Source organism: Mytilus californianus, unplaced genomic scaffold (genome assembly GCF_021869535.1).
Source record: "Mytilus californianus isolate M0D057914Y unplaced genomic scaffold, xbMytCali1.0.p SCAF_7, whole genome shotgun sequence".
NCBI lineage: Eukaryota > Metazoa > Mollusca > Bivalvia > Mytilida > Mytilidae > Mytilus > Mytilus californianus.
Genome location: NW_026262723.1, coordinates 96848822 through 96993000, shown reverse-complemented (window position 1 = coordinate 96993000; position 144179 = coordinate 96848822). Strand labels below are relative to the sequence as shown.

Sequence of the window (144179 nt, the reverse complement as noted above, 5' to 3'; positions counted from 1 at the left end):
TTATTTTCGACTTATAAGTTTGAATATCCCTTTGGTATCTTTCGCTTCTCTTTTTTGCTGAATAAAAAAAGAAATATTTTAAAAGAAAATGAATTTCATCCTCAATATCAAACAATTTAATATTTAAAAAAAAAATGCTTCCCTCCCTCAAACGATAATTGGATTTAAATCTTTAAAACGATGATTGATGGAGAAAATTTGGCCCAGAATTTCATTATCTACCTACCTTACTTTCATACCTAAACTTCCAGACGACTCAGGGTAGGAGGTATGCCCTTAAATAATGTTTTTTTTTATTCAAGCGCAACCACGGGAGCGCTTGATGCTAGTTTTGTTTGTTGTAAAGTTGATAATATCCGGTGAAATAGCACTACTAATAATTTCTAATACATATATCATGTTGAAATCTTTACACCTCAATTCATTTCAAATTATAAAGGACTTTTTGCCCATGCATGCATATGAAATAACGAACAAAAAATCATCGTAAAATATTTAGGCTATTCAGAAAAAAAAAGTTATAGCTCTAAAGTGACAGATTTTGATATTTTTTTTTACTTTTTAGTGTTTTGGCTATTATCATTATTATGTTGCTGTTGTCTTACTTTCATCGGTATGAGTGGATTTTCATAACACGCTTATTGTATCCCCCCAACTCGGTCGACGACCTTTTAAAGATAAATAAATAGAAATTGTAAATGATCAGCCATACCAAATTACCATATGACTGACTTCCTACTAGAAGTTATGTTCTCTGATGGCGTTTTTTACCTATTCTAGCGTTTTGCCCATTATCTTGCGGCAAACTATTACAGAAAGACTAAAAACGTAAAAAAGCGAAAATGGTGAGTGTTTTATCTTTTATCTTGAAAATTTTTATTCTGATAAGAATTAAATCCCCGCACTCACAGCAACCAAGCATAAAAAAATGAGCGAGTGCAGAAATTTATTTTTTCATCAGATTGAAAACTTTTATACATATATATGAACAGCAAAGTTGATCATTAATTGAAGCTTTAAAACATAACTGAAAAGGCGCATCAATGATACCATATTGTATTGTATTGTGTTGATACCAGATTTATGATATTTTACGCCAGACGCGCATTTTGTTTACATAAGACTCACCAGTGCGATCGAATAGAAGCATTAGAGGCCAAATCTAATACGAGTGAAGTCACTACTTAGTATTTGACTCTTTATTGGAAGAATTTCCCTTAATCTTCGCATCTGTTACTTCTAGATCAATTTCAACTGAACTTGCCGTACGGTAACCCATAGATGCTAACTTCGACGTCATTTGGTCTCTTGTGGAAAGTTGTCTCATTGACAATCATACCACATCTTCTTATTACCTCCGTCGCAGAATGCAGAAGTAGGTCTAGTAGCCGCTGGACTCCGTCCGTCCGTCAGTCCGAAAGAAAATATTCGTCAAAGTTTACTGGGCTTCTATAAAAGGGAATGATTTAAAATTTTGTCTACAGCTCAATAATGTTGAGTTGTAGCATCTGTCATGTTGCCACTTCCTGTTTGCCGATAGTTTGAAAATTTACCTAGAACACTCATTGCACAAAGACAATTTTCGTCAAAGTTTTCTTTGCCTCTATGAAAGGGAATGATTTAATATTTGGTCTGCAGCTTGATAATGTTGAGTTGAAGCGAGTTAGCAATTTTTACCTCTGCCTGTTTGTCGATAGTATGAAATTTTACAACATTCAGTGTACACGGAAAATTTTTATCAAAGTTTTCTTACCACTGGACGTTAAGCATCCAACAATAAATCAATCAATCAAAGTTTTCTTGGCATCAATGAAAGGGAATGGTCAGTTATGCGCCAGTATACATGTTACCTCAATTAATTGCATGCATCGACGCAGGTCCAGACCCGGTATGGGTCTAGGAACAATTTGCGCCTATCAAATATCTTGTTCACAATGGCTTAACTTATAACTTAGGGGTAAAATGCAATTAATTGTCTGATATCTTGAAAACTGAAATATATTAAACTAAATCATCAGATGATTGAAATTTCTTATTGGAATTGTTGCCCTTTATACATGGTGTTAATGAACTTAAGAGTTGTTCGATATCATCTTTAAAAGAATAAAGAATACAGAAAATATTAAACAGCAAACTTGATAAGCAAACAAATTGAAATCTTTGTCATTGCTTAGGTTATTTTAAAATTAATCAGAATGAAGCTTCGTTCGCCAGCAGAGGTTTGCCTTTAAAGTATCATACACATGGGAAACTGGCACAATAAAAGCGGGTTTAATTCACTACTTCTCAATTTTCGTTTTTTTCATAACTTGATATGCGGTTTCTTTTGTTAGTCATAAGTTTTGAACTGTTGAATTTGGCACTACCTTAAAGTTACATTGAGAAGCCAGTACACAGTGGAAAGTTTGTAGCATGAGTTGCTGATAATAACTTCCTATTATTGTGAAGCAGAATTCACCAAGCGTTGGATTGTTCACCCACTAATAGGGAACGTGAGCTGGGTTTAGACCGCCGTGAGACAGGTTAGTTTTACCCTACTGATGACAAGTCGTTGCAATGGCAATCTTGCTCAGTACGAGAGGAACCGCAGGTTCAGCACGTGGACATATTCATCTATGATCATTCAAGTGATATACTTTATAGTTGTTGACTTATTATTGAATACCTTTGTCGTACAACGACAGCATTGACAAGGATTGTCACTTTTCCTGCCAAAAGTCGATAGTTCTCTCCATCTACTCCGGTTTCCACCGCCAGTAAAAACTGATAGCCTCGATATAACCATGGGTGCTAAAACTGGTAGCCTCGATATAACCATGGGTGCTAAAACTGGTAGCCTCGATATAACCATGGGTGCTTAAAATGGTAGCCTCGATATAACCATGGGTGCTAAAACTGCCGTAAAACACAAACAATTTTATCAATACAAAGGGAGCATGTATATTGGTGCCACTTATAATCAAATAGTTTTTTTCTTTTCCTTGCACATACCAATCTTTCAATGCACACAACTAATAGTGACATATCTAACCCATCGTGTCACGACAAATTGTGACTAAAAACAGATAACTAAGATAGAAATAAGGAGATGTGGTATTATTGCTTATGCGACAAGTATGCACTGAAGTTCAAATGAAGTGGATATAAGCAATTAAAGATAACCGTACGTCCTTCAACAAATATAAAAAGAGAAAGAGAAAAACACATACCGTATAGTCGGCTATAAAAGGCCACGACAAGGTCTGTCATCAAATCAATACCAGCTTCCTTAAATGCACAAAATCATTAAGATATATAAACAAAGACAACCACTGACAAAATTCCTTAGCTAGGACACGCACATATAAAGAATCCATAACATCAACATATTTAACACCAATAAGCGAATTCATGGAAAGATGCGTGAACTATACCTTTGGAAAATTAGAGTATTTGCAAAAAACTATAGGTCATGCTTAGAATGGTAAATATGTTGAATCCAACGACCTGAATCAAACACAAGATATATTATTACTTTTTAGGGCCCAATACATTCTGTTCAAAACTTAGTCATCACAAGATCCAATAGACTAGAGTATACATAGCTGTTAATTTTTTTTAATATGTTCAAAATACGGATTTTTTTTGTCTGCCTTATTAATCAATCAAAACACGTCGATATGTTTTACAGCCAAAAAAAAAAAAGAACCGAAATCTTAATTACCCCGAAAGGAAAAAAAGCCTTATATATCGCCGGGCCTTTTATAGCTTCCTATGCAGTATGGGTGTTGCTCATTGTTGAAGGCGTACGATGACCCATAGTTGTTGGATTTTACATCATTTTGGTCTCTTGTAGAGAGTTGTCTCAGTAGCAATCATACCACATATTCTTATTCTTTCTTGATATTCACAAAAAAATGTAAAATTTTCTTAAATCTATCCACACGGTCTCGATTTTTGTGCTCATTTAATACATTTGATAGAATTATCCATAAAAGTAAATTTATTTTGTTAAAGCAACTGGTATTAAACAAAATCGATTCGCTTTAAGATAATGATGTAATGCTATTGGAATCTCTGATCCTAAACATTTTTTTTTGTTTTGTCTCATGAGGGTTGTAGGTTGTTTTCTGTTTTCAATCAATTTTGTCTTGTATGTGTTTTTTCATCGTCTTTTTGAGTAAGTGAATATAAAAGGACATTTGAAGAATATATGTTTGATGTTGACTCAACCCAACACTACTTAAATCAAATGATCTAGAGGTCAACGTTAAATCTTGTACATTATACAAGTAGTGTTAAATCACCCCGAGAATGTATCAAGTAGGATATAACTTGTGGCGAAGTTGAACTAGTTTTTATACAATATATGCTATAGCCCCACTTTTGTAAGAGGACGATAAACAGCATTCTCCTTCTTTGACAAACTCTGCCCGAGCTAAAACTTTGGTTTCGTTGTGTCTTTTTATCATAATCCTAGAGCGTCAGTGGTGATCGAGTCTTTTGAAAACGAAACACGCGTCTGACGTACAAAATAATAAGCCGATGAGTTTTTTTTATTTATTTTATTATTGGGCTTTCCAGATGATGACGTTGAATCATACGGTCGAGCGATGTTCAGATCTACCAGTGTAGCCACTTCCTGTTTTCGTCAACGGTTATTTAACATGTTTTGAAATAATAAAAAAAAGTTTCACATTGGACAAGGAGCAGGATATAATTGGGCTTAACTGGGAAAGTGATTTTAAAATCTGCAGTGCGGCCATTCTATGTTTGCCTGGTAGTGAAAGGAACTCTTCACATGTCTGTGTAAATGCTATGAAGCCGGAAGGTTTATATCTTGTTTAAAAAGAGTTGTGTATACAGACATACTGATTGGCAACTTGATGAAGTACCCATACAATTTTTAAGGCCCTTGCATCTGGAACAATGAATCGTATTTGGATAACGACTATTTATTCAATCATTTTTGTAGATTCATTCAAATCACATCCAACTTATAATTAATGTTTGTACAGCTTTAAGTGGAGTCTTAATTCCGATGAATGAATAAAGACAACTATCACAATTGTAAGCTTGGTTTCGGTAATGTTTTGAGACGCGTTTAAAGCCAAAAATCTTTAAACGCGTCTCAAAACATATTTTGCATTTGGGCACATTACCATTACATTTACGCGGAATTATCATAACGTTCACGCGCAGCTTTTGATTACATTTTTCGCGCATTTATTTTACAGGTAAACACAGGTAAGTGATACTTATCTATTTATTTACATTGTATTTAAATATTTACACGAACTCCTTCCGTTAGTCTTAGTCCCCTGTTCACCAACGAGGAGGTTGAAGTGGGGTTTCTAGCAGGATTAGTCCGTTTTATTCTGCTCAAGCACTAAGTTTGAAGACTGAAAGTTCTGATTTTACGTGACGGTATGTGCAGAATATTTAGAGCCTTCTGCTTTTAAGAAAATGAATTCTGTCAACCTCTCCATTCTGGTATTTCGGAATTGCTCCATCAAAAACTCTGTTTTCTCTTCCTCACTTCTACTTACAACTGATGGCGCATCACGTCCTTTATGTTTGGAAACTTTTTAATCAATATGAAAAATATATTTTCAGATAATAAATCTGTTCATTATCGACGTATTTTTAGTGAATTATCTTTTGTATTTGCCTGTATTACCTGTAAAATGAATCCGCTCAAATGTAATAAAAAGCTGCGCGCAAACGTAAAAAAAAATAATCCTCAAATGCGCGCAAATGTAATGCGCCCCAATTTGACGCATGTAATGTCAAAAATATGATATGCAATTGATGTGATTAAAACGAAGTGGGAGAATTCGTCAAAAGACAGCAATAGCAAAAAAAAAAAATATGGTATTGTATAAACTAGTATATATAGGTGCCATAAGGAGTATGGGTGACACCTTCTTGACATTGGTCGTACATTTGAAAAGTATACCCACTATATATAATATTTAAGGTTGCCGTCGTATCAATTACATCCCGCATCTCCTTTCATTCATAACACATCTTGGGTTTTTATGGCGTAACCTTAGTTTAATTTACCACCGTTGATTAAAACTTATCTGATGTCTGAAAAAGTATTGAATGTTGGTAGATAGAATAGTTCAATTAATTATCACGTGACCTTGTGTTTGAAGCTTCACACTCAATCTTATTTATATTTGATTATTTTTCTGTGCCGTTCTAACAGAAAAAAAAGAAGAAAATTAACTGAGAAAATGTAGAAAGATTTAGGATGAACGTTTCCAACGAAACAGACGGGAAATATAATCAATACATCATATTTATATTTGATGCCTACCATTCTACTTTCATAATGCAAATGTGAAAGCAACACTATTTTGATAGGAAAAACATTATCTATGATTACTTTTATTTATGACCTCTAGTAGACGTTTTATTGTATAACGTAGTATCTATCTTCCAGCAAGTTAAGATTACATTTCCCGTTTTAGTAATAATATGAAATTTATCATAGGCTATCTGGACATTTAATGTCATAAATACGAAAATTTCATATATATTTCACGTGTGTGAAAGTTTACCCTGGCAGTATTATACCGTAAATAATAAGTTCATTCATCAAGATGACGGATGAAGCACGTGTGTTTGATTGAGAAATTTTTCAAGCAAAATTTGCAATGAAAAACAAATTCGTTTTAGGATTCAATAAAAGTACCAAATAGTATTATACGTCAATAATCATTCATATCTTGGATCAGAAAAACTCGTTCTCAAGACTTTTACACAAAGATTTTTATCATCTTGTAATACATAATTGTCAAGAATCGTCACCAAATTTTGTTCATCCGAACTAGTATATATGATACAAAGCATAAAGACTTGTGTTTGTCGTTTCTCCTTCTTCCATACTGGTTGCCAGTCCTTTTTGTTATGTACATACTAACCAATGTGAATTTGTGAGACTATCTACATTTTTAGGTTTATAATTGCTCAAAAATATCTACATATATAAGTAGAGTTCATATATCATTGAAAAAAAACCAATTGGATACAGTTTCTTTTGTTATAGTTCATTAAACTTTGAAAAACTATCTCGCACGGATCAAGTTATTTCAAGGTACTACCACGGCGTTCTCTGCTAAATAGAGCTACGAATAAGTGTTTTTTTTACCTTAATGTACAGCTACTTCAGACATACAAATAGGAGAAACAATTTGTTAAAAGTAAATGGACATATTAAAACAATCTTACTAGTTAAAATTCAGATCTATCTTAACTCGGATGCTCGTATATACATGTATAAGCTCATACGAGGATAACGAAATCAGAGATCTATATTTTAATAAGATTGCTATCAAATGATTAAAATATTAGAATAGTACATGATTACAGGCAAATTAATAGCTAATCTGTAGAGAAAGTTTTAACCCTCTCGGAAAGAGTTGACTTTCAATTTTAGTTCTATTTTTAATTAGAATGTTTAGAATAAATTTTAGGAGTCAAGAAAAGACACTGTAAAAAGATGTATTTTTGTGATGCCTGGGGTAAAGAAATACGTCTGTCGGTGAAACATTGCTTTAATTAGGGAGAGGGGTTTTTGTTTTTATAAATGGTCAAACTGGAGAAATTATCTCAAATGGATGTTTTGGGAGAATGTTTCTCAAAATAAAACACAAAAAGATACAAACTCCATTCCTTTTACATATCGCAGTAAGTATATGTCCATTCTTCACTTTAATCTTGATCCGATAATGATATACGGACAGACATGCAGTTCGAAATAATTGATTTAAAAGTTTTTATATTCTAAACTAATCTTACTATCTAAATCGATACAGCGTTTGAACTGTAGTTAATTTAAAAGTTTTGTATTTTATTTTCCTGTCAATTGTTTAATAAATTGTAGCAGCAAAAAAAATCAAGCTGACGTATGATATTGAACCGTATTAAAAGTTATTAAATTGTACTAAAGGCCTCGAATTCAACGAGCGCTGATCATGAAAACTAACAAAAATATGTATCAATAGAACCAAACCAAGCTTAGTTAACTTGGAATCAATAATACCACAAAACCTAAGATCTGCCTTTCATATCTAGATATTGCTCTCAAAGGCAATGCAAATGGACAACTCAGATCTAAGACCAATGACAAACGCGATGATTTCTATTCTATATAAAAAAAAAGATATTTCCGTTTTAGGTAGAAACATGCCATCCTGACATTTCGTGGTGACGCTTACGTATGGCAGTTGATACACTATGTTGGAGCACGTTCCTTATTGTTTTGGTTTCACTTAACAGATGTTTGCTAAAGGCCAACTCTCCATCGTCATCTAGGTTTCAATGTCAACATTTCTCAATTTATGAAATTCATCTTAAATCTATTACGGATCTTACATATTCTCTACCATCCATCTGACACAATGACCATATCATTAACCTGGCTTTGACATTTTTTTTAATCGTAATGATCAGTAATGCATGAACAACAGAAGATGCTTACATTGCTTAACTTGTTGATACACATGATTATCACCAGACATGAAGTTCTGATTATCACCAGACATGAAGTTCGCGCTATTTATTGTTTTACCCAATGAAATTCTATACGATATTGGTAAACTGTTTCTCTATATATGACATAAAAAAAGAAGGGGCAAACACATTTGATTGTTATCCTGTTCAGGACGGGATTAACTGCTACACGGTAGGAGTTCGGACATATTTTTTTAGACTGATGCGACCTTGCAATGGAACAAACAGCATACCATGACAAAAAGAGGAGATAAACTTCCACTAACTAAAGTATGTCTGGTCATAGCAGATAAAAAATTTGATTATTATTCTAAATGTGGTGCTGAAAAAAGATCAATTTAGCTTATGAAAAAAAGATTTCAACTAATATCTGTCAAACCGATAAATTTCCTAAAGAATGCCGAGATTAAAACAACGGAAACTAAAACCATTTATAAAACTGAACATTCAATTACACGTTTCTATAAAGACGTGCAAACGGCAAATAATGCAATCGAAAATTGTGTGCACACTAAAATTAGTATGCTGGAAGAACGACAAACATAATAACAGCCGTTAGAAGACAATAACTTGAAAAAAGATAAATGAAAGTAAAACGCTTGACTGAATTTCGGAAGACATTGAACACGTGAAAAAAAACTATGCAAAATAGCTACGTCGAAATAACAATATAATTTTATAAACTTTTTAGGGATTACAAACGTCAATTTCAATACATAAAACATGTAGAATGAGAAAAGGAACTTAACAACACCAAAGACAACCGGTAGGTGTATTTCCAAACTAGCATTTTGAATGACAGAAAAAAAGCAATGGTTAACAAAAACTGGGAAATTCGAAATGAAGAAGATTATGTTCTCAAGTGAGATCAAGGCGAAAAACGGGAATATAATAACATTATTTGATGAAATCCACTCAAATGACAAAGTGAAACGTTTTATTTTCAGATTTATTGTTTGGTACTGAATGACTTGACGGCTGAACAATTCAGTTTTTAAACCTTTTTCCGCTTTCAAAATATTTCGATTCCATATTTTTTTATTTTCCAACTCTCACGGTGATTCGTTGCATTAGTCTGTCTGATTCTCAGCGGAAAAGAAAAGGTTAACATTAAATTTTGATTACCAGAACATGTTATTCTATCGATATTAAGCTAAATCGGTAAACTATAGAAGTTGCGTAGGATACTAGGATTTATATTAACCTCCAATGTGGCGTAACACACATGCATGAAAAGGGCAGCATCTTATATAGCACAAGTCTATATATCACAACGTATTTTCAAGATTGTTCAGACACTGTTTATTGCAGGTGTATCATTTAAAAAAATAAATAAATAGGGTTTTGAGGGCGGAAACGGTTATATAGGTGATGACTGGGTACATTATATAACGATTAAAACTATGTTTTATTACTAAATCTCATAAATATGATGTGTTTTGTCTCGTAAAGCCAATATAAACATGGATAGATGATTTTATATGTCAGTTTTTTATTTACATATTGTCACGTTGACATTTAACAAAATACATTTTACAGTTTGAGACACTCTTTACCTTATCAGGTGCAGATACACCAGAAGGCACCAGTTACACACACAGCTTTTGAAACTATTACTCCCACGGATAGACTGGGAGATTGGCGTATGGTCCCCTTGACTTAAATGTTCATATCAGACAGTAGACCCCTCGAGAAAGAAGGCTGTCCGCTTGGCTATGAGGGATGTAATCCGGTCGGAATTGGGACGTTAAACCCATTGCACAAAAATGCAGAGTGCCATGCTAATTACACGTTAAAGAACCATTGGAACAACTATTTGAGGGGTTCGTAGATGGCCTGCTGCAAGGCAACATTTCTGCCTTTATCCAAATACCCTCAATATTCAGTTGGTAGAAATTCCTGCCTAAAATCTCGTTCGGTCCACTATGCAGAACTTACAAATTGAATTTATTGTTAATTTGTTCTCCTCCTGACTATGTATAAAATGTTAACCCCTGGACGTTCAGCAAACAACAATTAATGTACCAATTTAAAATAATTCTTTTACTTTGAAAGACAAATTTTACCTACCATATCCTTTGGGATTTTCGTGCTTAAATCAATATTCGTATAATGCAATTGATAATTTAATACGCATGTATTAAATGATTTTGACTACATAGACATCAAAATTATTTTATTGAGTGATTTTGTCTGGTCAGATCTTGCGCCATCATATATTCCGTCAGTAATAAAGTGACAATTATCACTGTGGTAAACCATTAGGTTCTTACAGCTGGTCAATCATAATCTTCTTCTCTCCGGCAAATGTACTAAATAAGCAAATTAGCGGAATTGGAATACGGACAAACGTAGGAAAACAACATTTAATCTAATGGAAGATAAACGATCTCACTTATTACCGACTTTACAGTTTGATTATATGTAAAACTTTTAAAAGGCAATATACATTCACAAATAAAATACTGTTACCCAAAGCTTATCAAACAGGTCAATTGGTCAATATCCCAAAAAGCTGTATAATCAGTGGTGATATTTCAGTTCAAATGAAATAAAAAAAAAAATATTCGAAAGACCGATTAGAAAACTTTTACAGGGGTACTATAATTGTAATACCGGCGAAGAAGACAATTAACAAATCAGTGGAGTTAGCTTGTAATTGTGTTTTATTTGACGTATCTGGTGCATTTCCTGGAAATGGATGCATGTTGCAAACGCATATGTAACAAATAAATCAGAAATAAATAAAAGAAGTTGCGGGTAAAAAGTCAAGGAAACAGTTCAGCAAACAGCTCAGGAAACAGCACAGGAAACAGCTCAGGAAACAGCAACCAAACGATACAAAAACCAAAAAGACATTAACAGTGAGGTCAACATACATCAATACAAGCATACTACCATATGCCAAGCGCTAAATCGCTCCAAAACAGACAAGCAGTGAATAAAGAAATAAGAATGATATTAAAGGCCCATATTTAACCAAAATGTGTTGTCAATTTAAAAGTAACCACACATGATCTTAAATCTGCCCTTGCACGACTTGGGTAAAAGGTGTTCAGAAATTTAAAAGCAAATTGCGCATTTGATAAGTTACCATAGCAACAAACCATGACGAAATTAGTATATTTTGTTATATTTTTTTATTTTCATTGATCTGTATTCACTTTTCGGAGTATATTGCGATGGTAAAGGTTGAACTATGTAAGTAGCTAAAGGAAAGCTTCTTTTCATTTTTTGTTGTTATTTGGCTGCGGTTTATGTTTCAAGCAAGGAGATATAGAACACTGCTTAAAATCGTCATATTTTATCATTTCCTTGAAATATGAGCATATTATATGTCGTAATGATGACATCATAACTTTGTTAATCTTGATTTATGCATTTCCTAATATTTTGCAAAATTGAAGAAATTCTAATAGCCTTTATTATTTTCGGCTGGTTTTATTTTATACATATCTTTATTGCAAAATAACACCTATAAGGGCCAAGGAATAACAAACAAAATATATACATGTACAAGAATTCAACAAATTAACATTTTACTTAACAAAAATGTAAGATGGTATTTACTGCTTTACATGATTTCTTGATTGACAACAAATTTGTTACATTTGGGGGACGTGTTTTTCAACAAACAATTGACATTCACATGGGAACCATTTGTGATACTCTTTGCGACTTGTTCCTTTATTCATATGACTTCGTACAGGAGCTTCTCATGAAGAATGAAATGGTGCTAGCATTATCCTTTAACTTCACTTTCCGCTATATTGATAACGTCCTCTAACTATTTAATTAAAAGTAATGTTGAACGCATCTATCCCATCAAATTCGAAATAAAGATACAACAGATACAGTTAAGCAGAGTTAAGTCTTCCTCATATCTCGAGTTACTTTTGTAATAAAGTTTATGAAAATAATGGTATTAATTATTTTTGGAGTGTTAAAAATTCTTTAGAGGTTTTAGATAAAATACGTGCTTTTGATGGTCCCTTTAATTCTGGTGACACTTATGATTTTTCTACTCTCTACACGACACTTCCACACAATCTTATCAAGAAAAAGTTTTCATATCTAATTGAATGGTCTTTTGAAAAATCTCATTGCAAATTTATTTGCTGTAACTCGTTTAAAGCTTTTTTCTGTAACGAAAAAGGAAAGTATGCTAGATACACTACTGGAAATGTGAAGATATGATTGAAGCTTTAAATTTTCTCCTGGACAACATATATGTACGTTTCGGCGATAAAGTGTATCGACAGGTAGTAGGTATTTCTATGGGCACTAGCAATTAGTTTAATAGCAGATTTATTCCTGTATTGCTATGAATCACAGTTTATGACCAAACTCAGTAAAGACACGTCATTGTTACATTTGGTTGACACATTCAACAATACCTACCTTTATCTTGATGATATTTTTTCGTTCAATAATCCAGAGTTCTCTAAATATACTACCGAAATTTCCCCAAGGGAACTTACTTTAAATAAATCTAACATTAACAGATGTAGGTGTTCCTTTCTAGATTTAGACATTTCAATTTCTAAAGGGGAATTCCATGCTAAAATTTACGACAAAAGAGACGATTTTTCATTCCCTATTGTTAATTTTCCTTTTTTAGACGGCGATGTTCCTTCGGCTCCATCATAAGGTGTTTATATATCACAACTCGTTCGTTATGCCCGTGTGTGTTTTGATGTCATATATTTTAACGAACATAATCAATGCATCACTGGTAAATTATTAAAGGGGCACTAGCTACGAGATATATAAAAAATATAAAATACGATTTTTTATATTCAATCATTAATGAAAGTGAAATAGTGAAATAATATATCGCTTTAAGCAGCCAGTATGGTTCAATTTTGTCAAAATAAGCTAAGAAACATTGAAAATGAATTATTCACTTGCAAGTGAATAATTCGACCTTATTGAATCCGTATTCATGTGAACTTCAATTTTACCCCTTGGCTAGAGATGGATACCGCATGCATTGGGCGTGTTCAATTATTTAAAGGAAAAGAATGTCAACATTGAAAGTGAAACAAAGGTAAATAATTTGATTGACTGATTCGATCCACAAAAAATCATTCTTATACAGGTAGAAGCGATGATTAACATATATTTTTAATCTATAATATGAAATTAAACAGACCTAGAAAAATCCAAATGCACGAGTCTGCTATCTATCTATATCTTTATTTAAGTTTATATCGCTTATATGGCAATCGGAGGTCTTCGGGGGTCAACTCGACAGTTAATTAGATGGCGTCTAGACTTAAATATACACGAAACGAAGCTACATATTATCAAGCCCATGCCCGGAATATTGTTTATTTTAGAATTTTTATAATTTGGATAAATGTTTTAACATTGTTATAAATCAAATATGAGAATTTGAGTCAAATCGGTGAACATGAATTGACAGCTAGTGCCCCTTTAAGTCCGGGATTTCGTTACCATAAATTACGTAAAACATTTACTAAATTCTTTCATAGATACAAAGATTTGAATAGTAAATTTGGCTGTACCTGTAGAAAACTGTATTTCTCATCATAAATTTTACGGTAATATTGTACTAAAAGCGCGGAAATCACCGTGTAAACTCATCGAACCCTTAAACAAATTGATTAGTAAAGGTTATCTTATTAATGTTGTAATAAGATCTTTGTATATTGTTAACATTGGCACAAATATCGATTTTGTCATCAACAAATTAAAACATAACTAAATTTGTACTCTTTTTGAATGTTTTTTGGGATGTATAAATACACATCCACGTTTATTTTCTATTTAGAGATTGCTCTATCTATATATAACATGATACATATTTATTATAAGGTTAAATCCTAACTATCCTACTGCCTGTCGATACTTTTATTTTGGCATTGCACAAGTCATGCCTTCTTTGACTGTCCGTGGCGTTAAAACACTAAATCCCTGGTATGTGTTTTAATTGATTTTAGTCTCTGATGCATGATTTTTTATTATTAATTGTTTTTGGCTTTTAACTAGCTTTCAGTAACTGCGAGTACTCTCAAATCGTATTTTCGTGTTAATTTGACCTGTTGACACAATTTGTAATGCATTTTTGTTATTCAATGTTTACTTATTTTGTGTTATATCTCGTCTCACTATTTTTAATATAAACCACCTTTGATAGGTATTTAGTATTACGATAAATTTTCTGTACTGTGAACAACAAATTTATTTAATTTGTAAAATATAAAATATATTTCTGTACTCCAAACAACAAAATTATTATATTTAAATTTTTCTGTGTACGTTATTCATTTAACGCCATTTTGTCCCAGGTTAGATTTGTCTTTTTGACATTGTTTTAAATCTTTTTTTTTATTAACATTGTATTTATATTGTGTCATAGATCAAATTTATTCGTTCAGTGTATGTTTACTTGTTCTTGTCTATATGTCTTTTTGGTCGAGTTAAGCCATTTGAATTGATATTTTATAGTGTGTCTTTTAATGTTGTGATGTTACACTACTGTTTCAGGTTAGCTGTTAAAACTTTAAACCCGCTTCATTTGTAGGCACCTGTTTTAAGGCAGGAGCCTGTTCAGTGGTTGTCGTCTGTTGATGTGGTTCATAAGTGTTTCTCGTTTCTCGTTTTTTTTATATAGATTAGACCGTTGGTTTTCCTATTTGAAATGTTTTACGCTAGTCATATTGACAATGAGGGTCGGTTGAGAACAAAACTTTACGACAAAAGAGATGATTTCAGCTTCCCAACTGGGAACTTTCCATTTCTATATAGCAAAATTTATCAGCGCCTGTATATGGAGTATATATTTTCCTGTAGAAAAAGTTTCATTCCAAAGTTTTGCAGAGGCCATCATGAATTGTTGTTACAGATGACCTTGTATATTTATGAATCACTTCTCGTACGTGATGTTCAGTAGCAGCATTGAGTTCAACCTTTTTTAAAACGTTTTAATCTACGATCTTCTTCTCGATATAGTACTTGCGACAATAAATGACAACATTTTTATTTCTTTGTCTGCTGACAAAAACAAAATACATATTCGGAGAACATTTAATTTGTTTCTGTGGCCGACTTTTACAAAAACGAGATAAGTGAGACGCATACAAATTACTAGAACGCGATTAAAATATTCAGATATTTCCATAAACGATATAACTAAAAAATAATCACTATTTTATCCGTGTCGGTAATGATAAACGAATGCTATGGATTTTAGTACCATTCTATTGAATATTCTAAAAACATATGCAAAAAAAAAAAAAAAAACAAAAACAAAACAAAAACCAAATAGATAAGATATTTTGGACCATCAAAACAAATAAGATCTCAGAACAGAACAGCCAAAATATGCTAGGGTTAATTTTGCCTGAGGGAGCTGCAAAATCACAACATTTACAAGTTGGAAATTTACATTTGAAGTTCAATAACTTACTAATGATATATAGTATCGAATAACTACCTACTTTACGGCTGGCACTAATGGGTTCTTACAGCTCGGTTATGAGCAAAGTGAAAAGTAAGAACCTGATATTCAAATTTTCGATCTCTTCACCAGAGATCACACCATTTTTGTGGGGTTCGTATTGCTCAGTCTTTAGTTTTCTATGTTGTGTTTTGTGTACTGTTGTTTTTCTTTTCGTGGTTCTCCGTTTTTTGCCATGGCGTTGTCAGTTTGTTTTCCACTTATGAGTTTGGATATCCCTTTGGTATTTTTCGCCCTTCTTTTCCAGTCATGTGGAAAATTAGAGGAGCAGGCGAAACTTATAAAAGAGGGACGAAAGATACCAGAGGGACAGTCAAACTCATAGATCGAAAACAAACTGACAACGCCATGGCCAAAACTAAAAAGAAAAACAGAAAAAAAATAGTGCAGATGACACAACATAGAAAACTAAATACTAAGCAACACGAAACTGCTTGCAATATAAGGCTGTGTTGCTAATAACATAGCACATATAATAAAAGAAGCTGCAATATTAAAGAATTTTCTGGAAAATAATTATCTGTAACATAGAAAAAGGAGGTCCATGTTTTAAGCGTCTGTGATATATCTGGACAAAAATTTTGTGAACGAAGCGATGATATCAACCGTTTTTAAACGAAGCAATTTGTTTTTTTCAGAAGGAAACACTTCAAATTAAAGTAGTTTAACAACGAAAGTCTATGGAATTTGTGCGTCAAAAGTCCTTCCTATGATATTTAGAACGTCAAGATACACCGTGCTAGATAATAAGCAACGGCCATTCTTACGAAGGCGTCGGATCGTCATAAAAAATAACAAGCTATCATAGTACACAAAATAAGTAAAATTTACATCTATATAACGTATTACTGGATAAATATATCAAAAAGGTTGTGAGACGCTGTTTTATTATCCATTGGTTTTGCGAGCATGTAGACTGTTACTTTTCTAGGTTGTATACATATGTTACAGGCATTTTCTAAATTTAGGCATTTTGTAAAATGACTGAATTTTTAGGCATTTTCTAAAATGCCTAAAATTGACAGGCGTTTTATAAAATGCCTAAAAATACCTTGTCATTTTCTAAAATGCCTGAAATTTCTTATGAAAATTCAACAAATTGCCTGTTGAGTTTCAGGCAAATTGTATAAATATGAAATACACGAAATAGATGATAAAAATATCTTGTAAAGCAAAGAAATATTGAGTAAAAATAAAGATTATTCTTAAAAAAAAATGTAGCCTGCGGGTAAATTTTGAGGTTTTGATAGTTATAATGTCTTTAACTAGAACTCCGTATGGAAAAACTACTCTGTTTTTCAGAGGGTCATTTAATGACCTTCTCTTTACAATGACAGAAGGGCACATTGTTCTTACAACAGAACAAAGATTTAAAAACCAATTAATTAAAAATGTCGATTCTAATCAGAAATGTGTAATATGGGACAGAGAAAGATATGAAACTATTTTGAACAAAATCAAGATTGGAATAAAAGAACATCCTTTGGATTATTGACATATGCAAAGGTATGTGCATTTATGCTGTCAAGCTATAATGTTGTTTTACAGTTTTCATAACAAACATTAGTAAATAAAAAATTAGAGGCTCCTAGGAGCCTGAATCGCCCACCTGGCAAAATATGCAAAATAAAAATCTGATGCACTCAAGGAATATTTTTAAGAAAAGGTCAAGTCAAATAAGGACAATATCATATATAATGAATTAGTTGACGACTTCTGTAAGATCTTGTACAGCGAATCTCTTATTATTATTATGTTCCCGCAAAAACTGTTCTGAATATGCATGAAATATTTGCCACTGGACGTTTAGCATGCGACAATCGACGATGCATTTGGACTTATTGTTTTTGCTCCGGTTTTTTCTTCTGATTATTATTTTTAAGTCCCCTAATCGGGAAAATACTGGACAATTGTGTAACAGTCGTTGTCATCCAAACATTGCATACAGTAATACATAATTGTCAACTTCAGTACTTGTGTTGACTGTAAATAAACTTTAACTGTTTAACATTGCATGCTATTCAATAATACAATAAACTGGTCTGTTTGATATTTCCAGTCGTTCTATTTTTGTGTACATTTCATTCTGTTTTGTACTTTCAGGCATTTTATAGATTGCCTGAAAAAAATAGTCAATTTATAAAATGTCTAAATCGCACAGGCATTTTAGAAAATGCCTTAAAATTTCAGTCATTTTACAAAATGACAAAATTTAGAAAATGACTGTAATATATACACCAATCAACATTAAGGATAAGGATAGCATACTTTCGGCATTAGAAATGATGACTTGTTACCTTGAAGAAAATTTGTGCTTATCTGCAGAATTTTATGAGAGAATATTTGCTTGCTGATTTGATACAAAAATAGAATCGTTCTTTTAGGGCCCGCTTTTCGAAACAGAAATATTGGGTCGTCATCTTGAAATTTCATTTCCATATTATTTAAAGATCGCCTGTGTAAAAAATAACAATGATGACCCCCATAATTCACTGATCGAGATAAAAACGAGGGAACATTTAGTTATAATAAAAATATTTTTTGCAAGTCTTAATCTTTAAGTGCCTGTTCTAACTCAGGAATCTTGTCAATAATTATCGCTGTCTCTTCAAATTATTTGATTGTGTCTTTTGTTAATTGGCGGTGTCAAAAATTAATACAACTTTATTGAATTTATTTAAAACGTGTCTAGGCTCAGACCATGTTGACCTCTAGTAAATTTTAAAGGTAAAACGATCTTCTCTTTATTAATGATTTATTTGACTTATATTAGTGGGTTGATGTCTTCTAACTTCACCCGTCTTTTCGCTTTACATATCTGTATTCATTCATATACTATTATGACCTAACGGAATACATGATTTGCTCGTAATTTTAAATGTTTACAAGTTAAACCCTTCTAAAAAGGTACGGAGTGCTTCACAGTATCATAAATTAATAACGTCGACATGAAGCCATCTTTGTAGATCTGGTCTCGAATACCCCTGTCTGTAATCTCATTCCTTACCTTTCGTATTTAATATCTTTCTTAATTCTATATCTCATTCTAGCCAATAGAACCTTACTCACTTCATAAAGCAAACAATCAGCCGATATTTGTTAAGTAATAATTTCAAGATTGCGTGAATATCGAATAAAACTAATAGCTTTCACACCGTGGTGAGAAGCAAAATGAGTAGTAATTCGAAAATATCTGCTTTTTAGCATCTCTTCCAGTGTAAACTTGTGCAATTAGCCCTCATTTACTTTGGAACTGTGTATCTTACGTTATTTCTTTATTTCAGATTTTGTGATAAGTTTTTTTGCTTGTTTTTTTAGATAAGCGATGGGTTTTTCGTCATGTTTTGATTTGAGATTATTGCTAGGTTTTCCGTCAGGTTTTGATTTGAGATTAACAATAGGGTTTTTCGACGTGTTTTGATTTGAGATTATTTATAGGGTTTTTCGTCATATTTTGATTTGATATTAACAATAGGGGTTTTCGTCAAGTTTTGATTTGAGATTCGTACGTGGTTATTCGTGATATTTTGATTTGAGATTAGTGATAGATTTTTCGTCATGTTTTGGTTTGAGATTAATGATAGATTTTTCGTCATGTTTTGATTTAAGATTAGTGACAGATTATCAGATTAAAGATGATATAAAAAAAAGTCTGATCTTGGTTGTCTAGTGTAAAAGAAGATCGTATATAATATTATTATCACCGGTCTGCCACCAGGAGTGTATTTTTAAACGTCAATACTAGATGTAATAGCTTTACTTGAAATGACATATGAAATTACATTTTACAAATTATTTTAGGCGTACACGGATATAGAAAATATTAGACGTCAAGAAAAGGTTGTAAGTTGCGTACAAAAGAATACATCAACCTTTCGAACTGTTTCAACCTTTAGATTGAGCAAGGAACATAAAATGTAATTATAAACTAAGAATGCTTTTAAAGCTATTACAAGTGACAACATCTTGAGCAAAGGCGTAAAATGTTTTAGATTTTCATGTTAACTCAAGCAAACATAGACATAATTATAGTATAGTTTTTAGATAGCTTTCAATGTAGCGTTAAAACAGTAATAGTAATGTTCCATTAGTAGTATTGATTTCTCAGTTAAGTAAAACATCTCCAGCAGGGTAACAGTCATCATGATGATTAATTTATACGTAAATTTACAATCAACTGACCAAACATCTCCCAAAATGGAAAATCGAGTGATGACGAGAGAGTTTGATTTAACAATTAAGAAACTCGCATTGAAGAACGGTGTCCTACACATAAAATGTATATATTTAGATACAATTTAAAATGTCTATTTATGGTGAGTTTTAAAAAAAACTTTATTTTGTTCTCCCAAGAGCTAAGTGATGTATTTAGATTATGGTGCCATAAGTGCAAACTACCCCACTAGCAACTATAACAAGAAAAACTCTAGCTAAAAAAACACAGTTTTGTGTAAGTTAGTTCTATATACAATACTAAGTGCTTCACCAGCTTATTTACTATTTTACAATGACAGACAAGGGAATGATATAACAGTTGAAAACAACAAATTTGCATCCTCGACTGAAATTAAATGCATAGCAACACTATTTATAAAGTATCCATCGATTTGTCATTAAGACAAAAAGTCATAAATGACATAAATGGTTTTTTTCAAGGATTGAAACTTGAGTAAAAAATCACATGTTTTTGTTCACATTTTTCCTGATATTATTACATTTCAAATTTATTTCTAGACTTTCAAACAAACAGTTTCGAATTTACAATATAATTGTAGGGTTTGATGTTCCGCCTGGAATTTCATCATCCGGATTTGTAAGAACGCCATCCAATCCTGGAATTATCTTTATCATATCGTCTTTCTTAGAATTTCGTTTCAAAAACAAGGAAATTTGTACCACCGATGACAGCATAGTAAATAAAAACGCTAAACCGGCAAAATAGAACGACCATCCATAACTATACTGGAAAACTAAATCACCGCTTTCATTATACTGTCGATGTCCAACTTCGTCGTTTATAGATGATATGTACAGAATTATTCCTACTGCAAAAGTTAAACCTGGAAAAAAAAAAAACTAGGTTACACATGTAAATGTACAGCAAAGTGAAACATTAAAATTCATTTTCAATTAATATAAAGAAATGTATTCATCAACACCAACGCGAAGACCGCACAAAACTGCGTCCTCTAACGCTCGGTCAAATTATTCATTAAATTACAGAAATTACGAAAAGTATTGGCAATCCAGGTACAAAAGTATAGATAGTACAGGAAAAAACTATCGGTAGTCAAGGTACAAAAGTATCGGTAGTTATAGTACAAAAGTATCGGTAATCCAGGTACAAAAGTATCGGAGGTCTAGGTACAAAAGTATAAAAAGTCCAGGTACAAAAGTATCGGTAGTCCAGGTAAAAAAGTATCGGTAGTCTAAGTACAAAAGTATCGGAAATCCAGGTACAAAAGTATTGGCAGTCTAGGTACAAATGTATCGGTAGTCAAAGTAATAAAGTATCTATAGTCCAAGTACAAAAGTATCGGTAGTCCAGGTGCAAAAGTATCGGTTGGCAAGGTACAAAACTATCGGCAGTCCAGGTATAAAAGTATCGGTAATCCAGGTACAAAAGTATCGGTAGGCAAGGTACAAATATATAGGCAGTCAAGGTACAAAAGTATCGGTAGTCCAGGTACAAAAGTATCGGCAGTCAATTTACAAAAGTATCGGCAGTCCAGGTACAAATGTATAGGTTGTCCAGGTACAAAAGTATCGGCAGTCCAGATACAAAAGTATCGGCAGTCAAGGTGCAAAAGTATCTGTAGTCCAAGTACAAAAGTATCGGTAATCCAGGTACAAAAGTATCGACAGTCTAGGTACAAAAACATAGGTAGTCCAGGTACAAAAGTATCGGCAGTCACGGTACAAAAGTATCGGCAGTCCAGGTACAAAAGTATCGGTAATCCAGGTACAAAAGTATCGGTAGTCCAAGTACAAAAGTATCGGTAGTCCAGGTACAAAAGTATCGGCAGTCTAGGTACAAAAGTATAGGTAGTCCAGGTACAAAAGTACCGGCAGTCCCGGTACAAAAGTATCGGCAGTCCCGGTACAAAAGTATCGGTAATCCAGGTACAAAAGTATCGGTAGTCCAAGTACAAAAGTATCGGTAGTCCAGGTACAAAAGTATCGGCAGTCTAGGTACAAAAGTATAGGTAGACCAGGTACAAAAGTATCGGCAGTCCCGGTACAAAAGTACCGGCAGTCCAGGTACAAAAGTCTCGGTAATCCAGGTACAAAAGTATCGGTAGTCCAAGAACAAAAGTATCGGTAGTCCAGGTACAAAAGTATCGGTAGTCCAAGTACAAAAGTATCGGTAGTCCAAGTACAAAAATATCGATAGTCCAAGTAATACAGTTTTGGTAATCCAGGTACAAAAGTATCTGTAGTCCAAGTATAAAAGTATCGGTAATCCAGGTACAAAAGTATCGGCAGTCCAGGTACAAAAGTAACGGCAGTCCAGGTACAAAGGTATCGGCAGCCAAGGTACAAAAGTATTGACAGTCTAGGTACAAAAGTATAGGTAGTCTAGGTACAAAAGTATCGGTAGTCCAAGTAATAAAGTATCGGAAGTCCAAGTAATAAAGTATCGGCAGTCCAAGTAATAAAGTAACGGCAGTCCAGCTAGGTACAAAGGTATCGGCAGTCCAGGTACAAAAGTATTGACAGTCTAGGTACAAAAGTATAGGTAGTCCAGGTTTAAAAGTATCGGAAGTCCAAGTAATAAAGTATCAGCAGTCCAAGTAATAAAGTATCGGCAGTCCAGGAACAAAAGTATAAGTAGTCCACTCCAGGTACAAACGTATCGGTAGTCGAGGTACACAAGTATCGGTAGTACAGGTAAAAAAGTATCGGTAGTCAACGTGCATACATCAACGTATATATGGGAGTATAGTTTGAAATCTAAACGGTCAAAATAGAAAGATATAAACTTGTTATTATTTCGATAATTAGGGCTTAATGTTTACGTGAAATTATTGTGTGTTTTATGTAGAAACATAATACAGGTCCTGTTTAAAAAATCCCAATACTGGCTTGACTTAAACGACCTTTAGAACGACCGTACATAGTAATAGGACACAGGTAGCTGGATCTCCTATCAGTTCTAACTGTGAGGTCAAAATTATCGTAGTTATTCGAAAGATCAACCAAATAAATAATAAAAACAGACAACCTCTAGCTATATAGACAACATATATCATAGCTTAAAAAGTTTCTAGAATGTTCTATGGTCAATAATAAAGGCTTTACCTCCAGATATATAGACAACAGATCCGATCAAGGTCTTTATGTCTCCTTGAATGTTTCCAATAGCACTCACAGTAAAACCGGTGACAAGTAAAACCAAAGTTATGACAGGAAAAACTGTAGATACTCTGTTGGCTCCTAAAAATATCAACTTTTTATTAATGAAATTGGAAGTAGGAATATTCCATGATTTATATTTAGAATACCCTTTATTATAGTATTATTTCCTGTTATTACAAGCTTGTGTGAATTATCATCGTATAAGTAACACAACGGGTGCCACTAGTGGATCAGGAATACCTTTCTTGAGCACACGAGTGCACCAAGGTTTCTGGTGGGGTTCGTGTTGTTCAATCGTGGTTATGAGCTCTAAATCCTTCAAGGCCCCTAAACTGGGACAGTGATAAAACAGCACAACCTATTTGTTTTATCAAATCTATATTTTTTATCATTCAGGGGTTTGATGACAATTCTTTGATAGTCTCTGCTATTTTTTCTTTACACACTTTTAGATTATGTGCGATTTAAGCATGACATATATTGTATAGACAGAGAAATGTCTGTTGTAGTAGATCACATGTTGAATTTTTATGTTTTTTAGTCATTTGTATTGTAGAGTTTATGTCTCATTGATGTGTACCACCATATCTCATTATATTTAAAACTATCGAAAAACATATGTTGACACATTGTTTCTTGGTACAAATGTTTCGAGATTTCTATGAAATGATACGAGCGTAAAGTCCAGCTATAAGATCGATTTCTATTTAACACAATGATCGAAACCATACTTTTCTAAAAGAAGAATAATGATATACTAAAGATTTGATTGTGTTTTCTTTCAGTAGACGTATTATCCAATAAAGAAAGGCCTGGCTCAAGGGGTTACAGATAAAAGATATCGAAGGTGGAATAGCCATCATCAGTGTCAAAACATATGTATATATATATATATAAACGAATTTGTATTTATAAACGAACAAAAGGTTAAACCTTTTATGAATATAGGAGATACTTTAAAAAACGAAACCTTTTGACAACACGTACTCTCATCAGTGTTAAACCATATATATATATAAACGAACAAAAGGTTAAACCTTAATAAAAGTTTTATGAATATAGGAGATAATTTAAAAAACGAAACCTTTTGACAACACGTACTCTCACCAAACCTTACAATGATATCAGGGATACCAGATATATGGTAAGTATATCCAGGGTCGCACAAAACATCTGTCGTAATGCCAAGTGTTAGATGTAAACAATGGCTCAGATTCAGTTATGGTCAAGATCGGTAAAAATGAACAAGATGCTTTGGAAAAATCATTCTATAATTATTCATGAAATACATGCGTGATAACGATTGCAACAGTAAAACCAATGTAGTTATTATATCACCTCAAATTGAATATAACAGATTCGGCTTCATATATGGCACGGAATGTGTTTCTTTTCTGTTTAATGAAGTCACTATAGTGAACACAAGAAGTCACTGTAATGCACACTTGTTTAAGAGAAATGATTTAAACCGTAATTTGTACACCATACTATATTTTTGATTAAGATATACGACTTTCGGAAGGTAAAATCGTCATGGCCAATAAAAAACATTCTGAAGAATGGAACATACCGTATCGTACGTACGCGAGTTTCTCTTATTCTGTTCATAGTTGTATACTTCTTTTGAATTTCCATAAGAAAAACAATCCTAGGTCAAAACATTGAAGTAATACTTCCATTATCAAAAGAACCCAGCTTCGTTTTTGTAATTTTAAACAAATCTCCGATAAAATCTTTAACGGTAATTCAGGAATGTGATAAGGAGAGTTGGTTTCATACGAAATTGTTATGCGAAAGACGAGCTTGAAGACAAAACAAACAACAGTGTTATAGGTTAAACCTATTAATGATTTGAATCCTAACAACTGTTGTCGTTTTATCAGATTAATGGAGAGTGAGAGTGAGTAAACCATTTTGTATTAACAACTGACAAATTTAAAGATGAATATAGCACTTGTTTGGTAATAGTTTTCATTATGGTATTTTGTATCAAAAATTTGAAAATGATTTGTTCTAATTTTATGTGACCTGCATGGAATATTGTTCTTTATAAAACAGGCTACATGAAACACTTACGCAAGGCAGGCTATTCATCTCTTTTGGTAGCAATAAGTGCTCTGTGACACCAGTATAGATTCATGTCCTCAATAACTTCAGCTTGTCAGATATCGATTCCGTAAGGTGTTTTAATTCAATCAAATAAGACGATTTAAAGTCGTCCAGTTGTATATTCTTGGGGCTTTTTGTACCCCTCGAAGAATTTGTCTTATGCATGAAGTATAAAAATAAGGAGATGCATTATGATTACCAAAGAGCCAACTATCCAGCAAAGATCAGTGAATGAGTATGTACACTTTTAAAAGTCTTAAGTACGGCATTCAATAATGTCATTGAGTAAAACCCATACCGTTAGCTATAAAAGGCATCTACATTTGCGTGAGTACGTCCGTATATCCGTTCATAGATATTTTAGTAACATATTTCTCTAAACAAATGACAGCATTTCAGTTCTATTTCAGCACCTTGTTTTTTTTAAACGAAAGAGGACACTGTCTAATTTTGTTGTTGATTGTTTACAGTCTACTACTACGACACAGTATTGTTTGATATATGATGTACCCATACACAAAATAACACACTTTAAATTTTAGATTACAATGAATGATTGTCTTACTCATTATAGCCATGGACGTTTCTTGGCCTTCCTCTCTTCCTTCATCTGCATTTTCATATCCCACATTAACACAAATGTCTGGGTAATCATATCCTACAAAACATATATAAAAATATAAGGAATATTACAATACCAGAGACCGTTTTAAACATGCCTTAAGAGTATGTGGATGACACAACAGTAAATGCTGTTAATGTAAGTGTTGTTTTTTTTCCATGAATTGTTCATCGAAGGCAGAAAAAATTATATGCATTACTTTAATTGAATTGCTTACGTCACTGATATCTCATACTTAACTTTAATTTGATTGGATTGCTTACGTCACTGCTGTCTTATACTTTCCTTTAATTTGATTGGATTGCTTACGTCACTGATGTCTTACACTTTCCTTAAATTTGATTGAATTGCTTACGTCACTGATATCTCATACTTAACTTGATTTGATTGGATTGCTTACGTCACTGATATCTCATACTTAACTTTAATTTGATTGGATTGCTTACCTCACTGCTATCTTATACTTTCCTTAAATTTGATTGAATTGCTTACGTCACTGATATCTCATACTTAATTTGATTTGATTGGATTGCTTACTTCACTGATATCTTACACTGAACTTAATTTCATTGTATTGCTTATCTCACTGATATCTAATATTTTCCTTTAATTTCATTGGATTGCTCACGTCACTGATGTATTACACTTTCCTTAACTTTCATTGGATTGCTTACCTCATTAGTAACTTATATTGTCCTTTAATTAGTTGAAATTTAAAGATTTTAAATGTCAAAATTTTGACTTTGAAATAAAAGTTCAATGATAACATGACATATCAGTATTAGGTAGCGGATATACAGGGCAATGATAATTTACAACACTCTAAACATATGATTTACTACAACTTCTGGTCAAATCTTTTTAAGATTAATTGTTGCTTGCTTAACGTCACATAGAAAATATTTCATTCATATCCAGGACGACAAATCTTTTCGACGTCACGACGATGGTATTTTTTAGTTACCCGAGAATAAGAATATTGACTTGGCACGAAATCAAACATAAGTATTTGACATTTTATGAAGATTTGCACAGATATATATATATATTAATTTTGACTAGTTGTTACGATTTGAAATAAAACCCATTTTACGAAGAAAACTGACAGCTAGATGGTAAACTTGTTCACAGGAGATGACTATTTAGGATTTGATCTGAAAATTATTTAGTGTTTCCGTGAAAATAAACTGTTTTATAATATTTAGATGTCAATATTCCCATTACGAAAGGTCTATACTAACGGCAAATTGAAGGATACGAAGGTCTGTAGGGAATTCGTTTGACAGTCCAACAGATATATGCTATACGATTTTGAAACATTTTCAAGGGATGCTATCGATTATGTGTTTATATTTTGTTAACTTTGTTAATTGCACATAAAAACCATATAACTATACGAAATGACATTTAGAAGACCAAGGTTATCTCATTATTCTCAATATGGATTTCAACGTTGACCGTATATATGAATCAAATAACTAAAGGAAAAATAAAACGGCTTATTGATGTTCGCTACTGTTTTACAAAATAACAAGCTTTTTAAAAGACTGTTATAAATTGATAGTATATAAATAATGGAATTGAAATATTGCTTATTAAACTATATGCAATAAAATTATGAAAAGAAAATTAGGGGTAAGCGGGCAAAAATTTTATTGGTACTACATGGATAAAACTAGAGGATTCCGAATATCTGACAGAATGTCAAATACATGAGTATCGAACATCTTTAAGTGAACTAATTGACGACATTCAGATTATACACGATTAAGCAAAGTCCCTATTGGGAGCTTTAATATTAGTCAAACAAATTTCTAAAAATTTCTTCATTTTGGTCATATAACAAAAGACAGTCAGTGACGACGTACCTGATTTGAGACGGGCACACAATGTTTGCGGGATAATGATAGTATTCCCTGATACTGGATATCAAACTCCTTTTAATCTCGATCTAACAAAGGGTACGTAACAGAATATACATTTTAAATATAAAAAGGAAAAAAACACTTGTTTCTAAACTGATAAACGTATACAAGATAACAACTTAGTAAAAAAAAAAAACAAGAAAAATATTTTTTTGTATAAAAGAACGCTCGCAATCAATAAAACCAATACTTTCTGATAAAAATTTAGGCATCCTACATTATGATATTGGTTGCTGTACCTATAATAGTATTTCACATGACACAACAACGTCATAAACAGTATAGGACGACAATTTCTTTTATTATACTTCACGTAAAAATGCAATATTTTGATTGGCTTATACGAGGGTGTTAATTTACTCTATTCTATGGTAAATATTCTATTACCTTTCACGGAGACGCTTGATCAAGTGTGCGCTTTATTGAATACGACTCTATCCTATGGCAAATACTCTATTACCCTTCACGGAGACGCTTGATCAAGTGTGCGCTTTATTAAATACGGGATGGTTGTTATGTACAAGACGTCATAGTTTATTACTTTGAATTTGAAATTTAATCGACATTAATAACAGAACATTCATTATAATAAATTAAATAACACATATCTCAGAGGGTGATAGAGCAGATTGTTACCCCTCGAAAAGACATTGTCAACCTTGGCTTCGCCTCAGTTGACAATGTTTTCTCGGGGTAACAATCTGCTCTATCACCCTCTCAGCTATGTGTTATTTATATAGTGTGATGCAAGAACCCAAAGTAAACTGTACACAATTTCAATGGAGAAAAACAACAAAATCATTTTAGTATTGCTTATAATTATAAACTATCGAATTTATTTTCATCCAAACACAATCAATAATTTGATCAAATTTTTAAACAGTTTTGACCAATTTAGTGTACCTTTATTTCTGTTGCAAAAGTTTTTAGGGATGAAATATTACGTCACTGCAAACACGAGCATACCAACCAAATAACAAATATATTATTCTTTTGGCGTGGCTCGGTATTCATACGCAATTGTTTTATTGTGCTATGGTAATTTTTTGTATTCTTTTCTTTCATTTTTTTCTTGTGTGCATTGTCTATAGAGTGTCTTTATGCCATTTTGTTTTTCTCTGACATAGTTGTTGGTTTTTATGGTGATTAAGATTATAACACAATGATGACTGCAGTACCCCAATTTTTTGCATTTTTACCTATTATGTCTGTTCGTTTTGCTCACACATTGTTGTCAATATAATGGAATTCTATGAGACTGTCATACAAGTGAGAGGTTTAGCTAGCTATAAAACCTGGTTTAATTCACCATTTTCTACATAAGGAAAAGCCTGTACCAAGTCAGGAGTATGACAGTTATTTTCCATTCGTTTAATGTGATTGAGCTTTTGATTTTGACATTTGATAATGGACTTTCCGTTTTGAATTTTCCTTGGAGTTCGGTATTTTTGTTATTTTACTTTATACACTCCATGTAAGCAGGGGGCAACGGACCATCACCATCAAGAAAGGGAAAATTAACAGTGGAATACATTTCGGTTTATGATATTCATGACAACAGACAACAACAAGAAAATCATAGTTTGAGCAATAAAAAACGCAACATCTGATGATAATATCAATTTCCACAGGAGGCTTAGCAAAGTCTAGTACGTGTTCAACCTAGAGCAAGTTTTATTTGAGAGAACACAATTTGTTTGAATAAGAGTTGAAGATTATTAATTGAACAATATAATTATAGATCCACTTCTTATTGAAATTGGGGTATATAATGATCGTTGAGTCCGTTCGTCCGTTCACATTTTGTATCCGTACTCCTAAACCAGTGGATTGATTTCAAGGAAAATTAAACAAAATCTACAGATATTGTGCACCCCTTTTTACAAACCTTTTCACGGTGGTATAATTTGACACAGTTTTCTAGTTACTTTTGTATTTAGATTCGAACACGACTTTATTTGTGTAAGACCTATTATTAAATCCAAAATATTTCAGCCTACACACGACAGCTAATGCGCACACTTAACTTATTAATGTAATTATTTTTATTTTTATTTAAATAATGTACTGATACACTAAACTTTAAACCATAGAATACTTCAAATTACTCATTTCTCTATTGGAACTTATACATGCAATATACCAATTTAAAGCTTCTTTCGAAATATTCAAAAGAAAACTAGTAGCATTATTTAGTTTTTTCTCGAAGGAGTTCGAATATCAATTTATTTTGGCAAAATTAACAGAATATGTGTCCGTGTTAACTGCAAATTCAATTAATAAGTACATGAAAATCTATTATTGGAGACCCTGAATTTAATGGAATTGTTATCAATGATTTAAAAGAAAATAAGTAAAATATATTTGACATGGCGATATTATTTCAGAAACATTAATTCTATTTGAGCAAAAACGTAAACGTTCAACCTAGAAGAAAAAGTAAAAACATATATACTTTAAAAATAAGTTAGTAAATCTAAGATTATTAAACAACAAATAGACCACAATACATTGTACAGAAAAGTGACAAAAGAACAAAAACCACACTAAAAATTAACAATTCCAAGTAATCCCTTCCGGAAACGTAAGTGGTGTCCCACGGACAAAATGTACACGATATGGCTTCTAACAACGAAATTTTCGTTTGGTATTTTTTACAACACTTAAATTTCAAACGGTATCAATACAATATAGTTTGTGCATTTGATGAAGTAAGTTAGTTACTATATAACCTAATACTTATTGACTTGTTGGCTGATTAGTATTTTCTTAATATCCAATGGGATATAATTTCATGCATTTAAAGATAAAAGTTTAAACAGCAGTAACAATAATTCTATTTTTGTATTTATTGAGAAAATGGAGCGGGGAATAGAGAAACGCACATATTTATAACTGAATTTATAAGAGTGTCAGGCATGGACGGCGGAAAATTGACGAGTGTTGCTAACCATCGAGTAAGAGTTCGAGTTGATGTTAGGCTTAGAGTTCGAATGCGAGTTATCCTTCGAGTTAAACTGCAAGTTCGAGTCATGTTTTGAGTGTGGCGGGCATGGTGTTCTATGAACACATATTCTTGTTTTTCATTTCTGAGAAAATGCATTGTCTATGGGTATATTAACACATATTATCAACTGAATATTTAATATTAGTTATGGATCTTTTAAGTGCTTTGACTAGAACATTAATGTCATATACTGTATATAACCATGGGATTCGATGGTCATTTTGAAGTTTCTAATCACAGAAGCAAAATGTTTACGAATGCTGTTGCGATTTGCAATTGTATTGAATAAAAAACATATTCTGTACCTTGCAATGCAATAGATATACTATCCGTTTTGTCGAATTACCGGTAACTTCATGACTTTCTGGTTAACTGAACAGCCCTAGATGTAACCCCCAGATTAGCTATCCCCATGATAGGATTTCAATTTTGTTAATCAATCCCTACGAATATACATGCAAGATAGTAAACTAAAACCATTACTCATTGTGGAAAATATTCAGGGTATAAAATCCCAATGTAGTAGAACACCCTTCAAACGTACATCTGTTTATAAAGATCCGACACTATAAAACATTTAATGTGCATGTGATTTAAAACGCAAAAGAACTTGCGATGAACAAGATAGGCTATGAAACAAAATCAGTAGAAATGGCGTTATTCTGAAGAAAAGCAACGGACATGTTGCGAATTTTTATAAGAGTGGACAAAGTCGGACCCTTTGTTTGAGTCTATTTCAGACAGCAACCAAAGAACACAAACAACTCAAAAACAGCAAGATCACACTGCCACAAGGTCTTCCTTGATAGACAGGGGTCTTTTATTAACACGAATGGTTTCAAATGGCAAAAAAATAAGATGTGACAAAAAAGAGCCACGAACGAGGTTTTGTTCTCTGGACAGGCATGTGAACATTTTTGAAAGCACTGAAATTAAAAAAAAAAAAGAAAAGAGAAATAGATCAAAAAGAAAAAAAATATAGATAGATAAACAATAAATAAATAGATAAGCAATTAAAAAATGAAATAAGATTATAATAATAAAAACAATTTGAAAGTAGAAAAGATAAATAAGTTAAATGAATAGAAGGAATTTAATAAACCAAATAAATTACATTAATCAATTAATAGAATACATCAACTTTATCAATATATAGGGCTGTACAAAACTGTTCTTGGGATAAAGCGGTCAGGATCTGTCCTCGGGAAGAACTGATTGATCTGCTCTAGAGTAGAGCTGTCCAAAACGGTTCTAATGTAGAACTGTCAAAACTATTCTAGGGAAGAACTGTCGGAATCTGTTCTGAGTGAGGACTGTCAAAAATCATGCAAGGATAGAAGTGATTCTGTCAGAAACTGTTCGAAAGATGTCAGGAGAAATGTTCTACAGACTGTTCTAGAACGGTTCTCATGACAGTTTCTGATAGAATTTAAGCGTGCTTAGAGAGATGAATATAATATACAGCAACAAACGACAACCACTAAATTACAGGCTCCTGACTTGAGACAGGCACATACAGTATGTTTGCGGACGTCCAACCCTCCCCTAACATGGGACAGTGGTGTAACAGCACAACATATGAACAAAAACTATAAAAATCAGTTCTTAACTCATCAGATCGATACAAAGCTTAAAAACAAAAATGTAGCTCAGTACAGATCCGATGGATTTAGTCATTAACAGTCAGAGAAAAACATGACCTTGTGCAATGCCAAAATACAGGTATCGACAGATTGTAGAATCGTGAATGTGCATATATGTATATAACAATAACAAAATCAATATTTATACCAATAAAAACAATATTTAAAGATCTAATTACAGTGTTGAATTGGTAACCTTTTAGAATAAGTTCAATATCTTTGGTTTTAATACTTTTTTTTTGAAAGTCGACATTCTACGAGTTTTAAACCATTTAGCTTACAACAAGACTTAAGTGAACTACATCACTTTATTTCTGTCGACATTTCTATCTATAAACTATGGTATAAATAAAAATCTTTATCTAATCAGAATAATATTTTAAGTTTTGACCTTTTCAGTAAAAATGTATAGTTTCTTCCGCCTGAGTCAGTATATATTAAAACCTCTTCTGTTTCACTTAAGGCTTAAATTTGTATTGCATGTTTTCAAGTGATTAAAAGTCTCTTTTATTGATTTGATTAATTGCTGTTTGATTATCGTCCAGTGGCAATTATTTCATGCATATTCAGAACGAGAGCAAATTAACAATTATTGCAATAGGAGACACATTGAACGGTTTTTGGTTATTCAGATAATTCCAGTCAGACTAAATAAATGAATTAACGTGAGGCGGAATAATGAACTAACTTTGTCTCAGCTGCTCTGCAAATATACATGTTAATGGAATTAAATCAGCAACACAAAAGTGAGTCAATGCCAATGAAAAATAGTTTCTCTAAAACAAAAACCCGGGGAAAATAACAAGTTCTTATTGATGTTTTCCTTCATATTCTTATTTTGAAATGTTGAAATGTAAAAGAAGATGAAAGCTGAAATATCTATCAAACTAAATGAGGAGACCTGATTTTTATGTGTCGGGTCTCAATCTTAAAAAAAAAAGTAGCTAGCAAACACATTGTAGTTTGTTATCTATAAAAAAAATGAACATTTATTCCTATGGTCTGATTCGGATTTATGACAATTTTCTTTATCCAACGACAGAATCAGTGAAGATTGACTTAAAATCAACAAAATATCAATACACCAAAAGCATACTTTCGAATCAGCAAGAAACAATCTTTGCTTTATTACAACAGTGCATGTACTTGTGTTTTTTATTTATTTAACGGTATTATAGAATTAAAAATATTTTTGTACTGATTTCAATTATACGTTCTTTTATATACTTTATGTTATATTCAAATGATCGAGATCTCTAAAAACTATTTTAACACCGTCAAAAGTAAGGGTCCTCGTGAGTTGTTTTCTTTAGTTATATCTAAATGTTCTTTTTTCATTTTGGGAACTTGGTCTGTTTGTGTGTTTGTTTGTTTGTTGATGTTTAAAGCCTCTTTTCAGCGACCTTGGCTATATCATGGCCGCCAGTTTTTATTGTTTGAGGAAGCCAGATTACTCAGAGAGAACCACATGACAGGTCTTGCGTAGTCTTTGTAAACTATATTCAACCCTTTAATACTCGTTAGAATTAAGAGCGTGTCATATTGTATAAACACTTGTCTATTATTGAAAACCGTACATAACCTTTAGATACTTTTTGTGTCGTTGGGTTGCTGTCTCATTGACGTATACCAAGCATTTCGTTTTAATCATATATACTAAGAGAAAAAAACAGTTTACGACTGAAATGATTAATATATGGACAAATGTATAACTGTCTACTGGTGTCTATTCAGGTGGGAATCATTCAATTACTCGTTCAGCATGGAAAATACATTCAATGTATCGTAGAGATGAATTTCTGTACTCTTCAAATGTCCAACATTGTTAGAACTTAGGGTCAAGTGTGAAGATATATCACAGCATCATTAATGATTGGAGTGGCAAATATGATCTTGTTACATCTAATCTGTAAATTGAAGAATACGTTCTCCGTATCTGGAACTTTTGATTTGAGGGAATTTAAATTGTTAACTGTCTGATGTTAAAAATCAAATTTATAGTTATGTTCGAAGAGTATGCGCTTGACACTATAAGGAACAAAATATGAACCGTGAAAAGTATGAAAGACACTTAACTACTATTTAAAAAGAAAACAACAAAACTAAATAAAAACCAAATATAGAAAAACAACTAAAAATATAATATTTAACATCTGTAAGTTTTCTATTTATCAATTTAAGTTAAACAGTGAAAAGTTTCACACACGAAGATATCAACACAAAATAGATGGGATTATGAAGCATTGACGTTAAAACAAGAGCTGCGTATTTAATTGTTTTCTTCAGTTTACATTACTAGATACGCATATATTACATAACGAAACAGGTGTAAGACTTACCCACAATAATGCAAAGGCGCCACAATCCTGTTCTTATATGGGCTGTAAATTTCAGTGTCCCATTTTCTATGTTCTTAATAGTCTCCTCTTCGGTAAACAACCACGAATCAGTGCCTACCGCAAGAGCCATAGTGCCTACTGCAACAGCGCCAAGACACATGGAGAGAAAGGACAGAAAACGGACATTACAATGCATTTCTATGACAATTAATGTCAAAACATTGCGACATTGGTAGTTTCACTTTAAAATCATTTCGATCACTTACATTGTAAAGTGTGAAAATAATTTCCAGAACGTCAAGTTTGTCTCTCGAGTATTTATAAGGAGAACTTGATGCGTTATTCCAGATTTTCAATTAAATAATGTTATACGATTCCAAGATAGTACCAACATTGATGGTCGCTAACGAGTTGTTCACAGAAAATCGAAATATATGGATGATAATCAAATTTGTTAATCTAATTACTTCTTTTATAAAGCAAACTTCTAAATTTGCGCATGCATGATTAAAAATCCGATAATATTGCTCAAAAGTTTCAATAAAATGTTCTCATTGTCTGGACACAGATACCTTAGTGTATTGAGTATTCGATACCACATCAAAGATCCCATTTATAAAAATTTTCTCTATATATATAGTTAACCAAATTGATTGTTCTACAGAGAGAAATGTTTTCAGTCCAAAATAAGTATTTACTTTTTTGTTATGCTGTTGTTATGAATAATCATTGATTTGTATAAAGTTATCACATGGGCATTATTTTATATTCCCATTTTACTTATCTCTACCATATAAATATTTTCAGAAGAAAACTGCTCCAAACGGTTTCAGAGGAGTCAGGAATTACGTAAAACTGTATACAATTGTTTATTTGTCGGGGTCTGTAGTATTTCAAAATAAATTGTATACTTTGATTGAATCTTGTAAATGTAATGCTTTTCATGCAAATGAGAGAACTGGGTAGGCTAACTAATTGCATCGGTATACCACCAAAAAGAAAACCGTGACCCATGTTGAATTGGCACTGCACGTTTTTTGTAACTCAAAATGCATATGGGATTTAATTTTCCGTGCGTAGGTATATTTATTATTAACGAGATAAAAAAAATGGCAAAATAACCGAAACATATTGCATATTATTTAAAATTCACAGCTGCTTTCTAAATTAATCCATTGTTTAGAGTGTAAATGTGATGAAGTGTGCTAGCTAAGTTTACAAATTGATCGTATTATTGACTGGTACTATGTCACTGTCATTTCAAGGACCCTGTGACAGCAAAATGGTTTCTAGCTTCTAATTTTCTATACAGAAAAATAACAATCAATAAAACGCTACATGAAAGTCACAGAATTATTTTCCCTTGTTATTATTACGACAGGTCCCTAAAGAGTAGCATATGCCTATTGTCACTTTTAGCATTTCAAGGAAGACTCTTTAACAAATATCTACAATGTATGGTTTTGCCGCTGATCGCAAGAAAACATATTATTTCCTCCATAAAAAATACGCTACGCTGACATTCGATTATATATCATGTTTGAAAGATTTATGCTTTGAACTGCTAACGATTATTACATTTATATTAAATGTTTCTGTCCGTTGGAAGAGTTCAGCTTACTTGCGCAAACATACATGTATTGACACAACAGGCATCAATTATTGGGCTAGTTCTTATCAGTTGAGGACAGCTCTGTTACCTGTCAATTCCAAATCAATGTTGCAAAGTATTGTATAAATCCACTTAAGCCCCTATGCGTCTTCATTAACTCTTATTTGTTTAAATAAATGAGTTCTTTAGTACAATAACAAATGTTTGGTTGAAAAAAATACCTTCAAACAGAACAACCCGGAATATGAAACAAAACAAATATAACAGAAAAATTACTAAAATCAAGCCCACGTAAGCTTATCTGTTAGATAAGTTATTATTAATAATCGAACTGCCAGGGTAAACTAGAGATAATTCATAAATGTACACAATATTTCAAATCAAAGAACATCTATCCTATAACTTATTCCACCAGGACTTGGACAAGAGTCATGTGTCAAGGAAACAACATCAAAATGTCAAAATAACAAATCAAAGAACATCTATCCTATAACTTATTCCACCAGGACTTGGAGCAAGAGTCATGTGTCAAGGACACCTATCCTATAACTTATTTTACCAGGACTTGGAGCAAGAGTCATGTGTCAAGGAAACAACATCAAAATGTCAAAATAACAAAACAACAGCAACGAACCACACCACCATTGAAGTCATGACACAAAATTCCACAGCCATAAGGAAAAGAGTGCATGACAAAGGCAACCTACGATTTTATTTGGTATGTACGTTTTGTATCTGTAAGGCTGTTAATTACAATTCATGGATCCAACAACAGCTTATTCATGTGTTATTGGTTCGTCAATGTAATGTTAACCAACATATATAAAAATAAGAAGATGTGGTATGATTGCCAATGAGACAACTCTCCACAAGAGACCAAATGACATAGAAATTAACAACTACAGGTCATCGTACGGCCTTCAACAGTAAGCAAAACCCATACCACATAGTCCGCTATGGTCATCATTACCATATTCCTCAACACTTATATGTTGTAAGGCAACCTACTTTTTTTAATATTATTTCTCTATCTTTTTCAAATCGACTTTAACCTTAGTGTTCATACTGTTCGATTCTAGTCGAAAGCGGAAAATCGTACCATGTGAACTTACCTTTACGCAGTGTCGATATCAGTAATTCTTTCTCATTACTCTATTTGAGCCTTTTTGTGTAAGGAGATCACCTCTGTTAATCAAGTCCGTATAGTGTGAGCATGCAGAGTGTAGCGTGTTCACATGGTACGATTTTCCTATCTGCTTGACTAAAATCTAACCGTGTGAACACTAAAGCCGAAACGTCATTTTGAAATCGAATCGTACGCTATTTCCATTCGACATTTCGACTGGAATCGGATCGTGTGAACGCCAAATCGACTGAATTGATTAGTCGATTGAAAAAACCAAGCTTATATTTTCAGGTTTATTGCTAAGGCACCAGCAAAGATCGTTTGAAAATCGGTTGAAAATTCCAATCGTGTGAACAGACCGCTTTTCGATTTACCTGGGAGACGTCTTTGAATAGGATGGAAAATTGGATAGAAAATCGTATCGTGTAAACGCACCTTTGGGGTATGTAAAGGCCATACGATGGAGCAGAGCGTATGTTATTGCTGTGAAATGGTAAACTGACAATCAATTGGAAAGTGGAAATCATGGCGTTTGTCATATACTCTAGTTTGAAGTCGTCCATAGGTGTCAATATTGAGGAAAAGATCAAGATATGAAGCGGACATATACTATTCTACTTTCGGCAGTATCCTTAATCGCATGTTCACTGGAATATATGAGAGGTAAGCACTCTTTGAAATGTGGGGTATTGAGCGACAGAAAATAATCAATATATCTCAAAGTGACATCAAAGAATTTTGCAAGATGCTTTTTCTGTTTGTCTTTAAGAAAGTTCTGTATGAATCAATTCTGTTTCATATGAGTACAAGAACAAGTCGGTCAGTAGTATTGCACAATTAGTAACTATCGGAATACCGACTGTTTGCTGAAATATCAATCCACTAAACTGAACAAATGTGTTGATGATCGATCAAGAAGTCCATCATTTTGATGATATATTCTTCGGTGTATTTATTGAGGGAATCAGTGTGGTTCTTCATAAAGGAACATTTTTTTTATGACTTAAAACAAGGATATATTATATCAAAATATTATATCAATAATCAAAGCGTGGTTTCAAATTTCATTTAAAACTAACTACTCCTTGGGTAGGGATAACAAAAATGCAAAGATCTGTAAACAGCACATCTTGATTTACTGCCGGCTAAATATTTTACAATTTTCATACGATCTGTACACCATGCACAATTTCCCTGGAAATTGTACAAGTGAGCAGTTCATATATGCATATACAATAATGAAGCCTAGATCGTCAAACAATTGTAAAACTGTACATGCTTATGCACGTAAAGTAAAGCAAGCAGGTTTCGTCATACAATTGTAAAACTGTGCACTTGAATTAAATCATTGCAGAATTATGAAAATAATTGTAAAATTGTGCACTTGAATTAAATCATTGCAGAATAATGCAAATAACTGTAAAACTAAGCACTTGAAAAAAATCATTGCAGAATTATGCAAATAATCGTAAAACTGTGCATGTGAATTAAATCATTGCAGAATTATTTAAATAATTATAAAACTGGACACTTGATTTAAATCATTGCAGAATTATGCGAATAATTGTAAAACTATGCACTTGAATTTCAATCAGTGCATAATCATGCAAAAAATTGCAAAACTGTGCACTTGAATTTAAATCATTTAACTTCTATTAATCATGTAATAGGAATTATGCAGCATTTTGCTATCGGTGTTCAGCACAAATAAAACTGTTCATGAATTGTGCATGCGCGATTAGTCCGATATATGTCTAGTTGGGCATGCCCACTTCTACATTTATCTGTAAACCCCACCAAAAATCGGGGGTGATTTCAGGTGCAAATCCTGCTCCACATGTGGCACCCGTTGTGTTACTCATGTAAGAAAAACCCCGATGATAAGTCTAATTCGGTAGGTCACATTCAGAGAAAAGGAGGACGAGACTGTGGTTACGACGATTGGAACATATCCGTCGTCATCTGTGAAAAAGATATTCCATAACTGTCAACCAGCTCGTAATGGCGTCCGTAAAAATTCAAACGGACGATTTCTACTTAACCACTTGGAACTCTTGATTTCATAGCTTCCTTGTGAGCAGCAACACTCAATCAAGGAAATCATGATAGGAAACGCAAGCCCTATTGTATATATCAGTTGATTACCATATTGAAGAACTTGTGCTTCCCATCAAAGATTATCCAATATTGTGTGAATGTATATGTGTTTTTCTTATTCGTTATACCAAACATATGAAGCTGATTAAGTCAAGTACTTTTCTATACGTTTATCAATATGCTTTTTGGTATTCCATAAATTTGGTTAATATAGCCGGAGTACTCACAAAACTAGCCTGTTTAAAGTGCTTGCGAAAGTTCGCAATGCATGTTTTATTTTATGATAATGATAATGTTCGTATTGCTCAATCTTTAAATATATGTGCAGTGTTTTGTTGATTGTTGATTGTCTTTTCGTATTTGTTCTGGTGGTAAAGGTATGTCTCTTTTCGATTTATGTTGTCCTCTTGTTATTTTCTTTTGACAAATTGTAAAAATGTTTATCTTTCATCAATGATTTTATAATTAATTCCGTTTTGATACTCTCCCTATGATATTTACCCATCGTCCTTTTTTACTCACGAGGAAATTATAAATGTAAATCTTTAGTCTGGGGGAAAACAATTCATTATTTTTAATTGGCTTTCAACTACCTCTCGGCAACTGCGAGTACTTCTTGATCAGAATGTGTGTCTTTTGTCTTTATGTTAGTTGTTTTGTGCTTCGTATCAATCCGATAAGTCAAGCCATTTCTAACTTTATTTTACAGTCTGTTCTTATGTTGTGCTTTTACACTACTATCCCATGTTAAAGGGGAGGATTGAACGCTCATAAACATGTTTATTGAATAGTTGTCTTATTGGCAATCATACAACATTTCCAAATTTTATATAGCAAACTATTTAATGATCTAGAAAAGTGATGCAAATTGTTGCTGAAGTGGACAAATAGTCTACTCGATAAGTTAGCTGTACAAGTTACGAATTATTGTACAAACAGGTAATCAATACTGTAACAGGCTTGGGTGCTAGATGTTAAACGTGAATGGTAAAAGCAATATCTAGCTTGCCAAGAAAATAGATCGGAGAATAGGAAAAGGAGCGAACAATGTCATAATCATTTATACATTCAAGTAAGACAACTTGGATTTTTTGCGTGGTAAATAGTGAGGAAAACTGTTAACTTAAGGCCGCATCAAATTAATTTGTTGGTTTTAGCATTATAGTTACATTATAAAATTTCTGTATTTAAAAATTTGAAAAGGAAATGTGTCATCTCCTCTTTTGTTAAGAATAAGAATCCGAGAAAATGTAGTATTTGCTTGAATCTTTAACAAAGTAATTTTTACACAATGTCAGAAACATTGTTTTTTCGTACAAAATCCTAATATTTCTTCAAAAAAAAAATAAATGTTTAGAGTTCTTCAGTTTGTTTAAGCTTTTTGATTATTTGTAAATCAGAAAAGGTAAAAGAAAAATGTTGCTCGCCTGACCCTTATTAGAACAAAAACAAATTGCTTTTGGACTGATGAATATATGAATTTTATTGAACGAGACATCTATAAATGACGACAAACTTAATAGAATGTCTTCAGAGCGAGACTAAAAACCACCTTATACATCTTTCACGAACGTAAAATAAATTTTAATGTGACTGCCATGATGCAGTAAAAGCTAACACATTATATACCGTTATCTTTTAGGAAAGTTACACTGGAAGGTTCCACTTGAAAGTTACACTGGAAGGTTACATTGATAGGTTACACCGCAAAGTTACACCTGAAGGTTACATCTGAAAATTAAACTCGAAGGTTACTCTGGAAGATTACATTGAAAACTTATACTTGAAGGTTACACTGAACGGTTACACTTGCAGGTTACTCTAATTGGTTACACTGGAAGATTACATTGAAAACTTATACTTGAAGGTTACACTGAACGGTTACACTTGCAGGTTACTCTAATTGGTTACACTGGAAGGTTACATTGAAAACTTATACTTGAAGGTTACACTGAACGGTTACACTTGCAGGTTACTCTAATTGGTTACACTGGAAGATTACATTGAAAACTTATACTTGAAGGTTACACTGAACGGTTACACTTGCAGGTTACTCTAATTGGTTACACTGGAAGATTACATTGAAAACTTATACTTGAAGGTTACACTGAACGGTTACACTTACAGGTTACTCTAATTGGTTACACTGGAAGATTACATTGGAAACATACCCTTGAAGGTTACACTGGAAAGTGCACAAAGAATCGGACAGAAGTTATGACAACTTACAGAGGAGGTCCTATTCAGTTAATACAAATATATTATAAGTATTAGAAATAGATATATAGTAAAATATCATAAACCTATAAGCAAATATGATGTAAAATAAAAAAGAAATGAACGGTTATACTGCATGATGTCGTTATCTCCTAAATAATATGTTAGAAGAAACAAAAGAAAAGACCCAAAAGAAAAGCATTTATTTCTCTTTTAAGTGATGTACCGAAATAAATGTATACAAGTTTGCATAGTAATTAATTTTCTTCCGATATCACATAACAATTTTGACCAGGTTTTATATTTTTCGAGATTTTTGGTTCAAAGTGGCACAATACAACACAACCATTATCAAGACTTCCGGTTAGCTTTTGATTTTATTGCACTTCAAAGTCAAAATATTTTGTATTCGTTCCAATGTTTTGAGTAATTTGTTACTCAAGGAAAGCGTTTCACTTGTTTAACAAGGTAAACTCGGCGCTTCCAAAGATATATTTATGACTGATAATAGTTTTTTTTTGGTAAAGTTGAATACAATTTTACCGACGCCATCATGAATTGGTTGACCGTCATTGAATATCTGTCAAAGATAACCCAATCCTCTTTTCCTCGATTATAACATCACCGAATGCGACCACTCATCGAATTTCTTCTTAAGCAACACAACGAGCCACTAGTGAAGCAAAGATACGCCCATCCTTCCAAGAACCTAACATCTCCCGTTATTTTTGTGGGGTTGGTGCATGTTGCTCCGTATTTTGACTGTGTTTCATAGACCTATGATTTTTATTTTCCAATTGGTATCTTTTACTGATTTTCCGCATGAACATGAATTCTCAATCTTTTGATTGATTATGAAATTGTTAGTTATTTAAAGAATACACTAATCCTTATTGGAAGCTGTTGTAACAATTTATAATTAATATGGCGGTAAATTTCTTCTGGGTCATTTTACGATCGATTGACAAAGTGGCTCTCAAAGAGGGCAGTTTTAGGCAGCACCGAATCAAAAATACATGACGCTTCATTATAACAGAAACAATATAAGTTTAAATTAGTTTTGTTCTCATAGACCAATCGTCAGGGCATACACTTTGAAAGTACTTGTTTCGTAGTGTAAAACTAAAATTACCTTTAATATATGTCAGCTACAAATGTAGATGAAATTTTTGGTTGAGATATCATGATATTTCCAGCTATTGTCACAGACGTTTAGTTGAAGAAATAACACGCAGTTAAGTACTTCTAGTATACAAACGAAGACAAATAGCAGATGCACACAAGAAAATCTCTTATACGATTTATAGAAATACTGGAACTTCACACCTTTTTGTTCAGAGTACTGAATTATCTGATGTTTTCGTACGATCAATACTTTTTAGAAACATATAATCTCAATTATAGAAACACAACTTATACATTTACTCATAGTTAGGCAAATATTGACAACTTTTCATCACTAGATACTTTCCCAGGATGGTAGCAAAATGTTTGGCAATAATCTCCATTTAGTTGATCTATTTTTCATATTTTTATTCTGTTTTATAACTGTATGCATTTGAAATAATTGATGTTTATTGAAGAGATGTTTTGTTTGCTTGAGATTTAAGTATTTAAAAATCAATCAATCGGATATTAAAACTGAAATAGAATAGGAATAACTAGAAATAAAGACCTTCATTATTTCATTTAAGATAGTTAGAAATAAACATGACAGGATAGGATCTTTTATTGATAGAGTTGGTCAGGATCCAGCTATAATAATGAATTATTGAGCTATTTGCCTTTTAAGAAATGATTTTCATCTTGCAGCGTAATTTTATGATATGCTTTTATACAATATGAATTACATAAATAGATATATTCTCTTAATATGGAATATACAAAACAACAAATCACATAATAATCGAAAACGGAATCGGGGAGAGGGCAATACAATTGAACGGTTGAAGATAGGATAAAAAAACAACGACCAAAAGAAAAGTCTTTTTACATGCATTTCTTGAACTGAGTTTTACTGTGCGTACTGTTGTACGTTTGTTTTTCTACATTGGCTAGAGGTTAAAGGGGAGGGTTAAGATCTCAAAAAACATGTTTAACCCCGCCGCATTTTTGCGCCTGTCCCAAGTCAGGAGCCTCTGGCCTTTGTTAGTCTTGTATCATTTTTAATTTTAGTTTCTGCATTGGTCTTTTAATTGTACTAACTGTCAATGTTTAAATAAAACAGTATAGATATATATCATTTGTACCATAGCTGTAACCCCCCTCCCAAAAAAATCTTAAATTCTTAAAGGGCTTTATATGACATTTTCATAACATGCAGGCAACTATGGTTATATTTTTTACTTCCGATTGTCCTGCAAAAAGCTCCGTGTGATCATACTACGGCTCAGTATAAATGTTGAATATTTTGATATTATTTTCATACTTGTTAATTAAAAAAATTGCAGTCAGTATAGTTGAGTTTAGCATTTCCGCATATATATAATAGTAATTGGTAAACACAAAAGTATTCTATAATTACCGTTACGTTTGCATTACCGTTTGTGTTTTAAAGTCCTTGTTCATTTTGTATTAAAAGCAATTCGCTAAATAATTGATTTTTTTTGTTTCCGTGACAAACAAATATCTCACCTACCTTTTAACTGCGTTTCTGTTACTGTTAAAAACGTTTGACTATGCTTTTTTTTCTGGTTAACCAGTCTTTTTTTTTATTGGAATTCAAGAATTACAAGAAAATAAAAGAAAAATAAAAAAAAAATCTTATTATAATTAAACAGCAAGCAAATAAAATATAAGATATCTCTTCATTATATTAAACTTCTTCCCATTTGACCAAAATCGAAAGTTTGGTAAACAGAATACTGTTTTTTTTTCGGAGTAGAAGTCCAATTGTTTTAGACTCTGAAAACATGAAATACTATAAACAAAACCAATAGAAGTAATGCAGGTTCGTTAATAGCACTTCTGTCGTTGATAGCCCATAAAAGAGATTTATATACGTGCGCACATTTCCAAAGGGAAATGTAAAAAATCAAATGTTGTAATTTGTTTTAGTTCATAATTATAGCGATAAGAAGACATCATCTAAATTGCAGGCATGCTATTTGAGTAAAACATCTTTTTGCAATATTGAATAAGGTTGATGAGGAGTATAGATTAAAAACTATAAACGAATTTAATATTTTGCCAAAAGAGTTTATATCGTGCTTTTAACCGCTTTTATCAAAAATATAATACAAGGTAAAGGTCACAGAGTTTATATTTCAAACTACAAAAACAAAAAAACCCACTTTTGTGTTAATAGAAAGAATGCCAAACAATATAATTTTAAAATGGAATGTGAGAAGATTGCTCTTATAAGATTTTCAGAAAATAAAAATAAAAACTGTGGTCGCGGAACTCGTTTTTTAGCTACAAAACAAAATAGGTAAATTTACTACACATCCCTTTCTAAAATAGGATTATTGGATTCATCTCCCCTTATATGGATTAGTTGAAAAAATTAGAGGCTCTAGAGCCTGTGTCGCTCACCTTGGTCTATGTGCATATTTAACAAAGGACACTCTCCAAAATTGTAGACGAGAATAGAATTCATGACAAAAATCTGTTTTGTTGATCTTGTATTGCTGATCATTTAGTCTGTTTAGTCTCTCTCTATCTTCTTTAGTTTTTGCTCAAAACACAAAAGAGGGTAAAAAAAATATCCTCATTTAAGGGCAATCACTCCTATAAAGAGTGACAGTCTACTAACTATATCAGCAAAATTTTACTTGTTAGTAGATCTTGACTTGCTGATCATTTTTGTGACTTAAAGTGTCTATTTATCTATTATAATTTTTTATCATATATGGTAAAACGAAAAAAAATTGGTGAAAATCATCTTCAAAGGGCAATAACTCAAATAAGGAGTCGTCGGACAATTTCCTCTATAATTGTCTTAATTGTAGATCTTGTGTTGCTGATCATTTTTGCTTATTTAAGTTTCTATCTAGCTATTATAATTTTTGAGATATAAGGCAAAAACGCAAATATTGATAAAAATCGTCATCAAAGGGCAAACACTCTCATAAGGAGTCGACTGACGATTTCGACCATGAGGCTTATTTGTAGAACTTATCTTGCTGATCATTTTTGCTTTTTAAAGTTTCTCTCGATCTATTATAGTTTTCAAGATAATAGGCAAAAATGGAAAAAAAATGGTAAAATTTGTCATTTAAAGGCAAAAACTCCTATAAGAAGTCATCTATCAGTTTTGACGTATAATGACAATTGGTAAAGCTCAACGTTCTGAACATTTTTGCCCTTGTCAGATTTTCTCTATTTATAACAGTTTCAAAATAATAGACAAAACTTGCATTTTACTTCTATGTTCTATTTTTAGCTATGTCGGCCATCTTGGTTGGCAGGCGGGGTCAACGGACACATTCTTTAAACTAGAAATCCCAATGATGATTGTGGCCAAGTTTGGTTAAATTTGGCCCAGCAGTTTCAGAGGAGATGATTTTTGTAAAAGTTAACAGACAATGGAAAATCGTCATTAAAGGGCAATAACTGCAATAAGGAGTTGTCGGATGATTTCTTCCATTCTGTCATAATTGTAGATCTTGTCTTGCTGATCATTTTTGCTAATTTAAGTTTCTATCTATCTATAATAATTTTAAGATATAAGGCAAAAACACAAAAAATTGGTAAAAATCGTCATCAAAGGGCAATAACTCTGATAAGGAGTTGACTGACGATTACGATCCTGCAGACTTATTTGTAAAACTTGTCTTGCTGATCATTTTTGCAATTAAAGGTTTCTCTTTATCTATTATAGTTTTCAAGATAGTAGGCAACAAAAAAAAAGAATAAATTTGTCATTTAAGGGCAATAACTCCTATAAGAAATCGTCTGACAGTTTTGACGTAAATGGACAATTGGTAGAGCTCAACTTTCTGAATATTTTTGACTCTGTCAGATTTTCTCTATTTATAACGGTTTTCAAAACAATAGACAAAACTTGCATTTTACCCCTATGTTCTATTTTCAGCCATGTCGGCCATCTTGGTTGGCAGGCGGGGTCGTCGGACACATTTTTTAAACTAAATACCCAAATGATAATTGTGGCCAATTTTGGTTAAATTTGGCCCAGTAGTTTCAGAGGAGAAGATTTTTAAAAGTTAACGACGACGGTCGACGACGGACGCCAAGTGATAAAAAAAATTGGATAAGACAAAAATTACGCTGTAAAACAGTCAGTATAGTAAGATAAAACACATCATTTTCTTCATTAAGATGACAAGTCGTAGATATGAATCGCATTCCTCTCTGAAAATTTCCATATTACATTTAAGATCTAGATCAATTTTTGTCTGCTATTTTGTTTATCCAAGATGCTGTGGGACACCCGTTCTACCTTAAATGAATGTTTTTTTTAGTTAAGGGTAACTGAAGAGTCATCCTGTGTTAACTTAGTTCAACTAGACCTTTACCAATAGCAGCCCGACAAGTGTGAGGTTTAAGCTCTAGCGTTTCATCACTGGCACTTTTTTCTGAAAAAAAAATCATATAATATACAATTATTGACTTTTGATGAGGTTGATACAATGATTTATCAACCCCAGATATATGCTATTCACCGAGGCCAAGGGCAGAAGGTGGATGTCATATATCTGGGGTTGATAAATCATTGTATCAACTGAAACCAAAAGTCAACAGTTGTTTTATTATATGGCTTTTTATCCTTCTCCAATTTTCTAGTATTTGCTCATATCGCTCATTACAAGATACTTTTAAAACTGCTCCTTGTTTTTTTATACTAAATATATCATCTGCTTTTGCAGTTGTTAATTTTCAAAAGTTGAAATATTCAATTAAGCTTACTGAAAAAAATACACCGAAAACAAGAAGAAGAGAAAAAATACACCGAACACAAGAAGAAAAAAGAAAAAAAAAACTGGGAATTTACATTTCAGTTGAGTCGAGTCAAATGCTGGTCGCACAATCCATAATGACTAACATGTGAGTAAGAAACTACGAATGTAATAATATAAAGAACACTATCTAAACACTAATTCCTTTTCATTATTTGATAATTGTGTATGAAATATACATAAGATGATATTTCACAATGTATACAGATATTCAATAGTTGATGACTAGAAAAAGATTGAGATGTGAAATGCATAATATCGGCAGTTTCAATTGAATTTGAATGGAATTGAACGTCAAAAAGAGCAGACATCAGTTGAATGATAAATGTCTAATCAGACTGTTGTTTGCTTTATTTCAAACGTTGTCCAGAAAAGCTAACACAGAAAGGTTAGGGAGTAACTTATTTGATTAAATATCAAGTTCTAAGCAGAATATTTTGATCTTTATCTACTAGTATATATTTGTTTATACATCTTTTACACATTTATTGTTCTTCCAATATTTATTCCTACTAGACATAGGTTTATGATCTTTATTTATAAAAAAAACTTATTAGATTGTTCTCTTATATCTATTAGTATTATTTAACATAGCCGCAGAGCTCTAACATAGCCACAGAGCTCTAACATATCCGCAGAGCTCTAACATAGCCGCAGATCTCTAACATAGCCACAGAGCTCTAACATAGCCGCAGAGCTCTAACACGGACACAGAGCTCTAACATAGCCGCAGAGCTCTATCATAGCCACAGAGCTCTAACATAGCCGCAGAGCTCTAACATAGCCACAGAGCTCTAACATAGCCACAGAGCTCTAACATAGCCGCAGAGCTCTAACATAGCCGTATGATTCCAAATAGGCACTATTGTAATCGGAGTACTTGATCAATAGTGTAAAGTTATGTAAAATTGAAGTGTATGTAAATAAGTCAGTGCATGTAATTCGAAGTTTGTATTACAGAAATAGATAATGTATAAATGTAATCTTATCCATTGCTTCAAGTAAGTAAACATAAATGTGGTTGGTTTAAGAGGTAGGACCAAGCTTACAATGTTTACTCGTTCACTTTGAACCAGAGTGTATATCACAGAATTAACTATTTTTTATCTAGATAAATAAATGTCCTCTGTATTGTCATTGTACTGTATGATGTAAAAGGATACCAGATATTTGTACTCAAGATGCACACAATTTAAAGAATAAATTAGCCTACACCAGCTTTATTTATCATAGTCCCAACTATATGCATATTCTCCGATCCATAGCATGGGCCATTCGTTAAAAATGCAGTATTTGTATTTGCATACAAGTGGCGAATGAATTAAACTACAAGTAGAATGTTAATGTTGATTGCCTCTGTTAACATTATTCAAACTATTTGGGACTCGGATGTTTAGAGCTTGACACATGTCTATTGTTGGAAACCGTATGTTAAACGCTAGATGTCTTTTGGTTATTTGTGTTGTTGGGTTACTGGATATAAATATTTTTTTTATGAAGGCTGCAAATATGAATAAGTTCCATTATGGAAGTAATTCATTGAATATTGGAAGACTATGACAAGCCGTTTTACTATTTATTCTAACTTCAAGACATCTAATAAACTTTATAAGATATCTCATATCATTTTCTTTGCAAGATATCTTATGAATTATATGAGATATCTTATTGGTCATATGAGATATTTTATAAACTATATAAGATATCTTATATAAAAAATATTCATAAGATATCTAATAAACTTAATAAGATATCATATAATATTTTATAAGATATCTTATAAACTTTTGAAGATATCTCGTAAAGTATATAAGATATCTTATAAAATATAAAGTTGATAAGATATCTTATAAAGTTGATATCTTATAAAGTTGTCAATGATAAGATATCTTATAAAAACTAGATTATTTAAGATATCTCATTTATTATATGAGATATCTTGAAGTTATAACAAATAGTAAAACGGCTTGCCATAGAAGACCATAGCTTCTATAAACAAATGGTGCGTCCTACGCGCTTTTCTAGATTAACATTCACTGTTTCCATGCACACCTAACCAAATCATCTCTAACAAATCATTTGTCTTTGAACAGAATATTGCATGTTTACACACAAAAGCAGACGCCCAGTACTGTAGCCGACAAGGCCGACTTCATCATGCAATACGATGTCTGTGATGTTTAAAATTGAGAATGGAAATGGGTAATGTTTGTTTTCATTTGTTTATCATGCCTCAGCACATCAGTCTTTCCTCCAATGTGACGAACTCCATTGATTAATTCATTAAACTTGTATCGATCATATTTCAGGTTGAACTTATATAATATTTTTCATCAGTTGCTTCCGCGTTATTTTCAAGTCCTTTGGGGTATTAATTTTGTATATATATTCTATGGTTGTAAAACATTATGGTCATATGGGATTAATGGTCTGGTTCAATGTATTGGTACTTGTTTGGAATACGAAATAAGATTGAATGAACAATTTAAATGTAATTTGTTTTCCATTTAAGTGTAAATTCCAGTGGGGAACTCTAGTTTGATTAGACATTCGTGAACTAAGTAGTATTTAAAGTACTGTTGTGTAGATATTTGCCAGGTTTTGTTTGTTTGGATCTAACAATCAATAAAAAAAAAACCATCGAACCAATTTGAATTCCGAAAAAATTTAAATGAAACTTCAATTTACGAATAATTGAGAAAAAATATTGATTATGAATTTCATCAGGAACTATAAGTAGCTAGTGTAAAATGTCAACACCATTGTTTTGTTATCTGTTTGTTATATTTATAGTAACGCCACCATTTTGCCTGAAATTTATTGTTAAACAATAAACATGCAAAATAATACTTTTTCAAAAAATTTAAGGGATTCTATCAGTTTGTTTATGCGTGTAAATATGGACTCACCAACATCGTTTTAGGACTACAAATTCAAAACTAAAAAATGACTTGCATGTAACTTTGTTGCGATTAAGAAAAAAATATTTGTGTGTATGTTTAACATATATCTTTTTTCAAAGAAAAATATGAATAAAATAGAAGTGGAAACAATGCAATTCATAATGTAAAAAAAAACTATATTCTAAGGGAAACAACACAAAACTCAATAATAGACATAATGTAAGGCACTGGCTACGATTACGTTGAAGCGTAACAACAACAAAAAAGTTATTGATACATTGGACACTAATTGCCGGAATGCTAGGTTGGGTTGGGAACCGATTAATTACGAACTTAACAATAATATTTGTGTCTACGGTTACGTTGCGTTTTGTTACATCAGATTTATTAAACTTTTAACCAACTTTGTTTTGTTCCTGAATTCTCCGAAATGCTTGATAGTTTTTCTTCCAAGTATCAATTGTTTGGCACTGGCTACGATTACCCGGAAAAACATTTTGCAATTAGTCTCGGATTTATTCTTGTTACTTTTTGCGGGTAATCGTAGCCAGAGCCTAATTGTTTTAATGTTCTTCAAGATGGAACAGTTTTTTGTACAATTTAGTAGTGCCAAAGGCGAAGAATATAGTTAAATGGTTCGATGTTTAGAAGAAACGTGTTCACGTCTATGTATTTAATCGCACATTTAGCCTTACTTCTGTCATCATACTTTTAACAATGGACGATATATTCTTTGGGTGAAAATTAAAAACTTTGGTTGCATTTGAATAAAAAAAAATCAATTTTATAGTTATATAAAAGAAATTCGCGAAAAAGCAAACTGACGGCAGTGAACTAAAATATTGAGAACTTGTGTATGCATGTATCCATAGAGGACGTAATTTTGTTTCAAAATCAGATGAAGTACATCTAAAGCAATAGTAGATTTTTCTTCCTAAATAAATATCAATTGGTCATAATATCATAATTGATCGATCCCTAACCCAACCTAGCATTCCAACGTAACAATAACTTTTTTTGTTATTTTTACGTTTTCAACGTAATCATAGCCAGTGCCTAATATAAAACCAATGGATACTTACATGCGAAACCAGTGTGTGTATTGTTCGAAACCTTATGACATGCGTAAAATCATAATTATAAGGTATGAGGTGTTAAATTTACATCCAAAGCAGATGATGAATGTTAGATGAGAGTATATTAAATTTTTTTCTCAACCAAATTTAAACAAAATCAAATATATTTGGGTGAACTTTCTAGTATGTGTTGGTGGTGTTACCACAGGTTTGTGTATGCGTCTAGTGCGGTTGAGAGTCATAGAATCTTACACTGTCGCTGGATAGCTTATATTCATAGGTGAAAAGAAAGTCGAGTACGTAAGTCTTTCCTGCCAGTACATAGCCTCTGCACTAACACGACTTCTACAGTTCCTCCTCGCGACAGCACATGGTAACTAGGATCTAGTGTCCTAGGCTAAACTGTAGAGGATCTCAGAGTAGCAAGGACCCTAGAGGTGAAGTAGGCCCATCGACGTGTGGACATGCCCTAGCACTCATCAACCTTGCCCCAGTTATGGGTTAATAGCCGGCTGGATGAAGGTCGTCAGCCTTGGAAGGCAATTCATCTAGGAGAAGAAAACTCTGAAATAAAATTCCGGGTAGATTTGACTCGTCAGCCTTGGTCGGCAATTGATCAAAAGGAAAGAAACCTTGAGTAAAGATTCTCTGGTTCTCCAGGTTGGGGATTGAGCGATAGGCCAACAACCTATCCTCGTAAAAACTATAAAGTTACAGAAACGCAAAATGGAAGAACGACTTTTCTGATGGGAAATATCGAGGTTAGACTGGAAAACAGAAATCAGTTAGAAGGTTCAATGAATGATGTTGGCCAAACCCAGAACCAATTGGAAGCAAACATCAGGAGAGTACCTTTGGTTCACCCAAGAAAACAGATCAAGGTCGGATACTGGAATGTAAGAACAAGGTATGCAAATGGAAAGACACATCAGGTAGTAAATGAAATGAACAACTATGGAATTGATGTATTGGGTATTAGCGAATGTCGTTGGTCTGGAACAGGGAAGATCAACCTCAGAGGCGGTGAGACTATGCTATACTCTGGACAAACAGAAAGACATGAGTATGGAGTAGCATTAATTATATCCAAAGCAAACAGAAAAACACTCATGGAATGGCAACCTATTTATGAAAGAATAATAACAGCTCGATTTTATTCTAGAAATATAAAGTTGACCATTATACAGTGTTATGCACCAACGAACGAAGCTTCCGAGGAAGTAAAAGAGGAGTTCTACCAAACCTTGAATGATGTAACAGCAAAAGTCCATAAACATGATATGATAATAGTAATGGGTGACACGAATGCAAAGATAGGATCAAATAATGTTGGATATGAAGATGTGATGGGAAAAGAACGGGTATGGTGTTATCAATGAGAAAGGAGAATTATTTCGGGATTATTGTCAGACTAACAACATTGTAATTGGCTCCAGCATATTCAAACATAAAAATATTCATAAATACACATGGACTTCACCAGACGGAAACATCAAGAATCAGATTGACCACATCACGATTGACAAAAGGTTTAGAAGATCTATGGAAGATGTAAGGTCATTCAGAGGTGCTGATGTTGGTAGTGATCATGATATACTTATTTCCAGAGTTAAGCTAAAACTTTGTCGACAGAGAGTAAATCAGGAACAGAAGAAAATATTTGACACAGAAAAGCTAAAGATACCAAAAGTTGCACACGAGTTCAAACTTGAGTTAAGGAACAGATTTCTGGTATTGGGAGAAACAGAAGGCATAGAAGAACAGTGGATAGATATCAAACGAGCAATCTGTGAGGTTGGTGAGCAAACACTGGGTTTTAAAGACAAGAAACAACCAGAATGGATCACTGCCAACAGTATCCACAAAATACAAGAACGAAAACAGATAAAATAAAAAATCAATGCTACAAGATCACAAAGACAGAAAGAAAAGCTGGAGAAAGATTATAAAGCAAAGAACAAGGAGGTAAAATTTAGTACAAGAGATGATGAAAGGAAATATATTGATAATATAGCAAAAAGTTCAGAAGATGCAGCAAACAAGGGAGAGCAGAACAAGCTATATATGCTGAGCAAGAAAATTTCCAACAGTGGCATGAGAGGAAACAGACCTGTAAAGTCAAAAGAGGGACATGTAATAACCAACGAGAAGGAACAATTAGAGAGATGGAAAGAACACTTTGAAGAGATTTTAAACTCGAAGTCCTCGAAAGATCCATCCGTACTAGCAGATATACAATCTGGAGATGTTGTTGACATGAACATTGAACCACCAACCATTGAAGAGATAATAAAGAGTATAAGAGCACTAAGTAATGGTAAGGCTCCAGGTATCGACAACATACAAGCAAGCTGAACTATTGAAAGCTGATGTAGGCACAATAGCAAAAGTCTTTTACCATCTATTTACAAAGATTTGGAACAGGGAAAAAATACCAACAGACTGACAGAAGGGAATTATAATCAAACTCTCAAAAAAGGAAATTTAGAAGATTGTGACAACTGGAGAGGAATAACATTACTATCTGTACCTGGGAAAGTTCTCTGCAGAATTATCATAAACAGAATTAGAGATGATATTGACAACATTCTACGTAAAGAACAAGCTGGGTTTCGAAGAGGTCGAGGCTGTATCAACCAAATATTCATCATGAGAAATATAGCAGAACAATGCATTGAATGGAACAGCCCCCTATTTATCAACTTCGTCGACTTCAAAAGAGCGTTTGACATTATCAATCGAGAAACTTTAAAAAAAGATCATGGCAAACTATGGAATTCCAGGTAAAATAATCAGGATGGTGCAAGCATTTTGTGATCACTTCAGTTGTGTAGTAAAACATGAGGGTAAACACTCGGAATGGTTCCACATTAAATCTGGAGTCAGGCAAGGATGTGTAATGTCTGGATTCCTTTCCTTACTGGTTATAGACTGGACAATGAAGCAAACAACACGGAAAAGGCGTGGTATCAACTGGGGAAGATTAGGGGTATTAGAAGACCTTGATTTTGCAGATGATATTGCTCTCCTTTCAGCAACAAGAACATAATGTTCAAGCCAAAACAGATGATATACAAAAGATAGCTGAAACAACTGGATTAGAAATAAACAAGAGGAAAAGTAAAATAATGTGTGTAAAGGCAAACAACTTCCAGCCTATTACATTGGACAACGAAGAAATAGAGATGGTTCCTTGGAGCGGTTATAGATACCAGCGACAATGCAACAGCCGACATAAGGAATAGAATAAAAAAGGCAAGAGCAGCATACTACAAGTTAAGAAAAATATGGACATCAAACCAATACAGTAGAAACACAAAAATGAAAATTTATAAAAGCAATGTAATATCAGTGTTGTTATATGGGGCAGAATGTTGGAAGATAAGCAAGAGAGATGGAGACAAACTTAACACCTTTAACACCAGGAACTTGCGTAGAATCTTCAAGATATTTTGGCCAACTATGATTTCCAACACAGAACTGCTGCAAAGAGCCAACATGTGCAGCATCACCAACACCATTAAGACCAGGAGATGGAGTTGGATAGGTCACTTCCTGAGGATGGACCCATGGAATGATTGTCGAATCGCCTTGACGTGGACACCACCAGGAAAGAGAAATGTAGGAAGACCAAAGGAAACTTGGAGACGAATGGTAGACAAAGAAAGAACAGAATCTGGATGGAGGACATGGGAAGAAGCACAACAAGCAGCAGACAGACTCAGATGGAGGGCTTCCATTCGCGCCCTATGAGACACATGGCGCTAACGGGAGTTGTAAGTTGTAAGAACTTTCTAGAATTTAACAGTAGCCACCAGTCCAATATTCATATGAATTATATGGAAGGAAAGTTATAAATTATAACTTATATATCAAGGATGATTATAAACTTCTTCAAATACACATGCAATATTTTTTTATATTCTTTCATAATCTTGTGCGGTTATTTTAATAAAGAGATGGAAAGCAGGTTTACATTTTTTTGAAGATAAGGATTTTACAATCAATGCCTATGTATATGACGTTTTTCATATTAAAACTGAAACCCTCTCTTCAATATTACATTTCAAGTGTCTGTTTATGAAAACCTAAAGCTTTGCCTAAAAAGGTTTCAAAGAAGCTAATTATGCTTTATTCAGGATCTGATTACCTTTCCGGGGCACATGAGATCACCTCCGGCTTTTGGTTGGGTTCGTGTTGCTCAGTCTTTAGTTTTCTATATTGTGATTTGTGTACTGTTGTTTGTCTGTTAGTCTTTTTCATTTTTAGCCATGGCATTGTCAGTTTATTTTCGACTTATGAGTTTGAATGTCCCTTTGGTATCTTTCGCCTCTCTCTTTTTCAACTTTCCCACCAAATAATCACCATATAATATTACAATAATTCCAATGATACCTAGGTTTTTACTTGATTGTTATAAGCATAATTTATTATATATAAACATCATCACTTGTTCGATTCGACAGTTTCGTGCAATAACATCAACTTGCCTTTTTTTCTATTCGATGAAGAATGTGATTTCAAAGTGTCATGTGTAAACATGTGTACTGATTGATACTTTTGTCTGGGAAAACATGATTTATTCATAAGCTTTGAATTAGCTTTCATTAACTGCGAGTACTCTTAGATGGGTACTTCATGTCTTTTGTCTTTATGCAAGTCGTTTTTTTCTGCTTCGTGTAAATCTGATGAGTCATTTCCAACTGATTTTTACAGTGTGTTCCTATGTCGTTCTGTTACACCACTGTCCCAGGTTAGTGGAAGGGTTGAGCGCTCACATTCTTTATTCGCCTGTCTCAAGTCAGGAACCAGTATTTCAGTGGTTGCTGTCTGTCATATATGTTAATCGTTTATGGTTTCGTCATATATCAGACCGTTGCTTTTTTTTTTCATATAAATTGTTTCACCTTTTGTAATGTCTGGGTCTTTTATAGAGGACTTTACAGTATGGGTTTTGCTCATTGTCGAAGGCCGTTCGGTGTCCCATAGTTTCTAACATCAACGTCATTTGGACTTAAGTGGAAAGTTGTCTCATTGCCAATCTCCTTATTTTATATTCCACTGCAGCAACTGTAAATTGAGTATACAACCCAAAGTTGATAAGACATCGCTGCAATTGTTCTTCAAATCAGGATTTACCTTACAGAGTATTGCTGCTAACGAGGAAGCTACTGATCCAATATTTATTAATGGTAAAGAAATTATCCTTTCGGAAGTCTTAAAGACGTCATCATGACTTCTTCGATCGTTACGGAATATATATGCCACAAATGACCCCTTACAAATCTATTTGATGTATAGCTTTACCCCGTTCTCCTTTCCTCGTCCAGGACTTGTCAGTGATATTCTACTTATTAGCAGATTTTCACTTGAGTTGTCATATGCAACACGAATAGTGTCACTATTGATGCAGTAGAGCTCACTGTTTGTGGGTTTCGTGTTGGTCACTTTAGTTTCTGTGCAATGTTTTGTTAACTGTTGATTGTCTTTTCCTTTCCCAGCGTGACTATATAGTGTCGTCTGTCTTTGTTTAACTACAGATTTTTTATTTCCCCTTTGTATCTTATGCCCTTTTTTAGTCCAATAAAAATGGAAAGGGCACTTGAAAATATGTACTAGTACACAAGGCATTACACACATTTAACTATTGGTTCATTTTAACAGAAGATGACTTAAAGAAGACACATGCATATAAACTAACTTAAATATCAACAACTTAATATCATTTTTAAACACTTTTAGTCCTATTTACTAATGAAAGAAGAACTGAATAGATGAATGATTTTATTAGATAATACACTGGTAAATAATTTCAGTCCATAACAATAGTTTTAGGAAAAAAACCTCCCAGATTGTAGAATACATTTGGAAACAGTAATGTACGGTCTCAAAGCATAACAGAGAATAACAAATTGAATATTTATAGTATTATTACCACACGATTATACAAATTGTGAATGGAATGAGCTGATTTGATTTTATAAACGTATTGAATCTGTTGTCATCTGTACATTAAAACAAAGTCTTATAATTTTAATAGTTTCTCATTCTAAGAATCTACATATTCCAGCAAAACATCTACCAGTTGTATAATCTCTTGCTACAGCTTTAAACTCTGTTCCATCACAGGACATACCGACTTTAAGCATGGTGTCGTCATTAATGTTTGACATTTTTATACGTATAGTTCCTATTTTTCTGCAGTGAGCATCAGAAACAACTGCTGGTGGTACATTGCTGTCTGATGCATACACCTCGATTATCACCTTTTCTTGTCCAGAACTGACAGGAACATCATACTCAGCAATGACGTCATTTACCTTAATTGGGTCTAATTTCTTAATAAAAGCGTGGAACTCTGGTTCAGTATCTGTTTGTTCCGCAAGTGATCCATTAAACGACTCGACAAGGTCCAGTTCGGAATTGATTGCAATTCCGTAGTGATATCGTGCTAATCTTCTTGCAATGGGTGTATTCATGTGACCCATTATAACAGCCCCCTTTATCACAGTTGTTTCCGGGTCAGGTGGATATATTATTTTTAGATCAGAAAACATGTCTTTTAAGGTTTTTTGTAATAGGGTGCACGACGAGTAACCACCAACCATTATAAGACTAGATACATCTTCTGTTTCCTTCTTGCTTAGCAAATCTTTTATATTTTTACAAAGTGTATCGATACATTCTTTGAATATGGCGTTTACCATTTTCTTATCGATTTGCAATCTGCCTTTCACGATTTTAACGGAATCTTTATTTTTCTCATAAACAAGGTCAGCATTCAACTTTTTAGCTTCTTCAAATAATGTATCAGGAATTTCAACATGAAATCGTTCATCAAAGTCATAGTTTTTCTTCTCTTCTTCTACTGCACGTATCATTTGTAAATAATCGTCTCCATGTTCTTTCATAAAGTTTTGGACTACAGCATTCCCAAAAAAATCATAGATCACGATCCATATTTTATGATTGATCATATTACCACCCCAAGGACCACCAGAAGCGTTGTATATTTCTTTAAGTTGTCCAGAGTCTAAAACTTCATTAGCAGTTATATCCACTGCTCCACCTATAAAATATATTAAATAAGTCATTTCTTTTTATGTAATTATTCAATTATGACATGCTATCTAATTTCAATTCATTGCCTAGAAAGAGATATTCTGACCAACATTGTCGACATAAAGAAATTTGTAGAATTATTCATGTCCCATTAACATGTTATTGTCCTGAATATGCATAAAACTTTAGCAGTCACTAATCAATCAAATTAATCAATCTATATCGTGCTACTTCAAATTTAGAGAAGATGTTTTAAAATTGAAGTATCAGACTCAAGAATGATCTCCGACTCAAACTCACATTTTTTTTTCATTGGATCGAAATAAAGATAGAGAATTAAAAATAATATCTTTCATATATATAAGTACTAACAAGTTAGCTGAGAATCGTTGGTTATGTAATCTTAATAAAGATAGTAATAAATTGACGGATTCCAAAGATTATGAGAGAAAACAACTCAGTTTTGATCTCATGCAATTATTTAAGTAAAAAATATACGACATCTGAATTTTTCTTTCCTTCAAAAGTTCATTTTTTAATCAATGAATGGAGCTTTTGAAATAATCTTTTTTTGAGAGAGATATTAAAACAACTCATTCAAAGAAATAATTTACATCAAAGTCATATCACATAAAATGTGTCAATACTTTGAAATGAATTTAAGAAATTTCCAACTAACCTTTCATTTTTTATCAAAATGTTTTGTTTTGAGAGGTCATCTTTTTTTTTTACATCAACAGAACATTTCAAAAGACCTTATTTAACGATATCAACAAACATGGTTTGGTACGAATTTGTAACAGTATGTGATAACAATACCTCCTAGATCAACAATGAGAAATCTTGATCCCGATGAAAACACATGCGTTCCCTTGGTTCCCTTCAATTTCTTTTCGGTTTCTAAATATTTACAACAAATTGCAGCAGCTTCTGGTTCTAATACTAGTGTGATGCTCTTTCTATCTATGCCACTCTGAAAAAATATACATTTGATTTTGAAACCCACACCGGTATACTTATGTTAGGATATACCCAAAATGTCTGCTCCCAATGGTAAACGAATACTAAGTAAATCTGCAATAAACCGATGTCATGTTACCATTCTTTACCTCGGCGCGGGTATGCTATAGATAGATCCAAACAAACTTATAAATCTGTGTAGATCCCATACAGTGAACTTAAGTGATGTAAAGTCTTTGTGTCCTATTCCCGAGTGTGCAATTTTTACCGTGTGCGGATTCGCATAGCGGAAGATTCGTGTATAGCATGATACGCCAACCCTGTTGACGCACCTTAACAAAAGAAATAACAGAGCAAAACACAATATTTACCCTATGTGCTTACCAGTAAAATAGAATATATAAAAATATGCATACATGTTATAATGAACAACAAAAGTATAAGTAATTGAAGTTTGAAGGTTTTTGTACCTCTTCTGCTGCTTCAAGCATAAATTGTCTGGCTGATTCATTCCACATTGCTGGACATGTCAATACCCATCTCACATCGTAATCTTTTAATGAACTATCTTTGTCATAAATTTTCTCGACTACCATATCATATATGTACTCAATACATAGTGCAAACACATAATCTGCTTTCATAGACTTTCCACCCAAGTCTTTAAACTTCAACAATTTTGACAAACTCTGAAAGTACATAGCCACATACTTATGAAAATACGGAACCATTAGCATAAGGTCTATTCTCCTATGACCTACTAGGTTTTAAATAATACAGAAAAGACAATGACACAATTAGGAATATTAAAATCAACAAAAACATTTTGTTTCGTCAAAAGCACTTGGAAATATTCAAATTTAAGAAAACTAAGCAAACTTATCATTCCATGACTTAACTTAATAATGACAATATAATTTCAAACTTAATAATGACAATATAATTTCAAACTTAATAATGACAATATAATTTCGAGTACCCGGTATATAACTATATAAGAAATGCAAGTCAATAGTACCTTATTATTATAAAGCTGCATTTTGAAATTTCGAAATAGATACCAATCGTTCGCACCATCCGGGTCCTCTTGTTGTAACTGTGTTAATTTCTCTTCTGCTTTTGAACCAAATGAGTCAAACTGACCTTCCTGGTTAAGTAGTAGAATAGTTGGTTCTTTATAGCTTTCACCAAGTGTCACAATATGTATATCCAATGGATCTTTTTTATACTCAGATTTAAATGAAAAGGCACAGCATGTATAACTAGATCCAAAATCAATAGCTGCCACTACTTGAAAATTTCTCCTAAGTAAATCAAAAAAAAAATGTAAGTGAAAAATCGTGACAAATTTAGTTTTTGATGCAAGGATGTTCATTTTGGAGTAATCGGTAAACATACATGAACTTACAAAGGTTGATATCCCACTATATAAACGCATCTATCTGTTTTGTGCTAAATAGAACTATTACCATACCTTAATGAAAAATATTTATATTTTAATGCCTACTCTTTTTCTAATCATGATTAGTACTAAACAAAAGATTTTCATCTTGCATGATTGAAATGAACGGTGTGATATGAGATCCAAATTGGCGATTTGACTAGTCGAAAAAAACATCCATTTGCAAAACATTTTGAAAACTAAGCACACGTAATCTTAAATTTAAACATGTTTAACATTATTCAAGGTGACTTATAGGTCCACTGGGCCGGGTGTATTCATATCTCTCGTATATTATATCTTTACAATTTGTACATATTTACACATGTCGCTATAATTAATGATTTACTTACTTAACTTACATAATCATTTATAACATTTTGTTTGAATCAATTTTTATTTACAGACCATATACCTTGAAAGTACTATATGATTGGCCGAATAATGAACATGAGATAATTAAATAATAATAAAAAAAAAGTAATAATAATAGTTTAAAATAAATAGATATCTTCTATACTACTCTTTAGGAATGAGATTGTAACAGCTTCTTTTCCCATTTATAATTTTTGTAGATAGATAGATCTTTATTCTCATTAACTAAATGACATAGTTACAGAGATGAAAATATAAACAAAATACAACATATTTTGCATGTGTGAAATATACATAAATAAATGTAATTTAACCAGGAGGACAGACTTTCACTGATATATAGTTTATAAATCTACACAACTTTTCTAGTAAGACAATATTGACTGTAGTGAATACATTTTTAAATTTAAGAATATTAACATTTGTACAACAATAGTGTGGTAAATATTTATATCGTTCTTTTTTGAAAAAAGGACAAGACATTACATAATGGAATTCATCGCCGATGTCAGTAGATTCACAAAGGTGGCATAGTTTCTCGGGTCTTTGAACATTTTGCCACCTCCCTGTCTCCACTGGCAAACGGTGATTGCCACATCTAAATTTGCATAGTTTCAGTGCATTATTTAACGATAAAATTGAAATATAATTTTCAAATTTAAGTTCTGTTTTGAATAATTTATAACATAGACCTTTTGATGATTGATTTACATTTGCTAGCCATTCTTGTCTAAACTGATCTTTTAACTTTTGTTCAATGCTTAATACAATCCATTTTTTTGAGATACAATCTTGATTTTGCCATATGTTTGACATTCCACAATTATCAAAAATACTTTTGATACATAACAACCATTTGTTTTCAATTCCATACTTATTAAAATTAATATATATCAACTTATATAACATTGACGAAATCTTGTTATCAAGTGTGTTATCAAGAAGGTTACACCAAAATTTTATCATCCGTAATTTAACGTATAAAGAAATAGGATATCTTCCCAATTCCCCGTAAACCATAAAATTTGGAGTCGATCTTTTTAACCGTAAAACATGTTTACAAAAACTCAAATGTACCCTTTCCAAAATGTCAAGATTTTCGTATCCCCAGATTTCGGCCCCATATAAAAGTATAGGTAAAACAGCTTTATCAGACATATCGAGCTGGCATTCTATAGATAGATGGTTAGATCTACACTTCTTAAAAACACAATACATAGCTCTAGTAGCTTGATCTTTAAGATATTTTCTAGTTGCAAAAAAAAAAAAGCATTTCTAGAGAATATAACACCAAGGTATTTATACTTCTTAACAATTTCTATCTCTTCGTTATTAATATAAAACTTCAAATTATTCTGTGGTCTACCTTTTGAAAATATCATTACCTTTGTCTTGTTAACATTAATTTTAAGTTTCCACTTTTCACAATATTGAGAAAAACTATTTAAAAGTAATTGCAGATCTGTGCTTGTCTCAGCGAGTAAAATCGAATCGTCAGCATACAATAAGACAAATATCTTAAAATAAATATCCAGTTCATCTCCTTTATCAGAAGTAATTGAATGCATACCTTTTAAATCGCTATTTTCTAAAAATCCATGAAGATCATTTAAATATAAAGAAAATAATAAAGGAGAAAGATTTTCTCCTTGGCGGACTCCAATATCACTTACAAACATGTCAGATGCTTCATTATTATGTACAACTCTTGATTTAACATCTTTATACAAATTTTCTACAATTCTAAGAAATTTACCAGTTATCTTATTTAAAACAAGCTTATACAGAAGTGAGTTTCTTTGAACAAAGTCGAAGGCTTTTTCAAAGTCAACGAATACACAATGTAATTTTTTTCGTTTGACACATAGCAACTCGAAGAGTGCATATAATGAAAAAATATGATCGTTGGTAGAGTAGCCCTGTCGGAAGCCTGCTTGGTTTTCGTTCAAGATATTTAGTTCATCAACAAATTCCCCCAATCTATCATTAAGAATAGATGTAAAATCTTACCGAGGCATGACAATAAAGTAATAGGCCTATAATTTTTTGCTTCTAATTGACATCCTTTGTTCTTGAACACTGGTATTATGTTTCCAATAAGCCAGGCCTCCGGCAGAATACCCGTATCAAAAATAAGATTAAACAATTTAGAATATACATCAATCATACTGTCAAGAGAATTTGCAACATATTCATTGATTATTTTATCTTCACCTGGCGATTTGTTGTTTTTCGCCTTTTTAATAGCTTTAATAATTTCGTCATGTGTAATTACACCATTCAGTGTCTCATTTACATGATTTGAGTTCAAATCATTATCGATGACAAACTCGTCTTCAAACTTGTTTTCATTCAATTCTTTAAAAAAATCAAATACAGTTTCAATAGATATATTGCTTTTTTCTCGTTGTCTACCTCTGTTAAAAAGTTTCCAAAATTCTTTGGGATTTTTGGATTTTAATTTTTTCATATTATCAGTTATTTCTTTATTATACTTCTTAATGTTTTCATCCATTACACTTTTAAAGTAATATTCACAGTGTCGTAATCGTTCTTTAAATAAATTTGACCCATAATGTTTATACATTCTTTGTGCCTTTCTCAGTTCTTTCTTTGCCTTTTTACAATCAAAATTATACCATTGTTTATTATGCTTTCTATTACAATTCAGCATATTTCTATTAAAATTATGTGTACCAAATGTTGCTTTTGCAGAATCAATTAAAATATCAGTAATATTTGTAACTACAGTATTTATTTCATATTTTGTTACATTTTCTTGATTACTATAAACAGATAATTTTTGTCACCCTCTATGTTATTCTTGAAATCATTCACTTGCTCAAATTTCCATTTTCCAATTTTATTTTCTTCTTCGTAGGATAACTCTGTAGTGTGTAGTTCAAATGAAGGGTTCACCATATTAATAGATAGTTTCATAGGTGACTGAACATCAGAAAAAAGTTTAGAAAATTCGAGAACTTCAAAATTCGATACGCATCTTAAAAAGTGTGAAGTACAAACAATATAATCTATAACACTATTATTTCTACTGGAAGGTCGACCAATAACATCTTGACCAACTCTACCGTTTAAAATAAATACTTTGTTATTTTTACAAAATTCAAGAAACTTTCTACCATAACAATTTACAACTTTGTCTGGATTATTTCTTGTTCTTGATATATTTAAATCGTCTAACATATATACATCAGTATAATCAGATTGATCAGTAAGGTTGTCAATAACAAAATCATCTATATCATCTTCATCATAAAAATCGGACAAATTTGCTGTTCGACTGTTAAAGTCTCCAACCAAAATAATAAAATCAGATTTTTCAGAAAATCTCTAAAGTTCAAGTTCTATCTCATTAAAAGCTTCTTCAGATGTATAATTTGTATTTACTGGAGGTATGTAAACTATACCAATAAAAACGTTTTCAGGTAAATTTAAAACTTTCTTATCAATAGTAAACCAATAAACAAATTTGCATTCAGTTTCAATAGGTTTAATATATTTTTCTAAATACTTCCGGTAACCCAATGCAATACCACCAGATCTATGGTTAGAAAGTTTGTGTCTATTTTTAAAACTAAAAATAAATTCATCACAATTAAGTCGCAATCATCTAGTTTAGTTTCTGTAAGACAGATAATATCATGATAACACAATAGGGATTTAAATTCAGGGTAAAGTAATCTATTTTTAATACCACATACGTTTAAACATAACAGGTTAATAATATTGTCAGTTTTATTTACAGTTAAATTCGAATCACAAAGGTGAAAGTCACAGGTATCGGTTGACTGGTCACTTCGTTCTGTATCTTTGCCTCCAGGGTTGTCCTAATATTGTTTTTGGAAACGTCTCCCGTTGTTTTTTCTTTGAGTTGATTTTGGGCGAGCGCCTTCATCATCGTAGTTTCGTCTCGGTTATTGTCTTGACACTCCAGAGTTTTGCTGATCGGTTTTCTCTGGTGGAAAAAATTCAACTCCATCTATGAAGAGGCGATCCCTCCTAAAGAATGCCTTTTTACTCTGTCTTCGTGCTTCTTGGAAGAATGGCCATAACGATTTTCGTCTGTCATTAATTTCTTTAGGAAACTGCTCACTAATGCCGAAACCAGTACCTCTCAACTCTTTTGCGGCTTTTCGAACAAACTCGCGTTCTTTAAAGTTTCTGAATCTACAGACAATTGGCTTTGTTGCAAATTTAACTGAGCCATCTTTGTTTCTCTCAATATATTCCTTCCCAAAACGGTGAGCACGTTCGTATTCCGCGAGTCTGTTAAGTTTGAGTTGATCGACCATAAAGTTTTCAATGATTTTTTCCGTTTGTTCCGTTTGTTCGTCTTTATCATGAAGCGGTATTCCAGTGAAAATCAGATTCTCCCGCATTGATCTTGTTTGGAGATCTATGTGCCGATCATATAAGTCATCTAGATCTTGTTGTAGTCGGAAGATTGTGTTATTAGTGGAATCTTTTTCGGATCGAATTTCATTAAAAGCACTTCTAACCTCCTTAACATCATTTTTATTATGTTCAAATTGTTCGTTCACAAAGTTCATGCTCTTTTCGACCTCATCGACTCTTTTGGATACATTTTCGACTGTTTTCACTAAGGTTTGGACAGTTTTATCAAACGAATTTAATTTTTTAGACAGTTCATCTATAACAGACATTTTGTCGCAAATTTCGATAACTTTCTGGGTAAGTATATCAAGTTTATTGTTTGCATCTATAGCAGGATTCATCATTGGTTGTAAATTGTGTGGGGTACTTGTGTAAAACCCAGCAGCTGGTAGTGTTGGCGAAAGTTGAGTGAAATTTGGATTTGGAATCGGCTGCTGCGATGGAGCATACTGTTGAAACTGTGATCTGTTTTGTTGGATCATGGGGGAATCATAAACTGGAACGTTAAACGTATCCATATTCACAGTTTTAATTACATTACTAGCGGTTTTATTTTGGCTTGCATTGTTTTTGTTTACATTCGATATAGGCGTGTGAGTAGATTTCAGTGTCTTTTTATTTGGTTTCTCACCACTTACATATTGAACACTCGTGTTTTTCCTTTTCTTTGAATTTTTGGCTTTCTTTTTTGGACTCATATAGAAATTTCACAGTTCCTTTCACATAAATCACTTAAATTGTTCAACTTGACTTCCGTTTTAGTCCATATTATTCCATTTTTTAACATAAATTTTCAAGAGCGAAAAAAAAGTCGACATTTTTGTATATACTACCCAAGTTACAATCTCGATCTCTTATTGATGATATAATTTCCTATATGTACAAAATTAATTTTCCAATCAAGTGTCCCAATTCTAACTACTAATACAATTTTGAAGATAATTTTGTATTAATATAAACAGAGACATATAATACAGTATGTCTCTGATATAAACAAATTATTATTTTTATTTTTATACAGTTCAAAATACTTTGTACCTTTCATCCCTTATTTTCATAAATAAAATATATTTATATGCATAATCAATTTAAATAAAACGTTTAAAACATTTACCAGAAAAAATAAATACATTGATGCTGAATACATTAAAAGCAGCAAAAACGAAGAATACAAAGATATACGTATCCAATCTTATTTTCAAATCGTACTTTCATACTTGTACTTTTTTTTTGCCTAATTAAACTTTGACTTCTTTCTACAACTGCCGCGCATGTAGTCTTTTTGTAGACTAAAACCACAATTTTGAAATAACATAGCAGATTTGATTAAATTTAAAATGATGCATCTTTAAGAAAGAAATTCCTTTAAAAATAACTAAAAGGTCATTTTAACATATTGTAAACATGATATGATAATCCACAGGTCTTTAAGGTAGATGTGATTGAAGCAAATGACACTTTAGATATTTTCACATTTACATATTTGTACCTCTTGCTTTCAATCATAAGTCTTCGGAATTGTGCTGTAACTTGTTCCTGTGACATTACGGTTTTGACAACTCCTTTCAACGACGTAAACTTTCTTTCGAAATTCGTTTCTTCTGAAAAATACTTTCTTATCACTGAAAATGACTTGTTAATATCAATGTGAAAAAAAAATAACCAAACATGTGCACATTCGTGTTTGGACGGGTCAATAGTTCAAATGATTTAACAGTTGCCATCATACCAAGAAATGTATCCTATCACATTTAAAACTATTGTCAAATTTTAAGCAATATTTGTAACACTATAGCAGTACTTATCAAAAGAATTACATAGAAATAATAGAAAGAAAATGGAGAATGGAAGACAAAAATACTTTCTGCAATTTATTAAAAACAAATGTCTGAAAAATAAATTTATCAACGAAACAAGTAATGCAACACATATCATGCTTACATTTCTAGCAGTATGAAAAATGACAATTTAATCAAAAGTAACGACATTTTCTTGCTTCAACATCAAATGCCATTGTACTTACCTACTACTTTGGCTAAACATAAGCTTAGCCGTTTTGGAATTTGATGAGCAAAGCGGTACATGGAAAACTAAATAAATAAACTATATAATTAACCTTTGGATTTCGAAAGCAAAGAGGTGTGTAGAATATTAATGAAAAATATTGTCATTGAACTCAAAGAATGGAACAGCAAAGATGTAAACAAAATACTTTTGAAGAATTGCATTATTCGGCTGTTCCAACTTTAACCTTTTGATTAACAAATAGGTAAATAGAAAACCTAACGGATCAATAACGCAATACCATTCAATCATCTCTTAAGATTTGAATAGGTGAGATTTGCAGAGAAAGAAAAAAGTAAAATATACGATTGGTTAACATCGAATCAGTTAAAGCGTGTTTTTATGAATTATATTGCTTTTAGTTTCTTAATTATTACTATTTTTTCGATCTTTTTGTATTGCGTGAAAACTTGTTGTTAAAAACATTGTTGGGCAAAAAACTGTTTACTCATAATACGATCCTTCATGTTGCTTGAAGCTTTGTATATATATGAAGGAAAGAAAGGGGAAACATGCATTACGTTAGCCTTTTATTTATTCAGCCAACTACTGTCTATATTTAATAGTTCGCGTGGAGTTAAATACAATACCTTTAGTAACAACCTCCTTATTCTCTTCACCATCTCGTACAGAATCTGTTTCATCCTCCTCTTCTTTCTCTTCCTCCTTTAAGTTTACAATTAGTTTCATTTTTAAATATTATCAAAACTACATAGTTTGCAAAATACAACTATTTCAGTACTCCCTTTCTGTCCTCCTACTGGCCACTGACTCGCTTCTAAAACCATTATGCATATGTTTTTTTTTTCAAACAATTAATGTTTATACCCCACGCATCAAAACTGCAAAAGGTTTAATGTTCTGAACCATCCGCCCGTCAGCTCGTGTGCATGTCCGTGTGTCAGTCTGTCCGACGTCACTTTGTTGTCATCATAGATGGAGGCTTCATGTCATCAAAAGCACGGACTAGTTCGACGATAAGAAAAATCCGAAAAAGGGACTACTTTGGGAACGGGACTTGTAAAAACATCCCATATAAATTTGGATGAATGTTTCCATTCATCAAAACCGCGTATGAATTCAATAATCAATAATAACTACATTTTTTCTATGAGGCGTACTCTAGTCCGTTTTGTTTTGATTGCTTTGACAGCTTTAGATGAAACTTATCAGACACTAGTAGACAGTTGTGCTTTAAAGCAAATACAGTTTTCAGATAACTGAATTCATAAGGATTCAAACAACTTAATGTTTAACGGTCCATGTATATTTAAGTCCATTCGTTTTTCGTTTTTAGACATCAAAAACGAAAAACAAAACCCTTTTGTTTTTCGTTTTGGTTTTTGAGAAATAAAAATTTTTCATTTTTTGTTTTATGAAATCAATAACGAAAAATGAAAACACATTCGTGTTTCGTTTTTGATATCTCAAAACGAAAAACAAATGGACGCAAATATACACGGCCCGGGATAGCTATGACGCCTGCTAGCCTTCGTTTAGGCTTACTCAGGCCGTCAGACGTCAGAGGAATATCGTACTCAAAGAAATGTTTTAAGGTCAGGTTAGAGTAAATGGGCTATGTCATAGATTTTATTAAAATTTTGCATACAACTTTGGCTCGTTAAACTTAAACTGAAAATCGAAAAAAATAATGCATTTATCTCTTTTCTTTTCTAAAATATTACTGATTGAGTTTCTTCTAAAATAGGTGAACATTTGTAAAGAAAGCACATCAAGTACATTTAATATTATAATGATATGTTATATTTAATATACCATATTATATAGACAGTAATGAAAAAAGCATATTAATCTGGCTTCTTCATGAAAAAAAATTATAATATTTTGCTTTAAAAGATACAAGTGCATTACTCATCTTTATTTCATTTGATAAACTGTTTCATATTTGAAAACCAGAATATAAGAAAGTTTTCTTTAAAAAATTGGTTTTTGGCTTCGGAAGTTTCAGTAATTTTTTTATCAGCTGAACGTAAATTATAATTTTGATTATCAGTAAAATGAAAGTTTTCTCGTAAATAGTAAGGAACCACATCCTTTAGTGATTTAAATACAAGTATTGCCTTTTTGATATTGAATTCGTTTTTTCCACATTCAACCAATTTAAACTTTTAAACAATAAAGTGGAGGATGTCATCATGTCAGCTTCTACTATAACTCTAGCAGATTTCTTTAATAACTTATTAAGTTTATTTATTCCACTTTCATTACAACTACCCCATATATTTCACCAATAATACAAAAATGGCAGAATATAAGCATTAAAATAAATAATACGTATATGCGTAGGCAAATACTTTCGTATCTTTTATGATAAGTTGATTCTATTTGATATTGTACATGACATTTTATCTATTTTCATCATTCTAACTTAGGTTATTGTCGATGTATAAACCAAGAAGTTTTTCACAATCTACAGTCTCTAATCGTTCATCTGAAATATTGATATCTTAATTGTTCCCAGTTGAATAAAGCCACTGATTTGAACCGATAATCATTGATTGACATTTTTTTGGCATTCAGTTGCATACAATTTTGCGAACATCAGTTTTTATAATATAAATATTTAATAATATAAATATCATTTGAAGGTTAGAATTTAACTCATGTACATTATTACATTTACTATGTAAAGCAGAATCATTTGCATATAAATCTATCAATGAATTTTCTCTGTTTAGTGGTAAATCATTGATGTATAAAATATATAACAGAGGGCCAAGGATAGAGCCTTGTGGTACATCAGTTTTTATGTATTTAGTATCGGACATGACATTATTGACATTCACTTGTTAAATTCGTTCAAATAAGTCTGGCTTAAATCAGTCTAGTGCACATTTTGAAACGTTATAATATTCAAGTTTTTTCAATAAAATTACATGATTAACCAGATCAAAAGCTTTCTTTAAATCTAAAAATATAACTCCGTTTGTCTCTCCATTATCTATATTTGTTAACCATTCATTTACTTATTTAGTAAGTGCAGAAGTGCACGAATGTTAAGGTCTGAAGCCTGACTGTGTACTTTTAAGAAGGTCATTACTATCTTAATATATATACAAACTATCAGCGATATGTTGTTCTACGATTTTGGAGATACAAGGCAAAACTGCTATTGGTCTATAATTATCAGGATTACAAGCATCGCCACTTTTAAAAATTGGGCAAACTCTTGAAGTTTTAAATATACTAGGAAATTTTACCACATCTGATGCTTAGTTGAAATAAAAATGTTAAAGCTGGTGCAATGACATCACTGCACATACTCAAAATTGTTGATCCAACACAATCTAACCCAGTTGCTATAGACTTGTCAAGTTTTTTTAAAAAACATTTTTACATCTAAAATACTCATTTCTGGTATAATGAATTGTTCACTGCCCCTTTGTAACTATGTATTGATTTTATATATCTATTGGGTACATAGAAACTTGGACATTCATCATCATTACATAATCTGTTACCACCTATACCTTCAGCAATATTTGTGAAATGCATATGCTATATCAACACCATTTCCAAATACACTGTTTTGATAATCTAAATGCGTAATATTATTATGTGATTTTTGGGGATTTGAACTTTTAGCATACTTCCAAATAGCTTTACTATCTTAACAATTTGAAATAGCATTTTGAATTTAATTTTTCTTTGCCTGTTCTACTAAAAATGAAACCTTTTTACGCCATATTTTATAGTTATACATATCTCCAATTCTATGAAAATAATCTCGTTGGTATAGAGCGCTATACATATTCAGAAGTTAACCACTCTGGTTGTTGAGTATTTTTCACCCCTTTTAATTTTCTTAGGAGCATGCTTGTATAGGGTGTTTAGAAATATATTACACCATAAATTAGCTGCGTCATCAACATCTCCAATCGACTCAATGAGATGAAAAGGAGTATTTGTTAAATTTTCAATAAATCTATATTGATCAAATTGTTTGAACGATCTGTAACATATAGATAAATGCTCCCTTTTTGGGCTGCGTTTTCTTGTTACGTATAGAGGATAGTGGTCACTAGACACTGACAACATAACTATCATTTACTTCTATAATATGGTCTTCATCAGTAGTATAAATATGGTCTATAGTAGTTGCGTAGTTGCACATTTATCTGTTAATCTTGTCGGTTTATATGCAATTTGTTCCTAACAATAAAAATTAATACAGTCTTTAAAATTTTGATTTCCAACAACCGTATTATCTATATGTGAATAGTTTATATTGAAATCTCCTAAAAGTATAATTTCTTTATTTTCTGTTGACGCCTTTTCTATTTCAATATCAAATGAATCAATCCAAGATTGCAACGAACTTGGTGGACGATAAACAATGCATATCAAAACAGACTTGTGTTTGGAAATTTAATTTCAATCCATATAGATTCAATACCACCCATTTCTATATCAATTCTTCTCCCGTGACACACTATTTCTTATGTACGCAACCACACCTCCGCCATCCTTATTAGCGTTTCTATCGTGTAGAAGATTCAACTATTCATATTAACGACCCCTGTAAATTTCATATTAACAAAACGGAAATTTAAGTAGCAATGATATATCACGTTGAAAGAAAATTCTTTGGACATCATTTTAAGAAAATAATAATTTGAAGTCAAAACGGCTCAACTATTTTGCGATATGTACTTGTATTCTATACATGTGTATTTCTCTTTTCCTGATATTTAATTTACTATAAAAGATATATAAATATATTTCATATGCAGTTCCTCAAGCTCTAGTAGAATATAAAATTCTATAAAAATCCGAGAGCGATCGCCCATTTACGTACCTGTTACCTTAAATCGTTATGTTTCCACCCAGGCCTGTATAATAAATAAGGTAAACATCTTCTACATGTATGCTAACAAAAATATACCATCTGTGACACCTAGTCATACCTGGTCAAAAATGCATATATCGTAATAGATCTATTTTCATATAAAGATATCATACATTAGTCGATTCCATATCCATTTTGCTGCACGAATTATATAACGTACTAATCGTCTGTAGCACAAACGAAAGCTATATTTCCATCCACAAATGGCCTGATTTATGATTAAAACAATTATAGACGAAAAACATACATTACATATACAGCAATCTCAAACTGAAATGTGTTTAAGCACAACTGTCTACTAGTATCTGTGTCGCTGTCAAAGCAATCAAAAGAAAATAGACTAAAGCACAACGAATGCAAAATTGTAGTCCTGGATAGCTCTGATACCCGACGCCCTTTCACGCCAAAGTCCTAACACAGGCCGTCAGACGTCAGAGGCCCAAGATAGTCATAACAAAGACAGTCAGACGTCAGAAGCCCAAGATAGTCATAACAAAGACTGTCAGACGTCTAAGGCACAAGATAGTCATAACAAAGACTGTCAGACGTCAGAGGCCCAAGATAGTCATACCAAAGACTGTCAGACGTCAACAGAATCTCGGACAAAAATATTAAATTGTAACTACTGTTTAGAAACTTACATCTGACAGATCATCTTTTGCTCCTGATTTGATTTCTTCAATGATAGCTATCCACTGGTCAGCTTCTTCTTCATTTTCGGCTTTTAAATAAAATAAATCAAAGCTGGGTAGGGTTTAATATACAGTAAACAAGGACAAAATATATGTTTAAATTTATATGAAGAAAGAAGGATCCTTAACATTATGATCATATTCTTTACTTAACATTTCCCCCTTTTCAGTATCTTTTTTTGCACATTCTTTAAATAACAATATTAATTAATTGATTGATTTATTGTGAATCTCGCATCCATTTGCAATCAGTCATGCATATTCAAGACAACATATCGAATAAGTAAATTCTACGAAGTGGTAGATAGGGACAAAGGATGGAGAATTTGGACTGGCAGTGGAAAGTTTATTTTGGATAGTGACAGAACATTAGCTCTGCAAAAGACCACCTACAGGTTTCCAAAAAGAGTTGCTGCAAGGCTTCTTTCGTGTGTAGAGACTGAGAGAGAGTGCCACTCTCCTAACACTAGGCATCGGATTCAACGCCCCTTTCCAACTAGACGTAGTTTCGTATGTATACAGCACGCACAGGTAAGCAATCAAATGTCTTTCTCCAATAAACCCATAAGGATAGAAACAACAAATGATAGGTATTCACAATATTACCATACGTAGATGGATTGAATAAAGGTAACTTACCTCTAAAACTGAACTTCTGACCTTCGTTTGAAATCACCTTAAAACGTTTTTCATCTTTCCTTTCTATTTCTGCAAACTTAAAACAGTATCAAAAAGTTTCACACTGAACAATTAAAAACAAGGTATTGTAATAATACTAATATCTTTATCTAAAGATGGTATCTCATTAGGATTAAACCAAATTTCAATAAGACTCTCTTGATACAACATTAACTACCAGTATCTACTAATACAAACTGCTTAACATTATATATATATACATGACTGTTAAAAAGTATAATGAAATGTAAGAATATTTGAATTCAGAGTAAATCGGTTAAAATATGAAGCGTCATTATAAAGCAAAAAAAAACCAACAAAAAAACATGGTTACTTTCCTTCAATAAACACAGTTCACTCTCTCTAGAAAATACGAAGTTACATTTTGAAACCAAATTGTGCATAAAATATAAGGCGGTGTACATATTCGATATGTGTCTCTTTAGTGCGGTGTACATATTCGATGTGTCTCTTTAGTGCAGTGTACATATTCGATATGTGTCTTTTTAGTGCGGTGTACATATTCGATATGTGTCTCTTTTGTGCGGTGTACATATTCGATATGTGTCTCTTTAGTGCGGTGTACATATTCGATATGCGTTTCTTCAGTGCGGAAGCGTAAAGGTACGGTACATTTAATGTTATATACTACTAGTATATAGCACCTGATAAGAAAAATCCAGCTTTAAAATAATCAAATTTACTTCTTATGTACAAAGGAAAGCAGATCGGTCATATTTTGACTTCATTAACTCGCCGCTTTCGTTAGAGTTAAGTTGGAATGATAATAGCTTACGAAGACTTACGAAGACTGCAAAATGCTATGTTTATTAAACTTCAATACGACGGCAACTAGACAGTGAATTAGAATAAACATGAAAATATAGAGATTACCATATAGTGAAATACCAAATCAGGTCTGTGTTACATTTTTTAGGGTTAGAAACGTAAATCAAGATTTCAATTACAAAGTTACTTACTGATAATTTTATCTGTCCCCTCGGTGGTTCTGTTAGGTCCTCCGGTTCTGTCTAAATGTATAAAGGTTATTTTTGTGAGAAAGAGGGACATAGGTTGAATACAACATAACCGCATATTCATATTTGAAATATTTTTTAATCGAAAACAAATTAACTTAATATATACAAGGCTGTTGGTTTTCTATATATAATTTCTAACTTCTGCCAATCTTCCTAATTATCCTGCAATTAGACAAGAGGTAAAATTTGCTGTATCATTACCTATGGTCTAAAGCTTTTTTGGCGAATCCTTCAACACCGACACTGCCTTGGAATCTTACAAAACATAAATTTTTTTTACTCGATCAGAAGGCCTTATAACAAGTTATACCGTGGTTAATAAGATCTTGTTAAAAATAACATTGAGACTTCATGATCAGCGGGAGAAGTTTTAGTTTTCTTCAATTGTTTCCTGGATAGATTGAACGAGGTGGTATTGTCCATAATTGAATAACTAACGATTCAAAATGCATATTTTAAGCTTTAAGATGATGATATTCATTGGCTTACGTCATATGTATATTTCTTAGTTTGAATGAGAAGGTAAAGAAATTTCCCATTACCTCATAGTACTTCAGACAGCCGTCATTTGTGAGGACCACCCATCTTTGTTGGTATCCACGGAATATTGACGTCCATTTCTTCAAAGTTCCGTTCATCTTACCTATGTAGCATGCGTAAAAGAAAAGTAAACAAATATCAGATGTACCTGAAATGAATTGTAATTTTAGCCGATTAAATCCAGATTCTCCCTAAACGGTTTTAAAAATTTAGAAAGCAAGAACCCAATAACGATACGATCAAAGCCGCAAAAAGGAATATCGAGATGAAACGGTGTCATAGATGCCTGTGCATTTTAATTAGTATAGTAAGCAATGCGAAAATTAGTATAGATTCCACTGTTTCTTCGAAGATTTGCTCTATTCTGTTGGAATTATTTTCTATGAGTCTTTATATATATAAATACAAACAGCAGAGGGTATATTTAAGCTCTGCAGTATAACTCTTTTAGCGACTTAAATTTTACTATTTTAGCGAAGAAATCACCAATGACCGGTTAGAAATCTATTCCTTACTCGTGCGTTATATAAGACAATAAAATGATAAACGTAAAAAAAAAAAAAAACGGAACACTATTAAAATGTCGTGTTCATATTTACAATATAAAGATCTTATTAAAATCTTTCGTTTCTGAACTCAAATATTTTACAAATGATCCATTCTATTTTGATATTTATATTCCAATATATTGCTTATGGGCTATCATAAATTCAAGTGATCGGACTACAATAATTTGACTCTAAAAGAGAATTAACAAAAATATCGAACTCCAATGTAAATTCAATAAAGGGGTCAGTCCATAAAACCTGACAAAATCTAACGTTCGACTATATCAACCAACGGAACGAATGGAAAACAACTGTCATATTCCTGACTTGGTACAGGCATTTTCTAACGAAAATGGTGGATTAAACCTGGTTTTATAGCTAGCTTAACCTCCCACTAGTATGAGAGTTGTTTATAGTTTAATTGCCTCAATTAAACACTTATCTACGGATTTTTTAAAGTTTTTTTGTATAATTCATTCAAGTTTTAAAATGTGTATGTGTTATACACAAAAACGTCGAAAATAATAAAATCAATCTGATTAAAATACACCGGATTGGGTAAACTCTGTAAATTTTATATCAACAAAACTGAAATTTCAGTAGCAAGAACATTATATGTTTAAAGGATTTTTAGAAATAATATATTATCATATACAGTTCAATGCAAGTTCTAGTAGAATACAAAAAAAAAAAAATCCGGCCTATTTACGTACTTGTTACATTATATCGTTAATTTTTCAACCCAGGCCTGTATGAAAAAATGCACATATCTTCTACATGCTAACAAAAATATACCATCTGTATATATTATATATTTTATGTGACACCTAGTCATACCTGGTCAACAATGCATATCGTTTACATTCATTATAATCTGTCGGAAAGATAATAGGTGAACTTACAAGAAATACACTTTTTGTCCAGAACAGGGTCAACGGATTATGTAGTTCGGCCAAACAAAATAGTTTGTGTGTTGAGGGTTTCCTCATTTAAAAATTAGGATAGAAAGGTAAAAAATGTAGGGTCAGCATTTTTTAGAATTTAAAATAGAAATCAGGGAAATCATTAACACACCATTTATTTTTTTAGTTTGGCCTTAATACGATCGATTATGGACTACACTTGTGCACGTGTGTGAATTCGAATGCGCAAGGGAAACAGCTGCAGATTTACTAATAAAGACACATTCTTTTATCATATAGGATTATGAAAAGGGATATACGAGTGAGCAAGGAAAGCGGGAGTGTATCAAGCTTCATTATTAACGATTGTAAATGGTTTGAAGAAAACAATCTGAGAAAAGGGGGGTTTGAACCTAACTCTTGATCCGATACTGCATCACGTTAACAGTTTTATTTAATGAGAACATATAGAACTACGATAAGTTATCTGACCTATATTAGGTTTACCTATCGATTGTATATATAGTAAACTCTAAGTTTATGGAATAAATTACTACCTGGTATAGTCTCAGTTATAGATATATTACTCGCTTACCTTCATAGAGCCGCGCCTACATATACATCAACATCATTATAAAGTTGGCTACAGTTTTCTTAATAATGTACAGATGGAGGAATACTCTGCTTATTGATTACAAGGCGGTTGATATATTTTAAGTCTGTTTCGTCAATACAATCGTTTAAACAACCTAGCTATGCTTATGATAATTATTGATTCAGTGTGTAGTGAACACTTGTAAATTATCCAAGGTCAAAATCAGAGTGTATTGACATTAACAATTTCTATGCTTATCGTTGTGGAACGTATCTATGTTAAATACTCACAATTTGTTATATACATTAATCTTGTTTTGGAGTTTCGGTACATTCTATTGCAACATTTAATAATAATATATGACTAAGAGAAGATTCATTTTTGTTTCTGACGTCCAGTGGCAAACATCTTATTCATATTCTGGTCGAGAATAAATTAACAAGTAATAGCTTTCTAAAAAGCTTGCCATCTCATAGCTGATACAGTTTAAAAATTTTAAAATGTTATAAGCATTACAGTTTCATTCATTCTGAATGGCTTAAACTGTAGTTGGATTACAAAAATAAAACGGCTAATGCAGTTTTAGAGATTTACATATTTCTTTCCTTTTTGTGACTCTCCTTGACGGAATCAAAAAGCGAGACATACGTATGCTGTTTCCGACAGCGGCGGTGTCAACAATGTATTAATTTGTAATTAGGTCTTGTTTATGGTGAACCACTAGTGTTAGGTCAATGATATTTGGTATGCAGTTGTATTAGCATTGGCACATCTCAATCCCATGCAGATTATTTGGCCCGCCCCCTCAGTCATGGTCTATTGACTTTGAAACTTTGCTTAGTTTACATGTATTAGTTTGTGATTAGGTCAGTTTATGGAGAAAAACTAGTGGTAGGTCAATGATATTTGGTATGCATTTGTATAAGCATTGGCACATCTCATTCCCATGAAGATTATTTGGCCCGCCCCCTCAGTCATGGTCTATTGACTTTGAAACTTTGCTTAGTTTACATGTATTAGTTTGTGATTAGGTCAGTTTATGGGGAACAACTAGTGGTAGGTCAATGATATTTGGTATGCAGTTGTATAAGCATTAGCACATCTCATTTCCATGGAGAATATTTGGTCCTTACCCTCAGTCACGGTCTATTGACTTTGAAACTTTTGCTCAGTTTACATGTATTAGTTTGTGATTATGTCAGTTTATGGGAAACAACTAATGTTAAGTCATTGATATTTGGTATGCAAATGTATTTACATTTGCAAGTTTCATTTCCATGGAGATTATATAACCCCACCCCTTCATTATGGTTAATTAACTTTGAAACTTCTACATAGTTTACAAGTTAATGTTTGTGTTTAGGTTTGTTTAAAGGGAACGACTTACGAAAAGTCAATGGTATTTGATATGCAGTTGTATTAGAATTGGCACATCTGATTTCCATGGAGATTATTTAGCCCTGTATCTTCAGTCATGGATCATTGACTTTGAATATTTACATAACTTACATGTTAAAGTATTGCTATTTTAATTTCAACATTTGCATTATCAAAATAACAAATAGGCGAGACATATCTCTGTGTTAACAGTTTATTTAGAAAAAAGGGGGAGGGGTAGATATAATCACGAGGACGAAAATCAGAGTGTATTGACATTAACAATTTCTATGCTTATCGTTGTGGAACGTATCTATGTTAAATACTCACAATTTGTTATATACATTAATCTTGTTTTGGAGTTTCGGTACATTCTATTGCAACATTTAATAATAATATATGACTAAGAGAAGATTCATTTTTGTTTCTGACGTCCAGTGGCAAACATCTTATTCATATTCTGGTCGAGAATAAATTAACAAGTAATAGCTTTCTAAAAAGCTTGCCATCTCATAGCTGATACAGTTTAAAATTTTTAAAATGTTATAAGCATTACAGTTTCATTCATTCTGAATGGCTTAAACTGTAGTTGGATTACAAAAATAAAACGGCTAATGCAGTTTTAGAGATTTACATATTTCTTTCCTTTTTGTGACTCTCCTTGACGGAATCAAAAAGCGAGACATACGTATGCTGTTTCCGACAGCGGCGGTGTCAACAATGTATTAATTTGTAATTAGGTCTTGTTTATGGTGAACCACTAGTGTTAGGTCAATGATATTTGGTATGCAGTTGTATTAGCATTGGCACATCTCAATCCCATGCAGATTATTTGGCCCGCCCCCTCAGTCATGGTCTATTGACTTTGAAACTTTGCTTAGTTTACATGTATTAGTTTGTGATTAGGTCAGTTTATGGAGAAAAACTAGTGGTAGGTCAATGATATTTGGTATGCATTTGTATAAGCATTGGCACATCTCATTCCCATGAAGATTATTTGGCCCGCCCCCTCAGTCATGGTCTATTGACTTTGAAACTTTTGCTTAGTTTACATGTATTAGTTTGTGATTAGGTCAGTTTATGGGGAACAACTAGTGGTAGGTCAATGATATTTGGTATGCAGTTGTATAAGCATTAGCACATCTCATTTCCATGGAGAATATTTGGTCCTTACCCTCAGTCACGGTCTATTGACTTTGAAACTTTTGCTCAGTTTACATGTATTAGTTTGTGATTATGTCAGTTTATGGGAAACAACTAATGTTAAGTCATTGATATTTGGTATGCAAATGTATTTACATTTGCAAGTTTCATTTCCATGGAGATTATATAACCCCACCCCTTCATTATGGTTAATTAACTTTGAAACTTCTACATAGTTTACAAGTTAATGTTTGTGTTTAGGTTTGTTTAAAGGGAACGACTTACGAAAAGTCAATGGTATTTGATATGCAGTTGTATTAGAATTGGCACATCTGATTTCCATGGAGATTATTTAGCCCTGTATCTTCAGTCATGGATCATTGACTTTGAATATTTACATAACTTACATGTTAAAGTATTGCTATTTTAATTTCAACATTTGCATTATCAAAATAACAAATAGGCGAGACATATCTCTGTGTTAACAGTTTATTTAGAAAAAAGGGGGAGGGGTAGATATAATCACGAGGACGACGATGACTTCTTAATCACTAGTGTTAATGCCTTTTTCAATTCTGTAAAGATTGGGTACTATTAAGCAGATGTCGGGCCTATTTTGCAGACATTCTATTCTTTTCTTTGTTTATTGTTTGAATTGTAGAAATGTATGGATATTTCCGCCTGTGTCTGTATCATTCAGTCGGTATCGAAAAGATGGTGGAACTTTGAGAAAAACAAATACAATATATTTCAAACGACATTCAATTCTTTCACGAATACCATTAAAATTTAGAACTTTACATATGGTATATTCATTTTCTATCGTTGAAGTTTCTGTCTTTTTACATAAGCTGGACTGCTGTCGTATTGGGAATTAGAGATATAGAAATTCAAATAAATTATAACCAGCAAATCAAACCATCTACAACCTTAAAAACCAACAACAAAACAGCTACTTAATAACAAAATAAGAAAGCATGCCCCCCTGTGAATGAAAACGAGAGTAACTATTTTTCATGTATCGACTTCCCTATAATATAAATATATATATATTTTCATCCGAAGTCTTGTTGAATGGAGTATGAACATGTGTTCTCTCTTCCATTCAGCAATAACACCCTAGCTAAAAACGGATCTGTTTAGCTGTGCAGTATGTATAAATTCCCGGTCTCGTCATTTCGGACGATGTTAATGAAAGTGTCGCGCCCTCTCAACATAAAAGAACGTTTGCGACAACTCTTTGAGGGGTCCGTAGTTGGCCTATTGCAAGGCCAAATTTCTTCACTTATCCTACATATTCTTTTTTCTCAGGCAATCAAACTTTCCCAATCTTCATCCTGGTCGACCCATTCGTCGAACCAACCTGTCATATATTTTTTTAATTAATGTTTTGTTGTACTGACATATTTATCATTGGGCGTTCAGTAAACACCAACCAATCGTATACAGCTAAACTTATATGGATTTTTTTTTGTATTTGATGAATCAGAGTCTATGACAGTTTCATAATAACTTGCGCTTTAAGGTAGATTAACTGTATACCGCCATCTTGGATTGTAAAATAGCAGTTAACAATGAGTCTAATTTTTTGCTTAAACCTGCAAATTTTGAGACAGATTGGAAATTAATGGGTTAAACAGTTTATTGGAATAAAGAAAAATAAGTGATTTATTGCATTATTCAGACTGATTCATCAAATAACAAGTTTGTGTTTGTTCGAAATAAAATTGTCAACTTAGCCATTTTAGGGAGATAACTCAAATAGTAAAATTTTTATAAAGGAATGATAGAAAAATTTTCAATATTTACTTGTTGCAAGAAAACAAGATCGGTGACACCATTTTTTCTAAAAGCATATTTTAAAACCTTAAGTCTCATATTTTATTTCAAAATTCTTTCTCATAGATTTCGTTTTATTCACAAAAAGTGTTTTTTCATGAAAACCTATGCAAATTTGAGTTTGGACTTATAGTTTGAAAAATAGCACGGTGACCCATACTTTTTATTATATTTTTGTCGAGCCTGCGACTTCTGTTGCAGGGATAGTGATCCGGCGGCGGCAACGTTAACCAACTTCTTAAAAGCTTATTATTTCAGAAGGTAGAATACCTGGATGCTTCATACTTTGTATATAGATGCCTTATGATATGAAATTTCTGTCTGTTTTATGTCCATTGTCCTTGACCTCATTTTCATGGTTCTTTGACTACTTGAAAAAAGAAAATTGTAATCTTAATTGCTTCGCACCACGGTGCGGAGCTATTAGTTTCAGTCGATATACACGCCATCTTGAAATAATTACTTATCACATATAGATTCTGATTGGTTGCTTTATGATGCGGCTGAGATACAGCAACAGCTATTGGCTTAAATGAGATAAAGAATTACAGACTTTTCTCGTCTCAGGATAAGACATCAAATGCCGGAAAATTAACTACATGTATGTGTATTTCAGTTCCAATCAACTGTCATTAATTCATGTTCGTTTTATTATGCATATATTGCACACTGAAATTCAATATTGAAACATCAATTATTAATACGTGTTTATTTGCTTTGTTAATCTGCAATATGCACGATTTGTTTTGCTAAGCAATGTTCCTATACAATGTTTACAAAAATGCTTCTGCCAATCTAGGCACACCTCCAGAGAGGCACACATCCAGAGTCGTGTCTATTTGTAAATGTTTTAATTTTCAACAAGTAAAGTGAACAAAAGTTTAAAAGCATGGGTGTATAACGCACACTCTTAGAGTAGAACAACATCATTTTCACTGAAACTAAATATTTATTGCTGTTTCTTATTGATTTTAACTGTTGTAAATATCTTTTGGTTGTACAAGTCTTTGTTTACTCCTTGGTTTTAATTGTTATTGTCTTCATCACTCGAAATCATGTTACTCTTAATCAACATACATAAACATTCATATATATCTAAATAAATTATATACAGAGCTAGCAATCAAAATCGCAAGTCAATGAACAGCTGAAAGAACTAGAACACCACACTCCACAAAAACACATTGACAACTAAACACTGAACAGCCAGTTTAAAATTTCAGAAAAGTTCATCTGAATAAATATACAAATATTGATATTCCAAGTCTAAGACATCCATTTTATATCAATCAATATCTAAAATTACCACATTTCTAATACTAAATCAACAACCACATGCACACATATTACCTTAAATTAGGATAGAGCGAAGCAGTCCACAGCTTTTTATAAAGCTCAAACTTGTTTCTCTTTTATAGTGAGTAAAGGATAACTATATTTGGTATGTGCATACCTTGCATGGTCCTCATGCCTGTCAGACAGTTTTCACTTGACCTCGACCTCATTTCATGGATCAGTGAACAAGGTTAAGTTTTCGTGGTCAAGTCCATATCTCAGATACTATAACCAATAGGTCTACTATATTTGGTGTATGTAATGATTGTAAGGTGTACATGTCCAACTGGCAGCTGTCATCTGACCTTGACCTCATTTTCATGGTTCAGTGGTCAATGTTAAGTTTTTGTGTTTTGGTCTTTTTCTCTTAAAGTTTAAGCAATAGGTCAACTATATTTGGGGTATGGAATGATTGTAAGGTGTATATGTCTGTCTGGCAGGTATCATCGGACCTTGACCTCATTTTCATGGTTCATTGATCAATGTTCAGTTTTCCGGGTTAACTTTGTTTCTTAGATACTATAAGCAATAGGTCAACTATATTTGATGCATGGAATGATTTTAAGGTGTACATGTCTGTCTTGTAAGGACCATCTGACCTTGACCTCATTTTCATGGTTCATTGGTCAACATCAAATTTCTATGGTTTGGTCTGTTTCTATATTCGGTGTATGGAATTATTGTATTAAAGGTGTACATGTATTTCCTTGGTTTATGTGACCTTGAACTCATTTTCTTGGATCATAAATGTTAATGGGATACTTATAGTAAAACTTTATATTTAGGACTATCAGAATAAAATCAAAGGTCAGTATAGTAGGCGAGACATTTCAGCGTGTACTCTTGTTGAAAATGCATGGAAAAATCTACATTCTGGCAAAGTATAAGAAAATTCTATCTGAGGAAATATATACCAATGATCCCCCTTAAGTGTTATTGGACACCTCTATATAAAACATAGAAATAACTGTCCCTGTCATAGCCATTGTACGAGCATGGTGTTGATTGAACGATAACTATTCAAACACATTATGTCAACCGTTTTCTTTTGGACTGGGCGGTAATCCCAGGAGATGTGAGAGTACGATACAGGTATCTTTTGATTTCGACTCGTCATCTATAATATTAGACCTCGTGCGGGACGCCACAGATTTTCGGTTTCGTGTATCTTCGCAATTTTTATCATGGAAAATACAAAACATTTAGATCCGTGTTTTATTTCAATCAACATCCAGACGCAGACAATTTTGGATGGAGAATTAGGGGATCCTCCCTCCGCCTGAATCCCGATTCCCTCACCCTGGATCCCGGTTCCCTCACTCCGGAATATTCCGGAGTCGGCATAAATCCCGGTTCCCTCACTCCGGAATATTCCGGAGTCACTTACCATGTCCATTATTAAAATTTCCGTCCACTCCGGAATATTCCGGAGTACCTGTTTATGTCCTTTTTATGTTACATAAGAACGTTGCAATCATAATGAAGGACAAAATTCGTTAAAATCACTGAATGAAGTCACAAATTGCTAGAAATTAAATATGCATCCAGTATCCAGGATTAATAAGAGGAGGTTTGTTCGTACGTGATTTAAGAATTGAATGCTTCTTTTTGTAAATTTATTGGGGTGTAAAAGCGTTGACCGAAGTACATTTTGTATGAAGCGCGGAAAAAAGAAGGATGGTTATCCATTCTGATTTTCGGCGCTGATTTTTATGTGAAGTTTAAAGAATTTTCGCAGACTGGACAGTTTCAAACCGCAAGCACCTTTGTTTATCTGGAACTAAATTGCGTTTACATGCATTTCACGCAAGGTATAATGTTACAATATCGATATCGAGCTATGCCTGCATGATCTCATGGTATTGTGGCCACTCTAAGTACAGGAGGTCGTGAATCCGATCCCCGATCAGGTCAAACCAGAGACTTGAAAACTAAGTTGGGTTTTCTTTTTCTCCTCTAAAATCACGTCATTTATTAGTAATATCAAAGACTGCCTGTCATCGTCGGCTTAGAGTCAGCATATCGTTTCCGCGGATTGTCAACTTGTGAACTAACACGTTAAACATCCCTTTAAGCGTGTTGGTCTAGTACAAAGCACTAGGGTTTATATTAAAATCAGATTAAAATGAACTCGTTCTTATATGCATGTTTTATTTACCATTAGATGTTAAACATTAACTTATGATCGTCATATCATCATCAATAACGATTTTTGTTTTGGTTCTTTACAGCGAATATCCGAATATATGTACAACCTAATTGGTATTTTAAATATAAAAATAAGACTCGTTTTTGCTGAAAAAAAACCCCAAACCAAATATAACAACTACAACACATATAGTAACACCTTAATTAATATCGAATTTTTTTTTTAAAACTCAAGAATTTTTATCAATATATGAATAACGAATTAGTACACAAACCACTGATGTCCAGTTCTTTGACAGTTGTTAGAGCACAAGTCAGACGAACCGAAATATGTTGGTTGAAAATTTACTGGATGCTAGTCTAATTAAAATATAGAACTCTGATTTCGTTATACTCATATGGATGCAGACATAAACGAATTTATGTGTGACTTAGGAAGCATAATTATAAACATCATGTAAATGGTGGAAAGCTTGTTGTGTTCAGTTGCAACTTCAAATAAGTTCTTGTTCATACATATAAAAACAATAAGGTGTGGTATGATTGCCAATGATACAACTCTCTACCAGAGACCAATTGACATAAAAGTTTACAACTATACGTCACCGTACGGCCTTCAACAATGAGCAAAACCCACACCGCATACTTAGCTATAAATGGTCACGAATGGGACAGAGATAAAACACAGTAAGATATATAATTTTTATATAGAAATAGAACATTAATAAAATTGAATATATAGAAAGCTCTCTCACAAGCAAAAAAACTCTAACTGTAAAATATTAGGTCATACACCACAGGCACGGCGACACATTCTACTGCATCCACACAGCACGAGCAACAAACCCTGCAGTAAATATGTTCATCTACGATCTGTTCTCCAGTAAAATAAATACATATGACGCTTTCTGAGAAAGTTTCATTTGTTTTGTCTAAGTTATGGTTTATTAAAAAGATTTGGCAGTTTTTTTTATGTTAATTACGATTACCAACAAGATCCGTGCATTACATACAAGTATTTCTTTTAAGATGTATATATCATTAGGCGGTATTTCGTTTTTTATGAAATTTTTAGAACTCGTTGAAAATACATCTCAACAGAATTGTATTTAGTCTTATTGCAGAATGTCTATAAATATGTTTACAAAGTTGAAAAAAATGTCCTTTGGTAATATCTCAGATTTACTGAAAATGTTATTCAGATGTAAATTAGATATGTATACGAGCAGATACATTTTTGTAGGAGTTGATCTTTCCTCAAAATAGGTTTTCAAATATAAATAAAATGAGATGTTGGATACAAGTATGTGTCAACTGAACGACACACAGAGAAAAATATATATCGAGAGGTCGACATACGTTCTGCAACACTAGAACACAATATGAAAATGAGAGGCGAAAGATACCAAAGGTACATTCAAACTCGTTAGTCGAAAATAAACTGACAATGCCATGGCAGAAAAACGAAATAAGACCAAAGGACAAACAACAGTATACAAAACCAAAGGCTGAGCAACATGAACCCCACCGGGTTGATAATCTCAGGTGCTCCAGAAGGGTAGGCAGATCCTGTTCCACATGTGGCACCCGTTGTGTTGCTTATGTTAAGCTCTAAATTGTCCAGACTTTATCAAAGTTGTGAATAACCTTAACGGAGAATATAAAAGATCTGCAATCAAAATAAGTCCTTAAATAAAAAAATACCAAACAAACAAAAGAATGCCCCCCCCCCCCCCCCCCCCCGCAAAAAAAAAATATCTTGATAATATTTTACCATATATTTACGTAATGCGTTTAAGTATTTACGGTTAATACATGTATTAATATTAAGACGATATTTTCGTGACATTTGATTCAATCTTTGAATGTTATTTTGAAGGAAACAATGGTATTTGAATGCATTACTGGATATCCTACTACAGCTAAACGCAATTTCCGAATCGTAATTCTACTCGCTGTTCATATTCCCGGAAAAAACTATGAAATAATACAAGCATTTTGGAATATGTATGAATGTATCCTTGTATGAGTATAATTTGTATGACAGAAGAGGTTCATTTGTAATGATTATATCCAATAAGTCAGATCTCAAGATTGCAATTTTAGCACGTCCGTATTATCGTATTTTCTTCGTTCGTCTCAGTTGGATGTATGTACCAATAAACATCAAGACTGACATGGAAAATAATGCAACCATATTTTGCCAGAAATCCCATTTCGTTTCATATGCAATGTCTTGGCTTGTAAGATAATCGTTGCCAGTGGTAGAACTGGAAATATAAAATATGATTCATTTTCAAAATTAGTTCTTTCTTTTATTGATATAGAATAATATTCACCAGATAACATAACCTCAGAAGCACATGCCATGCACACGGCAATCGGATTGGTACGTTTACATCAAGCACAATCAAAAAGCACATTTTACTGTTAAAGTATAAATAATTCCTGTGTCAGTATTTTACAAATGTGTAGTTTTTCGTGTATTTGTATTTTTCCAGTGAAGATTTTCCTTTACTGGTTTCTTATATGTTATTTTATGTTTATTTTGATAATTTACAGATCGATATCAAAACTGGCGAGAGTTTATATCTCAGGAAACTTTTTTAATCCAGCTACATTTCGATATAAAAAAATAAGGAGATGAGGTATGGTTGTCAATGAGACAACTTTCCACCAAATTGAAAGTTCAAATAAAGTGGATGTAAGCAATTATAGGCAACCGTACGGCTTTCAACCATGAGAAAACCCCATATCGTATAGTCGGCTATTAAATGCCCCGACATGAAAAATATATGCCTGTTCCAAGTCCGGAATCTTGTCAGTAGATATCATTTATAATGTTTTCCATCTTTTTGGGAATGGAGGTTTAACGGCAGGTCTTTTATTTTTTCTGTTAAATTTATTCACATTTTCTTTACATATTTACATATTGTATAAATACCTATCTTTTTCTTGAATACTGTACTTTTACCTCTAAATGTCTTTTGGTGATTTTTGTCGTTGGGTTGTTGTCTCATTGACGTATACCTCACTTCTCCATTTATTCACAATTATTTCTCGAACAAGAAAAAAACCCCGTTTTCTTTATATAATTGATGTTTCTTTGAAAACCGTCATAGTCTTTACATTTACCTACCATAAAACCGTTCCATTTGTAAAAGTCATATCTTTCAATTCAATTATCTCTAACGCCTAAAAAGTCATATATAAAAGTTACAATGAATGGGGAAAGACGCAAAAATTATCAACACATTGCAATACGCACCAATATCTTTCTTAGCAAATCACGCAGCAGTAAGTTACAAATCAACAAAGTTATCTCGTTTGAAGTGTTTTACATTTTTTCATGTCGAAGACTTTTATAGCTAACTATACGGAACAAGTTTTACTCATTGTTGAAGGCCATACAGTGACATCTACGTCTTTTGGTGTCTGGTGGATAGTTGTCTCATTGGAAATAATACCACATCTTCTTATTTTTATACAGACCCACTTATGAAATGTAAATAGTTTTGTTCTTTAATTCAATGTTTTTGTGTTAGTTTTTTTTCAGCTTTGCAATTTTCCTCTGTATTTCGTCAAACGTATTTCCTTTTTATACATATTAATCAGATCATTAACATAATTTTTTTTTGCTGTTGGATTAGATACAATCCTTACACACCCAATATAGATTGCCACTTGACTTGGAATTAACAACGAAGGGGGATCCAATTTTAAACGGAGACGCTCACTTAACATGTTTGTATTGCACTTGTTTCGAAAAATTATCAGATAGCTGCTGAAATCAGAATAGCAGTAAAATTAGCATTTGAACGAGTTTCTGTCGCAACATTCAGATTTACGTTTTTGAGTGGCATGATATAGAAAAGTTCGATTTTCTATGTATTGCAAACTAATTTTCAATTGTGATACTTACTATTCTGATATTGTGTTATTTTTTCATAATAAAAAAAAAAAAGAAAACATTATTTCATTTTGCAAGTGGCAAGTTGCATTAGATACCATAATTATCTATCTAAGTATCGTGTGATCTCGTGTGTGCTGCAAATCTGGCTGTGTCCATTTGTCGCATCCACATCCCACTTGACTTGTCATCGATAGTTTGCCATTTATGAGCAATACGTCGAATGTAAATAGATCACCATCGTTTATCTAACATTAACGTGGATCGATCGATAGTTTTCTATGTGGTGTTTTGTAGCTTCTTGTTAGTTTTTTCACCTTTTATGACAAAAAATTAACCATCATGTTTTTCTTCGTCCTATGCTTTCAGATTTCATTACAACGCCCTCGCCCTTGCATTGTCTTACTGATTTTCTTTGACAAGAAACAAGTGAATGAAATTCATAGATAAGTTAGAATATCATGCATCTTATATAGAGATGAATTAAGTAATAAAACGAAGATAAGGCCATACCAATTTGATTAATAGTTCTTTGGATTTTCCCGCTCCTGTTTTGGAGAAATTGACTTTTCAATAAAAAAAAATAATTACCGCTTCCGCAAATTTTTGGGCCGCATGCCGCTCCAAATTTTGTTTCTCCTTAATTTTTTTTTTCACAGACGTTTTTCTTGTGCATATATTGCTCCGTTCGATTCAAACGCACGTGTGATAAATCGAATTGTAAATAAAAGGTCAAAAATCGGGATGCCAACATGTAGTTGCGTCAGCTCATTGCCGTGGACAAGTAGTTACTGAACACACAGTTATTCGAAATGCATCTCGTTTTATCTATGAAAACCTATTCTAGGAGACAAATCTTAAAAATCTTTCTTAAGATAACCACGATCACATCAATGTTCGTTAGAACAATCGTCATCCCGGATCATTGTTTCAACAGACATAGACTTGAATCTGAATAAGTACGTTGCAGGGCCAGTATATGGCATCAATGGCAACGCCAACGATAGAGAGGCGCTGGAAAATTAGTCCAACGATGTGAGAGCAACCGAAGTTTTAAAGCTCTCAATTGTCTTGGCACACACGAGATTGTTTGGTAGTCTATTCCAATAAAAAATTGTTTTTACAAAGAATGACGGTTTATATTGTTCAGATTTGCTATGTGTAATTTTGAAACACCGGCTGCTGTTTTGTACAAATTTATCTACAATGTTTGATGTTTTATAGACCTATTTATCTTGGATGAAATTAATATTAAATTCCCATGAATTTTAAAAAAATCACAGATTTATCTTATTTTGATAAAACCCCATATCCCCTTCTTAGTCTATTGGCATACAAGCAGAAATCTTTTGTAAGGGAAAATTTAAGAGCTCCAACGTTCGAGACCAAAGTGGTGGTATTGTGATTGGCATGCTCATAACAATTAGGGATGTGTAATTGGTTCAACCACTTCTAGTCAAGCTAAAGAGTTTAAAACGCATTGCAGCTTTTAGGAGCAAAAGGAAAGAGTATTTTGCTGTCAGAATAATGCATGTGAATGTTGTGACATGTATTTTAAGGGAATATTTTAATACATTGAGATTTACATGCATAGCAATATAACTATCTTACTCATGATGTTGTTGAAATATTCACCTTACTCATTATGTTGATCCTATTATGGATAAATAGTTCAAAGTGGACATCAAGCAGCCAATAAACAATCATTACCATATATTGATATAATGAAAACAACTATATTAAAAAATATTTAATATTTTGCAGGGGCATTTTTTTGGATACATTCACATATTTAAATTTTATTCAACATATGTCATTTACCTAACTAACATAATTCCTCTGGTTAAACTGCATCTGCTATGCTTCCTTAATATATGCACATGTATGAATTTTAATGAAAATTCACACAGACAAAGCTTATTTGACGAAAATAATCAAAATTAACTAAACCCCAGCGAGACAAGGAAGATGGGTATGGTTAATGCGCCAATCCATCAAATTATATGCATTAGAGCATGTTTCTTCTCCTTTTTCTATGAAGTAACCCAGTTTTAACATGTACATAAACTCTAAATCGCACAATTTAAAAAAAAAATATACTGCTTGCTTCTCATGTAGAGCACTCGCCTCATAAAAACTCATTTTCAAGAAAAAAATACAATCAAAAAATTTTGCTCGCTTGCCCCATATTTTTTGGAGCTTTTGTCCGAAGAACTACAAATTAAATTGGTGTGGCCTAATCTATGCGCAGGCTGTAATGTTATAGAAAGGATCGTTGGTATAGTTGGGACCAGTGTTACCTAGAAATTGTTTACATTGGTCATTGGAAGATTTAGATATATAATACCTACATTAAGACCATATCTGAATAAACTAAACCATTTGATCCATCGTAACCAATCTTGTATTGTTTTTATATTAACTAACAAACCACTAAACACCTGTAAAAATAACATTTAAAGTTGGTTCTCGCTCTATAGTGACAAATCTTATAAAAAGGCACATGAGATCAATACAATTATTCAGCTCTTAGAATGACGAAAAATATGAAATAGGTATATCAAATTTATTGTAGGAATTTAGTTTCTTGAATACCAGTGTGTGCATGCTAACCCTGTAATTACAAGAAAAGAACTTCCTAATGGCAACTTACATTAAAATTATTAAAAGGATCAACATTCAAATGGTAGCAACCTAAAGGAGTTGACTAGACAAAAAACCCTTGTATTCCTATAACTTCCCTTTACTGAAGCTGATTTCTACTTCATTTTCTTTGCGGTCAAAACTGGTTATGTCTGAAAAAGACTACGCATTCTTGAGTATACTAGGCACATTCTTACCATCATAAGGACATATGTTACAGCAATCCACACATTAGCCATACCAAAATCTGTAACGCATGCACTGAAGAAAAATGCAATGCTAGTTCCTGTCATAGCTACCGTAAACAGTGTTAGAGCATACAAGAAAAATTTCTCCTCGTCTAATGTCAAACCTGTAAAGCATAGATAAGAATATAAAATAAACAAACGAGTTATATCGATCCTTTCGTGATAATATGATAGAATGCTCAGACAACAGATGCAAAAGTAAAATTTGAATATTAGAAAATATTGCCTTTGTCAACTATAAAAATAACACCTGATAAAATAACATGAAAAGATGGAAACTGTAATGTTGGTCGCAGATAAAGATAACGTGTAAATATTTTTTAAAAAGCTGTCATTTAAAAGGTGATTAACCTTTTCAACATCTCTTAAAATTAGTATGGACAATAATCATTGTAAGAGAGAAAATGATGTTTATTTTTAGTTATCAAACTTAAACCATTACTGGCTATGACAATACCATGATCCTATATAACCAGGATATATATTCTATGGTTGGTGATGTTCTGATATGCAGCAACGTTAATACTTCTATGGATCATTTTAGCCTTCTTGTAAAAACAATTTATGTTTAGTAATATGAATTACATCTTAAGATTATTTTACAAAACTAATGAACAAAAACAATTATATAATATATATCATTTGTTCATTACCAAGCATGAAATATGTGATCACAGAAAACAGAAACACAGGAATCAGTCTCATTGGTAAAGAATCGCATATAATCTTAGAAAAGAAATATGCCGACACTCTGTAAAATCCACTTAAATTTTCATGTCTGTAAATAGAATTGAAAAATTAAAAATCCATTGAATATTCGCAATGTATTAACGAACTAAAAAAGAAAAGAAAAAATAAAATAACGAAATTTAAACATTATTTTACTTTTTACAGTAAAACATTTATAATTTCTGACACATACTCTGCTTCTTCAAATATAAGAAAAAACACGATACTTTGGCTGTTTAAGAACAATAAAGAGCAAATCTTGACTCTGCCTTTGAATTTTTTTCGCTCATTCTTATCCTTCGCTTTAGCTAGTTTTCATACATTTTTTGCTTCGGTATGCAGGGTTTTTATTGCATTTTGTTATGTGTTCCATATCTATTTTATGACAATTCGTGTATATATCTTACTTACATAAAAATTGATCGTTCTTTTATGAATAATTCTACAGCTGACAAACTTGAAAAGACAATGTTCATCAAAATGAAGAAAAAAGCACCAACTCTGTGAATAATCAAAAACAGCTATTCAACAAAAAACCTAATGACAGAAATACTGTGGTCGTTTCAAATTTTGTTGTTTTGTCCGTAAATGTTGTTTTCGATAAATAATGTTGGTAAATGTTTTTTTTTAAATAATAAAGTTGAAACAAAAATAATATATTTCTTTTAAGCTAGCTTTAGGTAAGGTTGAGTTTATTTTGATTTGCTTTTAATTCACCTAAGTGTCGTCCTCTCCCATACGCGTACTTACAGTTTAGGCGTTTGCATGGTTTGAAAGACAAATTTGATTGAAATTTCTATTCAGTAAATTTTTCTAAATTTCATTTAAATGAATTGTGCAGTTTGAACGTAGGCAGTTATGTACGTTTTAATTCAGGTCAATATGGAAAAAGGAATTGTTCACTTCCGGTTTTGAATGATTTGAGGTGCTACATCTTTTATTTTCCGAGTAGCGATTCTCTGGTCTTTATCTTTTGTTTGTTTTCTTCTTTTAACCACATTATTGCTTGCCTTCTTCGTCTTATATTTTTTCCTTGTCAAGTTGGTAACGCTTTTCTAGTTATTTAAGGAATCAGTTCACTGAACGTTTTGTAATTACCTGTTCTGTATACCGGAGATACAATCCCTATCCATCCTCCAATAAATAGCTCCAACAATCAGACCAAATATTGTTAAAACAATCCACTGAAAAGAAAAAAATACACAAAAAGGGCAAAATTTAGAACGATAAATCATAAAGGAATGCAGAAAATGATTTAGAGAAATATTCCGGTTACAGTTCTTAGATCTTTATTAACTGATAGCATAAGAAATGTACAAACAATGTGTGAACATTGATTTTGTTTGATTTGATTTTTATAAGGTATTACAAATATTCGTACTTTAAAGATATACAATTCGCGTATTTTACTTTTTAATTAATCACTTTTGAACAAAGATACTGCACGCAGAACTTGATGACACTTTTCAACAAATTGACACCAGAAACAATCTTAATATTCATAGTTTTTTTCTGACTGGTATAAACGTTATTAAAGAAAAGTAGTGACTGCTGTTACTTACGTGTAAAATTGAAAGTTGGGGATTCCTCAATAAATTCAATAAATTTCTGCTTGATATGACTCTAAACTGAGGTAAAAGAACAAATATAGATATCCCGGTAATGCAAAAATAGAAATGAAAATGATAAACAAAATATCACTGTTTCTTATATTTCAGTACGAATGCTAATATTTCCAAATACTTACCCTTCCGGAGCACCTGAGATCACCACCGGTTTTTGGTGAGGTTCGTTTTGCTCAGTCGTTGGTTTTCTATTTTCTATTTTGTAAAGTATTGTTCGTCTTTTGGTCTTTTTCGTTTTCGTCATTGTTAGTTTATTTTTGACTTGTGAGTTTGAATGTCCCTTTGATATCTTGAGCCTCCCCTCATACTGACTCAATCTTTAGCATACATCCGTGATTACCGTTTTAATGTGATGTTGGGTTGCCGCTTGATTAAAATTTAACTGATGTCTCCGTTCATTCATATTAATCATAGTCTGATAAGCTGTTCATATACAATAAGATTGCTTATTCAATAATCATACACCTTTCCAAATGTTCTAATCTCTCACTTTAAAGATATCAAACTTGCATATCTTTTCTTATTACATATGATATAATTATTAAAGTCTAAATAGTCTACTAACCAGTATAAATGAATAGATATTTAAGATAAAACTAAATCGACAACAATCGTAGTTGTCAAGATTCATATTGTTCTTACTACTGTCTATTATTATTTGGACTAATATTTCAACTGAAATGGGCGTGAAACCTTCATGTCAGAAACATACATTCAATGCGATCTTCATTCCATTTTCATGCACCCTACCCTCTTTCTCCTACTCTTTTCTTTTCTCTCAACATACATTTATGTAAAACAAGCATTCTGTGAGTATTGCATGGCAATACATAGTCCCCTCCCGGTTAAAAATTCATTGTTAGTATTGGAACAAAAGAGGGACGAAAGATACCAGAGGGACAGTGGAACTCATAGATCGAAAACAAACTGACAACGCCATGGCCAAAAATAAAAAGACAAACAGACAAATAATAGTACAGATGACACAACATAGAAAACTAAAGACTAAGAAACACGAACCCCACCAAAAACTGGGGGTGATCTCAGGTGCTCCGGAAGGGTAAGCAGATCCTGCTCCACATGTGGCACCCGTCGGGTTGCTTATGTTATTACAAATCCGGTAAATAGTCTAATTCGGTAGGTCACATTCGTGAAAAGGGAAGGGTATTGTAGTTACGACATAAGGAACATATCCGATATCATCTGTGAAACGGTTATTCCATAACGGTCAACCAACTCGTGATGGCGTCCGTAAAATGTACGAAGGGATGATTTCAACTTCACCATTTGGAACTCTTGGTTTAATAGCTTCCTTGTGAGCAGCAATCCTCTATCAAGGAAATCATAATTTTAACTTGATCTATAACTTGTCATGGTGTAAACTATATAACAAATATTAAGTCAATATCTTCAAGCATGACGAAAAAAAAAGTGTTGAAAACTGATTATTTAAGTGAATTTTCTAAGTCCAGGACCATAACTCTACACAAAATCATCAGACCGGAACAAAATTTCGATCTTGATCTGTAACTTGTCATGATAAAATTATATACCACTCCAATTATCCAATCGATATCTTCAAGAATGACAAAAGAAAGTGCGGAAAACTGATTATTTTAGTGAGTTTTCTAAGTCAAAGGACCATAACTGCACAAAATCATCAGACCAGAACAAAATTCAAACTTGATCTGTAACTTGTGTCATGATAAAACAATACACCAAATATCAATTCAATATCTTCAAGCATGAAGAAAAAAAGTGTGGAAAACTGATTTGCCGGACTGACGGATGGACAGACAGACAGACAGACGAACGGAGTGCAAACCTAAATTTCGACTTCGTCGGTAGGGGACTAAAAAGACGGAAGATACCAAAGGGAAATATCAAAATCATAAGTCGAAAAACTCTGACAAAGCCATGACAAACACAACAGAAGACAAAAAAAAAAAAAAAAAACACTACAAAGAAATCCAAAGACTTAGCAATGCGAACCACACAAAAACCATGGGGTGGTCTTGGGTACGCCGGAAAGTATAGCAGATACTGTTCCATATGTAGTACCGTCGTGTTGCTCATGTAAATTCAAATACGATGTTGAATCTCATTTGGTGATGACACATTCGAGAAAAAGAGGACGAAATTGTGGTTACGACAATTAAAAAAAATCCGAGGTCATTTTGACACAGATATCCCATAATGGTCAACCAACTCGTCCGTAAAACTTTTGAAGGGATGCTTTTAACTACCCTTTTGTTGTCAAGTTTTGTCAGCAATCGATCCTCATTGTCAATATCTAGATGTAAGTCAATATACAAGCGAGGCAAACTTATTTTTATCTGTGGTATCCTTTATTTTAAAGTTCGTTGGGATAGATGCGTTCAACATAGTAACTACACTTTGAATTATTTAGTAAGAGGATATTATCTATATTGCAGAACGTGAAGTAAAATCAATGCAAGCTTCTTTTTATCCTCAATGAGAACCTCCTACATGAAATCTGCCTCATATGAATAAAGGAACAAGTCGGTAAGGAGAGGAGCATAATTGGTTTCTATAATAATGCCGATTGTTTTGTCGAGAAAAAAAAAACGTCCTCCAAGTATAACAAATATGTTGTCAAAATAAAAATCCAGTATCTTAACGATGTCAGTCTCAGAGCATGTTTTGTTTGAATCCGAGTGTTTTTTTACAAAGTAAAATTTATCTCTTTCTAAAACAAGATATTTGTATCTACGTTGGATATTCTTTTTAATAATAAAAAAGTGAAGTAGGACTAATTATTTCAATCTGTCTTTAAGTTAAGTATTGGGAATACTAGTGTGAAGAAGTGAAATGTTTTTATACTTCTGTATGTGGAAAGAAATTGATATTGTATGTTCTCTAACAGGTCTTTGGAAGTTTCTAGTATCCACATCTAATTCACACTTCCGCATGAGTAGGTAGTTTCACAGTTATTCCTCACCGAAATCATCGAGATTTAAAATTATCTAGCAGTTCTTCGGGACTTTCCGTTTTGAATTTTCCTTGAGATTCGGTATTTTTTAATTTGCGTTTTGATCATATGTTCACACAGTTTTTAGGTCAGTTGAACTGTTTTGGCGGATGACCCTATATCTATAACATTGTTTGGAATAATCGGTCTGAGGAATATATATTCTAAACGTCATTTACCTGTTTAAGAAAGCTCGTTGCATATTCTACTTTAGGTGACATATTTAAAGTATTGGTATCACATGCTTGGTGGTACTGGTGAAGTATAGGCTTTATTACATTCTGCAATCTAACAACAAATAGAAGACTCAAATGGGCAGCTAGCAATAATTATATCCTGTAACGTGAAGTCCTAAACATTGGTTATGACACTAGTACCTTGCTATGTAAAATACAGTAAGATAAGGTGATATATAATAGAAATTTACGAAATAGCAGATTTTTGGAAAAATATAGTTTTCTGAAAGAAATCAGCTGAATCAGAATAAAATGTAAGAAATGGTTCTGTCCATCGAGAATGGTAATCAAAATTGCCTAACACCATCTTGCAAATCCAAAAACTGAGCTGCACATAAATAATATGAACGGACTGAGGGCGGAGTTTATAACACAAAAGAAACAGAACTTTAAAAGTATCCTGAAAATAAGTTCACATACGAGGTACCCATCTTAAGTGTATATATAAAACTATTTTGGGTTAGAAAGGTTAGGTAAAAATGTGAAATGTATACAATATTCTAGAAAGTTTTAAAGGCTCTTGGTTGAAATCGCCAGCACGAGATAAGTATAGAGAACAGGTGCCCTCTTTTTCCCGCCATCTCGCCCTCCCTATATTCCCAAAACACTTTTAACCTCAAAATTCAAATAATAATCTGATCTAGTGCTTTTAATTATTCATAATATTTAAATGAATCAACAATTCCTAGGAACTTTATTGAATACCATCGTGTTTATATTCATAAACACACATTAGTTTTTTTTAGATTTTTGCATGTTGTGGTAATTTTATGGCTTCAGACATGCCTGAAATCCACACATTTCTAACAATAAACACGGCTTTGTTTAAGACAAATGATCGTGGAACAAAATAATGAACAATTTGGTCGAAAAAAGGTAATAAAAATTGTATTTGCACGATCCAAAATATTATTACCCCGTCAGTATGTTTTTCCCTGAATAAACGGAGAAAAAGACATACGATAATCAAATGAATAATTGTAGTTTGTATTTTAATTAGGATAAATAATGATCTTTACTTGGTATCGTCCGGAATGTTCATCGTTCTAAAAAGTAAATACCTCCATATATTTATAATTAAATTATTTTTTGAAAACTAACCTTTCATATGCATTCTCGATTAATTTCGTTTACGATCCAACCCAAATCGCAATACTTGACTACTGTTACTTATTCATAGTGACAGCGGTGATAAAGATGTACATGGAACTAGATAATAGTCTCCAAATGTGTAGTCAATAAATAAGAATCCTCAGTTGATAATGAAATTGTAACACAATGTTTAAAAATAAGATGTACACTCTAATGAAAAAATGCAAAAGTCTCGAATCTACTTACCTAGAATTCAATATTGATTTCCTGAATGAGGATACAATTTTCTGGTGTACATCCACATTGTCTTAAACATTGAAAAGCGAGAAGTTATGTTATTTAGAAACATGTAAACGATATTTGGGGAAATCTAACGCGTAAAATCATAACAGACCCTTTTCCTTATGGAAAGAGAAACAATCTATGAAAATATCTCTCAGATCGCTAAGAATAAGCTACTTATGATATAGTGTTATGTTTTGATGCGATATGTAATGATAATTTTGTTTCTTTTTAAACAAATGATATGATTTACGCCCAACACGCGCTTGTAATCGTAAACAGGTACGCTCGTGAACAAAAGTTTGGAAACTCAAACTATCAATCGTTTGAGATGCTTATCCTGTCAACGCATCTGGTTTCTCTCCAGTTATAGTTCATCCGATTCCCTCTGTTTGTTTTTGTTACCTTGATTTGTCCTAATAAGTGGAACGAGATTTCAACATATATTAACATTTTTTGCCTCAATTTAAGAGCACAAAAAGCTCATTTCCTAAATTACAATAGGGATTAACTTAAACAAATTCTACATATAGAAAGTAGAAAATAAAATTTTTAACTTCAATTTAGAATGATATGACATTTACCTATGATCGTCTAGTACTTTGGCATATTGGATCTTTATTAGCTGAAGACGTTAACATCCCTCTTTGGATCATGAACAGTTTTATTACGTCGGTTCCTTAAATCTCACATTTCTTCATTACATTATATTATACGTAATAAATGGCATGCGTCTGAAGCGCTTTTCTGGATTTATTTTCATCAGGAAACGCTCAAAGCCGAATATTTGAAAGCCAATGATTTATGATAACCGAAACAGTTGAAAAAGTTACATGACCAAAATGGACATACAAAAAATAGTCAAATCCAACCAAAGTCAACTTTGCCTGAGGGAGTTGAAACCTTAGTTTCTATATAATTTCAAAATTTATAAAAGAGAGGCGAAAGATACCAAAGGGACATTAAAACTTATAAGTCGAAAATAAACTGACAATTTATATTTACTTTCATCTAGTGTGTTGACTGCCGCTCCATTAATAACATCTAGAAAGAAATCAGGTGGGTTGTTGTGCTCTTCTATGATATATCCTGCAAATTTCAAGGAATGTGTGTTCATCAGAAAAAATCGTTAAACTTTATTGCATATGTTATCTGTATAAACAATACCAGTAAATGATAGTATATTCGTTTACCTGACATTTACTTATTGTGACATGAAAATTTGGACAAAAATACTTCCACTGTCACTTTGGAATATGCTCATGGTTTTTTTTAAGTTAACACATGTTTACACACTTGTCAATATTACAATTTCTGGAGGATAATACAAGTCATATTCAGAAATTCAGAAAATATGGACCAAGTAAACCCTAAAAGTATAATTGTCAGGTGAACATTTCAGGACTTGTTCAAGTTTGTATGCGTTAAGTTTTTACTGCAAAGATGGCTGCCAATCTAGTAGTGAGTTGATTTTCAGCTCTGCAGTTTTTGGCAATTTAAAGCTGGTTTTTGATGGAATTTATCTATGCAAATCATATCATGATGTTTGAATTTGATGAATTTTAAAGAAATATGATTTACTTCACATTTTGTTGAAAGATGGATTTACTATAGTGGAATTATATATTTTGGATTGGAAAAGTATTTGTAATTTATTGATTTTCTGAGTAGTGTTGTCTGTATTACAACTATGCATGGAGACAGTAAAGATGTAAAAACTGTACAAACAATGTTAGCAGCTAAAAAACCTGGGAGCAATGATTCTTCTAAAGACTCTGTAAAGGAAAAATTATCCAAGCAGAACAAACGATCCCATTCAGATGTGGCAAGTGTAGAAGGAATTGATTTGACTGGTATTCAGAATGATTTAAGTGAAATAAAACAATCTCTTCAGGGTACAGTTACAAAGACTGACCTTAATAGTGCTATGGTTAATTTAGTACAACAAAAGGACTAAAAAAGTTTAGTTAGTAACATTGTCCAGAAATTATTAGATCATTTTGAAGAGAAGATCACCAGTAAGTTTGAGTGTAAAGTAAGGGAGGCAACTGGAAAACTTGATGATAAGTTAGATACATTGATGATAGAGAATGAGACTCTGAGGGAAAGAATCAGGGCAAAAGATAAAGTTATTTATAACTTAGTGGAAAAGGTTGGTGACAATAATAAAAGATCTATTGATGCAATGAAGTTAGCCCATTATAATGAGCAATACAGTCAAAAACATAATATAAGAATGCCAAACTTTCCTGAAAAAAGGGGTGAGAATTTGAGAAAAGCTTTTATTGAAACAGTAAAGAGTGACTGTAATGTAGATATTGAACCCAGTGGTGTACTAGCCATCCACAGAATACCTGGAAAAAAAGGTAATCAGAAGACTGTCATTGTTAAGGTTAAGAATACTGACACTAAAATACGGATGATGCGACAAAAAAGATCCTTGAAAAATGAAGTGAAATTTCATGATGACATAACACAACGTAATCATGGACTAATGGCAAGACTTAAGAACACTAAAAAATTTGAAAATGTATGGTTTTACAACTGTAATGTGTATGCCAAAGCTGAAACTAGTAGCAGAATAAGATTTGATCTATTTGACAATGTAGAAGAAAAAATTAAAAAGAAATTTAAAGACGGAAATTAATTAGTTATCATTTTAGTCTGTTACATCTGTTAATATATTTTTGGAAAATGTACAACTTTTATAAATATAAATAGATAGATATAAATGTAAAAGGTAAATGCTGAAGTGTTTCATGTCAATTCTGAATTACAAAATCCTGTATAATTAGTAAATAGTATAAGAGATAAATCTCTTTATAATTGTTTTATTAAATATAAATTATACTGTCACTATACAGTATAGGGGAAATAACTCTAACATTAATTATGGACTAAATATGTAATCTTATCTCCCCTAAAAAACATCTATTCCTTTGCTAGATTTATTGATAACTATTACATGCCATACTGTAAATTAGTTTATACATTCAATGTTGAATGAAGAAAATAATATGCGACATCTTATGTTTGTATGTGTGTATGTTTATGTATGTCTAATTTGTTACAATTGTATATTTGTACTTATGAACTTGCTTATATGTTTTATGAATCATCACTTCAGCTATAATCATGGATAATAATGTAACGATATTATCAATGAATGTGAGGGGTCTTTTTCTCAAATTCCAAAAAAGAGGGCAGATGTATTGGATTAGGCTAGGAGTAAAAATACTTCAACAGTGTGTTTTCAGGAAACTCATAGTAATAAAGACATTGAAAAATACTGGGAGGATGAATGGGGAAATAAGTGCTTTTTCAGTCATAAAGACAGTAAAAGTGCAGGTGTCTCTGTTATGTTTAAAAAAAGGTCTGGATTTTGTGGTACATAATTCTGTTATAATGGTCGTTACATTATTTTAGATATAACAATTTTTTCAAAAAGATTGAGTTTTGCATGTTTGTATGGTTATAAAACAGATGAACCTTCATTCTTTGACACAATAATGCAGAACATTTTAATCTTTAAAACACCAGTGTTTATTATGTAGTGACTGGAATGTAGTATTAGATAAATTTATGGATACATATAATATCAAACATAATAGAAACCCCAACTCCCGTAAAAAAATTGATGAAATCATTGATGTTTTTGAACTACTTGATCCTTGGCGTACATGCTATCCAGAAGATAGGAAATATACATGGCGTCAGTCCTCACCCATAAAACAAAGTCGCCTTGATTATTTTTTAATTTCAGAAGACCTTTTTCACTTATGAAAAATACCATTATCATACCGGGTTATAGAACAGACCATTCGGCAATTCTTTTCACCTTCTCAGCTTGTTTAGAGAAACAAGGCAAAAGTTACTGGAAATTAAACTCTCAGTTACTTAGAGATGCATATTATATACAAAGGGTTAAATCATGCATTAAGGATACTATTTTGGAATATCATCTGTCAAGTGATATTGAAGATCTTCTTTCTGTTGAGTTGTCATGTAATGATTAAACATTTTTTGAAATATTGAAAATGAAGATTAGATCCTTGTCCATAAATTACAGCATAAATAAATCCAGGGAGGAAAACAATGTCACTCTCAAACTTGAAAAAGATATTTTATATTTTGAAAGTATTATGAATCATTCTCCAAATGATGAGGTTCAAAAATCTTTATTTGAAAAAAAAACTTGAACTAGAAAATTGTAGACAAGAGAAAGTTGAAGGCTTGCTGCTTAGATCCCGAGATAACTGGCATGAGAATTGTGAAAGTGTACAAATTATTTTTGTAAATTAGAAAAGAAAAATTTCATTAAGAAAACCATAACAGAACTAATAGATGAGAAAGGTCAACATATTTCAGAGCAATCCAAAATTCTGATTGAACAACAAATTTTTTATAAAAATTTGTACTCAAGCAAAAAATTAGATTGCAATGATACATCATTTTTAATCATAACATAAAGCTTACAGAAGAACAAAGTGACTTTTGTGAAGGAAATTTAACTTTTAAAGAATGTGCTGATTCTTTAAAATTTATGACAAATGGTAAAAGTCCTGGTTCTGATTGGTATACTGTATTTTTATAAAAATTTTTGGAAAGATATTGGCCCTTTTGTATTTCGGTCTCTCCACTTTGGATATGAGGGTGGAAAATTTTCTGATTTTCAGTAACCAAGTATAATAACTTGCATTCCTAAAGAGGGAAAGGACAGACAGTATATTAGTAACTGGCGTCATATTAGTCTTTTGAATACTGATATGAAAATAGCTTCTGCTGTTATAGCTAATAGACTTAAACCTGTTTTACCATTTATCATAAGTGATACACAAAAAGGTTTCATCAAAGACATATAAATGGGTGAGAACACACGTCTTTTATATGATTTGATGCACTATCTTGAGGAAAATAATAAGACAGGTCTTTTATTACTTGTTGATTTTGAAAAGGCGTTTGATTCTTTGGAATGGTTATTTTAAAAAAAATTCTTTAAAAAGCTTTAATTTTGGGCACTCGATATGTAGATGGTTTGAAACTTTATACTCAGGGGCATCAAGTTGTGTTATAAATAATGGACACATGTCTATTTTTTTTTTCATTTAGAAAGCGGTTGCAGACAAGGAGATCCTCTTTCTCCCTATTTATTTATAATTGATGTTGAATTATTATCTTTGGAATTAAAAGGTAATCCTGATATAAGGGGTATTACTGTCAATGATAATGAATCACTTTTAAGCCAGTATGCAGATGACACATTCCTGTTAGATGGAAGGGAAGTATTGTTGAGGGAAACACTTTCATGTTTTGAAACTTTTTATAAAATTTCAGGTTTGAAAATAAATGCTTCAAAGACAAAAGCACTATTGGTTGGAAGCAAAAAATATTCAGATCTCATTCTATGTCCTGACTTAAAACTTCATTGGTCACATTCAAATTTTAAACTTTTGGGGATTGAATTTTCTTTAGATTTAAGCTGTATCACAGAAATTAATTTTGCTAAGAGGATTAAAGAGGTCTCTGCAATTCTGAAGAGCTGGCAACATCGAAAACTCACATTATTGGGAAAAATTACAGTAATTAAATCACTTGCTCTTTCAAAGTTGGTCCACTTAATGACTGCATCACCAAACCTATCACACTCCAGGTTAACAGAGCTCACTTCATTATTTTATAATTTCATATGGAATGAAAAACCAGACAGAATTAAGCGTAACACACTTTTTGGTGATATTTAACAAGGTGGACTTAATATGGTACATCTTCATTCCTTTGACATCTATTTGAAAATTAGTTGGATAAAAAGACTGCTGTTAAACCCTAGCGGTGGCTGGCAGCAGTTGTTACTGGCAGACCTTATACAGTATGGGGGTGAAAGGGTTTTACATCTTCAGAAAGAAAAGCTGATTGAGATTTCTAAAAGATGTAAAAATTCTTTCTGGAATGATGTTTTACTATGCTTTTCTTTTGCAAAACCTAATACTGAGATTTCTGTCAGTGACATTTTAATTTATTCTTAGATATTTTGAACTTTTCTTCTTTGGATGATTTCCCGTATTACATTCAATGGGAAAAGGGAGGTGTGCAGTCAGTAAGTGACCTTATTAATCATGAAAATATGAATTTTTATAAATTTGAGCAATTTTAAGAAAAAGTACAAACCAACAATTTTATCAAATATTATAGTCTGATTTCAAAAGTCCCTAACACTATGAAAAAATGCCTTAAAGAGAACTGTCTAAATCATGATTTTGATAAGTCAAACACTGGTGATACTTTCATAAAAAAAATCATGTGTAATGTGAAAGCCAAATTTGTATATAAAAACTTAGTAGATGTAGTTATTCAACTACAACAATCAAATTTTTGAAATGGGAAGAACTGTTAGTTATTGATACAACAGAATGGTCAGAATATTTCATGATAACAAAAAAGTCTTGTAGAGATGCTTATTTAAGAACCTTTCAATACATTTTTGCATAGAATTATAGCAACTAATACCTTTTTGTACAAAATTGAATTAAAAGATACCAAGTTATGTACTTTTTGTAAACTTGGAGAAGAAACCATTAAATATAGTAAACTTTGTTCTCAACAAAGAGAATGTGCTTCTTGGTTGCAAACATGAAAGTTTATTATTGAATCTGCTAGTCATTATTACAAAGAATTATATATATAAATGTAAATCAAATGAAACAAAATCAAATATGGTTAAGTTAAAGAATAAAATAAAGAAATACCAATTTCTTGAATATCATATTGCAAAGAAAAATGATAAAGTCCAAGTTTGTGAAAAATTTTGGTCTCCTTTACATGTAATATTTAACTAAATGTTGTTTCATATTATCTATGTTTTAGTTAAGAGAAAAGAAATAAGTTATATACTATGAGCAAATTTATATTTGACTTTAAAATAATTGTATTAAAAAGTAAGTCATGATACATATTGTAGCAAAACAGATGAATGAAAAGTACTAATGTTGTATGTGAGAAAGTCAGAGAGAGAGAGATTAATCAAATACAATTTATATGTTACCTAAAATAGTCTTATTGTTAAAAATCAATTAGTCAGAGATTCATGTTGTATATTGCATTATTTTTCTGTATTTACCCCTTGATACCCTTGTCAGGTGGTAGTGTATAGAGGTATGTAAAATCCTGACTATTGAAAAAGAAATAAAAGATAAAAAAAAAGTTTTTACTGTAAATCTTTATCAATATTGCATTTTGTTTACTGACTATAAAAAAGCCAAAATTCTTCTTTTAAGAGCTGCAGTTAATTGCCAAATCGTCCTTTAACATTTGTTGTACTAGTTGCTGTTATTTTGTTAAGGTTAACAATTTTTAACCATCATCATTATGTCTGAAAAGTTTAAGGAAAAAACAAAGCACGTGTATAAAGTTGATATGCCTTACAAACTATACTATTGACTACACACCTATAGACCTTAAGTAGTCCAAAGATTCATGAGCAGGTCCATGGTAAACACATTCACCAAGGGATAGCATCATTAAACTGTCGAATAACTTAAAAATTGAGAATCTTGGCTGATGAATTGAAAACACAACTGTTGTCCCATTTTTTGATAAACTAAAAAGAAAAAGAATAAAAAAAACTACAGAAATATCGCTACCGGATTGTGATTTTGATATGTCTCGAAATATATCTACTGTTTTTGTCTATCTATTTCAGTTGATACTTAAACAAGTTTAAACAATTTATCTCTAAGTACTAGTATATGTTACTTAATTCGCGTGCCTGCAATGTTAAGAAAGGAAACTGAACTGGATGTACATTAGACATGAAAAAGACACATAATACTTGGAAATATTAAAATATCATTCTTGTTGTTCCAGAATTAGCAATCACCACCGAAAATAGAACGTTTTGCGGGTTTTGTTGTGATTTCAACTCCTTATTCGACCTGAAGTTAGATGCACTATATATGCTGACTTGAATACAAAAAACAATGCAGCAAACTAAACCAAGAGCAATAGGATCAAACTAGAAAAAAGTTACTTTTTTACTTGTATTTACTTGTATTGATACCTTTTTAACAACTGCATAACTGAATGAGCTGTATTTGCATCAAGACCTGTTGTTGGTTCATCTAAAAAAAGGACAGGCGGTGAAGTAATCAGTTCCATACCAATATTTGTTCGTTTTCTTTCTCCGCCAGAAATTCCCCGAAAAAGCTCGTTTCCAACCTACAAAAATAGAAAAGCAAGTGTCTAAACATTCTGATTAAAATATATATGGTTTCAGTATAACCGATTAAATACGGAACTAACAATATAATAGAAAGGAAAACATAAATAGTAATTTTGATAGATGTGATGTAATGAATTATAAAATTTATTTATTGAAATTACATAAATGTTTGTAGACCTTTACAATGCAATTTTTTTTCTTGAGGAAATCTGTTATACAGCGTCGGAACTGTTTCACTGGTGACAGCCTTTAAATGAATTCTAGAATGTTTTAGTTTTCTTTTTTCTTGATATGTAGCCAACATCTGCGTTTATTCAGATTTACCTTCGTATCAGCACAATCTGTCAACCCAAGTTCGTTTATAACATTTTGTATCTTTTCTTGTATATCAGCCTTTGTGATATGACCGGGTAATCTAAGAGCCGCTGAAAATGCAAAGTTTTCTCGAACAGTCAATCCACCCATCACAACATCATCCTATTAAAATAACAGCCCAGAATTGCATCCTTAAAATGATAATATATTTTCATATTTTGATATTGGTTCTATGTAATCAATTGCTACCATTTTCTTTTTCTGCGTTTTTTTAATATGTTGTTGTCTCAAATATTTATTCTTCTTCTGCTATACAAAAGTTAAACTCATTTAATGAGTACTGAATACTGTTTGGTGCCATGTGTATATAAACTTTACCTCTCAATTCCAATTTTTCTTGTCTCAGTGTTTACCCAAAAACAGAGTAGAAAATTGTCGACAACACCATGAACAAATGAACAAATAGAATGAAATGTATCTGCGACCAATTGATCTTTGAAAGTACTCCAAAGTCTGTTGGATCTGCAACTCTGTAGTCATGTAACTGTCGTACCATTGAAATACCGACTACCACCAAACTCAACAAATATATTATGAAAAAGTCTAGAAATTGACAATTTGACTGCTATTGTTAGTTTTATTCAGCTTATTTTCTTTTTTTTTAAATTCATTTATTTCGTTTGATTATATCTGGATTATCGACAATAAAAAACATAAGCAAGATATCTGCTATAAATATCTGGTTCCTGCAAAATCTCTAGCTGCTCGGCTAGCTGCAATAACACCAACCCAGCGTTAACATAACAAAATCACGATATTAAGTTTATGTGAGTATCGACTTCAAAAATTACTCGAAAAGACAGTTATGTTTTACTTCTATGAAATTACAATAAAGACATCAGAGGCAATATGAAATCTAACAAAATATTTTGAAAATAAAACGATCGTTACCTTTTTTGTCAAAAACAACAGTACACAAGACATAACATACAAAACTAAAGACTGAGCAACACGAACCGAAAATCGGGGTTGATCTCAGGTGCTCCAATCGATCCTGCTCCACTGGGGCACCCATCGTGTTTCTCGTTATAATGTTCAACATTTATGTACCTGTACAACATATCCAACCATACATTTAAAATTTTCCGGAGGTGGTGATCCATTGAACAGTAGATCTCCAGTCACTCTCAATGGTTCTTTCCGTCCTGCCAATATATCTAACAGCCTACGTTATAAAGAAAATCCATGTCAGTAATTATCATAAGTTAACTTATAACTTAAATTCATGGAAGTTCGTCGTATAATCAAACATTTCAGTCAGTACATTATTCATAAATACCTTTCATGTCTGTTAATCTAATAGACTCAGTCATGGATCATGGTTAATTTAATATTCGTGCTTGTAAACGTCACCATAGCCTTCCACAAGCATTTTCCTGATAAATGGTTGATTCTTATAAGGTATCCAAAGGGCTCTAAATGACACTATTTCAATTTGGTTGATCGGATTCACGGATGACCAAGGATGTGTTTCACTTGTTGTCACATTCCCATTTCCGTCTTCGTTTATGACATAACTGAATGCGAACAGACATTAACTATCTATGGGCAGCTAGACATGTACCTGAACTGAAGCGGCACTGATAATCCTTCCAGAGCAATGTTTATTTTTTCTAGTTTATATATATTGCTCGTGGTTTAGTTTGCTGCACTGACAAAAATCAAATGATCAAATTTTTCAAATTCCGGTGAATTGTTTTCAATGAAATAAAGAAATATGCAAGAGGGACACTTTAAAAATGCAAACAAAATATATAATATATTTTTCCTTAAAATTCATCATATTTTTTGAAGAAAACCCATCCTCATGTACAAAAGTAATTATATCCAAGGATGGTAAATGATTTCCATTAAATTTTGATGAAATAAAGAAATAATTGCACTCTAACAGCACAAAGAAAAGTTTAAGTATCTCTAGCCTTATATTATTCAAATTCTATAAAAAAATAACTTATCCAGAGGCAATTAAGATAACAGATTGCTAACAACGGTGCATTTATTTAGTTTTGAGAAAAAGAAGAAATGTTGCTATCCTTAAACAATGCAAACAATATGTGTGTATCTTTTCTCTGATATTCGTCATATTTTATGAAATCAACCAATCCTGATGTACAAAAAATACTAAAATCAAATGGCAGTTCATGATATCCATTAGAATAAAAAAGTACTTGCATTTTTATTCAACAAAATCAAAAGTTTAAGTATCTTTATTCTTATTTTATAAGAAATAATAATGATCTAGAGTCATTTACAATGACTGATTGAAAATAACGTTGCGTTATTTTTGATAAAGAAGAAGAAATGATTGCATTTTTAAAGAATGCGAACAAAATGGGAGTATTTTTTCTTTGATATTCATCATATTTTATGAAAAACAATTCATAAGTATGTACAAAAAGATATAATATTTAACGGCTGGTCATGATTTCCGTTAAAATAAAGAAATAATTGTTTTTCCTATGCAACACAAAGCAAATCTTTCTTTATCCTCGAGTTTTTCAAATTATATAAAAAATAACGTCTCCAGAGGCATTTAAAACAACTGATTGCAAATAGCATTGCATTAGTTTTGATAAAAAGAAGAAATATTGGTTTTTAAAAAATGCAAACAAAATTAAGTATCTTGTCTCTGATATTCATCAGAACAACCAATCCTGATGTACAAAAAGTACTAAAATCCATTGGTGGTTCATGATATCCATTGAAATAAAGAAATAATTGCAGTCTTGATCAATACAAACAAATGTTAAAATATTTTATCCTAATATTATTGAAATTTTATAAAAAATGACTTATCCAGAGACATTGAAAATAAATGATTGCAAACAACAGCGCTTTATTTTGGATAAAAAGAAGAAATATTGGTATTTCTTACCAATGCGAACAGTATTTTAGTATCTTTTTTCTGATATTCATCCTATCTAAAAACAACCCTTCCTGATGCACATAAAGTACTATAAACCAATGACGGCTTATGATTTCCCTTAAATAAAGACTGAAATAATTTAACACACACATAAGTCTTAGCATATTTATCCTTAGATTATTCAAATCTTGAAAAAAATAACAAATTCAGAGGCATTTGAAATAACTGATTGCCAATAAAAGTGTATTTATTTTCATAAAAAGAAGAAATTTCGGCAATTTTAAACAATGCGAACCAAATATTTGTATCTTATCTCCGATATTAATCATATTTTATGGAAAACAACCAATACTGATGTACAAAAGTACTAAACTCCAATAGTGGTTCATGATTTCTAATATATTGCAATCTTATTCAACACAAACAAAATAACTTATCTAAAAATTAGAAATAACTGCTTGCAAACAACAGTGCTTTATATTGGATAAAAAGAAGAATTATTGGTATTTCTTAACAATGCGAACAGTATTTTAGTAACTTTTCTCTAGTATTCATCCTATCTTATGAAAAACAACCCAGCCTGATGTACAAAAAGTACTAAAACCAATGACGGTTTATGACTTTCATTAAAATAGATTCATAATTTTATTCAACACACACATTAGTTTAAGCATATTTATCCTTAAATTATTCAAATTTTATAAAAATAACTGATCCAGATGCATTTGAAATGACTGAATACATACAAAAGTGCATTATTAAAGAAGAAATAAAAGGCATTTTAAGCAATGCGAACAAAATGTTACTTACTTATCTCTTATAATTCATCATATTTTGTGAAAAACAGGCCATCTAGATGTACAAAAAGTAATAAAGACCAAATGCTGTTCATTATTTCCATAAAAACAAAAGAAATAATTGCATAATTATTATTCAACACAACAAAAGTTTAAGTCTTTTAATCCTTATACTATTCAAATTTTATAAAAACTAACTTATCTAGAGGAATTAAAAGAAGTGATTGCAAAAAGTAAAATCACAAAATACCGAACAGGAAAGTCCCTTATCAAATGGCAAAACCAAAAGCTCAAACACATAAAACGAATGGAAAACTACTGTCATATTCCTGACTTGGTAGAAGCATTTCCTTATGTAGAAAATGGAGGATCAAACCTGGTTTTACAGATAGCTCAACCTTTCACTTGTATGATAGTCGCATAAACTTCCATTATATTGACAACAATGTGTGGGCAAAACAAACAGACATAATAGGTAAAAATGTCAAAAACTAGGGTACAGCAGTCAACATTGTGTTATAATCTTAATCACTATGAAACAAACAACTATACCAACAAAGAAAAACAAAATGGCATGTAGACACTCTATAGACAAAGCACATAGCAAAAATGTAAGACAACAATACAAAAAATGACCATAGCACAATAACACAATAGCGGGATGTATAAATACCGAACAACGCCAAAGGGATATTACCAAAAATGGACTAAATAGTTAAGGTTAAAAATATTCAAAGTCAAATAAAAAGACCACTATAACACGTAATTAAGTTGATAAATAACGTCAGTACCTAGAATCTTTACTTCAAGACCATCATGTATTATTTGTTAAAGTGATACGTAATATTTATCTACAAGGTATTGGTATCTTCCGATGAACTTTTTAAGAAAAAGGACGAGACGTTCTTTGACATAATCGTGGTTCTTCAACTTTCTGCTCAGACACTTGTGACGTTTTATATAAAAGTCTGAAGAGCAGCTGCAAGCTCTTGAATACCGAACGCAAACAACAGTTCCCAATCTAAAAGAAGAATTGCTAGTATTTCTTACCAATACAAAGAGTATTTTAGTATCTGTTCTCGGATATGCATTTTATCTTATGAAAAACAGCCCAGCCTGATGTACAAAAAATACTAAAAACCAATGACGGTGTATGATTTTCATTAAAATGAAGAACTAATTGCACTTTTATTCAACACACACACAAGTTTAAACATATTTATCCTTAGATTATTCAAATTTAATAAATATAACTGATCCAGATACATTTGAAATGACTGTTTGCAATCAAAAGTTCATTTATTTTCATAAAAAAGAAGAAAAATGGGCAATCTTAAACAATGCGAACAAAATTTTATTAATTGATCTCATATATTCATCATATTTTATGAAAAAAACAAGCAATCTGCATTTACAAAAAGGACTAAAAACCAAAGGCTGTTCTTGATTTACATAAAAAACTAAGAATTTATTGCATTCTTATTCAATGCAAACAAAAGTTTAAGTATCTTTATCCCATATATTATTCAAATATTATAAAAAAAAAAACTTATCAAGAGTCATTTGAAATAACGGATTACAAACCACACTGCATTTTGTTTTGGATAAATAGAAGAAATGTTGGCATTGTTAAACAATTCTAACAGAATTTTAGTATCTTTCTCTGATATTCATTATATTTTATGAAAAACAAACCATCTTCAAAGTGATGTACAAAAAGCACCAATCAAATGTTGACACAGAGATATGTCTCACCTGTCGACATAAAATTCAGAAAAAGACAATCTGGTGGGCAGCAGCATTGATTATTTATTCAAAGTCGCCGGACCAAGATCTAGCGGACAGGGCCTCAAAATTGTTGACAACTGAAATCTACATACAGTAATGTTATTTTATAGAAAAATATCGTTGTCTATTGTAAGTAGTTCCTTTCAATCTAACTTAAGAAGAAAACTTAACATTGAAAATAGCTTATTAATTCAAAGTCACTGGAACATGATTTAGGGGGCAGGGCGTCAAAATAGTCATCAAACTGATATGAACTGATAGTAATGCAACTTCATACAAAATATCATTGATCTATCACAAATATTTCCTATCAAACTAACTTAAGGTGGATCGGGTGTCTTAATTAAAATCCATAGAACTTTTTAATAATTTGTCAAAATGTAGTTTTTATTATGCTTTTTTTCCAAAGTATATTAAAAAGTATGGGTCACCGGACTTTTTTTCACACTACAGGTTGTGCAAAATTGTCAGATTTTGTATAAATTATGCATGTAAAATCCAATTTTGTGTGATAAAATGAAAACTACACCATAGAATTGTAAGATAAAATGTGAGAAGATAGCTCTTATGACATGCTTTCAGATAAGAAAAAGAAAAAATGGTGTCACCGGTCTTGTTTTCTTGCTAAATTCACAACACTTTCTCTTGTAAAATAACTTTATCTGAGTTATCTCCCCTTCAATTTGAGTAATCTCCCCTTATGTGGTAAAGTTGAAAAAAATGAATCAAACAAAAATGATATGTTTTACAGAAAATACAGCCGTAAATATGATAAAACACATAATTTCCTATATTATCATGAAAAGTCTTACACATGAATTACATACTACTCTCAAAATTTGCACATTTCATTAAAGATCTAGACCAATTGTTAACTGCTTCTTCAAAATCCAAGATGGAGGAAGACACCCCAGCCACCTTAAGCAGAAAACTTAACAGTTGTTTTGTTGACGCCGACGTCACCGTCGCCATAGCCAGAAAAGCAATCTCTTTTTCTGGCTTTCCGCGAATTTCGTTGCAGGCGAGACAAAACCTATCACGGTTTATGATTTCCATTAAAATAGAGAAATAATAGCACTCTTTTTCAAAACACACATAAGTTTAAGCATCACTATCCTAAGATTATTCAAAACATATATAAAAAAAACCTCATCCAGAGCCATTTGAAATGACTGATTGAAGTGCATTGATTTTTATGAAATGAAAAAATATTGGTTTTTTTAAACAACATGATCAAAATTGTAGTGACTTATCTCATATATTTATAATATTTTATGAAAAACAACTCAAAAAGAAAAATGCTTAAAATCAATGATGATTTACTTTAAAATAAAAGAAATAATTGCAGTTTTAATCAACTCAAACAAAGCTTTAAGTATCTTAACAGTTATATTATTTACATTTAAAGGGAAACTCCGCAAAGAAATGAAAAATTGATATTATGTTCATTATGTATAAAAAAGCACAAATTCATAGAAATTAAAGTTTTATTCTCCTAAACAAGATATCACCATCGATTTTAAATTGAGAATATCAATTCTCTACATGTAGCCATCTTGGCGACATCCCGGTTAATAAAACCACGTGATAAATATAAACCACAAAGTATCAAAACAAGCAGGGACTAACGTAGTCGTAATTAAGTGTCAAAATCTCTTTGCCAATCGTACGGTTGTTTTACCCGACAAGATAATGACAAACGTATTCACAGTTTAATAGATCCTAAAAAGAGAATTATACCAGACATGGTGTCTACCTATCGGCAAGCTTTTTTTTAATTAACTTCATACATAAGAAGTTTTATTTTTTAAATAACTATAGTCTGTCGTTTTTAAACTGTTTTTTTTACTAAGTTTATGAAACAAATAAATGTAGGGGAATTATAGTTAAGATTACTTTTATAGAGTCTCTCATATTTCAAAGTCAAACTAGCGGAGTTCCGTGTGAAAAAAGTTTTCAAAATCTGATTTGTTCATAACGCTTTTATGTAATACATTTACTTAATTCGGTCCTTCCCTAATTAGATCATCAGCATGGCTAACGGAATTATTGCCAGAGGTATTGTGAGGTGACATGACCATGTATTCAAGCGATTTCCTGTCGTTTTACACAATAACGTGTAATATACATCATGTGTACATTTTGTTTGTTTTGAGTCCGACAGTGATACACGAGACATTTCTAAACTCATACGTGTAGTCAATTTTACTACCACTTGTTTATGAATAACATTTCTGGTGTAATGAATGATATTTATGAAAATCTAAACAATTCCAACTACAGATTAGATGAAGTAAAAATCTATTTAGATATTTTCCAATGGTAAAATATGGAAAATGTAAGTATGTACTCGTTGTCAACAATTATGGACATTTTGAAACATATAAATATTTCTAGTATTTCACAAAAATGCACACAAATGTTGATCATTTATTTATACAGAGAGAAATTGATGGAACTGTAGATAGTCACACTTTAAAATATGTATATAGAAGGAAAAAAAAAGAAACCTCCAGAACAAATCTGCTTTAAATTCAGATCAAACTCTAACTTGCTTTACTTCCTCGAAGTTATGAATATAAGCATACCGTACCTTGACCTATAATGGTTTACTTTTATAAATTGTAACTTGGATGGAGAGTTGTCTCATTGGCACTCATACCACATCTTCCTATATCTATATAGTATAATCACAGATTTATATTTAAATTCGATTGTTCTAGGACAGATTAAGAAATTCGTCATCTCAATTGTTAGTTATAGTGTATAATAATGTGAACCTTGAAATAGCACGTGAAATTCCGACTATGAATGTCTCTGCTTCGGCGGTTCATTTGTGAAATAGAAGAAAAGAGAACAATTGGTATCTGAGTGCATCTTATTCTACGTTTCGATCAAGCTTCATAAAATGATTACAAAATATTCAAGATTTACGACTTATATTGAATAAAAAGATGTGGGATAGTATTGCCAATGACCGAGACCAAATTAGCCTAATTAATTTTTGTGCGTACTATAACAACTAAAGCCGCAATTCCGCTGTAGTTCACGGATCACATCTGTCTCAGATTATACGCTCGGGAATATACGTTTTGACTATTTTTCATGGATTTTAGCAAATGCTATGTTTCAACTCTAGACCTAAGCAAAAGCTTTATATTTTCTTTATAAAATTTCTTTTATCTGACAAGCTTAATTTCGGATTAGATTAAGTAAAGAGGCTATGATTTAAAATTCGGGTAGGTTTTGGCTGACTTGGTGTCATACCACCTGCCCCGTACTCGGTATTTTTTCACATAAATCATATAAATGTATATCCTTCAGTTTGCATATAAATATCCTTATTCAAATTTCGTTTAAAAACTTACACACCTAAGACCAATAGTAACATATGGCTTAGTATTACATGCAGGCATTAACCTATCACTGACAGAGATACGACCACGAGACATTGATACTACAGATTCCCTTAAATCCTTCGGTCTGCATACAAAAATATATCATTATTCGAATAACCATGCTGAGTTTACACCCACCAAACCACTAAAACGTATAGCTAAGTATACCATGCAGACATTTAGATATATTGAAGGACCACTTACAACACCTCTTATAAAAACAAACACGCTCTATTCATAAAAAAAATGTTTGAATAAAAGTTTATTTGATGAGGAAAATTAGTCTCCTTTGATTTCGAGTTAACTTGTTCAACAGCTAATTAATTAGCTTAAATTTCTAATGAATGATGATCCTTTAATGAAAGAAATGATAATCGGCATTCTATTTAAAAAAAATAATTCCCCTGAGAAATAATCTTCGGTTGATTGCTGTTTGATTTTTATTACGTATACATCGAAAAACAAGTTAAAGAATTCTAGTAAACTAAATTAAACACATGTGCAATGGTATCCCTCTATTAGATTTGGGGAAATATAGCATTAATTTTATTCTTTTATTCTTTTATTCTTCATATTTGAATCTTTATGTTAATTGCAGAGAACGTAACCTAAAATTTTTCCTTTTTTAGTTTTATTCACTGCTGGAATTAAAAATTTGAATTTTATTTTCAAGGAAATCATACAATTATTGTTTTCTCATTGTCATCGGATATGTAATCTCGGTGTATTAAACTCGCCATTCCGGCTTTTTCTGTTAATCCATTCAAAATTCAAAATGACAACATATTCACACCTGTAAAAGCGTACGTTTGAGGCTTAATTGCCCTCAGGTAAAATAAACGAATTAATTTACAAAATGCTCATCTATCAGACACATTCTATCCACACAGACTTTGAGTTGAAATTATTAAGGTAAATACAATAAATATTTCCGGAAAAAATCACAACTATTAATAAACAAAATAAAATCGCAAATATGTACCATAAGATTTTTTATTTAATCAATGCAAAACGATACACGTGTGTTCATTTTCTTTCATTGTTCTTTTGTGGTTATTAGCTTTGAGAAGCGGTCATCTGCGCGCTTTTAATCAAAGAAAAATTCGATAAGCGATTAAGACTTTCACTGATGTTATTATTTCCCAGCATTCACTAAATCGGGTTAAAACGTTTACAACCCGATGACGTATGTCAACCAAAAAAGTTACAAATACTTGATTTTCTCCGTTATTAGAGGGAATATAAATTTAAAACTTTGGGATGTGTTTTTGATGATAAGTAAAAAATCGCAGATTTTCCCTTTAACGAAAACTAAGTCATCTAGTGACATCAAAATGCATGATTGCTAGATAGGGTACTTAAAACATTTTATCTCTTTTTAGTGATACAGAGGCTTTCTGAGCATGTCATCATTCGCAATTATATATTTAATTTATATAGAAGAAAAACAAAAGAACCAATAATGGAAAAAAATACATATAATGCGTTAAAAGTAATGTATATATTTTTTTATATATGTTATTGCGACCGAGTTGATAACAAATTATCGGGTAAAGGTGTCTTCGTAAAGGTCCACGTTTATCGTATGTAAATACTGCAGAGTTCGTTTCACAAAAGAATTTAAATGACATGTGTATCCGTCCGATCCGTGCATATAATTAATTGACTGATCGATCGCTGACTATTGTCTCGGTGACTCTCACATAGCTTATTTGACGTATCTGACGGATTCTATCAGTCATCGATCATCGATCGTTCATCGATCAGTCAAACATCTGTCACCGATCGTTTAGCGATCAGTCAAGTTCCCGTCAAACAGTAACGCCTAAGGTTGCAAGTACTGTAGATATCAAAATCTCACAAGTCAATTGAAGAGATGTAAATAAAGGTAGCAACAAAATATTGAAGGAATTTCATGAACTACAAACGGAACGAGACTACATGCATCACCCTTTATGAGAATACATACTCAGTCAAAGTGATCTAAGACCAAGGAACATGTCGCTAGGGAGTTGAGACATATCATATCGGTGATCCAAATTAAGATGTTGACTGTAAAATTAATGAAGTATCGAATTCAGTCGTTCTTATTAACTCAGTTATTTTGTAAGGAATACACCCCTGTGAATAAAGTCGGCCGTTTAATGTTAACATACATGACATCAACATATGAACTGAAAAATGTAAAGACCAAACGATGGGATAAAGGGTATGCTACTGCTGCAAATGAGAAATGTCAACAGACAGTCAATACTCTAATGAGTTCTCTTGGCCGACTTGTCTTTGTACTCTTATGTAGAAGAATTCATACCGAATTTCTTAAAAACAAAAATAAAAAGCATCTGTCAATGTTCTTATATTTCATTTTCAGATATATATATATATATATATTAGACAAGTGCCACATGTGGAGCAGGATCTGCTTACCCTTCCGGAGCACCTGAGATCATTCCCAGTTTTTTGGACGGGTTCGTGTTGCTCAGTCTTTAGTTTTCTATGTTGTGTTTTGTGTAATGTCTGTTGATCTTTTTCTTTTTTATCAATGGCGTTGTCAGTTTACTTTCGACTTATGAGTTTGAATGTCCCTTTGGTATCTTTCGCCTCTCTTTTAATGATGTCCTGTTACTCAATGACCCACATTTCTTTGCATCTCATGTATCCCAGTGATTAAAGATAGTACAAAACCAAAAGTTCTGGAATATGTTGATCTTTTCCTCGATAATGACACAGATGTCAGAGTTATGAGGAAGAACGACTGAAATCAGCACAACATAAGTTTTACGGTGACCATCATGAGTTGGTCTTAGATCTTTACATTTCAGTATAGTAGCATGATTTGTTATTGTAGTCTGAATTCCCATGGCGTATGGTGCATGCATAGCAGGAGTCGATTACCCTATTAACGCACCCGCTGTCGTTCATTAAACGAATAATCGTACTCAATGTTTTTATGACCACAAGGTATGGCCATGACTCGCCCCGTTTAGAGGTCATATCATTCCCTAAGTTTTTGTTTGTAATCTTTATTAAAATCTTTTTAATCGATTTATTAGATTTGAACATCGATAAACAATTATTGCCTAAGTTGAGACAGGAGCTTCATGGGAAGAATGAAAAAAATACTAGCATTATCCTTAAACTTAAAGTTTGGTGACTATGTTAAATGCGTCTTTACCAAAGAACTTGAAATTGAGGATACCAAAGATACAGTATGCTTCAAATATTGACTTCAAGTACATCTAGAAATTGACGATTAGGGTTGGTTGAGAACTAAAATTTACGACAAAAGATATGATTTCATCTTTTCAATTTTGAACTTTCCATTTCTGTGTAGCAACATACAAGAAGCGCGTGCATTCGGAGTTTATATCTCAGAGTTCCCTGTTCTGGTATCCTCGATCGACGTTACTGCTTACTCGGAAGCTATGGGTCGACTGTTATAAAATATTCGTGTCACACTTGACCACGGATAAGTTGCAAATGTCGTAGCCACAATCCTACCCTCTTTTCCCCAATTATGACAGCAGCGAATAGATATATCATCGATTTTTTCTTATCCCTTTTGTACTCAGTTGTAGAACAAATGCCAGATTTTGGGTTTCTTCAGTAAAATAGCTAGAACATTAACAAAGCATATATCTAAATCTGCAATATAAATATAAATGAGAGATGACTGATTTTTCAAAAATTACCCGAAAACTTATTTTCAAAAATATATTTTTGTGTACTGGAATGAAACTTGAGAAGTAATCGAATTTAATGTTCTCGTACCACAGGCACATTTTGAAAATATATTCTCTAAATAATGGTGTCTATTGTATAATTGTAATTTGTGCACTTTTTGAAATATTGAATATTGTTGAACCTAAATTAATCCTTCTCTAATCGTGTCTTCAACATTTAGGATCATTCTTTTGTTATTTTCTTTTTTAAAAAGTCAACATTTTTGTTAAACCTCCACGGAATTTGAATTTTGTTTAACTGACAAATGCTTATTCTATACAATGACAGCATCCAGAGAATTATTATCTTTCTTTTTTCAATATTTTACTGTTATAAGTTGTTTTTTTTGCACTAATGTTATTTAAGGAATAACTGTAATATTTTTTCTGTCTATGAAGAAATAACACCAAAAATGTGATGCACACCGAATAACCCGCGTAGCGGGTTATTTTAAAGTGTGCATCACATTTTTTATGGTATTTCGAATAGACAGATAACATATTACAGTTATTTCTTATAATTTAATTCTAAATTCCATTTTAAACCGGAGTAAACAATGAAAAAACGTTGATGACGTCACGGTCACATGACTAAATTATGTCTATGAGCTGATAAACAAAACAACGTCAGCCAATCAGCAGACGCGTTACATCCAAAATTAAATTATTGTATATTAAATGTTTACAAAACTTTGAATTTTTCTAAATATTAATAATTTATTCCAGAAATAGATTACCTTAATTGTATTTGGAAAAACCTTTTGGAATTTTGGGTCCCAAATACTCTTCATCTTCGTACTTTATTTTGGCCTTGTATGTTTTATGATTCGATTGTCACTGATGAGTTTTTTGTAGACGAAACGTGCGTCCGATGTTCAAAATTTGGTGCCTGGTATCTATGATGAGTTTATTTAGATACAGTCTGAGGTTTTAGTTTTTTTTTTAGACATCTATAACTTTGTCGAAGCATCATTGAATGATTTGAATTTAAAATATGTGTATCAATTTTCCTTACTGTACTGATACGGCATTTTTCAAGTTAATATTTAGATTTAGTCTAGGGTTAAAGTTTCCAGAAATCAATAACGTTATGAAATTTTACAAACAGGGACATAAGTTTCATCATGACCAAAAATGGCAACTTAAGAAAAACGTTTATCTTAACTTTTCTGTATTTTACTGATGATTAGAACTATTTTTGTTTGATAAACATATAGATACAGTCTAGGGTCAACTGATATGCTTGTGTCACTTTTAATTTAATAATTCATTTCTGTAACTAATTATTTCAAATACAAAGAACTCATTAAAAATATATATATTATAAACACATATGTTGTATTCCTGGAACATATTTCACTCTATAAGGTCCTATAAAATAGTGTTCTTCTACAAATTCTGAATTATACACTAATAATTGTTTCCGATTTAATCTATTTTTTCCTATGGTCAGTGGTCTGATTACCATGGTCACAGACTAAAGTTTCATGCCCATTCATCTGACTTTCTTATCATTACCAGCAGGGAGTCTGATAAGAGGTTGTAATATGTTGAATGGATTAATTAACATCAATCAATTGTGAAATTTGATATCTCCTTAATCTGAGGATGAAATTTGGGGTTTGTCCTATAACTGTATTATTGCTAAGTTAATACGACGGGTACTACTACTGGAATAGAATCTGCTTACCGTTCAGAGCAGCTGAGTTCATCCCCGCTTTTTTATGTTGCTCAGTCTCTAATTTTCTGCGTAGTATTTTGTAGATTGTTGTTTGTCTTTCTTTTCGTCTTTTTGTCTGGCCATTGTATTGTTATTCGTTCTTCGACTTATTATCTTTAGTGCTGTCCTTATGTACTTTGTCTATAGAGTGTCTATATGCCATTTTGTTTTTCTTTGTTTTTATAGTGATTGATATTATATTACAATGTTGACTGCTTTCCCCTAATTTTTGACATTTATACCTATTTTGTCTGTTTGTTTTGTTTACATATTGTTGTCAATATAATGGAATTTTATGCGACTGTCATACAAGTGATAGGTTTAGATAGCTATACATCCGGGTTTATTCCACCATTTTCTACATAATGCCTGTACCAAGTCTGGATTATGAAAGTTATTTTCCATTCGTTTGATGTGTTCGAGCTTTTAATTTTGCCATTTTCTTAAGGACTTTCCGTTTTGAATTTCCCTTGGTGTTCGATATTTTTGCTATTTTACCTTTTCCCCCTCTTTTTTCTTCCCCAGATATTTCAAACTAAACAATGAAAAGTTGGGTTAAAAAACTGCACCCAACATGCTAGCTTCAGGGCACATGTCATGTCGATTCATTTAGCAAGGATGTTAAGAAATATATATATAAAGAGAAGCGATTAAAAAATCAGGTCACATAATGTTTTATTATGAAAAAAATGAATGGCTCATAGTGGCCTACGTATATATATTACAAACGAGTTCATAAAAATTCCATACATTCTTAAACATTCAATTCCAAAATTTCACCTAAACCATATACTTTTCGTAAAACGTTTCCACGAAATATCATTGGGGAGGGGGGATAACTAAGCACGTATACGAATTTATCGTCTAAAAATTTATAAATCATATTTGAAAAAGTTGGATTCCTATGGTGTCACCTGTAACATATTTTATGAGAAATGTAAATTTATATTTTATGTCCAATGGGGAAATAACAGTTATATAATATTGTATCCAGATTTACAGATAAATGGATAGAACACTAAACTGCTTACTAAGGCGTATCAACAACTAAACTATAACAATTTTTATTACAAGCTATTTGCGAATGTCCCAGATGTACAAGGACAGGAATACATATCTTTTTATTTAGATATGAATTTTTACATTATGTGTTAGACAAAACATGTTTGGTTTCTTTGAAATTAGAGATTCATTAATCTTTATGAAGTTATCGAGAAAAAAAAATCTTTTGCAAATAAATATGACTTCAGATAAAGTTCTGAGATATTTAAGTTTTTCCCTTGATAATTAAAATATTGAGCAATCCATCATGAGTCACTGTAAATGTATAACCTTTAAAAAGAACCACCGATACAATGTTTTCAACAATACTTGCTTTCATTTCATTGTGATTCGAGTAATTGTCTCCATTACACCCATCATCTGTTTTATTCATATATGAAATATTATCAACGTGTAATGTTTTATTTAAGAAACTTATGAGAATGTTCGATAAGGGCCCTATTTGGCTCCGAACATTAAACCCATTGTTTCAAGATGAAAATTATGTCAACTGGATGAAAAGACATATAAAAAAATGAAACAATTTTGTTTTTTTGTTTGTTTTTGACATTTACACCCAAATAGGCAAAGCAAAACAAGAACATTTTGGTAAGAGTTGACAACATCTTCTTGATTTTAACCTCATTTTATTCTAGGAAACATAGAGCTCAAAGGTTGATACACTAAATATTCAAGTCCGATCTTAGTTTTGATATAGCCAACATAATGCTTATAAAGTAGTAGAAAAAAGATTATTTAATATAATTTTTCGTAAACTTATTACTCTAAGTCATTTTAAATTAATGAGAAGGTCTGTGACGTTGCTTATCTGGATAAAATCAATATACAACAGGATATAAGAAGAAAAACTTCCATGGGTATTTTTGCATTCAATTGAAATTTTCCCAAAAAAATAACCAAAAATATCGATCAAAGTGAACATTTGAATATACTTTTTATTCTTATAAATTGAATACATTCTATAAAAAAGGCAGGACTTACTCAATTCCATTCAGTATTTCCCTTGTTTCTATGTTCCTTGGACATAGTTTGGTTTAGACATCCACTCTATATATGATATCATGACATGAAATAGTTGTTGACTGTTTGTGTTCAAATGCTTTCACATGAATCTTGACGCGGGCATTGTTGCAGTCGTTGATAAAAACTGGGTTAACCACACAAGTCTTCGTTTTCATATTAAATTAAGTTGTTCTAGCTAACTATGGACTCTTTTTTATAGTGATTAATATTATATTACAATCTTGACTGCTGTCCCCTAATTTTTGACATTTATACCTATTATGTCTGTTTGTTTTGTTCACATATTGTTGTCATTATAATGGATTTTTATGCGACTGTCATACAAGTGATAGGTTGAGCTAGCTAAAAAACCGGGTTTAATCCACCATTTTTTACATAATACCTGTACCAAGCCAGGAATATGACAGTTGTTTTCCATTCGTTTGATGTGTTCGAGCTTTCAATTTTGCCATTTTCTTAAGGACTTTCCGTTTTGAATTTCCCTTGGTGTTCGATATTTTTGCTATTTTACCTTTTCCCCCTCTTTTTTCTTCCCAAGATATTTCAAACTAAACAATGAAAAGTTGGGTTAAAAAACTGCACCCAACATGCTAGCTTCAGGGCACAGGTCATGCTGATTCATTTAGCAAGGATTTCAAGAAATATATATATAAAGAGAAGCGACTAAAAAATCAGGTCACATAATGTAATATCATAGACTGTATAAAAGGTTAAAGCGCTTTTTGTCAAATGTTGAAAAATCTTTCTTTCAGAGAACTTACGAAGATTTTCCACAGCCAGTTGGTCCCAATATAGCATTCATACCAGCCTTGAAAACTCCACTAGAATAAACAAAGCACTTTCTTTTTATTCAGATATGAATTTTTACATTATGTGTTAGACAAAACATGTTTGGTTTCCTTGAAATTAGAGTTTCATTAATCTTTACGAAGTTATCGAGGAAAAAAAATCTTTTGCAAATAAATATGTCTGAAGATAAAGTTCTGAGATATTTATGTTTTTCCCTTGATAATTAAAAGATTGAGCAATCCATCATGAGTCACAGTAAATGTATAAACTTCAAAAAGAACCACCGATACGATGTTTTCAACAATACTTGCTTTCATATCATTGTGATTCGAGTAATTGTCTCATTTACACCCATCATCTGTTTTAATCATATATGAAATATTATCAACGTGCAATGCTTTATTTAAGAAACTTATGAGAATGTTCGATAAGGGCCCTATTTGGCTCCGAAAAAATTAAGCCCATTGTTTCAAGATGAAAATAATGTCAACTGGATGAAAAGACATATAAAAAAATGAAACAATTTTGTTTTTTTGTTTGTTTTTGACATTTACACCCAAATAGGCAAAGCAAAACAAGAACATTTTGGTAAAAGTTGACAACATTTTCTTGATTTGAACCTCATTTCATTCTAGGAAACATAGAGCTCAAAGGTTGATACACTAAATATTCAAGTCCGATATTAGTTTTGATATAGCAAACATAATGCTTATAAAGTAGTAGATAAAAGATTATTTAATATAATATTTCGTAAACTTATTACTCCAAGTCATTTGAATTAATGAGAAGGTCTGTGACGTTGCTTATCTGGATAAAATTAATACACAACAGGATATAAGAAGAAAAACTTTCATGGGTATTTTTGCATTCAATTGAAATTTTCCAAAAAAATAACCAAAAAATATCGATAAAAGTGAACATATGAATTTACTTTTTTTGTTCTTATAAATTGAATACATTCTATAAAAAAGGCAGGACTTACTCAATTCCTTTCAGTATTTCCCTTGTTTCTATCTTCCTTGGACATAGTTTGGTTTTGACATCCACTCTATATATGATATCATGACATGAAATAGTTGTTGACTGTTTGTGTTCAAATGCTTTCACATGAATCTTGACGCGGGCATTGTTGCAGTCGTTGATAAAAACTGGGTTAACCACACAAGTCTTCGTTTTCATATTAAATTAAGTTGTTCTAGCTAACTATGGACTCTTTATCATCTTTATCATCCCTTGTTGCTACAAAAAACATATTATACAATCAGCTTCCCGATATTGAATACGATATGTTTTGGTTTGATGCACATGAGTGAATTCACCAGGAATTGGTTATATATTCCTGTCCTTGTACATCAGGGAAATTCGCAAATAACTTGTAATAAAAATTGTTATAGTTTAGTTGTTGATACGCCTTAGTAAGCAGTTTAGTGTTCTATCCATTTATCTGTGAATCTGGTTACAATATTATATAACTGTTATTTCCCCATTGGACATAAAATATAAATTTACATTTCTCATCAAATATGTTACAAGTGACACCATAGGAATCCAACGTATTCAAATATGATTTAAATTTTTAGACGATAAATTCGTATATGTGCTTAGTTATCCCCCCTCCCCAATGATATTTCGGGGAAACATTTTACGAAAAGTATATGATTTAGGTGAAATTTTGGAATTGAATGTTTAAGAATGTATGGAATTTTTATGAACTCGTTTGTAATACATATACGTAGGCCACTATGAGCCTTTCATTTTTTTTCATAATAAAACATTATTTCTTTTTTTAAATACACAATCAAGGTAAGATATTCAGTAATCAGCCATTGACGCCTTCTAAAATTCAGCATTCGATGTATAGCTTGCACAATCAATCATGTTCAATACAACCAAACAACGTCACTTTTGGTTTTATGGGCAAATAGTGCACACACAAAAAAACTGAATAAAATAACAACACTTGAAATGATGTGAAATTGACTGCAATACCCTGCAAAACATATGACAAGTAAGGTATAGAAACAACATTCTTTTTTACAGTTTTTGTAATTATAAAATATTATATGTCACGTGGATTGACCAGACACGATTTTTGTCAAAATTTTAAAAGATAAAGAAGAATAGTTTGTTCAATCTAACTCTGATACGCAATTAAATATAAATTGATATTCTGTTATTTGTATGCATTCAGAATGTTCATCATGCACCAATGATTGAAAGGGAGTAAATGTATAATTAGTAACTTCCATGGAGTGACCAATTTTCAGTCAATGTCAAGGTTTAAACTTTGCAGAAATTGGCTGCAATATAGAAAGGCATGATTTAATTCAGTAATGCATGACCAAATGATAATGATAAGGAAAAGCAAGAGACAAAAACAAAAACGAAAGCAAACGAATAAAAATATTGTATAGTAAGGTTATAATTTGTCTGGCAAACGAATGCGCATTGTTGATGATCTACCAACTCCCCCCTCCCCCCTTTTCGTGAAAGAATCGAGGCATGGACTAGCAAAGATGGCTTACCAAATTAGGCATGAGGAACATCTGCAAACAAGAATCAAGGTTATCGGGACCAGACTTCTCTTACAAACTTAAAATATAAATGGTTTCTTAGAAGGAGTCTCTTTGTTACTGACATGACTAAGCCTTTTTTGCTTCCATGTTTACACCATTATTCTAATTATTGAAAAATAAATTGACTTTCTTTAAGATGTATTTAATTAACAAGTATATATGTTTTCTTGCTCTCGTTACTTATTTTACTTTTTGCAGTGTTTCCATCAGTTAGTATGAGCTACAAATGTATATATGCATGTTTCTAACATCACATACTCATTATATATGTTAGACGTCCGGTCTCTTATCGACGTCCGTTCCTCAAATCGACGTCCAATGTAAAGTCACCTTCTGAATTCAGTGTCTAATATGTTTGCCCTCTAATTGACGTCCAAAGTTACGTCATGTATTATTAAAACGACGTCCGATCAATCAGAATCTCCTCTTATCGATGTCCAATATCATTTAATAATTCATCCTGTGGTTGATCCTTTTTTATTTTATCTGTATCGTTTTGTATTTGTGTAAAGCTGCCTTCACATATCTTTATACATTTTAAATCAAAATGACATAGTTGACGAATATAAGAAGAAACTTCAAAGTAGGCAACATCCCGTTTGACATAATCAACTAAATTAAAATTAACTGATAAATGTGGAACGCCACAGCTGTCTTATGTGGAACTCTGATATTACGTCATGTTGTATTATTATAACTTGATGTAATTTTGTCTTTACATAACATGGATTTGACATTACGTAATGATGTTTTGATATTACTCAATATGGAATAGTCATTACTTAATGATATTTCGATATTACATGATATGGTTTCGTATGGACTTGATATGGTTTTGTCATTACTCGATGTGATTTCATCGTTATTTAATGTGGTTGTGTTAGTAGGCAATGTGGTTTTAACATTACTTGATGTGTATGTGGCTTAACGTAATGTAGTTGTTTCATTACATGATGTGGTTTTGTTATTTCGTAATGATGATTTGCCAATTCCTTATATGGCTTTTAAATTACATAATGATGTTTCAAAATTTGACGATTTTACACTTCATGATGTGTTCGTTCCAGTATTTGATGTGGTTCTGTCATTCTTTGATGTGGTTATCACATTACTTGATGAGGTAAAACCACGTGACTATTTGGGAAAAACTAGTTCTATTTTTAAAACCGAATTCCATGTTTTATTTGCCTCGGATGAGTGTGGCAATCCATCGAGTTAGAGTTCAAATTAAAGTTCGGGTTACTGTTCGAATTAAACTTCGAGTTAGTTTTCGATTTAAACTTAGAGTATTTTTCGATTTCGAGTTAGAATTCAAGTCAAAATTAGAATTAAAGTTTGAGTAAGCATTGAGTTTCGAGTTGAACTTCGAGTTTAAGTTACCTTTTGAGGTAGAGTTCGAGTTAGACTTCGAATTTGAGTCTCATTTAGATTAAGATTTCGAGTTGAAATTGGAGTTATCTAATATGAGTTCGTATTTAATTTTTTTCTATCGCGGATCAAGGGCTTTTGCACTGACCTCTGAAAAAAGGGTTAAGGGGTATGCGTGCAAAAGATAAACAATGTTACAGTATACAAAACTACACATAGAATCGAAATAAAGTTAGATGTGGTGTAATTGTCAATGAGACAACTATCCAACAGAGTTTTAATGCAAAGGATGTAAGCAATTGTAGGCACCCGTAACTAATAACTAAACAACTTACGAAAAAACAAATATGACACACATGAAACAACGACAACCATTGAATTACATGATCCTGACTTGGGACAGGCACATAAAGAATGTGCACGTGGCGGAGTTAAACATGTCTGTGAGCGCTAAACCCTAACCATACCATGGGTGAATAGTGTAACAGCACAATACAAGAATAAACTGTAAAAATCAGATGCAATTGGCTTAACTCTATAGATCGGTTTCACTGGGCAATATAAATCCATCAAAATCCTGGGGTGATCTCGGGTGTTCCGGAAGAGTAAACAAATCCTGCTCAACGTGTGGCACCCGTCGTTTTATTCGTGAAGGTACAAACCCAGTGATTTGGTCGAATTCGGTAGGTCACATTCGAGGAAAAGAGGACGAGATTGTGGTTACGACAACTGGAACATATCCGTCGTCACCTGTGAAACAGATATTCCAATAAGTTTAGGTTTTTTTTTTTCAATTTAGTGCGAGGTATATCGGAGAATGGAATTTATAAAAACATATATTAAAAGATTGATATTCGTATATGTTCAAATGATAATACACGCAAAAAAATAAATCGGAGAAAATTTATTTTATAGAATTGATGCTTTGTCGCTCAGTCCGATCCCCCCCCATTTCCCTGTAACTTTAGTGTGAGTGGATTTAAAGTGTCTCATTTGTTGACAATAAAGTACAAGTCATTTGATGTGTGTCCAGCCTGCGATATTAATGTCGCGGAAGTGAGACACAACAAACCTATATACCGTCGTCGGCGTCTTCATCATTTAGATCGTTAGATTACTCGTTCGTTTGAATTGTTTTTAAATTTGTCATTTCTGGACCTGTTATAGCTAACTATGCGGTATGGGTTTTGCTCATTGTTGAAGACCATACAGTGACATATAGCTTTTACTGCTACGTCATTTGGTATGTGGTGGAGAGTTGTCTCATTGGCAATCATACCACATCTTCTTATTTTTATATAAGTTTTATTTGCATTAAATATTACCAAATTAAACGTTTTTGTCATGATAAATTTGTAAACCTCCATGAATTGTTATAAAACTTGTATAGTTTTACAGTCAACATTACACTTTTACAATGACAGTAGCAATCTCAGGCCAGACACAAGGTTCCGTGGAATTCTTCATGAATTTACTGCTTATATCCCCCTTATGTCCGAAATATTGATATTTTTTGTACTTTTTTTCTTATTTTTGTCTGCCGTTCCCCTTTTCATACCAAATAACTCTGAACAACAACTCGAACTTAAATTTGAACTTTAACTCAATGGATAGAGACACTCATCCGAAGCACATTAAACAAACGACATATGGAAATCGATCTAAAAATAGAAATATTTTTTTCCAAAATGGTCACGTGGCTTTACCTCATCAAGTAATGTGATAACCACATCAAAGAATGACAGAACCACATCAAATACAGGAACAAACACATCATGTAGTGTAAAATCGTCAAATTTTGAACCATCATTATGTAATGTTAAATCCATATGAATAATTGGCAAATCATTACGAAATAACAAAACCACATCATGTAATGAAACAAATACATAACGTTAAGCCACATACACATCAAGTAATGTTAAAACCAAATTGCCAAAGACACAACCACATTAAATAATGATGAAATCACATCGAGTTATGACAAAACCATATAAAGTAATGAAAAAACCATATGAAGCCAATACGAAACCATATCACGTAAAATCGAAATATCATTTAGTAATGACTATTCCATATTGAGTTATATCAAAAAATCATTACGTAATGTGAAAACCATGTTATATAAAGACAAAATATCATCAAGTAATAATAAAACAACATAACGTAATATCAGATTACCACATAAGACAGCTGTGGCGTTCCATAGATAAACATCAGTAAATGACAATAAGACAAACACCAACATCATATTATATATACATGCATATTTCAGTTGATATTTTATAGTGTGTCTTTCTATGTTGTGATGTTACACTATTGTTTCAGAAAAAGGATGAAGGTTTGGTGCCATTAAAACGTTTAAACCCGCTGCATTTGTTTGCACCTGTCCTAAGTCAGGAATCTGATGTTCAGTACTTGTCGTTGGATGATGTGGTTCATAAGTGTTTCTCGTTTCTCGTTTTTTATATAGATTAGACCATTGGTTTTCCCGTTTGAATGGTTTTACACTAGTAATTTTTGGAGCTCTTTATAGCTTGCTGTTCGGTGTGAGCCAAGGCTCCGTGTTGAAGACCGTACTTTGACCTATAATGGTTTACTTTTATAATTTTTGACTTGGATGGAGAGTTATCTCATTGGCACTCATACCACATCTTCTTATATCTATATATCAATATTTTGGTGAAAGAAGTAAATCCACTCGATCTACGTTGTCTTATTCTTATTAGCAAAGAATTTGAATTTGAACGTTTTCCTATCATAGTCATATAAATGAATGACATGTGTATATGCAAAAATAAGACAACCCAACGATAGAGATAACCAAAATACATTTAGGGGGAAATATACAGTTTCAAACAATATACAGAATAAAAAAGTATTATTATTTTTGAGTGTCAGGTTCAATTAACCAATGCATTCAGAAAATGCATGTATCAAATCAGGAATATGACAGTTGTTTTCATTAAATAAAGTTGTGACGTCATCGTGGCAAGTCCGTAAAAAGGACGTCGATTTGGGAACAACAAAATAGACGTAGATTAGAGGGGCATAACATTGGCCCTCGATTTGGAATCTTTTTTCATTATGACGTCAGATTGGATGTCGGTTTGAGGAACGGACGTCGATTAGAGACCAGACGTCGATCTGAGTCTTACATATATATTTCAGGTTTAAAAAAAATACAGTAAGTAAAAATGTGGAGAGTATATAATGTTTGCTTGTTTTTATATTTTTGCGTTTGCTTTTCTGCGTTTGTTTTTTCTGCGTGCTTATTCATTGCTTTATTTCTGTGTGTTTTTTTTATTTAGCTTTTTGCTATTAGCTTATTTTAAAGTATACGAAATTTTCTTCAATTTTTAATAATCGTAGATACGACAAGAGATCTCTAATGAAACATTTACATATTTGCAAGGGTGTTGTTTTTCATTGTTTTTTTGTTTGTTTTCAGAAATGTAGTCATAGTGAAGTTTAGATATTTATACCAAATATGATCATAAATATACAATGACATTTTGACATTGAACCTAAAAAATAAGAATAACTCGAAGCAACTTTCAACAGGATCAAAATCAAAGATAATTCAAGAGTTTAACACAATTTAACATTGACCAATCAAAGGGAAATAACTCAAAAATTATTCATTCAATTTGGTGCAAATTGCAAAACTTTCGAAACAAAAAAGTGCTATATGTGAACTATCAACACATTTTAATTTTGAAAGAACTATATAAAGAATGCAGCTTATTTACTCATAAATAAAGTTATATCTTTTATTCAATATACATTTCAGAATGTTAACCTTTAATCAAAGTATCACTACCCCTCCAGTAGAGCAAAAGTCCCAAGTGGCAAGAATATAACATAAACTATAAGTTTTATAGGCACACATTTACACAAGGAATTAACAAAATGTATAATGTTACTGGTTTAGTAGTGTTCAATGTTCATAATCTGAAACAAATTATAGTTAACACAACATGCCATTCTTTTTAACCTACAATATAATTCAATATTATATATATCAAGAAGTAATAAAATATCCAATAATATCAACAAATAAACATATGTCTATAACAATGTTCAATGTCTATAAACCTAAAATAAATTAAGTTAATCTTAATACATTTAACAATAAATATAATTAACATGTTTTCATCACAACAATCACTTTCTTAGTTCAACATATTCAAAGTATGACCTCAAGCACAGAATCCAACAAAAGGTTAAATAATTTCAGTAATGAGGATAGACGGATTTATGGTTGATGAAATACATGTTACAGATAGACGGTATTGACACATAATTACGGTTCCTATTACTGATTGGCAATTACCCCAAAGAGTTTATTTCTTCACTTGGTCTCTGCTATTTGTCGACGTACTCGCAATTTACGGCCTCCAATTATCTTCTTTCTTCCCGGTCCTGCTGCCGACTGCCCGCATCTCTGACTTCTTCTAACTTATGCTTGGCAGATTCCCTGAGCCGACCGATCAGGCCCATAGAGTTGCAGAGCCATCTTAGTAATGATTCAAGCTCTGGACGGCTCTCTGGGATAAACGGTAGTTCTAGTGGTGGTAACTCTGTGGCTGTTGTCTGTGTCTCACTGTCGGAGAAGGACTTATAACCAGAGTGGTTATTTGAGTCAGGAGCTATCAAGCTATATATACTTCTTGCTTTATATTCTTGTTCAGAAATTCTGAATAATACGGTAAAAGTGGTGGTCTTCATGAGGTTCTGGAAATTTGGCTGGCAAGTTGATGATGAAAGTGGGAGAAGTTGTAGGGTTACCCGTAGTAGTAACTGTCCTGGACTGTTAAATCAAAGAAGTAGGTGTACAGGATAAAGTTGGTGCTAATCTGGTTGTACCACGGAAGATAAACAAGCCTAGGTTGACAACTCCTTTATTTTCTCTGACCTCTTTCTTACAGTTGGTAAGTTGTGTCTCTAATTTAAGCTGGACATGGATTTCATGTATTTTGTAAGATACTGTTTCATGTCCGCCTTTCTCCGGCACATAGCCTTGCGTAGTTTCTCTGGACATCTATAACGGATCATTTAAAAAGATGTTTCTCATCCCAATGGCGTTGGAACTTTCCCTTGGATCCAAATTGACCAGCATTTCAGCCATCAATGGATCACTGCATTACCCCTGGGGTGTAGAAGAACTCAATCCTGTTTTCTATATTTCTTCGTCAAAACCTGCGAAAAGCTGAATTTCCATCCTGAAATAGGAACCAAACGTTCTTAGTTCACTTTGACATGAGACAATGCATTTAGTTTTACTGAACAAATTATCCAATCAATCCAATAGCACAATACCCCTTTAAAACAAACAAAAAATATTATGTCAAATATTAGTCTTGACAATTCTGACATGGCCCACAATAGCCAGTCATATGAAAACAAAATTGTGTTTATTTGGCTTTGGTGTACATGTTTCTATCAACGTAACCGAAAACTAAAGAGTCCATGGCCAACAAATTGCTGTATAATAGAACATGCCCAACTCGACTATTCATAAGCCATATTACATTGGTACACATTGACCAATTCAACTTTTTCAATTTTGATCAAAATTAATCAATATATCCACAGCATCCGGTTACCCACAGTACCGGAAGAATATTAATAACCATGGCAAACGATTGTTCGTGTGCGTATACCCGGAATGGTGTATCCTTAAAAAATTCATAATAAAAGAAAACCTATAAATTATGTGCTAAAAAATATTTGAACACTTCAGAATCACAAATACATGTACTCATGCGAAGTTAATGTTATGTTCTTGTTAGAAATAATACCAATGAGTAGTATATTAAGGGGATTATACATGTAAAATTTTCATGTTATGTAAATTTTGTTTTCGTACCTGTCTTATTTGTAGCTTGTGTGTAATTGTTGGAGCTTCCATATAATAAAAATGTATATTATGTACTAGTATTTGTTTAAAATATATAGTATATCTTGTATTACGGTTGTACTCTAGTTTGTCCCACTTCGTGCAACGTTAATCATGCATCATATAGTACACTAAACTGTATATCATTTCGAATAAATCAACTCCCTCCCTTTAAAAAAATAAATTTTGCAGTCATTTGACTGTATTTTATAAGAATGTTATCTTTTATGGCGACTGTCTTACAAATTAGAGGTCTGCCACAACGACTATACTTTGGGGAAGTTGGTTCTGATTCATTATTGTGAAAATGTTCACCTTGTATATCAGTGCTATCGTCAACGATGTAATTAATCCAAATAGATTGATCTTGTGTTTGGGCAGTTACCTGCTCCCCCATGCTCTGGAGCATCAAATGTTTTGTCTCGTGTATGAAGTGGTTTTAAATAGTCCACATGGACTATAAGTTTGGAATTTTGACAATGCTGTATTTCAACCAATTTTCTAGTAATTTTGTATGGACCCAAACCTAATTTTTTTTTTTGCTTTTGGTGGATACCATCTTAGACCTTTATTCCCAATTTTAAAATGTATGTGTTTCAGTTTACTATCATAGTATTTTTTCTGTCTTTGAAAACCGGACTGTAAAGTTTCATGAACTACATCAAAAGCTCTTTGCATGGCGTCGCGCATCCATTCAATATATAAATTAGACAGTAGCTTAAATTTCCATCGTGGTTTGACCCAGTGACAATATCTATATTTAAGGATATTTCGCGTCCTAGCATTAATAAAGTTGGACTGCATTTTGTACTATAGCGATGCATTCCATTGGTGTGTAAACGTTTCTATATTGTATGGGAGATTTGCCTAGACCAGGTCTGGCATAATAGACAGGTCTGACACCTAGTAGTTTATGTCTGTAGTCATTCCGGCCAAAATTGCCAAAATTTGTTGTAGGGTCCTATTGTACCGTCTGACTGTGGGTGATAGGGAGTGGTTCTCGTTTTTTTCAATTTCCAAAAGATCGCACATACTAGCGAATAGATTTGACTCGAACTCACGTTCTCAATCAGTTTGTATACGACAGAACGTCCCAAATCGAGAAATAAATTATGTAACAAGCTTGTCGGTACTGTCTGAGCACAGTGTGTTCTTTGGGAGCGTACGCATCAGTCCTTTAGTAATGTAATCGGATACTACTATGATGTACTCGTTCGAGTGATCTGTAATTGGCAGTGGACCCATTAAGTCTATAGCGATGCATTCCATTGGTCTGTAAACGTTTCTATGTTGCATGGGAGATTTGCCTAGACCAGGCCTGGCATAATAGACATGTCTGACACCTAGTAGTTTATGTCTGTAGTCACTCCGGCCTATAAAACCTTGCTCTGATTTTCGCTAGCGTTCTATTGCGACCAAAATGACCTGCTGTTCTACAATCATGTAGAAGTCGCAAAATTTCACCCGAATTCTTTTTGGAGCAACCAGTTGCTGAAACGATGATCCCTCACCATTTCCCATCTTCTGTATAGAATATCATCAATTACATCCAGTAATTCCCATTGTTTTAACAAAGTGCCTAGATCTAAATCGGTTGTGCTGTTCTTCACCATGTATTTGCAGAAGCGTTATAATAGAACAGATTGTTTTGTCTTCATGTTGGTATTGTTTTAATTACTGTACTGTTGTGTCCAGTTTGATTCTTGGAAGTTAAACGATACTTTTGATGTCACGGAAATAGAAAGAATTTTGGTTACATTGCTAATGCTCAGGATAAAACTCGAATATCACGGCCCAGGCCATGTGTAAATTTCCAACAAATTTATGGCTTCCATGAATACGTTTGATCCATATAATTTCCATTACCAGAAATACTCTTTTACTATACGCTGATTTCTCACATCATTTAATCGTTTATGGGCTAACTGGTTCCCTGCATCTTTAAACTGATAAAGTAATTGTGACTGCTTGACATTTTTCAAACACCCGTCTTTATTCTTATGTACATAAACCAAACCTGCCTGAAGAAATATATTAATTTTGTCATTTGAAAACAGTTATCGAAGCAGTCAAAACGAAGTTATCCCTATGAGAATATGCATCCCTTAGATAAAAAGTTAAATCACAAAAATACTGAATTCCGAGGAAAATTCAAAACGGAAAGTCCCTAATCAAATGGCAAAATCAAGAGCACAAACACATCAAACGAATGGACAACAACTGTCATATTCCTGACAGTACAGGCATTTCCTTATGTAGAAAATGGTGGATTGAACCTGGTTTTATAGCGCTAAACCTCTCACTTGTATGACAGTCGCATCAAATAAACTTATTGACGTAGATTTTAAGCCCAACAAACGCACAAATGACGTCAAATAACGTTACATAAAACCAAAGACTTTGATAGAAAGATAACGATTGGAATCAAGCGTATTACTTCTTAAATAACAAACGAGGTTACAATTTAATACAACCAGGGGGAATCATTGGTTGTTGGTTGCTTAACGTCCAGTGACCACCAGGGGGAAGGAGATAACTAACAAAATTTGCTAATTATAAGATTGTTAGAAGAAGAAAAACTACCTCTAAAAAACCTCTTTGCAATTTTACCACAGAAAATATCAAGGCAAATATATTGCCCCCCCCCCCCCCCACCCCCGAAAAAAACCCCTTGTCGTCTTGCACCATTCACCAGAGTTAGACCTACCTATGGAATCATTCATTCAGCGTTTAAATCCAATCATTTTACTGTTTACTCATCAGTATTATCCCCAGAATATATGTAGTGCAAGTTTGTTCATGTGTTTTCTCGATATGTATTTTATATGTTAAAATGTGTAAATCAAGATGTATCATTAGTTGATCTATTATAAGAGCTCAAGGGCGGATTAAGGGATTGGGGCACAACCGATATGTCTCTACTCGAGAAGAAAATAAATAAAATTTGATGATTTACAACAATGTTATTATAGTAAGAGATACTTCCCTTCTTTTCAGAGAAGGATTAGAGGTAAAAATTAAAAGGCAAACAATTGGTAAAAATTAAGAAATGTCGACTAGAAACCTAGCTGAATTAATATGAATTAGCTCTGGCTGATGAGATTTACTTTGTAATTTCTATAATTGGTTATGGGATCACTACTACCTAGCTGAATTGATATAAATTAGCTCTGGGCGTTGAAATTTACTTTGTAATTTTTATAATGGGATGTAGGATCACTCCTGGTAGAAATTTTTTTAAAAACATTAAACAATGTTTAATGCAATGAAACATACTAAATATCTTTATCTTTATATTAAATAATCTTTCTGAAATAAAAATAATAAATAATACTGATCATTTAAATTTTATAATTTAAAAAGTGGTACCCAGAGTCACAATAGTTTCTTCAATTTATCCCAATCCTATGTTTCTTAGTTGAACAGTACAGAACTGCCCAGAAAATATCCTACAGAAAAAGGATAAATTTACCAAAAATATTGACAGAAATTCTATAAAAAATAATACTTAGAATTATAAGTACATAATTTTGAATTTAAAATTCAATTATTAGATTAGCTAGCATAGCTAGTGGCCCTTGCCAAATTTCTCAGGGTACTTTATAGATTAATATGAAAGTAAACGTTTTGAAAAAGTAAAATGGGGCTTCTACTCTTCAGGTTGCTGTATCAGCTGATATTAATACTTATAAACAAAGTATTGTATACTTTTACCTTAATAATTGGATATTTATATCACAAATGACAGATGTTGTGACAAATCTTGTGCCTTTAACTTAATGATTGTAAAATTTGACAAGAATTTGCAATTTGAATAAATTCAATTTTGTAAGAAAACATCTGTATGAATTTTATTTCTTGTTTGACTTGATAAGCTAGTTTTTGCACTTATTACTGTAGCTTATTTAGTAAAGAGATAATCAAATAAGCAAGGTTTTTAACTTATAAGTATAATTAACTGACCATCATTTCCTTTTTCCTATGATTTTTCATAGATTTTTCATTCAATCATTGAATGTCATTTTCTTTTTGTGTTTTTGTCCATCCATAGCTATAGGCTTTCATTAATTTGTCAGATTTGCTTCCAGTATGAATGAAATTTCTAAGACGTACAGTTCCAAACGCAATAAAGATGATCTTTGTTTCACTTTTCCAATGTGTAAATTTTCACTATGCACATGACCCTGACACATTTACTGTTTTAAACTAGAAACGAAGCCAAAACCAGCTACAAATTGACATGACTGGTGGTCACTAAAATTGTTGTATTAGAGTAAAAAGTGATGGCTTCATAACTGTGTAGAAATTTGAAATAGGTTACCCGGTTTCATTTAAGATTTTTAACATTCTTTTCTGTATTTGGATACGCAAACGTCAAGTTATTTAAATTCAATATTTTGGGGAACAAAAAAGGTGGCTGATAATTTTTAGAACGATCAGGATAAAGTAAATTAAGTAGCAAATAAAAGTTATTTTCGACAATGTTTCTATGTCGTATTGAAACTATATTGTTCACAAAACCTACAAACTTTAAAAATCAATTATAATAAAGCATGACAAGTTGAAAAAAAAGTTTAAACGTCGAGTTTTTAGCCGATAGATTGCGCTCACTTTTTAACGTCACCGACGACTGTAGCGCCACCTAATTAATTCTCGGCCCCTGCTATTGTTGCTGATAGAGCTTGACGACAACGGACGTTTCCAATGACTTGCTTTCCAACTGAAGATACATTTCATTAAGAAAAAAATATCGTTTTAAAGGACCAAAATAGACTCTATGTGTTATCATGGGAAGATAATACATGCCCCCCTTACGTTCGTTCGTACCTTTTCTTCATAATTTAAGAAAGCTATATTATAACAGAAGTAGACAAGTCGAAAGATTACACAGAAATATAGATAACGTTAGGTTACTGGATTTGAATAATTTTTAATGAAGGCTGCAAATATGAATAAGTTCTATCACAGAAATTGGAAGACCATAGTTTCTTTGAAAAGTAATTGTGCGTCCTACGCGCTTTTCTGTATTTGCATTCACTGTTTTAGTGAATATCCGGCCAAATCGTCTCTACCAAAGCATTTGTAAGGTATTTGAAAAGGATAAAGAAAGTACACACAAACATACACATCGAGTTTTTAAGCAGACAAAGCTGGCTGCATCATGCACTGCGATGACTGAGATAGTTGTTTATATATTTGTTTATTATCCATTGCTCATAGTATCACAACAATTTGTGGTTGGTTAAGGAACTTTAGTAAAGACTAAACGTTCAGTTTTTAATAGTTTATGTGAACCAGAGAGAATTTACTAACGTACATGTATATGTCCTCTGTACTATCATTGCACTGTATGATGGAATATGATACCATTTGCACTCAAGATACACACAATTTAAACAGCAAAGTAGTCTTTGACAGCTTTATCCATCATAGTCCAAACCAAGTATAAACGTAATCTCCGTTCCGTTTGAGTATTCATTGAAAATACAGTATTTGTATACAGATGGCGAATAAATTAAACTACAAGCAGTATTTTGCGTTGATGGCAGATATTTGATCATCTTTGTTAACATTGTTTAACTATTTGGGAGCTTGACACATTGTATTGACACATGCCTATTGTTAGAAACCGTATTTTAAACGCTAGATGTCTTTTGGTTATTAGTGTTGTTAGGTTACTGGATTTGAATAATTTTTAATGAAGGCTGCAAATATAAATAAGTTCTATCACAGAAATTGGAAAACCATAGTTTCTTTTAAAAAGAAATTGTTCGTCCTGCGCGCTTTTCTGTATTTGCATTCACTGTTTTAGTGAATATCCGGCCAAATCGTCTCTACCAAAGCATTTGTAAGGTATTTGAAAAGGATAAAGAAAGTACACACAAACATACACATCGAGTTTTTTAGCCGACAAAGCTGGCTGCATCATGCAATGCGATGACTGAGAAAGTTGTTTATATATTTGTTTATTATTCTTGAGCACTGTAGTCTTTCAAATTTCCTCCAATGTGACGATCTATATTAAATAATTCAATAAAACTTGTATCGATCATGATATTTTAGGTCGAACTTTTTATCTGTTTCATCAGCTGATTCTGCGTATTTTTCGAGTCCTTCGGGGTATTAGTTTTGTATATTTTCTTTGGTTGTAAAACATTATGGTCATATGGGTTTATTGGTCTATTTGAATGTTTGGATTACGTTATGAGATTAAATGAACAGTTTGAATGTAATTTGTTTTCCATTTAAGTGTAAATTCCAGTGGGGCCTCCAGTTTGTTTAGATATTCGTTAACTAAGTAGTACTTAATTTACTGTTGTGTAGATATTTGCAAGGTTTTGTTTGTTTGAATCTATACCGTGTATTTAAAACGCAGTTCTGTTATCACCTTTATTAGACCCCGTTCACATTTGGACATTTAGATCGATTTAAACCAACGATTTGTCGTGACGTCAGCCTATTCATTTACCGTGGATTCTTTTTCTAGAATCAACGCTTCCTAAATCTGTTGCTGAAATAAGCTCACCAAATTATAATCAATTGCTTCCTTTGTTTGTCTAATTTCATTAAGTTTGAATTGGCTAATTCACTGATTTCTGTTCACTAAGGAACTAATTTAAAAACTTACCTTTAAATTTTGTAATTTTTATGTCACTGGGAATCTCGAACCTCTCCTTCAATTCTGTTATGTGTGACTGACATCAACACATCGACGAAACCTCTCGGCTACCAATGGGTTTCAATTTAGATGTCTATTTTATATACATAAATGAATATGATACACATCGGTACAACGGACACACAGGGCTTGTACCTTTATACATAATAATGGAGACATAGCTTGATATCGATATAAAACCAGTGAGCGTTCACATTATCTTTAGTCCTAACGATATCTGAATTCGACCCCCGATCAGGTTAAACCTGAAACTTGAAAATTGAGTTGGTATTTGCTTTTTTCCCCTCTATGCTCGCAACATTTAGTAGTAATTGCAAAGACATCGTCGGCTCAGAGTCAGCATACGGTTTCTGCGGATTTTTAACTTGAGAACTAGCACGTTAAACAACCTTCTTAGCGTGTTGGTCTAGTACAAAGCATTAGGGTCGATAATAAAATCAGATTAATATGTACTCGTTCTGATATGCATGTTTTAGACCATTAAATGTTAAACATTAACTGTTGATCGTGACAGCATCATTCATAACGATTTTTTTTGTTCTTTTCAGCGAATATCCGAATATATGTACAACTTACTAGATATTTTTAATAAAAAGGGAGAATCGTTTTTGCTGAAAAAGCAAAAACAAAACAAATATAACAACTACAACATATATAGTAAAACTTTTATTGATACCGAAATCCAATTTTATTTTCTATATAGAAATTTCTTATACGATAAAATTATGTAGTAGTTTACTATACATTGTAACTTTCAGGAGAATAACGTATATTATCAAAAACATCTACAGGGTTAAAAAAAAATTGTTAACACAGCTTATTTACAATATTTTATAAACAAATACATAAAAAAAATATCAGGAGTACAACAGACCGCACCAACCACCCATATCCAACTCCTCTGAGACAAAAGACGTACAAACAAAGACAAACACCAACAAACAACACGTAATCAGGATAGCCTGACTTAGAACAGAACAAAATGTGATTGGATTAAACCAGTTTTTCACCTGCACAAACCTTCCTCCTTTGCCTATCCAGACTTGTCACAAACTATGTCCAGTTCTTTAACAATCCTCAGAGCACTAGTCAGACGAACTGATTCAGGCAGCATATATACATGGTGGAAAGCTTGTGGTGTTCAGTTGCAACTTAAAAATACGTTCATCTACGAACTGTTCTTTAGTAAAATTACAAACATTAACGCTTTCGGAGAACATTTCATTTGTTTTGTCTAAGTCGTGTTTTATTTTATTTTTATTTCTATAACATTATTTGATGTTTATTCTGGTTATTTTGGACATTTTAGATATTTCGAGAACATTTGTGAAAAAAAAATGGTTTGAAAATGTTTTATTTTTTTTCTGTAATACATTGTGAAACTATGCTATTGATAATATCTTGATAATGTTTTACAATTTTTTTTTACACAATAGGTTTAAATGTTAACGGTTCATATTAATATTGAGACAATATGTTCGTGACATTTAATTTAACATTTGAACGTCATTTCAAAGGAAACAAAGGTATTTGAATGGATTAGTGGATTTCCTGTTACAGCGAATTGCAATTTATGAATCGTAATTATATTCGCTGCTCATATTCTCAGACAAAAACTATGAAATAATACCAGCATTTTGTAAGTTTTCGATTAATCGATTTATGACTACTGAACAGCGGTATACTACTGTTGCCTTTATTTGGAATATAAAATTGAGAATGGAAATGGGGAATGTGTCAAAGAGACAACAACCCGACAAAAGAGCAGAAAACAGCCGAAGGCCACCAATGGGTCTTCAACACAGCATGAAAATACCGCACCCGGAGACGAGCTTCAGCTGGCCACTAAACAAAAATGTGTACAGTGAAAATGGACGTCACACTAAACTCCAAAACATATAAATGAACTAAAATTAAAAAACATATAAGACTAACAAATGCCAGAGGCTCCTGACTTGGGACAGGCGCAAAAATGCGGCGGGGTTAAACATGTTTTGTGAGATCTCAACCCTCCCCCTATACCTCTAGCCAATGTAGAATAAAAAAACACACAGCAATACGCACAGTAAAACTCAGTTTAAAAGAATTACGAGTCCGATGTCAGAATAGGTAACAAAAGAAACTAAGCAAAATAACAATGATACATAAATTAACAAAGGATGTATGAATATATCCT

The 144179-nt window shown here is 32.2% G+C and overlaps 3 protein-coding genes across 4 annotated transcripts; all 3 read right to left on the bottom strand.

Moving 5' to 3' along the window:
• Window positions 1–19729: 19729 nt before the first annotated feature.
• LOC127709333 (voltage-dependent calcium channel gamma-7 subunit-like) lies at window positions 19730–35562 on the bottom strand. The gene is made up of 4 exons (XM_052214796.1): window positions 34993–35562; window positions 26022–26114; window positions 23291–23425; window positions 19730–21048 (listed from the first exon to the last, which is right to left on the bottom strand). The coding sequence occupies exons 1-4, from the start codon at window positions 35186–35188 to the stop codon at window positions 20747–20749; spliced, it is 726 nt and encodes a 241-aa protein (XP_052070756.1). The 5' UTR covers window positions 35189–35562; the 3' UTR covers window positions 19730–20746.
• Window positions 35563–57708: 22146 nt separating this feature from the next.
• LOC127709332 (heat shock 70 kDa protein 12A-like) lies at window positions 57709–78359 on the bottom strand. Of its 2 annotated transcripts, none has more exons than XM_052214794.1 (11): window positions 78125–78359; window positions 76082–76182; window positions 75480–75530; window positions 74461–74536; window positions 73771–73850; window positions 68850–68925; window positions 67685–67796; window positions 60982–61267; window positions 60434–60652; window positions 59823–59976; window positions 57709–59010 (listed from the first exon to the last, which is right to left on the bottom strand). In XM_052214794.1, the coding sequence occupies exons 2-11, from the start codon at window positions 76175–76177 to the stop codon at window positions 57986–57988; spliced, it is 2175 nt and encodes a 724-aa protein (XP_052070754.1). In that variant the 5' UTR covers window positions 76178–76182; window positions 78125–78359; the 3' UTR covers window positions 57709–57985. The 2 variants fall into 2 exon arrangements, with proteins under 2 accessions (XP_052070754.1, XP_052070755.1); XM_052214795.1 differs by having other exon boundaries at window positions 67685–67793.
• A 9454-nt stretch (window positions 78360–87813) lies between these two features.
• Window positions 87814–126657, bottom strand: LOC127709575 (broad substrate specificity ATP-binding cassette transporter ABCG2-like). The gene is made up of 17 exons (XM_052215179.1): window positions 126461–126657; window positions 125451–125510; window positions 109364–109478; window positions 108263–108415; window positions 107777–107934; window positions 107166–107317; window positions 100729–100812; window positions 99688–99748; window positions 98293–98401; window positions 95059–95124; window positions 94595–94680; window positions 93908–93997; window positions 93421–93545; window positions 92717–92871; window positions 92228–92317; window positions 89106–89161; window positions 87814–88236 (listed from the first exon to the last, which is right to left on the bottom strand). Exons 1-17 carry the CDS (start codon window positions 126655–126657, stop codon window positions 88083–88085), a joined length of 1911 nt encoding a protein of 636 aa, XP_052071139.1. The 3' UTR covers window positions 87814–88082.
• Window positions 126658–144179: the final 17522 nt, after the last annotated feature.

Coding starts and splice junctions, on each gene's coding strand:
- LOC127709333 (XM_052214796.1), bottom strand. CDS start 35,188: ATGCATTGTAATGTCCGTTTTCTGTCCTTTCTCTCCATGTGTCTTGGC. Junction 23,426..26,021: donor AACGTCCATGGCTATAATGA/GTAAGACAATCA, acceptor TGATATTTTTAG/GAGCCAACAGAGTATCTACA. Junction 21,049..23,290: donor TGTTGTCTATATATCTGGAG/GTAAAGCCTTTA, acceptor TTTTTTTTCCAG/GTTTAACTTTTGCAGTAGGA.
- LOC127709332 (XM_052214794.1), bottom strand. CDS start 76,177: ATGAACGGAACTTTGAAGAAATGGACGTCAATATTCCGTGGATACCAA. Junction 75,531..76,081: donor GCTGTCTGAAGTACTATGAG/GTAATGGGAAAT, acceptor TTATACATTTAG/ACAGAACCGGAGGACCTAAC. Junction 59,011..59,822: donor TCTCATTGTTGATCTAGGAG/GTATTGTTATCA, acceptor TATATTTTATAG/GTGGAGCAGTGGATATAACT.
- LOC127709575 (XM_052215179.1), bottom strand. CDS start 126,657: ATGAAAACGAAGACTTGTGTGGTTAACCCAGTTTTTATCAACGACTGC. Junction 107,935..108,262: donor CAGATTGTGCTGATACGAAG/GTAAATCTGAAT, acceptor CTATTTTTGTAG/GTTGGAAACGAGCTTTTTCG. Junction 92,872..93,420: donor GATCACATATTTCATGCTTG/GTAATGAACAAA, acceptor TATGCTTTACAG/GTTTGACATTAGACGAGGAG.